The sequence below is a fragment of the Stomoxys calcitrans genome, chromosome 5 (genome assembly GCF_963082655.1).
Source record: "Stomoxys calcitrans chromosome 5, idStoCalc2.1, whole genome shotgun sequence".
Taxonomy (NCBI): Eukaryota; Metazoa; Arthropoda; class Insecta; order Diptera; family Muscidae; genus Stomoxys; species Stomoxys calcitrans.
Window position 1 is genome coordinate 73,484,106 of NC_081556.1, and position 125,292 is coordinate 73,609,397.

At 38.3% G+C, this 125,292-nt stretch overlaps 2 protein-coding genes and 1 long non-coding RNA gene across 5 annotated transcripts; 2 read left to right on the plus strand and 1 right to left on the minus strand.

Moving 5' to 3' along the window:
* The first annotated feature begins 5,658 nt into the window (after positions 1–5,658).
* Positions 5,659–6,918, plus strand: LOC106081354 (uncharacterized). The gene is made up of 4 exons (XM_013243242.2): positions 5,659–5,767; positions 5,838–5,987; positions 6,048–6,137; positions 6,595–6,918. The coding sequence occupies exons 1-4, from the start codon at positions 5,708–5,710 to the stop codon at positions 6,727–6,729; spliced, it is 435 nt and encodes a 144-aa protein (XP_013098696.1). The 5' UTR covers positions 5,659–5,707; the 3' UTR covers positions 6,730–6,918.
* LOC106081351 (polypeptide N-acetylgalactosaminyltransferase 3) lies at positions 6,743–114,402 on the minus strand. 3 transcript variants are annotated; one of them, XM_059369221.1, is made up of 10 exons: positions 113,723–114,402; positions 83,933–84,033; positions 70,208–70,388; positions 45,662–45,831; positions 45,143–45,594; positions 44,293–45,084; positions 29,162–29,335; positions 17,155–17,310; positions 6,964–7,125; positions 6,743–6,883 (listed from the first exon to the last, which is right to left on the minus strand). In XM_059369221.1, exons 1-10 carry the CDS (start codon positions 113,854–113,856, stop codon positions 6,743–6,745), a joined length of 2,463 nt encoding a protein of 820 aa, XP_059225204.1. In that variant the 5' UTR covers positions 113,857–114,402. The 3 variants fall into 3 exon arrangements, with proteins under 3 accessions (XP_059225204.1, XP_059225203.1, XP_013098693.1); XM_059369220.1 differs by having other exon boundaries at positions 6,964–7,155; XM_013243239.2 differs by lacking the exons at positions 6,743–6,883; positions 6,964–7,125; positions 17,155–17,310; positions 29,162–29,335 and adding an exon at positions 35,436–36,568 and having other exon boundaries at positions 113,723–114,398.
* Positions 66,290–80,825, plus strand: LOC106081355 (uncharacterized). Its single transcript, XR_001220350.2, has 3 exons — positions 66,290–66,443; positions 66,509–66,707; positions 80,459–80,825. It is a non-coding gene; the product is annotated as an uncharacterized LOC106081355 (long non-coding RNA).
* Positions 114,403–125,292: the final 10,890 nt, after the last annotated feature.

Consider the following 125,292-nt stretch of genomic DNA (forward strand, 5'->3'; position numbering starts at 1 on the left):
GGGCGCAGTTGTTGTCAGATTTGTCTGAAATTTTGCACAACGACTTCTCCATCACCTAATATTACTTAAATTAGCTACGAAAGAACTGTGCCGAGCGTTGAATAGCGTTCCAAGCGCCTCGATCTTGTGTGTACTGCAGTGATCGCCTACAAAAAAATTCAGTGCTGGGGTTCTTCATCCATTCTGACAACATGATCGAGCCAACGCAACCTATGTATTTTGATGCGTTTAACTATCTCGTCATTCAACGCAAGTACCCATACTTCGGAGCCATACAACAGCACGAGTTGTATCAGTGTCTTGGATAGCACGCAGTGTCTTATCTGCATGCAAAAAAATAATACGTTTCACATTAATGAAAATTTCGCCAGGTTAACTTCTTATCTGAAAAACGTTGGATTTTGTGTACGATAATAGCATGTGTTTTTTTTTTTTGCGAATTTGTGACATACATAAAATGTTAATGTGGGTTTCAACTAGTTTTTCTTTACTTAAAATTTAATTCATCGTCATGCTAATGCATATGACAATTCTTTTCAATTATACCCTACACCACCACTGTGGTACAGGGTATTATAACTTTGTGCATTTGTTCGCAACGCTAAGAAGAAACAAGTAAGAGCGTGCTAAGTTCGGCCGAACCGAATCTTATATACCCTCCACCATGGTCGCATCTGTCGAGTTCTTTGCGCTGTATATTAGGCAAACAAAGTATAATGAATAAGGACGGAGGAGCAGCTACATCAAGTTATAGTCCGATTCGGGGCTCAAGAAGCGAAATCGGGAGATCGGTTTATATGCGAGCTGTATCAAGCTTTAGATCGATTCTGACCATATTGCACACGTATGTATATAAGGTTATTGACCGATTTAAATCATACTTGGCACAGTTGTTGGAAGTGATATCAAAACACTATGTACAAAATTTCAGTCAAATCGGATAGGAATTGCGCACTCTAGAGGCTCAAGAAGTCAAGACCCAAGATCAGTTTATATAGCAGCTATATCAGGTTATGGGCCGATTTAAAACATACTTGGCACAGTTGTTAGTTATCATAATAAAACTCGTCGTACAAAATTCCATCCTAATCGAACAAGAACTGCGCACTCTAGAGCCTCAAGAAATCAAGACCCAAAAGCGGTTTATATGGCAGCTATATCAAAACATGGACCGATATGGCCCATTTACAATACCAACCGATCTACACTAATAAGAAGTATTTTTGCAAAATTTCAAACGGCTAGCTTTACTCCTATGGAAGTTAGCGTGCTTCCAACAGACAAACGGACGGACAGACGAACGGACATGGCTAGATCGACATAGAATGTCGCGACGATCAAAAATATATATACTTTATGGGGTCTCAGACGAATATTTCGAGTAGTTACAAACAGAATGACGAAATTAGTATACCCCCCATCCTATGGTGGAGGGTATAAAAAAGTTAGACCCATTGATAAGTATACAGATCGGCTTAGAATCTCTTCTTGATTCGATTTAGCTATGTCCGTCTGTCTGTCTGACCATGTATTCTTGTGATCAATCTACAGTTCGCATTTATTGTTCGATTGCCATGAAATTTTGCACATGTTACTTCTATGGTCCAAGTACGTACGCTATTGCACGATATCGGTTCAGATTTATATATAGCTCCCGTATATATCTTTCATCCGATATGGCCTTTTAAGGCTGCAGAAGCCACAATTTTGGTCAGACCTTTACAAAATTAAGTATGAGGTGTTTCATTTGACGTCTTCATATGTGTGCAAAATTTCGTCAAAATCGGTTCAGATTTAGATATAGCTCCCGTATATATCGAGCATTTCCTATGTCATTGCCCGGCTTTCACGGCTAACAGACACCGGTACTTAGATTGGGGCAGAATACTAGACATAAACCAAGTTAGGGGCGTGATATGGAAAACAGTAAAGGATTTTGTAAGTAGCACGGCGTTCCTTCCTCACTAAGTTAATTGTCTCCATTCACTCGCACGATGGAGGCCACCGTAACGCTGAGGTTAGAATCTCCGCCTATGACGCGGAACGCCTGGGTTCGCATCATGGCGAGATCATCAGAAAAAATTCTCAGCGGTGGTTTGTGAGATACTATGCCATGTAAAAACTTCTCTCCATAGAGGTCTCGCACTGTGGCATGCAGTTCGGAATCGGCTATGGAAAGGAGGCCCCTTATCATTGAGCTTAAACTTGAATCGGACTGCACTCATACATATGTGAGAAGTTTGACCCTGTTCTTTAATGGAATGTCCATGGACAAAATTTGCAATTTTGCACTCGCACGCTATCAGATAAACAGCTGATTTGCATTCCAATAAGAAGCAGAAAAACTACTACTCGGGTTAGCAACAATGCGAAAGAAGACGTAATCAATTTGCTTTGTAATTGGGTTTCACTAGGGGTGTATTGGCGACAATTTTAAGAAGACATGTGTCAAATACGCTCACTTGCATGTTGGCTTTCGTGAGCTGAAGAAATAAGAAAATCTTAAAATATTTTGATGAAATTTGAAACCCATATTGATGGGAGCTTATCTAATTATCTTATCAATACTTATCTAAAAATCAATCCTTGACCAAAAAAAGTAGCATGTGAAACATTTAAAAAACAATTGTGAGAAGTTCTTGAACATTTGTTATAAATTGTGTACCTACTGGTTTTAGGGCATTTCGAGAAGGTCGTTTCGCGGTCTCGCAAATAACTTTGAGGATTTTTTCTTAAATGAGCGCCACTGAAATATACATTAACTCTCATTTTTTCTAAAGAATAACGGCGTTTTAGGCATTCGCATTTATTTGTTTGACATTTTGTTTGTGGCAACTTCTCCGAATAGTGAAGACTACTTTTACTTTTTTTTACGTGTTTAACGATTTATTTGCCAAATGTACGTATTTTTATACTCACCACCGCAGGATGGGGGTATATTCATTTTGTCATTCTGAGACGATTTAGCCATGTTCATCCGTCTATCGAAATCACGCTACAGTCTTTAAAAATAGAGATATTGCGCTGAAATTTTGCACAGATTCTTTTTTCTCCATAAGCAAGTTTAGTTCAAAGATGAGCTATATTGGACTATATCTTGATATAACCCCCTTATAGACCGATCCGCCGATTTAGGGTCTTAGGCCCATAAAAGCTACATTTATTATCCGATTTTGCTGAAATTTTGGACAGTGAGTTGTGTTGTCTCCTTCGACATCCTTCTTTAATTTGGCCCAGATCGGTCCGGATTTGGATATAGCTGCCATATAGACCGATCTGTCAATTTGAGGTTTTATACCCATAAAAGGCGCATTTATTGTCCGATGTCGCCGAAATTTTGGACAGTGAGTTGTTGGGCCCTTCGACATCCTGCTGTAATTTGGCTCAGATCGGTCCGGATTTGGATATAGCTGCCATATAGACCGATCTCTCGCTTTGAGGTTTTGGGCCCATAAAAGGCGCATTTATTATCTGATGTTGCCGAAATTTTGGACAGTGAGTTGAGTTAAGCCCTCCGACTCTATTCTTTAGTTTGGCCCATATCGGTCCGGATTTGAATATAGCTGCCATATAGACCGATCTCTAGATTTAAAGCTTTGGGGCCATAAATTTCGCATTTATTGTCCGATGTCGCCGAAATTTTGGACAGTTAGTTGAATTAGGCCCTTCGACTTCATTCTTCAATTTGACCCAGATCGGTCCAGATTTGAATATAGCTGCCATATAGACCGATCTCTCGATTTAAAGTTTTGGACCCATAAAAGGCGCATTTATTGTCCGATTTCGCCTAAATTTGGGACAATGAGTTGTGTTGGGCCCTTCGATATTCTTCTTCAATTTGGCCCAGATCGGTCCAGATTTGGATATAGCTGCCATATAGACCGATCTCTCGATTTAAAGTTTTGGGGCCATAAATGTCGCATTTATTGTCCGATGTCGCCGAATTTGAGTCGCCGACAGTGAGATGAGTTAGGCCCTTCGACATTTTTCTTCAATTTTTCTCAGATCGGTCCAGATTTCGATATATCAGCCATACAGACCGATATCTCGATTTAAAGTCTTGGCCCCATAAAAGGCTGGCTCATTTATAATCCTTTTCGACATCCGTGTTGTATATGGTTCAGATCGGTGTATTTTTGGATATAGCTACTTAAAAGACCAATATTTTTTTTATACACAATTGAACAATGAGTTGTACTTATAAGTATTTGGTTCAAATTAGAACAAATTCCGATATAACTTCTATGGGTCATAAGGTATTTTTTTTTTCACCGGATTTTGATGAAAGGTGATTCACATATATACACGAGGTGTTGGGTATCCAAAGTTTGATCCGGGCGAACTTAACGCTTTTTACTTGACTACTACTTTCCCCACCACCACGTTCTCAATGCTCAGTATCTTTCATCAAGACAAATTTTATATGAATAATTCAAATTATAAATGAAATTAGAACTTTACCCTCATCGGATCCGAGAGTTGAACCAAGAACCTTAAATTTTCAAAGCAGACGCTCTACGCATTCATCGACATTACTATTGTTTTAATAATGCACTATTTTCTGATTTAAATATTAATAAACAATTTTTTATCAAAATGGCCATGCCTTTGTGTTTATGTTTGACATATTCTATTTATAGACACAATATTCCAACACATGGGAGTGATTTTAGTAGTTTTGTTGTACAGAGCGTACACCAGAACATTTACAATACAAAGGTCCCGAGTTCGAATCTAAGATCAGCAAAATGATTTTAAAATTTTTTATTCCTATAAAATTACGCCCACAGCATGCGGAACAATCACAGATTTTAAGGGAGGTAGAAAAAATTAAAAATATTTTTTTATAATAATAACCCAACAGTATTTCCCTCCTAGTACTACTTAGTGGTGGCGCTTTGCCGCAACCCATTCGGACTCGCCAATAAAATGGAGGTCCCATATTATTGAGCTTAACGTTGTAACGGACAGCACGGACATTGGTATGAAATAATTTTGCCGACAGTTTCTTAATGGCATTTTCATCAATACCAAGGTTATAATAATGATTTTTTTTCTATTATTACAAATAAGTGGTTATTCTTGAACTTTATCGAATATTGTATGTAATGAAATTTGTACTACCGTTAATACAGATAATAGTTCTGTTGATAAGTCGTTATATTTAAGCAGCGAGTAAATCTAAGAGTAATGAGTTATCCATTATTTTACATGCCAAAAATAATGACATGTACTTACCAAGTTTTTGCTGGGAGGCCCTTACATTTTCTTTTTCGGCGTCACTTTTTGTATTTAGGGCGCACAACATGCCGATTAAGGTGTATGTACATAGTGGCATGGGCGGATTAATATTCGCACACTCTTTTCAACCTAACCTAACACATCACATAATTTTCTCCTTGTTTGAACTGCATTATTTTCCTTTTGATAGTATATCATAAAAATAAAAGATTATATTTATAAACCCCCTTTCTCGGGTTGAGGGTATGATGAAACGTTTTACTCGTATGTGGTTATGTTCCAAATACAATAAAACAGATATTTGATTTATTTTCTCTGTGGGTCTCGTTACACTGAGATTCTGAAACCGCAGTATTCTCTTACGATTTAAATTTATACATACAATTTCTTCTATTCGAAAGAGACACCCCTCGTGAGTTTATTAATCACTTTTCAAATTCAGCCTGCAGCAGTAACACCCAAAAAAATGGTCTTCTCGAATTTAACCATCAAATTAGTCCTCATTATAGTGAATTGCTTCAATATCGTAAGAAATTCTTGAGATATTAAAATCGATCAAATGTCAATTTTATTCTAACGGATTCGTAATTTGCAAGGTGGGCGCCCTCATTCACATAGCGATTTCAATTTTCAATTACAAAGATGTCCAAGAGGTTGAAAGCATGATCACGAGCTACGTTAACATGGTAATATCAGGCATATGCTGCGCTGCTGCATTTGTGGAATCAACAATTGTCCTGGAAGTGGTGAGTGCTGTCACTGAGTTTGGTTTTTTGACAATTGATAAGATTTTCCCTCTCAAATAGATTGCAACAGTCTTCCTGTGTGGGATTGTAACGACAACTGTCATCTGGATCTACATTCAATCATTTTGCACCTATACCTTAGTGTCAATGGTAAGAAAACTTTTAATGTGATGTACGGTTTTCAGATTGATAAACGCTACGATAGTAAGGGGTTTGATAAAATGAAGAACAAATTTTTAAACAATTGAACATTTATCTTAAAAAAGATTTCGCACACAAAAGCACATTTTAACAGATTAAACAACTCTTTCCAGCGGAGAAAAATTAAGAATTTGTCTATGAATGCAATTTTAGGAATCCGTACTAAATTTTTAATGCCAGATGTGACCAGCTTTAACTGGGCATGGGTTCGCCCTACAACGCCTTGGGAACAAGAAATCGTGCCAAACTAGAAGAAATATTCCTCCATTCCAAAGTCACAGAAATATTTGTATAATTTTGCGATTTTAGACCACTATGCGTTGCTCAGTTGTTATTAACAAAACTGCTGTATTGGCCTTTCAAATATGGTTTCTTATGAATAATAAATTTGTCTTCCTTTTTTCAGATTTTGAATGGTATAATTGCTGCCATTACATATATGCTTATACATCGTTTGCGAAAAATTAATCTACAGAATATGATTTCCTCTTTCACGTCGCCAGTCATGATGCCTTTAAATCCTCCAAACAACTGCGGCTAGTCTAAAACCACATCTACAACAATGGGTACCGAGAGCCTATATTATTATGCTGCACGATTTCTGGTACAAGTGCATTTCTTTCAGGTTGCCGAGCGAGATTTCGCTGTCTTCGTATTAAAATGCACAAAATGATGGAATAAAATAGTGTTAAGGACTGCAATAAAAACAAAAAATGATTGTGGAAAACAAGGTGTTCATTTGCAAATTATTTTTATAAGCGGGATTAATACATACTTCAGATATTAGTAAGGCCCAATTGAATAATTCTTGGCGCCGCGTCATAACAATATGTGATCTCCACTGAGCTTCCAAGCAACCAATCTGTTGAGATTGCGATACCCCTTCAATAGCCCTTTCACAGCTGGCCGGAACTGATAAATTCTTATAAGCATAGTCCTGTGAATTGAAAAAGCCACAACATCCAAGCTAAAAAAAGTGAATGAACAAGGGAAGTAAGATTTGATTTGTTTTCTATTGCGCTTATGAAACAAGTCGACTTAAAGAGCCCTGTTCAAATTCAGAAGTATGCCTTACAACTTACTCTAGTTGGAATGGTTGTAAAGCACCTTGGTCCATTCCTATATATCCTTCTGATGATTTTTTTTGGTTGATAAAGGAAACCAGTCAAATGCTTCTAGCAACAACACACTTTTTGTCGACTTTTTAAATGTTTTTTGCTATACTGTTCTTCGAATCGAAAGCATTAAACAATGGTCTAAAGCCGGACAATATCCTGCAATGGAATCTTAATAAGATTTTAAGACCAATAAAAAAAGCGCAAACAGATAAAAAAAAAGGAAATAATGAAATCAACAGTAGAAGTGAAGGCCATCGTAGCGCAGAGGATGTCTGCCTATGACGCTCAACGCCTGAGTTCGAACACTGGCGAGATCATCAAAAAGAAAGAAATAAAAACAAGTAAAAAGGCGTTAGGTTCGGCCGAGCCGAACTTTGGATACGGGTTATACGCAAACCACCTTTCGTCAAAATCCGGTGAAAAATTGATACATTATGCCCCATAACAGCTATATTGAAATATGTTTCGATTTGGACCAAATACTAACAAGTACAAGTCATTGCTCAATTGTGTATAACAAAATATTGGTCTTTTTATTAGCAATATCCAAAAATACACCGATCTGAACCATATACGACACGGATGTCGAAAAGCCTAACATTAATCACTGTGTCATATTTCAGTGAAATCGGAATATAAATGTGCCTTTTATAGGGCCAAGACTTTAAATCGAGATATCGGTCTATATGGCAGCTAAATCCAAATCTGAACCGATTTGGGCCAAATTGAAGGAGGATGTCGAAGGGCCTAATTCAACTCACTGTCCCAAATTTCGACGACATCGAACAATAAATGCGCCTTTATGGACCCAAAACCATAAATAGAAAGATCGGTCTATATGACAGCTATATCCAAATCTACACCGATCTGTGCCATATTGCAGAAGTATGTCGAGGGGCTTAACACAACTAACTGTACTAAATTTCGGCGAAATCGGACAATAAATGCGCCTTTTATGGGTCCAAAACTTTAAATCGAGAGATCGGTCTATATGGCAGCTATATCCAATCCTGGACCGATATGGGCCAAATTGAAGAAGAAGGTTGGAGGGCCTAACACAACTCACTGTCTCAAATTTCGCCGACATCGGAAAATAAGCTCGCATTTTATGGGCCCAAAACCTTCAATCGAAAGATCGGTCTATATGACAGCTATATCCAAATCTGAACCGATCTGTACCATAATGCAGAAGTATGTCGAGGGGCTTAACACAACTTACTGTCCCAAATTTCGTCGACATCGGGTAATAAATGCGTCTTTTATGGGCCCAAGACCTTAAATCGAGAGATCGGTCTATATGGCAGCTATATCCCAATCTAGACCGATCTGGGCCAAATTGAAGAAGGATGTCGAGGGGCATAACACAACTCACAGTCCCAAATTTCAGCAAAATCGAATAATAAATGTGGCTTTTATGGTCCTAAGGCCCTAATTCGGCGGATCGGTCTATATGGGGGCTATATGAAGATATAGTCCGATATAGCCCATCTTCGAACTTAACCTGCTTATGGACAAAAAAAAAAAGAATATGTGCAAAGTTTCAGCTGTATATCTCTATTTTTAAAGACTGTAGCGTGATTTCAACAGACAGACGGACGGACATGGCTATATCGTCTGTCCGTCTGTCTGTTGAAATCACGCTATAGTCTTTAAAAATAGAGATATTGAGCTGAAACTTTGCACGGATTATTTATTATATACATATATTATTATATATAGACCGATCCGCCGATTTAGGGTTTTAGGCCCATAAAAGCCACATTTATTATCCGATTTTGCTGAAATTTGGAACAGTGAGTTGTGTTAGGCCCTTCGATATCCCTCGTCAATTCGGCTTAGATCGGTTCAGATTTGAAATTTAGGACAGTGAGTCTTAGGCTCATCAACATCTTCCTTCAATTTGGTCCTGATCGGTTCAGATTTGGATATAGCTGCCATGTAGGCCGATCTCTCGATTTAAGGTTTTGGGTCTATAAAACGCGCATTTATTGTCCGATCTAGCCAAAATTTAGGACAGTCAGTTAAGTTAAGCCCCTCGACATACTTCTGCAATATGGCCCAGATCGGTCCAGATTTGGATATAGCTGCCATATAGACCGATCTCTCGATTTAAGGTTTTGGCGCCATAAAAGGCGCATTTATTATCCGATTTCGCCGAAATTTGGGACAGTGAGTTGTGTTAGGATTTTCGACATTCGTGTTGTATATGGTTCAGATCGGTTCATTTTTAGATATAGCTACTAAAGAGACCAATATTTTGTTATAATCAATAGAACAATGACTTGTACTCATTAGTATTTGGTCCAAATCGGAACATATTTCGATATAACTGCTATGGGATATAAGGTATGCATCTTTCACCGGATTTTGATGAAAGGTGGTTTACATGTATACCCATGGTGGTGGGTATCCAAAGTTCCGCCCGGCCGAACTTAACGCCTTTTTACTTGTTGGAAGTCAAAACAAATCACCACGGGAAAAATTTCAGCCTAATCGGAGAAGAATTGCGCCCTCTAGAGGTTCAAGAAATTAAGTCAGGAGATCGGATCATAAGGGACAACTGACCTACACTAGCAGGGAGGGTTTGTGTAAAATTTCAATCGGCTTAGAATGTCAAGACAATCAAGAATATATATACTATCTTAGATCTCAGATCAATATTTCAATGACATACAAACGGAATAACGAAATTACTATACACCCATCCTATAGTGGAGGGTATAAATAGTATTTGTGCAAAAATTCGAGCGTCTAGCATTATTCGTTCGAAAGTTAGCGTTCTTCTGACAGACGGACGATCATGACAATATGGACTTATTAAAATGTCATGGCGATCAACAATATCCAAGATGTATATTTTATGGGGTCTTAGGCCAATATTTTGATGTGGAATGACGAATAAAGTATAACGGCGTACTTAACTAAACTGCACTCCTTGCCCCGAAGGTATAACGACGCAATCCGTACTTGGATACTAGAAATCGTGGAAAAATCCCGAGAAAGACAGGTCAACTCTTACCACCTCTTCGTTGACTACAAAGTCGCTTTCGACAGACCTATACGTTCGAAGGTATTTCTCGCCATATCCGGTTTTGGTGTCCCTGCAAAATAAATAAAACTGCGCAAAATGAACTTGCATGTTCCTCATTCAGAATAGAAAAGAATCTTTCCGAACCATTCAATACTAAACGAGGTTTCAGACAAGGAGGTATCTTAATATGTGATCCCTTTAATATGGAGAAGGTTATACGAAATGCAGATGTGAAAAGCTATTGCACTCTAATCACAAGAGAACATGTGGTACTCGTCTATGCCGACGCGTCGATATCTTACGTCGATCACCGGAAGTAGTAGCTGCAGCCTTTGAAAAAATTGAAAGAGAATCAGTAAAAATGTGTCTAGCTGTAAATGGAAATGAAACATAATGCATAATTTCAACTCCCAAAACGCCTTGAGCAACCGATCAGATGAAGAATTGTCTACCTAGGCACCGCCGTACACGAAACGAATAACACCAGGTTTGGAATAGATCGAAGAATTATATCGCAAACAGATGCTACTTTGGATTAAGCAAGCAATTTAGAAACAAAGTCACCTCTGGGCAGACGAAAATTACAATATACAAGACACAGATACTACCCGTGGTTGAGAGAAAGATTTTTTATAAAATGTATGGACCAGGTTGCGTTAATGGAGAGTATCGGCGAACTCTATGAGTTATATGACGACGTTAGCATAGTTCAAGGTATGAAAATACAACGATTGCGTTGACTAGGTCATTTTGTTGGAATGAATGACGAAGCTCCACCGAAAAGGTCTTTTTAAGGCAAGAACAGTGGTATTCCGGTGGAATGATCAAGTGGAGAAAGACATCTCTAAACTTGGTGTCAGAAATTGGACAAGGAGCGCAAACGATCGAGGAGCTCTATTCCTTGCTGTAACCAGTTAAAGGTAGAAGATAAAGCATCTCCTTTTTAAAGCCGAGTCCGAACTGCGTGCCGCAGTGCGACACTTCTTTGGCATAGTGCCTCGACGGCATTAGAAATTTTTTCCGATGTTCTCGCCAGGATTCAAACCCAAGCGTTCAATCTTTTAGGCGGACATGCTAACCTCTTAGTTATGGTGGCAAATTTTATGATAGAATGAATAAACCTTTGTCCCTCGTTGGTTGATATTAAAATGCAGTTCGAACTTGAATATAATTCAGGTATATTTTTATACCCACCACCGAAGGATGGGGGTATATTCATTTTGTCATTCCGTTTGCAACACATCGAAATATCCATTTCCGACCCTATAAAGTATATATATTCTTGATCAGCGTAAAAATCTAAGACGATCTAGACATGTCCGTCCGTCTGTCCGTCTGTCTGTTGAAATCACGCTACAGTCTTCAAAAATAGAGATATTGAGCTGAAACTTTTCACAGATTCTTTTTTTGTCCATAAGCAGGTTAAGTTCGAAGATGGGCTATATCGGACTATATCTTGATATAGCCCCCATATAGATCGATCCGCCGATTTAGGATCTTAGGCCCATAAAACCATATTTATTATCCGATTTTGCTGAAATTTGAGGCAGTGAGTTGTGTTAGGTCCCTCGACATCTTTCGTCAATTTGGCTCAGATCGGTCCAGATTTGGATAAAGCTGCCATATAGACCGATACTCCGATTTAGGGTCCTAGGCCCATAAAAGCCACATTTATTATCCGATTTTACTGAAATTTGGGACAGTGAGGTATGATAAGCCCTTCGACATTCTTCGTCAATTTGGCCCAGATCGGTATAGATTTAGATATAGCTGCCATATAGACCGATCCCCTGATTTAGGGTTTTAGGCCCATAAAAGCCACATTTATTACCCGATTTTGTTGAAATTTGGGACAGTGAGTAGAGTTAGGCCCTTCGACATCCCTTGTCAATTTGGCTCAGATCGGTCCAGATTTGGATATAGCTGCCATATAAACCGATCTCTCGATTAAAGGTTTTGGGCCCATAAAAGGCGCATTTATTGTCCGATCTGGCCGAAATTGGGGACAGTGGGTTAAATTAAGCCCCTCGACATACTTCTACAATATGGCACAAATCGGTCAAGATTTGGATATAGCTGCGATATAGCCCGATCTCTCGATCTAAGGTTTGGGGTCATAAAAGGCGCGTTTATTGTCCGATGACGCCGAAATTTGGGACGGTGAGTTGTGTTAGGCCCTTCGATATCCTTTTTAAATTTGACCCAGATCCGTCCGGATCTGCCATATAGACCGATATCTCGATTTAAAGTCTTGGTCCCATAAAGTTGCATTTATAATCCGATTTCACTTAAATTTTACACAGTTACTTATGCTAAGCATTTCGACATCCGTTTAGTACATGGTTCAAATCGGTTTAATTTTAGATATAGCTACTTAAAAGACCAATATTTTGGTATACGCAATTGAAAAATGACTTGTACTTATAAGTATTTGGTCCAAATCGGAACATATTTCGATATAGCTGCTATGGGGCATAAGGTATGCATTTTTCACCGCATTTTGACGAAAGGTGTTTTACATATATACCCGAGGTGGTGGGTATCCAAAGTTCGGCTCGGCCGAACTTAACGCCTTTTTACTAGTTTAAAGTGCTGTAACATCTACTCTTAAAAAGCAATAAGGGATATATGGTGAATTAGAAGAAAAACCATACAAATGTTGCGGTCTTACAGATCCAAATACTGCAAAATGTGGTCGATTTTTTTTAACCAATCGCTACTGATAGTTGCTCGAAATCGTTTTTAAAACATTACGACAAGCCCTAATCTAAGTCATCCCATTTTAAAGTTCCATATTATAACGATAGGTCTATATGCTTGCATCGGGCCATTTTTTGGATTAACACATTTCTGCTAGGTACATGTCTCAAAATTTAAGTATCAGATGTGTGTTTTTAGGCTACTATAAAAGTACGATACATCTCGGATACTCAGCACAAAATAGGAAACCGTCGTCTTAGGTTACTTCGAAATATGTTGAATCTATTATTTTTGGGATATATTTCGGCATACATTCTGTACGACTATCCCAGCTAGACCAGAAAAGGAATTGGAAACTACGGAGGACATTGACATAAAGTTCAAGCGGATCACGAAGGTCCTTAATGACTCACTTGTGTCGGCTTGTCCTAGACCCAAACTAAGGGGCAAATAGCGACCGCCATAGTGGTCTCTACTCGTTGATACACATTTCCCGGGAAACTATTTAACGGACAACGTGGTGCCTGAAGAGGTTGCCACTGATATGTAATCATCGGAAGTCATTGGGGGAATTGTGCCTGAGCTGAGAATTCGTTGGTCCATAAAAAATTTCCACTCCTTTAAGTCGCCAAGCGCTGACGATTTATCACCGGTTGCATAACAAGGTGTGTCCGATAGACTGGAGACTGGCTCCTTCGCTTAGGGAGATATACTCTGCTTGTATCAGCATGTCTGATATACCTGTTGGATGGAGGGACACAAAGATAAATTCAATTCATTTTCAGGAAAAACATTTTCATCTTATTAGTCTGTCATCCTTTCTGCTGAAAATTCTAGAAAGGTGGATAGAAATATATCGTGGGTCAAAGATCCCGGCTGCACCATGCATATAGGGCAAGTCCACTGAAACAGCCCTCCACGGTCTATTCGCCCACAAAGAGGGTTCTCTAGCTGTCAAGGAATATACAATAGCAGTATTTCTGGACACTGAAGGTGCTTTCAATTATGTAAAACCGACGGCAATCATGAAGGAGTTGAAGCTTCTAGGCATCGACACTACACTACCAAAAGACGCATTACGGCAAGCTTGGGATTTGTAAATCGAAAAAGATGAGTCAGCAGTAGAACACCTCAAGGAGGTGTACTGTCTCCTCTACTTCGGAGCATATCCATTAACAATATATTATAGTCTCTGGAAGAAGAAGATGTAAAAGTGGTCGCGTATGGTGATGTCGTGGCTATTGTAGTAAGGGAGAAGTTTCCCAGCACTCTTAGAGATATAATTCAGGTAGTTCTAAGTGAAACAGCGAAGTGGGCTACCGAAAGTGGTCTAAGCGTAAATCCGTGCAAGACAGAAGTTGTTCATTTCAGCAGGAGATACGAATAACCTACAGTGGCACCTGGGTATTTTGCAGGAAATTGAACTTTAAATCGAACATCTTGGAAATGGCAACAAAGGCAAGTCTTGCCCTATGCACCTGCAAGGGCAAAAGTTGGCCAAAAGTACGCTATCTGGTGCACTTAATTTAATGCTACACCATATACCTCTGGGCATTTCAAGGTGTGGTTTTTGGACCTCGTAACGGCGTTTAACTGGCTTTTTAAATTTCCTATATTGTAATCGATGTTTGATTTACAACTAATAGACAAAATTCGATTACGGTAACCGAAAATACAGCAGTATTCATCGACTACTTCAATTTGATGAAACAATTGCCCCAAAATTAAATTTTTTTAAAGTTTTTTTGACAAGTGAACAAATCAAAAAATTTCATACATTTTTTTAAAAACGAAAAGATTTTTTTTTTAATTTAGAGCCTTCAACTTCAGATACTCAGCAACCTAATAAAGGGTGATTTTTTTGAGGTTAGGATTTTCATGCATTAGTATTTGACAGATCACGTGGGATTTCAGACATGGTGTCAAAGAGAAAGATGCTCAGTATCCTTTGACATTTCCTCATGAATAGACTTACTAACGAGCAACGCTTGCAAATCATTGAATTTTATTACCAAAATCAGTGTTCGGTTCGAAATGTGTTCATTCACCGTAACGTTGCGTCCAACAGCATCTTTGAAAAAATACGGTCCAATGATTCCACCAGCGTACAAACCACACCAAACAGTGCATTTTTCGGGATGCATGGGCAGTTCTTGAACGGCTTCTGGTTGCTCTTCACTCCAAATGCGGCAATTTTGCTTATTTACGTAGCCATTCAACCAGAAATGAGCCTCATCGCTGAACACATGAATGAACACATTTCGAACCGAACACTGATTTTGGTAATAAAATTCAATGATTTGCAAGCGTTGTTCGTTAGTAAGTCTATTCATGATGAAATGTCAAAGCATACTGAGCATCTTTCTCTTTGACACCATGTCTGAAATCCCACGTGATCTGTCAAATACTAATGCATGAAAATCCTAACCTCAAAAAAATCACCCTTTAATTTCTTTTGCTCTACAATTGTCTCACGGAATGATTTTTTGATAAATTGATAAAATTTGCACACAAATCTCTAAACTAACTCACTGTGTAAAAATAATGTTCGACGTGTGATTTTCTTTCCTCGCCAATAATTGAATTGGAAGTGTCACATTCAGGAGCGTACCGAGAAGGCTCACAGATATTGGGCACGATGTAGACGGGCCATAGGCTCGAAATAGGGCCTGAACTCGAAGATAGTCGTCTGACCCAAAAAGAGCGTGATTAGACCAATACTTACTTACGCTTCAGTAGTTTGGTAGACTGCTATGGAGAAAAGGACCATACAACAGGTTCAGAGAACATGTTGTCTTGGCATAGGTGGAGCGACGAGAACCACCCCCACTAGGCATTCGAGACTATTCCGGATATCCGACCCATAGACATACAAATTAAGTGCGTGGCAGCCACTGCGGCTATGAGATTAAAGGCGATGGGAAAATGGATTGAGAATAGGAGCAGCCCATACCATCGCGGTATAATCGAGGCGACGTTTGGCATAAATATCTTTTCAGACAACCAGGCAGCTATCAAATTTATATAGAACGTATATCTGAATTCGAAAACCGCCCTCGACTGTAGCATCTCTCAGCAAGATGGCTGAACCTCTCAAAATTCACCTTTTCTGTGTTCCGGGCCACAGAAATATCCCAGGAAATTGTAGAGCAGACGAGCTTGTGAGACGAGAACTATCTGAGATATTCTAGGGGAACTGGAGTCTGTGGATATGCCTGTAGTGATATGTAAGCTAGATCTTCAAAATCAGGCAGAAAAGGCAACAAATGACGGATGGTTCTCAACACTCCAAAATTATGTGGCCTAATCTAGACGTGAAGAGGTCTACCACTTTGTTGTCGCTGGCTGCAACAGTCGTCTCAGTCATTGTGTCCGTCATGACAGGTCACTGTCTGGTCGGAAAACATCCTGACAGACTGAATGCTACAGGTAACGACTCCTGAGGACGTCGAGGAAGAAGAGACTACATAACATCTGCTGTGCGTATCCCGCACTGTCATTCACTTTTTGTTTCTCATTTCTTTGAGAACTTGTCTGATCTCGCGAAAGTGAACATTCGCAAGCTGATGGGCTTTTTAAAGCGAGCTGGATAATTCAATGGTAGGAACTAGAAGACATCTTCCTTCTCCTGTTGCTGTGGTATCACAAAGGACCTAAACTCCTTTTATAAACTCGAAGAGATCTATGTCAGCTATTCCGTGCTGCTCACAAAATCCGTCGTTTTCCATTCTATGCCCATAAGTTTGTTCAAGTCTTGTATCGCATCTGCACTCAATGGAGGGAGTATATTATCGCCCGGGTTGAGGTGTGGTATAGGTAATGTTCTTGTAGGTTTTTATATGCATGCCTGCCGACCATAGTCTTTAGTTTTGTTGTTAATTTTAAGTTGTATATAGAGATGGTATTTTTATTAAAGATATAAGCGACTAACAACCACTCAATGAGTAAGTTGTATTTGTAAAAAATCTTTACATAAAAAATACAAAAAAAAATTAAATTTTAATTTTAAATTGGATAAATATTTAATTTTGCAATCACATATTTGATGTGCAAAATGGCCCTATTAAACTGAACTTAACATCAAGCTTAGTTAAAAATTTAATCTTTTTTTACGTACATTCATCTGAATATCATCCATAACCTTTGGTTCCACTCCCACATTACGCCAGGCCATTTCCAGATTTTGAAGTGAATGGAAATACACACCATTTGGTTGGAATGAACGCAATTGAAGATATTGCAAAATTAACAGTGCCAGCATAAAAATTGAATACTGCAAAGAGAAAACATTGTGGTACATGTTACTGAAGGTATGTAAAAACAAAACAAAAACAAGTAAAAGCATGCTAAGTTCGGCCGGGCCGAATCTTATATAACCTCCACCATGGATCGCATTTGTCAAGTTCTTTGAATGACTTTTTTAATCTTATATATAAAAATCAATTTGTGTTTGTTTGTAGGTTTGTTTGTTTGTTTGCTTGTTTGTATGTTTGTGTGTTCCTCATAGACTCAGAAACGGCTGAACCGATTTTCTTGAAATTTTCACAGATGGTGCATAATGATCCCGTGGTGAAAATAGGGTACTACATTTTTTGATATCTGAAGGGGGACGGACCCTCTCCCTTACCCTAATTTTCAGAAACGCCAGATCTCGGAGATGGGTGATGCGATTTAAGCGAAATTTCGTGTGCTCTCATATAGTACCCTAAAAATAAAAATTTGGTATCCAAATTTCGGATGGGGTACCTTGGGGGTACCTACCAAACATATATTTAGACCAATCACGACAATATGGGACTCAAATGAAAGGTATTTAGGATAAGAAAACGTATCTGATATCCATTTGTCGAACCAAGTGCCAGGGGGACCACTCCAAGCCCCAAAACACCCCTAAATCAGACATATTTACCGACCATGGCAATATAGGACTCAAATGAAAGGTATTTGCGAATAGAATACGAATCTGATATCCAAATGTGGGACCACGTTTCTGGGGGGTCCACCCCTTTCCCAAAACACCCCCCAAACAGGACTTATTTACTGACCATGGGAATATGGGGCTTAAATAAAAGATATTTGAGTGTAGAATACGAATCTGATATCCAAATATGACATCAAGTGTTTGGGGCCCGCATCTCCCTAAAAACCTCCCCCAAAGGGGACACATTTACGACCATAGCCACATGGAGCTCAAATGAAAGGTCTTTGGGAGTAAAGCACAAATCTGATATCAATATTCGGGAAAACTGTCTATGGGGCCACCCCACACCACCACCCAACCCCCAAAACACCTCTAAATCGGACATATTTACCGATCATGGCAATATGGGACTCAAATGAAAGGTATTTGCGTGTAGAATACGAATCTGATACCCAAATGTCGGACCACGTTTCTGGGGGTCCACCCCTTTCCCAAAACACCCCCCAAACAGGACTTATTTACTGACCATGGGAATATGGGGCTTAAATAAAAGATATTTGAATGTAGAATACGAATCTGATATCCAAAAAGGGGACCAAGTGTTTGGGGGGTCGCCTCTCACCAAAAACATCCCCCAAAGGGCACAAATTTACGATCATAGCAATATGGGGCTCAAATAAAAGGTCTTTGAGAGTAAAGCACGAATTTGAAATCAATATTCGGGAAAAGTGTCTATGGGGCCACCCCACCCCCACAACACCACCCAAATAGTAAGTATTTTCTGACTATTGCATTATGAGGCTCAAATAAAAGGGCTTTTAAAGTGGAACACGAATCCGGTATATATTTTCAAGGCCAACTCACTGAGTGGCCGCCCATCCCCCATAACACCGCCCAAGCCGGTCATGTTTGCCGACTATGGAAATATGAGGCTCAAATTAAAGGTAAAGGGAGTATACCACGTATCTGATATCAACATTAGGGGCCAACTGCCTAGCGGACGTCCCACAACCATAACAACCCCCAAATAGGACGTATTTGCTCACCAAGACAATTTGGGTCTTAAAGAGAGTGGAACTAAATATTCATAGTTTTTAGGGCCAATACCCCAAACCGGACATATTGCTGACTTTTGCAATAAGGAGTTTAAGTGAATTTGATATCCAATTTTGAGGGCAATGACAATATGGGGTCCAAATAAATGATATATAGATATATGAGAATAGAATACGTTGCTGATATATTTTCCGGGCTTAGTGTTTGGGGACCACCCCAATTGCCAAAACACCCCTAAATCGGGCATATTTACCCACCATGTCAATGTGGATCTTAAATGAAAGGTATTGGGGGGCAAGCAAGAATTGATACCCATTTTCCCAAGAATTGATACCCAAAATACCCCACAAACAGCAATTTTTTACCGATCATCGCAATATGGGGCTCAAATAAAGGTATTTGGGAATAAAATACGTATTTTAAGAATGGAGTACACCTTACATCCAAACTTAAATTCGTAGATCAATAAAGATCATATGGGATTCAGATAAAGGCACTTATATTGTTAAACTGTTAGTAAAGCGATATACTATTTTTGTAGCATGGTATTTCACTAAAAGATCTTTTGTTCCATATAAGGTAAAAGAAAGCGCAGCGGAGCGGGCCCGGGTCAGCTCGTATATGAATATAAAGAACATTTCCTCAAAATCCGGCAGCTTTAGAGATCTTTAGAGTACACTCTAACGCCCACCTTGTCGTTTAGTTTGGAACCATCCGTATAGAAGTCCATGTAACTTCTGTTACTAGGGATATCGTAGTTCCAATCGGTTCTTTTAGGAATAGTGGTACAGCACAGTGATTTTTACCAAAAAGCGGCTAAAGTAGGGTGTAATCCACACTGCTTGGAATATCGGATTTTGTATCAAGGATAACACAGTCTCCGTAGCCGCCACATGACCAATGAGTAAGCTCCCTTAACCTCAGGTTCAGAGAGGTTCCACTGTAGGCAACTTGTATCTCCTGCTAAAAATAACTATTTCTGTCTTGCACGGATTTATACCCAGACCACTTTGCTGTTGCACGTAGAGCTTCCTGGGGAAAGTATATCTCTTAGAGTGCTGGGGAAATTTCCCCTAACCGCATCAGCATACACGACCACTTTTACACCCTTTTCTTACAGTGACAATAATATATCGTTAATGGCTATATTCCAAAGTAGAGGAAACAGTACACCTCCTGGAGGAGTTCCTCTGCTGACCCACCTTTTTACATCCACAGATCCCAAGATTGTCGTAATGCAACTTTTAGTAAGTAAGGCCACCGTAGCGCAGAGGTTAGCATGTCCGCCTATAACGCTGAAAACCTGGGTTCGAATCCTGGCGAGAACATCCGAAAAAATTTTCAGCGATGGTTTTCCCCTCCTAATGCTGGCAACATTTCTGAGGTGCTATGCCATAAAACTTCTCTCCAAAGCGGTGTCGCACTGCGGCACGCCGTTCGGACTCGGCTTTAAAGAGGAGGCCCCTTATCATAGAGCTTAAACTTGAATCGGACTGCACTCATTGATATGTGAGAAGATTGCCCCTGTTCCTTAGTGGAATGTTCATGGGCAAAATTTGCATTTGCTGTAAGTAAGTTATTAAAAACCTTTCTTACGGTAGAGTTGATGCCTAGAAACTCCAACTCCTTCATGATTGACGTCGATTTTGCATAATTGAAAGCACCTTCAATGTCAAGAAATGCTACCATGACATCGAGAGAAGCCTCTATGTAGCCGACTAGGTCGTGAAGGGCTCTCTCAGTGGACTTACCATTCCTATATGCATGCTGCTGCCGAAACAGGCGATCTCCATTGATCTTTGCTCTAAGAAATGTTTCTATCAACCTCTCACGAATTTTCAGCATAACGGATGACAGACTAATAGGACGAAAATCTTTCGCCTTCGTGTGGTAGGGTTTTCCTGCTTACGGAATGAAAATGACCTTCGTGTCCCTCCTTCCCACAGATATATATGATATTCTGATACAAGCAGAGTATATCTCCCTAAGCCAGGGAACCAGTTTATCAGATACAACTTGTAATTCAACCGGTGATACATCAGCAAGGCCTAGCGACTTAAAGGAGTCGAAACTTCTTATCGCCCAAAGGACTTTCAGCTCAGACACAGTTTTCCTAATAACCTCCGACGAATGATACAGTGACAACCTCTTCTGGCGCCATTAAACATTGTCCATACATTCTCTGACTTCTGAATATACCCCATCTTCCTAAGCGTAGAGGCCTCGGATGTATCCTCCACGGAGCAGCAGAATTCTACCAAGGATTTGTTCTGAGCCTTTCTATGTTCGCCCTTATATTTTCTTAGCTCAGCCTTATAGATGTCCCAATCGTGTGGTGCTCTTGTGGCTTTTGCTCTGTTGAAGAGTTTTCTGCAGTCCTTCCTTAGACCAACCAGCTCTGGGGTTGGCCAGCATTACTTTCTGGCTTCCGTATAAGGCTCGCTACTACTAAACCTTCAGTGCTCTGCGACGGAAGAAGAAAACTATTTATACTACTCTTTGCTAGAATACAGGCTCTGTGTCTCCCATTCCACGTACCCTTCAGAAATTTTAATCCCGGAATTCTTAGTCCACGAACCATTTCTCCACATTCCGATGGTTACTGAATAAGAACCACGTCAAATCCCCTGCCATCAGAGGACCTTTAGTGCCGCCGAAGTGACCTTACAATGGTGGAGATTTATCTGTGGAAACCGGACCATAGTCAGGATTCAGAACTTTTACCACTGTTGTGTCAGCCTCGTCTTCCTCCTTAGAGGCTTGCTGCTGCTATCGAAGTATTTTTGAGTTCCGTGCTTCCCCGCTGGCGCACACCTTGAGCCCAGTCCATCTGGATAGTGTCTATACGACGATTGGCATAAGTATCTTCTCCGACAGCAAGGTAGCCATTAAATCCCTGGAGAACGTATTTCTGAACACAAAAACCGCCCTCGACTGTCGCAGATCTCTCAACGAGATGGCTGAACAATTCATAATTCACCTGTTCTGGGTGCTAGGCCGCAGAGATATTCCAGGAAATTGTAAAGCGGACGAGCTTGCGAGACTAGGAACTACCCTACACATTCCACGCAAGTTGGAATTTGGCGGTATGCCTCTAGCGACATATAAACTAAGTTTTCAGGACCAGGCCCGATGGACAACGAATGATAGATTGTCACAAAGAGGGGGCTATGAGCATTCCAAAACTATGTGGCCTAATCTAGATTTGAACAGGTCTACCGTTTTGCTCTCATTGGCTAGAACATACGTCTCTCATTGTGTCCGTCATGACAGGTCACTGTCTAATCGGAAAACATACTGACACCTGTTCAGACAGAAGGTTGCCAGCAACGACTTTTGCAGAAACTGTGAGGACATCGAAGAAGAAGAGACTGTAGAACACCTTCTGTGTGTGTGCCCCGCACTAGCTGTAGGAAGGATCTCCACTTTAGGTTCTCATCTCTTTGAGAACCTGTCTGATTTTGCGGATGTGAACATTCGCATCTTCCTTCTTCTGTTCCTGTGGTATCACAATGGGCGAAAACATCTAAATAAGTCTGATGGTAGGCTGCCACTTAAACCTTACCTTACCTAACTTATCGAAATATGGACCGAACTGGACCAAACACCACAATTCACTGTTCCCAATTTCAGCAAAATTTGGTAATAAATGAGTTCAAGACCTAAATCGGAAGGTCGATATATAAAGCAGCCATATCCAAATATGATACAATCTGGAGAATGTGTAAGGGTTTAAAAAAGCTCACAATACTTAATTTCAGGTATTAAATTCGCTATCTATGTGTGATAGACCTCAAATCGGGAGATCAATCTATATGGGGTTTACACTAAGCTGTAGACCGATCTGGGCCATATTCGGCACGGATGTCGGGGATCTTAACACAAATCATTGTTCCAAGCTTCAGCCAAATCGAGTAATATATACTGCTTTTATAACCTTAATCGAGAGATCCGTCTATATGAGGACTATATAAAGATATAGTTCGATCTTAATCTGCCTATGGCGAAAAAAATTAACCTACGTAAATTTTCAGCTTAATATCTTCATTCTTTAAGACTGTAGCGTGATTCAACAGACAGACGAACATACGGACAGACAGGCGGACGGACGGACATTATTTGATCGTCTTAGATTAGCGGGGTTATCTTTCTTCGAATTAATATAACATTGTTATTTGAACACATTGTATATACAGCGAGCAATTTAATAAAGTGCACAAAAGCATTTGTTTGTTAAGCTAATTTTGTTGTTTTAAGATAATAATTTTTTGATGTTAAGGTTTAAGTAGAGACCTAAATATGTTTTTAAAGCAACATAAAATGTTATTAAAATCGTATATTTAAAGTCTGAAATAAAAAAAGGTTTAAAAGAAATGATTAAGTGCACTTAATTTTAATTCTCACTGTATGAACATATAACTGCTCGCTTCCTCGCAATTGGCTAATAATCATCACAAAAATTTATTGTCAAAGTTTCTTCCGAATATCTACATTGTGACGATTATATTTTCTTGCAAAAAATTGGTTGAGTCTTATTTTTATTATAAAAAGGAAACTGAAAAATTTCATCATCGGAAAGAGTCCAAAACACTGTTTAAGACTCAACCAATTTTTTGCAAGAAAATATAAGCATATCGTCCACAACCAGCTATTGTATGCAAATTTGCTCATTGTCCAAAAAGTGGCATATATAAAGATTCGCCTTTATTCTAAATCGCAATATAGGCCACTGATTCCATTTAACTTGCTGCGTGATCTATGAACGAAATATACTGTATAAACATTATAGGATCGGAAATGAATACTTCGATGTTTTACAATCGGAATGGCAAAATGAATATACCCCAATCCTACGATGGTGCCGGGCCGAATCGTATATACTCTCCTCCGTGGATATCATTTGTCAAGTTCTTTGTCAAAACAAAAAATCACCTATTACGGATGCTGACTGAAGAGGGATTTGAACCCGACTACTATTTAGTCGATGTTATTATAGTTCTAAGTTCTAAGGGATCCGAATCATCTATGAAAGAAGGCCGAAATGGTCTTGCAGATGGCATACGACTGGGCTAGACCCATTGGTCTCAATGTTAACTCAGAAAACAGACGTCTGCCTGTTGAGGAGGAAAACGAAGGTGAGGCACCACGTTTTCTCAACAAAACGATTTCAATATCTGACAATGTCAAATACTTGAGAGTGTTCTTGGACAAGAAACTGAAATGGAAGTGTCACATTCAGGAGCATACCGAGAAGGCTCACATATGTCTGGCACTATGTAGACGGGCCGCAGTCTCAAAATGGGGCCTGAATCCGAGGATAGTCCACTGGCTCTACAGGAGCGTGATAAGACTAATACTTACATACGCCTCAGTAGTTTGGTTGACTGCGATGGAGAATAAGTGCAACGATAGGACCATACAACAAGTTCAGAGAACATGTTGTCTTAGCATAGACGAAGCGATGTGGACCACATATCCGACCCATAGACATAAACGTTAAGTGTAATGCAGCCACTGCGGCTATGCGATCTAAGACAATGGGAGATTGGATAGAGGGTAGGAGCATGTCACACCATCGTGGTATAGTATCTATAATTAACGGATTAATGATGGATGTCATAATAGAAGTCGTCAGTCAATCGAGCAAGAATAACGCTCCGTAGCAGCTCAAATTGTAATATCCAGAAATCTGTTCATAAGGTCTGATTCAGACCAAATTGGTGCAGATGTTGCTGGTTATACAAGGAGTTCTCATGTAAAATTTCATCTTAATCGAAAGGAAATTATGCCCTCTAGAGACTCATGGAGCAAAATCGGGAGATCGCTTTTTATAGTAGCATTACCTTTATATGGATCGATTTAACCCATTTACAATCCCAACCGGCCTACATCAATAACAAGTTTTTGGTCAAAATTTCCAGCGGCTCGGACATTGCTAAATCGACTTAAAATTCCGTGAGGATCAAAAAAATATACTTTATTTGGGCTTAGATTATTATCACGAGATGTTACAATAGAATGATGAAGTAATTATTGCCCGATCCAATGGTAAGGGTGTTACGAATTATTCTCAAGGTGAATGCTATTTAAAATTTTATTCGACATCGGATACTTGTGATCATAAGCAAAGATTCTTATATAGTGACGAGAGTTGGTGCCGCTACATAACAGGCGACGACTGACAACGTCGTCAAAACCGACAAATCCACCATCAATAATTGGAAGTTCTTTAGTATACACAAACCAAATGCGGGCGCACAGTGTTGCCAAATGGAAAAATCTTGGAAATAAACCTAGAACTTTTGAAGGGATACATTTATGTACACGGAACCTTAAACAGTGACTATTGTTTACTAATAAGTATGCAATGTTTGGTGACTTACACAGAAAAAAACTAAAATCTTGGCTTAATTAACAAATTTGTATATTCAATTAAAAATTTCGCTAAACAAAAGTTGAATAATTATATTAAAGCGGTTATCAACTAAAAATAAACCAATTTATTAAAAATATGAATATTTATAACTGACTTAATTCAAGTAAATAATGGATATTTTTCTATAATAAAATTTTTTTTACTTCAGTCATTTAAATATTTCGTATTTTCATTAAAAAAAAACTAATGTTTTTAACAAAAGGAGAGGATCTTAATGGTTCAACAAGGCATAACTATATAGGTCTCAATGCTCAGCAAAGTCTTTCAGTACATATACATATATTGTTGCGTAGGCACTGTGACGCAAAAAATATTGGGTTGCCCAAAAAGTAATTGTCGGTAATATAGTAGTAATATAGTCGGCGTTGACAAATTTTTTCAACGGCTTGTGACTCTGTAATTGCATTCTTTCTTCTGTCAGTTATCAGCTGTTACTTTTAGCTTGCTTTAGAAAAAAAGTGCGCGAAATTTTGTTTACATTTGTTTGCTTGGCGTCAATTTTAATATGCACCTTAAACGCAATGTGATATGCACCTTAAACGCAATGAATTCGATCCGTTTTTAAAACGAATCATAACTGGAGATGAAAAATGGATTGTTTACAATAACGTTAGTCGAAAACGATCACGGTCCAAGCATGGTGAACCAGCTCAAACCACTTCAAAGGCTGATATCCACCAAAAGAAGGTTATGCTGGAATTGGAAGGGTGTGGTATATTTTGAGCTGCTTCCAAGGAACCAAACGATTAATTCGGATGTTTACTGTCAACAATTGGACAAATTGAATACAGCCATCAAGGAGAAGCGACCAGAATTGGTCAATCGTAAAGGTGTCGTATTCCACCAGGACAACGCTAGACCGCACACATCTTTGGTCACTCGCCAAAAACTGAGTGAGCTTGGCTGGGAACTTTTGATGCATCCACCATATAGCACCATCAGACTACCATTTATTTCGATCTTTGCAGAACTCCTTAAATGGTAAAACTTTCGGAAATGATGAGGCTATAAAATCGCACTTGATTCAGTTTTTTGCAGATAAAGGCCAGAAGTTCTATGAGCGTGGAATGCTAAATTTGCCAGGAAGATGGCAAAAGGTTATCGAACAAAATGGCAATTATATATTTGATAAAGTTCATTCTAAGTTTTATTAAAAATGCATTTACTTTCTTTTAAAAAATCCGCAATTACTTTTTAGGCAACCCAATACATGCCAATGTTTTCAACCGAGATTGCCTTTTGCATTACTACGGCCAATAAAAATTGTTTTTAAAACATTTGGATCAAACCAAAGATGTGGCCTTATACAATTGTCGTGTCTGTAAAATGTAGAATGAAAAATTTTTTAAGGAAATAAATTGTAATGGGTACCATCCTCAGCATTTCGCGCATAATGTCTCGAAGTATTGGTCCACAAGAAGAAATATAGTTTGGAAGTTATGATTCTGTCAGTCAATATTAAGACACTTAAATTAAAAATGGATAATTAAATATATCAACACAATTGAGTAGCATTAATATAAATAAATACTGTTTTAAACTTTGAGGATCTCATAGTCATTTTCCACAATGCTCTCCATTTTCGGTTGCGTTTAAATGCAATTCTCACACTTATATTTTTACATCCTAGATATTTCTGTTTGCAACAATTCACACTATAAATTTATTTTGTTTTCAAATTAATGAATTTTATGCAATCGTAAACACATTTTCACTTACTAGAGTTTTTTTTTCACATTTATTTTCGTCTGAAATACATTGGAAATGCATGATGTGAGAAACAAGAAGTTTTGTTTTCGCATTCAGTGGTGTATGCTTACATAAAAATATTTGGCTCACTTGCACGTCTATTCAGATTACATGTGTGTGAAGAGAAGACAATACCGTCTTGCTTTTTGTAGAAACAGATACATATTTTTTATGCTATTAAATAACAATTATAATTCGTGTAATTACAAATTTGTTAAACATTGGTCTTTTTACCAATCACATGTCATGATTAAATGGAATATTGCTTATCAAAGCAGTTGAGTACATCAAATTTAAGTCAATATTTATTCTGTGTAGTGGGTTCGGCTGAACCATGGTTAGTAAACTCTAACATGTTAAATTTTGAATTGCTTGTCAAACAGTCATTTATTCTTTTTTTAAAAGATAAAAAATTTTAGATTATGAAGCGAATAGCCTTTGGTAGGAAGGGAGAGTCTGCACCTGAAACTAGTTTTGTACCCTTTCCAACGGTTCATTCAAATTTGCAATCGTTTTACAAATAGTACCATTATTTCAAAAATGTACCGAAGGCAAAAATGTTAAACAAAAACTTGCTGGAAGTCCAGTAACTCATAAACCATTGGAGATATTTCAGACTTTTTATCATGTGTTTTTTACTGCCCAAAATTATTGTTTGGCAAAATTTTTCATCAAGGAGACCAACTGTCAAGACCCATGGATCAGCCTATAAACCCACTAGTCATCATTGACTATGCTTGGTGTACATATATTTATCCATTCAAAAGTTATAGAATTATTTACAAGATTTTTCGATTTGGCAACACTGCGGGGTGTAAGCTTCGATAATAAACAGAACTTCAAAAATCGGCTCAACAACGATTTAGAGCTCATGCTAAACTTCCGAAGAACGGGAAATTAAAAAAATTGTTGTTAAATTTGATTAATAAAAGTTAAAACAAGTAAAATCGTTCTAAGTTCGGCCGGGCTGAATCTTATATACATACTCTCCACCATGGATCAAATTTATGGAGTTCTTTTCTCGGTATCTCTGTTGTGCTGTTTCAGGCTATAGACCGATTCAGACCATATTTAACACGTATATTGAAGGAATGAGAGAAACTGTTGTACAAACTTTCAGCCAAATCGGATAATAATTGCGCCCTCTAGAGGCTCAAGAAGTCAAGATCCCAGATCGGTTTATATGACAGCTATATAAGGTTATGGACCGATTTGAACCATACTTAGTTCAGTTATTGGAAGTCATAACAAAACATGTCATGCCAAATTTCAGCCAAGTCGGATAGGAATTGCGCCCTCCAGAGGCTCAAGAAGTAAAATAGGGAGATAGGTTTATATGGGAGCTGTATTAGTCTATAGACCGATTCGAACCGCATTTGACACGTTCGTTCGAGATTATAGGAGAAGCCGTTGTTTAAAATTTCAGTCAAATTGGATAATAATTACGCCTTGTAGAGGCTCAATTAGTCAAGACCACAGATCGGTTTATATGACAGCTATATCATGTTATGAACCGATTTCCACCATACTTAGCACAGTTGTTGGAAGTCATACCGAAACTCGTCATGCCAAATTTCAGCCAAATCGCTTAGAATTGTGCCCTCTAGAGACTCAAGAAGTCAAGATCCAAGATCGGTTTATGTGCCAGCTATATCAAAACTTGGACCGATATAGCCCATTTACAATCCCCACAGACCTACAGTAATAGGAAGTATTTGTGCAAAATTTAAAGCGGCTAGCTTTAGTCCTTCGAAAGTTAGCGTGCTTTGACAGGCGGACGGCCGAACATGGCTAGATCGACATAAAATGTCATGTCGATCAAGAATATATATACTTTATGGGGTCTTAGACGAATATTTCGGGGAGTTACAAACAAAATGACGAAATTAGTATACCCCCATCCTATGGTGGAGTGTATAAAAATATATCAATCATTAAGATTTTAATACAGAATATACTCACAATAATATTTACACCGAAAATTTCGCTGCAAATAGCATAACAGCCAACAATGGAAGTCATTACCAAAAGTCCGCATAACAGCATACCAAGTACGAAAAATGCGTGACTATCAGACCCAGGTGTAGAACTTCGAACGCCCAAAATGTCAATAATCAGCGTAGCTAAGCCAATGATCTGAAAGTGAAGAGAATTGTATGTAAGTCTTGGACCAATTAACCGAATATATAAATAATTGTTGATATGAAGTTCAAAAGAGAAACGGACCGGTCACAAATTGGGGCCTGGAAACGACCTGGGAACTGCAGTCGCGAACAATCAGCGGTATCGAGCGGAGGCATCTCACTGAGAGGCCAGGTGGCATCGGCTCTTGCTTAAATACTGAGTGCCTATGATGCTCGATACGACAAGGCGAGTTATTGGCGCCTTTAAATAACCAATTGCCATCAAGCTCCCGCAGCGATCGGTCGTATAGACCAGAACTAACTTGCTCGCCTATAAGAGCTTGACGCGGATCGCTAACTCCACATTGAAATGTGGCTACAACAACAACAACAACAGAAACATTTTAGTGCCATGTATCTCTTTAAAAATGTTTTATTAAAATTGTATGTGCTCGAGCAAAATCAACACTATCTTAATAACTGGAAAAAAGATATGCTAGCCGTCTTTTAACTTCATCCAAAGGGTTATTTACAATATTATAAAAGGGTTTACTTTTATATGAAATAACCTAGTTTTTAATCTAAACCAGTAAAAGCGTGCTAAGTTCGGTCGAGCCGAAACTTATATACCCTCCACCATGGATCGCATTTGTCGAGCTCTTGCCACGGTATCTCTTTTTAGGCAAACAAAGTATAAAAGAAAAGAATTGCTATGTAATTGGAACAATATCGAGTTATGGTTCATTTCGGACCATAATTGAACTGAATATTGGTAGTAAGAATTGCTCACTTTAGGGGCTGAGGAAGTAAAATAGGGACATTGGTTTATAGGGGAGCTGGATTATGCTATAAACCGATTCATGCCATATTCCACGCGTAAGTTAAAGGTCATGAGAGAAGTCGTTGTACAAAACGCCCTTTAGAGGCTCAAGAAGTCAAGATCCCACATCGGTTTATATGGCAGCTATATCAGGTTATGGACCAACTTCAACCATTCTTAATACATTTGTTGGAAGTCAACAAAACTCGTCATGCAAAATTTCAGCCAAATCGGATAATAATTGCGTCCTCTAGAGGCTCAAGAAGTCAAGACCCCAGATCGGTTTATATGATAGCTATATCAGGTTTTGGACCGTTTTGAACTATTCTTAGCACAGTTGTTGAAAATTATAACAAAACACTTCATGCAAAATTTCAGCCAAATCTGATAATAATTGCGTCGTCTAGTGGTTCATGAAGTTAAGACCCCAGATCGGTTTATATGACAGCTATGTCAGGTTATGGACCGATTTGAACTATTCTTAGCACAGTTGTTGGAAGTCATAATAAAACATCTCATGCAAAATTTCAGCCAAATCGGATAAGAACTGTGCCCTCTAGCGACTCAAGAAGTCAAGATTCCAGATTGGTTTATAAGACAGCTATATCAAAACGTGGACCGATATAGCCCATTTACAATTCCAACCGACCTACACTAATAAGACGGACGGACGGACGGACAGGGCTAGTTCGACTTAAAATGTCATGACGATCAAGAATATATATATTTTATCGGGTCTTAGACAAATATTTAGAGGATTTACAAACAGAATGACGAAATTAGTATACCCCCATCCTATGGTGGGTATAAAAACTATAATAGATAATTTTTCGAATAGCCCGAAACCCGAGTTTAGAAAAAAGCCGTTCTATTGATCATCATAATAAAGAGTCGAGTAGAATTTGCCGGGCAGAAGAACTAGTAACATGTGTCTAGCACGTTGCCCTCAATCTCATTCCCAATCCAGTTGAAATTGAGGGGGATGCATCTGTTAAGTTGAGCCAGAAGGATAACTTCTTTAGGTGCTATGGGTGGCGGATGGTCTCCCAGAATGGCTTTCACTGTTCACCTACGATTTTTATACCCTCCACCATAGGATCGGGGTGGAGGCTATCGTAGCGAGAGGTATGCATGTCCACCTATGACGCTGAACGCCTGGGTTCGAATCCTGGTGAGACCATCTGGAAAGAAAAAATTTCAGCGATGGTTTTCCCCTCCTAATGCTGGCAACATTTGTGAGGTACTATGCCATGTAAAACTTCTCTCCAAAGAGGTGTCGCACTGCGGCACGCCGTTCGGACTTGGCTATAAAAGGGTGGCCCCTTATCATTGAGCTTAAACTTGAATCGAACTGCACTCATTGATATGTGAGAAGTTTGCCCCGGTTCCTTAGTGGAATTTTCATGGGCAAAATTTGCAATTGCATAGGATCGGCGTATACTAATTTCGTCATTCTGTTTGTAACATCTCGAAATATGCGTCTGAGACCCCATAAAGTATATATATTCTTGATCGTCATGTCATTTTAAGTCGATCTAGCCATGTCCATCCGTCCGTCAGTCTTTCGAAAGTGCGCTAACTTTCGACTAAGTAAAGCTAGCCGCTTGAAATTGCGCTTGCACAAATACTTCTTATTAGTGTAGGTCGGTTGGGATTGTAAATGGGCCAAATCGGTCCATGTTTTTATATAGCTGATATGCCGCTTGATCTAGAGGTTCTCTCTTGTAGCGCTGAACCTCACGCTCTAGATCATGTAGATCTACCTTAAGGCTTCTGGGCGGTGGATATCTATCCATAAGATGATGATTTGGATGGTTTCTGCGATAACAGCCCAAAAGGTATTGCTAAGACAGCATGTAGTTATGTCTTCGCACTGGTAGGATCTTTGTCTCCCGATGGAGGTGGTCCACATGAGAACTGAGGAGACAGCCCGTCACGGTTAGGAAGTCGGAAGATCTGAATATTATTCCCCTCCGTGTCACAAAGCTGACGAGACCACACTGGCGCTGCATAACTTACCACAGACCGGCCAATTGCTTTGACCGTGGTCAACAAGGTTTCTTTGTCTGCACCCCAAGTGCTGCCAGCAAGTGACTGGAGGACCTTGTTTCTACTTTTGATTTTGTCGCAAATTGCTATGGCATGTGGGGAGAATGTGTAAGATCTGTCAAATGTGACGCCAAGTATTTTGGAACACTTGATGGTCGGAATCATCTCTCCATCGACCATCACAGACAGCTCAGTATTCACCTCACGCGTATTTGTAGTGAACAATGTGGCTGAAGATTTTGTGGCAGATATCTTCAGATTTCTTTCAGCAAAATAAGAGGCAAGTTCGTTGAGGTAGACGTTCAACCTATCGCAGATGTCAACAATGGGTGGGGGCCTGATGCCATTATCGTACAATCTCTATGCCGTCTGGAGGAGGTGGAATGGAGGATAGGTAGAGGTTAAACAGTGCCGGAGGTATCACCCCATCTTGGGGAACTCCCTGTTTCACTCTACGACAAATGACTGGCGACCACACAGATAATTCGCGACCCAGCATTTTAGGACTGGCTGGAGGGTGGTGTTGGTGACATCCTCAAATAATTTGGCATGGCTGACCGTGTCGAATGCCTTCGATAGGTCCAGTGCCACGAGGACCGTCCTATCAAATGACCTGGGTTGATTGAATCCACGGCAATTGTGTGCGGTGATGGTATGCAAAGCTGTTGTTTCGCTATGCAGTCTTCGAAATCCATGTTTGATACTGGTGAGAGAAGGAAGATCGGTCTATACGACTCGGGGACCACGAATACGGCGAATGGCTCTCCTCCTTGCCCTGTCACTCTCGGGATGAACAATAAATTGACGGGTGAACAACCTGGCGCATCTCTTCGGATCAGTCACGGTTATTTCACCAAAAGTGACTGAAGTCCTGTCATCCCGTCTACCGGGGTTAGAGAGGGACTTAACAGTAGACCACAGCTTGCCTACACCGGTGCCTAAGTTACATTGCACTAAGTGTTCCAGCCACAAATTCCGCTTATGTTCGTTGACTACCCTGTTTATTTCCAGATTCAGCTCGCTGATTCTGGGTTTGGTGAGGTCCATACCACGAATCCCATCACGCTCGTCTGCGAGTACCACTGCATGCGCCGGGAAATTGGGCCGCACTTGGGGTATTCAACCGGCTGGTATAAAGCGAGCGGCTGCTGCATTGATGATGTCTCGGAATTTCCTCTCTGCCGCTAGCACATCAGAGGGGGGTGGCAGTTCACTGAAGCTGCGATTTGTATACTCTCTGAAGCCAGTCCAATCGGCCTTCTTATAATTGATAAACGTCCGGCGCTCAAAGGTTACGAAGTCGATGGTGAAAATTATGGGGAGGTGGTCTGACCCCAAAGAGATGACGGCTTGTCAGGATACGTCATTCAGGAGATCAGGGGATGCAATGGAAATGTCTGGCGAGCTGCTGCACCTCCTCGTAATCCTAGTGGGGGTATCCTCATTCACCGTGCAAACCGTAGAGTTTTCAATCTGCCCTGCCAAAGCTATGCCACGCTAGTCGTTGCCCAAGGGAGAATGCCATAAAGTGTGATGCGCTTATGTTGGGGTTGTAAGCTTGGCCATTAATCGGGACAAAGCTACCAACCGGCGGTATGTACACGTTGTATAGCTCTATCTCGGCAGTACCAGACCTGACTGCTATCCCATGCATTCCATGTAGGGGTCATATGCGCCATGCCCAAGCGATATGGGTCTATATTGCCCGGAATTGTGTATCACGAAGGCCAATCCCCCACCTCCATTCCATGAGCGATCCTTACGTAGCACATTGTATCCGTGACAACTGTGCAAGCTGCAGGTGTTGGTCAGCTTTGTCTCCTGGATCGCTGCGACCAATATATCTCTCCGACTTATATAATCCACAATCTCATCGATCTTGCCACGGAGACCGTTGTAGTTCAGCTGTACAGCCGGCACAGGCCTGGCAATATTTGGGCTGGAATGCTGCCGTTGCGTATATTGCCGTACGGGAGAAGTCAGGGGGGTCACATAGTCCGACGACGACGACGACGCTTGTGACCCACTGCTGGCTATGTTCGCACAGCACCTTGCAGCACATCTAGTATGACTATACACCCGTAGTGAAGTGAGGCCAGAGCAAGATCGGTAATGTACCCACTCCATGCACTGGCTACACCTCACTGACACCGACCGATGATGGAGGCGGTTCTGGCAAACCGAACAGAACCAGAGTCCGGGGTTTTTTTTCAATCCCGGCACGGACCAGAAGCGTGCGGAGAAGGCACTCCGGGATGTGCCTCTCCCATGACGAAAAACGACGAACATGTACGCTGAGACGGCAGCCCTTGCCGATGAAGGAATCCATCGGGTCAGCCTAGGGTAAAAGCTATGAGTTTTAGTGAAAATCGAGGCTTCGACTTTTTATTCCTAAATTTCATGATTTGAGGCCAGGTCGGATGGCCATATTGATGATAATCTCTCGAATCCTTTCCCGGCTTTAGTAGCGGAATCAATCTGACCATTTTCCAGTCTTTGGGAACTATAAGAGAGTCCAGAGATAGGAAGAAGAGATTGGAAATGTACTCGAAAACATCCATATTATTCAGTATCAGTGCAGAGTTTCCATCTGGGCCCAGCTCCTTGAACAACTTGTAGCTGCGGATGGCCCTAATAACTTTGTCTACAGTAAATTATGGTGGCGTTTCATCGGTTCAAAGACCACATATACGACGTATGACTCTTCTTCTTGCCAAATCACTCTCGGGATGCTTAATCATTTGAGGAGGCCTTTTTGAGACATTTTAAAGCGATCTGACTGATTTAGCATTATAACCTAATCTAATTTATAATAAGAACACCAGCAGCAATTTTATAAATCATTATTCACAAAATCACTGATGCTTAACGGATACTCTGCTTAAAAATTAATTAAAATCCGTAGACTTACCACGCAAATAATATTGAAGGAAAAAACAAACCCTTTCACTGTGTTAAATAGAGCACCCATGTCTATTTTTGTTTAAGTGACACGCTCGCCTTAAAACAAACTTCCGAATTTAATACTTGACAAAACACAAAGAATCCACATCGAATTTGTGCGGTAGTGCAAGTCTTAAACAAAATCTCTTAAACGCCAAAAAAAACCTGAGCTTTCAAGATAATAATGCATCACGAAATGATAATGAAAAGAAAGTACTCTATCGCAAAGTCAATTGGCATTCGACCTCGTTTTGTCACAGTGTCCAAGACCGTCCAAATTGAGAGAAAAAAGTCCACCATAAAATTCATTAAGTTCTTTATTTATTAAAATATAAAATACTTATGAGTAAAATTGTATACTTAGGAGAAATTTTAAAATTTTAGTATTTAGTCGTATTTTGTTGCAATGCAGTTAGAAAGATAGTTCAACATAGGTTGTTATATAGGCAAAACAATTAGGTATATACACATTTTTTTTCTTCTCTTACAACATAATTACTAAAATGGTAAAAAAAATCTTAAAATCATGGACTTTCAATAGGAATACATAAGACAATTTCACAGATCTGTTTTGAAAATTCTCTTGACAATCTCTTCTTAAAAATAGAAAAATCAAAATATTTTCCTTTTATTTCAAATGGGCACAAATAAATAAGTTATATGTATATGACATAAGGAGAAATGGCCTTTTTGGCAGCAATGTAATGTAAAATTTTGACTTGCATAAAATGACTTTAACTAGAAAAGTACAATAATTCGAAACATCAATTCAGTTTGGTTGTAGTAACAGTTTTTACTTTGTTTTTTTTTTTTAAATGCTTTAATATTTCAAATACAAAATTTCATCTCAAAGTATGGTGGTTGTAGGTTCATATGCGGTGGAATTTAATTACTCTATTAAAATGTCTTTGCCTAGGAAATTAAAACGCCATTACGAGTATATGGCGGACTACACTAAACGTGTAAAACGGTTGATATTCATAATCTAATTCTCCATTGGTCTTAGGAGACGAGTATGGTTCATGTTTGTCATTCAAATAAAAAAAATATCACATTTAGTATTTATCGGTGTTTGCTAAAATTGATTATAACCTACGCGTCTATGTGTTTGTTAACGTACGTATATATTTAATGATTTCTTCAACAATTGGCTTCATTGCATTTCAGCGTATCTGGCTAATTGCACCAAAATAATTGCATTTGTTTCTACAAATTGATCTTCGCTACCATTAAACTATGAAGTGATTTTTAAATGCAACAAATTCTTGTAGTTTATAATCTCCATGGCAGTGGTACAAAACCCCATTTCTGGGTAATATCCTTAAAGTTGCATTCCAGAGCCACTACTACTTTTTCTGATTTCTGCGTCCTCACAGACATTGCCGATTTAAGGGTCAGACATAATTTGTTATCTCGATGACTGATGTGTTGTGTCTGAAAAAGGTGAACAAAGTTAAGCATTATTTTATATGGAATTAAAAATTAAAAAAAAACGTTCCACAATGGTTGGTGAGTTGTGATCTCTGATTCAGCTTTTCCATTGCAAAAAATCTTCGATTATTAAGCTCATCTCGAAAGTGAAATAAACGATAAATTATAAAATAAATGATCTTCGTTCTTAAGTCCAGTACTGACTTCGTCGTGTAAAATATCTATTGGACGACATAACACAAACAATAGTCAAACAAACCCACACAGAAAAAGCAACTCCGATGAAACAGAGTTGCATGGACCCAGTACGTGAGCATTTAATTATTTAGTTATATAACAAGTAAAAAGGCATTGTCGGCCGGGCCAAACTTTGGATACCCACCACCTCGGGTATATATGTAAACCCCATTTCGTCACAATCCGGTGAAAATTGGATAACTTAAGCACCCAAATTCGGCACGGACATTGAGTGGTCTAATAAATATACGTCACTGTATAATTTCGTAGAACAAAATTTTGGTCTTTTTGGCAGCTATATCCAAATATAAAGCGATCTGAACCATAAAGGACACGGTTGTCGAAAAGCCTAACATAACATAACACTGCGTCAAATTTCAACGAAATTGGATAATAAATGCGCTCGAGAGTTATTTCTATATGCACCTTTATCGACAGATCGGTCTATATGACAGCTATATCTTAATATAGTCAGATCTAAACCATATTTCAGTCAAATGTTGGGAGGTCTTAAACAACTCACTGTTTCAAATTTCAGCAAAAATTTGATAAAACATAAATCTTTGATGCGCTTCAGACTCTTTATCGGGAGATCGGTCTATATGGCAGCTATATCCAAATATAGTCCGATCTGAACCATATTTGAGTCAGATGTTAAGAGGCCTAAAGCTACCCACTGTTTCAAATTTCGGCAAAATCTCACATTTTTAAATTTCAGCAAAATTGGATTAAACATAAATCTTTGATGGGCTTCAGACACTTTATCGGGAGATCGGTCTATATGGCAGCTATATCCAAATATATGGACCATATTTGGGTCAGATGTTAAGAGGCCTAAAACTATCCACTGTTTCAAATTTCAGCGAAATCGAGTAATAAGTAAAGATTTTATGGGCTTCGGACCCTTTATCGGGAGATCGGTCTATATGACACCTACATCCAAATATAGTACAATCTGAATCATATTTGGGTCAAATGTCGGGAAGCCTTAAACTACTCACTGTAAAACAGTGAGTAGTAAAACAATATCAGCATAATCGGATAAAATATAAAGCATTTATGGACATTAGACCCTTTATCGGAAAATCGGTCTATATAGCACCTATATCCAAATATGGTCCGATTTGGCCCGTTCAAGAACTTAACCAGCGTGTATCAAAAAGACGTATCTGTGCCAAATTTCAGCTCAATATTTCAATTTTGGGATCAAATAACCATAACGCCCCATCCCAAAACCCACCCGAACGGACATGTGTATCGATTGGGATAATATGGGTATCAAATAAAAGGTATTTAAGAGTAGAGAACGAATTTGGAATACAAATTTCACTCTTAATTTTCGGGGGTCCCCACCCCCAAAAAAGCCCCAAGAGGACAATTAAATTGACAATCAAATTGAAATATGAATTTGAATGTAGATAACCAATACAAAAAAATTAATTTGTGCGAATCTGAACGAGACCAGATTTTGGCTACCACCAAATCCAAGAGAATGAAGTAGATCTAACATCCAAACTTTAATGGGCGGATCCTCCCTTTACCCTATTTTCAAAACACCAGATCTCGGAGATGGGTGGGGGGATTTAAACGACATTTAGTTTGTTTACAATAACTTAAATTCAGAAATTTGTATCCTTATTTATGTCCCATCTCCAAAGCCAGCCAAATGGAATATAAACCAATAATGACAATATGGGACTCAAATGAAAGGTATTTAAGACCAGAGCACGAATCTGACCCCCACAAAAAACCTCCATACCGGACATATTTACCGACCATAGCAATGTAAGACTCCAATGAAAGGTATTTGGGAGAAGAGCACCAATATAATATCCACATTGACGCGAAATATCTGAAAAGCCCTACCAGCCAAACAGGGCTCAGATAAAATAAGAGAGTGAAAGAAGGCGCAGTGGAGCAGGCCCTGTCCAGCTAGTTTAATTATATTTACAATTAATCGAAGCGAAATTTGTATTAGTACAGCGATATGTCGCTGGCATTTTACTGAAAATACTCAGTACCACATTTTTTTTGACAGTTCGGGCAAAATTTCGAAGTCAGTACTAGGCTTTACAAGCAAATAAAACTTGAAAATAGAAATTTGGAGGAGCCGGCTGGAATTCAAACCTGGACTCACGGAGCAACAACGAGCGTAGTTGCTGTCGTCTGGCGTTCTTAGCCATTAATACAACTTCCAAAACATGTACTAATGACATGTGTATACCATGGAAGCAATTATAGTTGTATGGACAACAAAATCCAACACTACAAGAAAACACATGGCGTCAAATTTAGTTAATGTCGTACTCACATCGTAAACAAGTTTTCGCGGTATATTCGATATAAATATGACCTACTAATGTTTGGCCCTTGTCCCCAAACCCAGGACGGAACGCGCACCACAGCGGTTTGTGTGTTGTGACTCTGGCTTTGAATTTCCATTACAAGAAATCTTCGATCATGAAACTCGTCTCGATCATCTCCATTATAGGCAAAAAACGAGGAGAATAGTTTACATGACAACTACATCAGAGTATAGATCGATTTGGACAATAACTCAACATAAAATGGCTAGACGATTTTGCCCCTTTTATACCCACCACCACAGAATAGGGGTTTACTCATCTAGTCATTCTGTTTGTAACACCTCGAAATATTCGTCTAAGACCCCATAAGGTATATATATTCCACATCGTCTCGACGTTCTGAGTTGATCTAGCCATGTCCGTCTGTAGAACGCGTAAAGCTAGCCGCTTGTAATGTTGCACAGATACTTAATATTGATGTAGGTCGTTGGGAATTGCAAATGGGTTATGTCGGTTCAGATTAACATATAGCTCCCATATAAACCGATCACTCGATTTGGCCACTTGAGTCCCTTAAAGCCGCAATTTTTGCCCGATTTGGGTGAAATTTTGCATGTAGTGTTGTTGAGACTTCTAACAACTTTGCCAAGTACGGTCCGAATCGGTCATTGACCTGCTATATCTCCCGATCTGATTTGAAGTCTTGAGCCCCTTAAAGCCGCACTTCCAACAACTGTATAGCTCCCGATCTCCTGATTTGACTTCATGTGCCCTTACAAACTGTAATTTTTTTTCCGGATTGGTCTGAAATTTTGCATGAGCTTTCCGTTATGACTTCCAATAACTGTGCCAAGTACGGTCCAAATCGGTCTATAATCTGATATAGCTCCTTCGGTTCCTAGAAGCCTTAATTTTTGAAGTTTGGTATGTAGAATAAAATTATGCCCTTGAACTAAATTTATATCGTATAAATTTTTAGCAGAATTCATGGTGGTGGTTTCCCAAGTTTCGGCTTGCCGAACATAGCACGCTTTTACTTGTTTCATCATAGCAGGGGCTAGAACCGCCTCCACCATTTTCAAGAATACTCTGGCTGGATATCTGCACTGAAGTACCCTCATACGGACTACGTTGCAAGGTGTTGTGCCAACATAGTCAGCAATGGATCAAAAGCGTCTTCGTCTTCGTCAGACTTTGTGATCCCTGAGTTAAAGATATCATGAAGGCGCGTCCACAGGTTGCGTATATTGGAATGCTCGATGTGACAAGGCGAGTTAATGGATTCTTCAAATAACCAATGACCAAAATGTTCCCGCGGCGATTGGTCCCGTGGACCGGAACGAGCGTGCTCACATATAGGTATCAACCAGTCCGATTGCCCTTCGCTCCCCAGTAGCCAAGATACATGAGGATCTGCACTTCGTGTGCATAGTTGGAGCCGGCACGGAATAGCAGTGAGCACTACACAGGCCACACAGGCATTTGCTATTGCATAACTACTGAGTGCCTATGATGCTCGATAAGACAAGGCGAGTTATTGGCGCTTTTAAACAACCAACGGGAACAGGGTCCCGCGGCGATAGGTCCTTTGGAACGGAACGAGCTTGCTCAACTACATGAGCTTGACGAGGATCGCTACCTCCACATAAAAATGTGGCTGCAGCAACAACAACACCATCGTTGGCATGCAGTCGACAGTCGTATGTGGAATTTAAGGGCTAAGAAGTCGAAGTCAAGCAGCGAGAGTTCGCCAATATCGTAATCCGCTCTGTCCAGATGGAATCAAATCAACTGCGGACGATTGCAAGATCATGGCTTCAGGCCCTTGTTGAAGACGTTAGCTTTAAGCCAAACGTCTACCTTATCGAACTAGGTAGCGCCTGTGTGTACTAGTCAGTTGAGTGTGGACCACCTCCTTCATGCTACCTAACCAGCATCTTTTGGGCTGTTATATATACCAGCATCTTTTGCTGCAGCCATGTAAATCGTCATCACATTAGATATTCGGCCACGGCCAAGAGATATCTGGTTGAATTGTCATGATCTATAGTGAGAGTTTTAGCGCCACAAAAGGTAGCCTCTCACTGAAACAGCGTATCATACGGCTCTAAATAACATTCAGTAGTATACCATAGTATAAACCGATACCGAATGAATGCGTAGGGACCAACCACCACCCATTCCACATAAAGAGGATAAACCTCCTTGGCAAGCCACAGGAGGTCTGGCTCAACTAAGCTCCAGTACATACAGTCGCCTCAATTGCTACCAGGCCAAAGTCCCAGATGCTGTGTCCTTGCCCGACATAAGACACGGACGAGCAGACCAAGGATATTTTCTAGAAACGAGGAGAGAGAGAATACGACCGCTGCCCCGCCCATGATATTAAAATCGTTCTCGCAGATTTTAATGCGAAGATAGGAGAGGAAAATATCTTTGGTTCAACAGTCGGAAAATTTAGACGCCACGAGATAACGTCCAATAATGGGTTGAGGCTTAGAGATTTCGCCATGGCAAAAACATGGTAGTTTGTAGCACGTGATTTCAACATAAACAGACTCACAAGGCCTAATGGTTCTCCCCAGATCAAGAAGTAGGGAACCAAATTGATCACGTTATGGTAGATGGAAGGCATGAATCCAATGTGTTAAAAGTACGATCAATGCCTGGAGCCAACACAAATTCGAATCAATACCTTGTTACAGCACCCGTTTTAGCATATTTGAGAATATTTCATTCCCAGCTGTTAGTGTCCGACGATAGTGCAAAGAGGATACTGCAGAATGAATTCCTGATGATGGTATAGAATGTTCACCTCCTAGTCAGAATGAGACCCAAGTAGCAGTGACTCGACTGGAGAACAACAAGGCAGCAGGAGCCGATGGGTTGCCCATTAAACTATTTAAGACGGGAGGCGACACGATGATTGGAATCTCAATATACTATGTACCGTACACAAGAAAGGAGACAAGACAGAATGTGCCAACTACAGAGAAATCAGTCTCCTCCCCATCGCATACATGATACTCTTGAGCGATAGACCAGATATTCATACTGCGCCAAATCCTAGAAAAGACCGGAGAAGGACCGGTCAAAAGTTACCAACTCTTCGTTGACTATAAAGTCACTTTCAACAGCCCTGTAGTATTTCAAGCCATGTCTGCGTTTGGTATCCCTGCAAAATAATAAAACTTTGAAGGATGACGCTTGCTGATATAAGTTTCTCAGTAAGAATAGAAAAGAATCTCTCCGAGCCATCTAATAACAAATGAGGTTTCAGGCAGGGAGAGCCTGCGTGTGATAACTTTAATATCATGCCTGAGAAGATTATGGAAAATGTGAATAGATATGGCACATTACTTACAAGAGCACTCATGCTACTCGCCTATGCCATGGATCGGTCACCGGAAGTAGTAACTACAACTTTTAAAAGAATAGCAAGAGAATCTAACCTGGCCACACGGAGCAACAGCGCGAACCGTTGCCGTTGTCTAGCTTTCGAGCCATCAATACAACTTCTAATATATGCACATATCCATGTGTATGCTATCGGAGTTGTGTAATTGTGTAGACAAAAAATCTGCCATTACACAAACACGTGCATTGGGAAAAGAGCGGCTAACAGACAGACTTGTCGAGCGTGGTTAATTAAGTATTTATATCATAGAGGCGTTTTGGCAATAAATTGGATACGTGTATTAGTGCAACATACCAAAGTGCGGTCCTTGAAGCTTTCACTCCTAATATGGCCAATGAGTTATTCTAACCAAATGACGACACGCTTCTCATAGCTGTTGTTGTCTTTTTGTTGTGCTCGTCTCGAAGGAGAAACAAACAAAAATTTGTAAAATAAAATTGAAAATAGAGAATCAGTGAAATTGTAATGGAGATAAGACAAAATGGATGATATCAAATCCCACAAAGCCTTGTACATCAGAGCAGATAATGATAATGGAGAAAGTTGGTACCACAACTTTGAGATAGTCAGCAACTTTACCTACCTCGGCAAAGCCGTACCGAAACAAATGACACAAGTTTTGAAATAAGGCTAGGAATCATAGTGGAAAACAGATGGTACTTTGGATTAAACAATCAGTTTAGAAACAGGGCCACCTCTCGATAGACGAAAATTACACTATGCAATACAATGATACTACCCGTGTTATTATATGGTTCCGAGGAATGGGTATTTATGAAAGCAGGCGAGCCAGTGCTTGGAGTGTTTGAGAAAGATTTTTCGTTAAATATATGGACCGGTTTGTATTGATTGAGAGTTTCGGCGTCATTTGAACTACGAACTGTATGGGCTGCATGACGACATTAGTATAGTCAAACGTATCAAAATACAACGATAACGTTGATTAGGTCATGATGTTAGATTGAATGAAGAAGCTCCAGCGAAAAAGTATTTTGAAGGCGATCTTGTGGTGCACGTAAACTGGGACGACCAAAACTAAGTGGTGAAAGACATCTCGTAACTTGGTGTCACAGATTAAAGAAATGCAGAAGATCGAGGCGCTTGGAACGCTATTCTAAGCTGCTAATGTAGCAAATTTTCTGTCATAACCAATTAATGTGAAGTAAAGCTAGATGTATGTTGTGCTTATAGCAAAGGTCTACATGATACATGTCCATCTGCTCATCCAATCCTTCTCGACTAACATCTTCCAGATCAGAGTTCCTAGATCTAGATATTTGTTAGAACTAAGCAATCAAAACTTCTAACCGACCAGCAAATTTACCCCTAAGAAAACCAAAATGGAGTCTAAACAACCTTTAAAATTTAATAAGACCTAATATCCAAGCTTTATCTCAGGTGATTTGGTGGTAAGCATGACACATTTTTGTCTTGGGTCCCTCCACAAAAGGCTTCCCTTCATCACTTCATTGGATTATATGGAAATTGCTTGGAAGCCTCCAAAGTAGAACAGTTCTTCACAACTATCGCCAACTGAATCTATAACATAACAATATTTGGGACAATAAACAGAATTTTTCCTTTGTCAGCTCATTAAGGAATATGGGTCACTTTTCCAATATCAATGAGGGAAGTCCGATTAAAGCATTAGCTCAATATTTGATTGAGTTAAAACCTGACATCAACATATTTTTCAACGGTGGCCAATTCGTATGGTATGGCCTTTAAACTCATATAAGTATTAATATTCCCGTAAAGTTACTTACGTCCATATCATAGTCCCACAATTGTCGTGAATCATTGGAGCACATCGCCAGTTGGACATTTGATGTTGTAGCATTCCGATTCTTTAGCATTTTAATCGCACTCTGCTTAGGTTCACTGTATGTTAGGCAGACATTATTGTTTGTCATTATTTTACCGGTGGGTGTAATCACAAATATATCCATCGTTTGTGAATGGGCATTACAGTCGCCAACCGTTATGGGCTGTGCAGATGTGCGTGGAGCATCCTCTTTGGCCGGCCTCAAACACTTGTCTCTATCCAAGTCGATGAGGCTCATCAGCAGATCGGCATTATTGTCGACTTCTTCAAAGATGCGTGGCCATTCGCGGGAAATCAAGCGACCGGGGATGTTTTTCATGTGATTTAAATACGCTTGTGAGCATTCCGTTTCACCATCCAACCAAATAATTTTGCCAAAGAATCGATCGGGAGTTGGGAAAAAATGTTCCGGCCATACATTTTTCAAGTACCAAGAGAATGGTTTGCATTGCAATTTCTCTCGTAGGGCTATTCGGCTGCTAACGTCAATTTCTTTACGCGTCTGCAGCGATAGGCCGGAGGTGTAAAGCATAATGAAAGACTGCCACTCATCCATCCACACCACAGCGGCGCGAGCTAAGTTTTGTCCCAGCACTTCGCTCATTCCACCTGGGAATGTGTATGGCGTACTACTGCGGAATACATGGCCAACATGGGAGCAAGGGCTTATTTCAATAGTTCCACCACACTGCCAAATTCGAAAAGACATTTCAACATTTTCCCCGCCCCAAATCTGAAAACAAAGAGAATCTCAATTAAATGAAATCTATGCTGCACGGCATTCGACTGACCTTCATCTCCTCGTCGTAAGCTCCGATTTCATAAAAGTATTTGCGATCTATGGCAAAGAGACCTCCGGCCATGGCAGGTGTAGGTGTGGGTTTTGTTGGATGCCTGCTAAGGGAAGAGCGATCTGTTGCAAACCAGCGGAAACTCAGTTGCCAATTAAATGCACCCCAATGATTTTCAAATGTTTTGGTATAACTAAAATTATCATCGGATATAATATCGATGACCGGGCATATGACGGCGGTGCGAGACTCCTTGATGCGGTGTAGTAAAGGTTCTAGCCAACCCCTGGAGCATTCACAATGGGCGTCCAAAAATGTTAAAACATCGCCACGCGCATGCTTAGCTCCCATTAAACGTGCAGGTACAAGCCCACCTCTGGTTGTCATGCGGAAGATTCTTGTCGGTACACTTAGAACTTTGATGTAACTGTCCAATTGTTTCTTTAAATAAGCTAAAAAAATTGAGAAAATTTTTAGGTAATGGATGACTCAATTATTTGTTTTAATGTTCATACATACTTCGATCACTGGCATCATCGACCAAAATAATTTCCTTCAGCAGTCGCCTGGGTGTACGATTTATGACACTGGTTATCGTTCGCAGCAACACAGACCAGGCTTCATTATGGAATACTATAATTATAGATGCTGTTGGCATTTCTTCGACTTTGTATTTTTCATCACGGCATCTAAAAAATGTAAAGTGGTTAGAACGTTAATGTACAGCATGATATCTAAGTGTACTAAGTGTACCCTTTGCATTTTAAGCAATATGCCTTCAAAAATACCACCAAAAACAGGCCGGTTTCACAGCATTTTTAGAATCTCTTAAATTCAAAATAAATAAAAAAATTGGTCGTGTATTTTTTTTTATTTCATGTTTTTTGTTATCGGTTTTAAATAAGGTTTAAGTGCTAGTCTATTATTCGAACTAACTTAAATGTTTTGTCCAATGTGATACCACAGGAACATGAGAGGGAAGATGCCTTCGATATTTTACCATTTAGCTATCCACATTGCTTTAAAAACCAACCAACAACTTGCGAATGTTCACATCCGCTAACTCAGACAAGTTCTCACAGAAGAAGGAAGATGCCTTCTCATTCCTGCCGTTGAACCACCCTGATCGCTTTAAAAAGCCCAATAACTTGCGAATGTTCATATCCGATTAATCAGACAGGTTCTCAATGAAATAATAACATAAAGTGAAACTCCTTCTGACTGCTAGTGCGGGACACAAACACAGAAGGTGTTCTATAGTCTATTCTTCTTCGATGTTTTCACAGCTTCTGCAGAAGTCGTTACTTGCAACCTTCAGTCTGTCAGCATGTTTTCCGATTGGACAGAAACCTATCATGACAGATACAATGACTGAGATGTCTGTTCTAGCCAGCGACACCAAAGCTGTAGACCTCTTCTAGTCCAGTTTGGGCCACATAATTTTGGAGTGTTACAATCCCTACTTTGTAAATATCTGCCATTCGTTGCCTCCAGGCCTGATCCAGAATGTTACGCTTACATGTCGCTAGAGGCATACCCACAGATTACAACTTGCCTGAAATGTGTAAAGTAGTTCCTAATCGCGCAAGCTCATCCGTTCTACAATTCCCTGGGATATCTCTATGGCCCGGCACCTAGAACAGGTGAATTTTGAACTGTTCAGCCATCTCGTTTAGAGATCTAAGACAGTCACGGACGGCTTTTGAATTCAGAAATATATTCTCCAGAGATTTAATGGCTATCTGCCCAACTGGACGTCTCAGATGATATATATATGCCAATCGTCGTTATGGCATTATATCTTAGCCATTCCACCACTTCTTTAATTGCACCATATCACCAGACCTAGCTCTTCAGAGTACAGTGTATGTGGACGCCGCATGATCAAAGAAAAGTTCCCATAGCCTTACAGCAGTGGTCGCAGCAATTTGTCTTACCACAATGTCCAGAGGCATTAGGTGTTGCATTGAATTCAGTGCCTCAGATGGCATAGTCCTCTGTGCGGCTGTGATGCACAAACAAGTCATCTTTGGATCCACCTGAGTATTGAACAGAAGGTGGACTCTTGAAGCGTCGTCCACCAGACCATTTAAGTCTGACAACTGAAGTGTATACCCAGTGCGTGCTCTCTTGTAGGTATAAAGGGCAAGAGTTGCCTTTCTAGCCCTTTCTAAAATGTTTGATTTAAAGTTCAATTTCCCGTCCAGCAAAACACCCAGGTATATTGCGATTTATATAATTGGAACATCTCTCCTCCCAACAGGTGTCACTGGGAGTAACTTGTATCTCCTGCTGAAAAGAACTACTTCTGTCTTAGACAGATTGACGTCCTTGCTCCTACAGAGCAAGATTTTCCAAACGTGGAGGTTGTGTGTCCCTATTGTAACCTGAGACACCTGTTCAACTGCCCAACAACAATGTTACAACAACAAGGGATTTACGCCTAGACCACTTTCGGTAGTCGTATGTAGACCTTCCTGAAGAATATTTCTAAGAGTGTTGCGAGAAACGCAATTTTCACGCCATCTTACAGAGACAATAATAAATAACGACTATATTCCAAAGTTGAGGAGACAGTGCACCACCTTGAGGTGTTTCTCTGCTTACCCATCTTTTGCAATTCCCAATGACCTACATTAATAGGAAGTATCTGTGCAAAATTTCAAGCAGTTAGCTTTACTCGTTTGAGCGCTGTCGTAATTTTGACAGACGGACATGGCTAGATCGACTCAGAATGTCGAAACTTTTTTACGGTAGTATTGATGCCTAGAAACTCCAGCTCCTTCATGATTGACGTTGGTTTTACAGTATTGAAACCACATTCAATGTCAAGAAAGGCTGCCTTTGTATATTTCTTGTCAGCGAAAAAAACCCTCTATGTAGCCGACTAGGTCGTGAAGGGCTGTTTCAGTGGACTTGCCCTTACTGTTATATGCATGCTGTTGCCGAGACAGGCGATGTCCAGAGATTTTTGTCCTAAGATATGTTTCTATCAACCTCTCAAGAGTCTTCAGAATGAAGGATGACAGATTAATAGGATGAAAATGTTCACCTTCATTTGGTAAGATTTCCCTGCTTGCCAATGCGGAGAGTCTCAATGAGAGCCGGACGGCAGACGCAACGGCTAAGACGTTTGTTCTAGCCAGCAACACCAAAGCGGTAGACCTCTTCAGGTATAGATAGGGCCACATAATTTTTAAGTGTTCGCAATCCGCACCACCTGCCTTTAGTATCTTTTGAGTTCCGTCCTTCCCCGCTAGAGCACACCATGCGCTCAATCCAACCGGATTACCCACCCACACAGGGCTTTTCGAGTCCCGTCTCTACGCCTTTCCCTATTTTTCCGATCATCCGATCCTGCATTTCGCCAGACTTTGGAGATGCGTTTGATAGTTCCCCAGACAAGTATTTGGAACAACTTCTGAGTCATTTTTTGACTCCTCAACCCCACCGCTTATATATGCCGTCAGCTTCAACTTTTTAATCCGTTAGATACAACTCCTTCAGACTTGCTTTGCTGAGCCCCGCGACAGCTGCAGTTTAGTATAAAAACTGCATGTCTCCGGTCGCCATCAGCCTCATCCAATTTGCTAATCTTCCATTCGGTGGTAAAAAGATTGGGATTACAGTCCCCCAGTCTGGCAAGTATGTATTAAGGATCTGAAGGGCTCCTTGGTATCCAAGTGTGTGCCGTTGGTTGAGAAGAAATCTCTTTTTCCTTGACTAAATATACTGCTGCACCTGGCCAGATCTCACCAATCTTTTTTATGGGCGTAATGATACATTTCAATTGAGCGTTGATCCCCGAAGGCAATTAGTCTGTATCGACCCCGATACCAGCCTGCATCGTCACAAACTGGAGGAGACCCAGGAAATTCCGCAAGGACAGCGGAGTATACTGATGACAGTCAATTGACTATCCCATTCCAATTATTCCTAGGTATGCAGCGCTGTTCGCCTCCCTTGTCGACAACTACCATCACCAAACTGTCTTTAGCGACATTAGCAAAGGTTCTTGGACCCATCTTACTATCGTTCGCCCTAGTTTTTTAGGCATGGGATGCCCTCCATGTGACCGAAGCCGTTTGACTTACTGCTGTTTTCAAATCTAGATGTGTAGCTTTTGGGGTAGCATATGCAGCGATTTGAATTGAGAGCTTCTCTCCTTATTGGTGAGAGATTTAGGATCAGGATCAGTCGCACCAAGCCTCTCAATAAACCATCAATGAAAAAATGCTTGTCCTAATTTTAAAGATTCGAGCAAAAGATAAGCAAACCTATGGTGTAAGATATTTTCCTTGATACTATGTATTTTTATACCCTCCACCATAGGATGGGGGTATACTAATTTCGTCATTCTGTTTGTAACTACTCGAAATATTCCTTTGAGACCCCATAAAGTATATATATTCTTGATTGTCGCGACATTTTATGTCGATCTAGCCATGACCGTCCGTCTGTCTGTCGAAAGCACGCTAACTTTCGAAGGAGTAAAGCTAGCCGCTTGAAATTTTGCACAAATACTTCTTATTAGTGTAGGTCGGTTGGGATTGTAAATGGGCCATTTCGGTCTATGTTTTGATATAGCTGCCATATAAACCGATCTTGGGTCTTGACTTCTTGAGCCTCTAGAGGGCGCAATTCTTATCCAATTGAAATGAAATTGTGCACGACGTGTTTCGCTATGACTTCCAACAACTGGGCCAAGAATGGTTAAAATCGGTCCATAACCTGATATAGCTGTCATATAAACCGATCTTGGGTCTTGACTTCTTGAGCTTCTAGAGGGCGCAATTCTTATTCGATTTGGCTGAAATTTTGCATGACGTATTTTATTGTGACTTGCAATAACTGTACTGAATAAGGTTCAAATCGGTTCATAACCTGATATAGCTGCTATATAAACCGATCAGGGATCTTGACTTCTTTAGCCTCTAGAGGTCGCAATTATTATCCGATGTGCCTGAAATTTGCTTGTACGACGGATCCTCTCATGACCATCAACATACGTGTCTATTATGGTCTGTATCGGTCTATAGCCTGATACAGCTCCCATATAAATCAATCTCTCTATTTTACTTCTTGAGCCCCCAAAGGGCGCAATTCTTATTCGAATTGCCTGACATTTTACACAGGTCTCCAAAATATAATTGAATTGTGGTCCGAACCGAATCATATCTTCATATCGCTCTAATACCAGAGCAAATCTTTTCTTTTATTCTTTTTTGCCTAAGAAAAGATGACAGGAAAAGAACTCGACAAATACGATCCACGGTGGAGGGTATATAAGATTCGGCCCGGCCGAACTTAGCACGCTTTTACTTGTTATACCTTATAATAACCTGATATAGCTGTCATGTAAACCGATCTCACGATTAGACTTTTTGAGCTTCTAGAGGGTGCAAATCTTATCCGATATGGGTGAAATCTTGCACATATCTTTAGAATGAGTTCCAACTACTGTGCCAAGTATGGTCTTAATCGATTTATAACCTGATGTAGCTGTCAAATAAACCGATCTGCCAATTGGACACTCTGTCCCACTGAAGGGCGCAATTTTTACTCGATTTGCCTGAAATTTAGGAGGTGGTATTTTTCTATGACTTCTAACAGCCATGACAAATACGGTCCATATCGGTCAATAACTTGATGTTGCTCATATATGTATTGAAAAAGTTATTCAAAGAACTTGACAAATACGATCCATGGTGGAGGCTATATAAGATTAGACGCGGCCGAACTTAACAGCCTTTTAATTGTTTTATTTTAAATGGTAGGTTAAAAGATCGTTTACTTTGCGTCTTGTTTTTAAAGACAAAAATCCAAAAGGAAAAAATGCTATGTTTAAAAAAAGAAATTTCAAAACATAATAATTTTAGACGGATGAACGTGTCCGTTGCTCAATAAAATATTAATTTTGAAGATAGACTTGTATTTTCAAATTTGGGTTTTTTGCTCGTTTCCATTGCTAAAATCTCACAAAATTTTGAGCCATCTTGTTTTTTCGGTGAAGAGCGATGCGCCTTTTATTATTCCAAGCCCTCAAAGAGCGTATTAGTATGCCAGAGAAGGTCGACGACCCAGGCAAATTATAGGCATCGGCCTAGTCCTCAAGACTCGAATCAGGTATCTTCATCAAAAGCCCCTGGCGGCTAGTGGAGCCTGGCGCAGCCGAGGTCTCAGTAGCAGACAACATGCTATGGCCAGATACCACCACTACAGCTTTTGGGTCTTTGGAGTCCATTCTTAGTCTACTCCCGGGCTCTAGATCTGCAGCTTCATGGGAAACAGATGCCGCCTAGTAGATAACACTATGGTAGCGGACTTAATTTTTTTCGAAAATAACTACATACTATTGTAGTTGCAGAATATTTCTGCGGAGCAAACTGACAAAACGTCAGCTCCACCCAATGGATTCGAATCCAGGCTTTGAGCGTCAAAGGCAAACATGATAGCCTCTGTGTCACAATGAGCATCCCTTCTGTTATTAGTGATTAAAATAATATTAAAATTGCTTAACATTTTTGAGCACAACACATCTGCTCTGCTCTGTATCTGTCCCATTCAATTACAGCCAAAACTATATGGAGCACCTCAATACGAATTCAGAGAGGAAGACACAAAACAAAAAGAAAATCAGCTGCTACGACCTTAGCACGAGCAGACAAATCTTTATGTCAATTAAACTAAAAGAGCCAGTCAGCACCACTCAATTGAATTTGAAGCGATTTCCAGCGTTAACAAAGAAACCAGAAATTGTTGAACTAAAAATTTTCAAAACAGATTAGTTGGCCATCGCTGGAGGCGAAAAAAATGCTTAGGCTAATTTTTTAATGGTAACAAAATACCTGATGTTAGATGTTGGACGCATTTTAATTTATGTGTCCGTCCGTCTGCATATCGAGCTTGTTTTTTCCAAATATAATAGCTATGGAGTAAGAAATGTATTTTTGGTAACAAATCATTGCCGGCCAATACTACGCAAAGCACCACAAATGGTTTTCCTAAGCTATTAACAATTGAACCCAATTAAGTGTGAGGCGATGCTATAAAATAATGGAAGCGTAATAATTCCGAAAAAATACCTAAATGGCTTAATGCGATTAATGGCTATTTTGCCATTGTTATCCCAACAGAGTACTTAGCTTAAAAACTATAATTATGACAACAATTGCAAAAGAGGATAACCAAGTCATTGCAGAAGATAATGACTTTGCGAGTCGCCAATAGCTTTGGAACTCATTGGCGCAGTAGAATTTCTAATCATGAACACAATGAAGGTGTCGTCAGTACGAACTACAATAGAATACGACTACAATAGAATGTTGTACAAAGTGCAATAATTAACTTAATGTGAAGTGTTAAGTCCATGAATGCCATGGGTGATTTATGTCGCAGACCGCAAAATGCGAGGCACGTTCTAGATTAATGTTTTCGAAACATGAGAAGAAGATGAATCCTCCATTCATCATCTGCCAATCAACCAACAATGGTTTAAGGAGAATACAGCCTTCATTAGATCATCTTCAATACCTAAAAACATGGTTTTAAACCGAACGATGACGGTAATTTTTATTGGCGAAATATTCAAAGAGTTTGCAATGTCCATCCGCCGCTATAAAAGTCATAACATAAGGGTAACAAATATTACATGGAATATTATATATCCTTTTTATATGATTTGCCTTAAATTTCTGTAGGAAGTCGATCCCACAATTGCAGGGTTCGGTCAACTGGTCAAACGATCATTAACTGGTGTGCGCTCTTAGAAAATCTTGTATCTCTGGCGAACAGTCTTACCTCAGTGATAAGAAGCCGTATCTCTGCGGAGCAAACACCATCGATAAAACAGCACCACTCTGCCCACATTTCGATGGAGCTCATCGCCGATCAACACCATCGCTGTCACTGAACATGGTCAAGAAGCTCCAAGGAGTATTTTGGAGCCCATGGGAGTTATATTCCACCTTAGGCTTAATGTAGGTTGTATAAATATTGAGAAGATCAAAAGAAATGAAATAATTTTTGCACCGATTAAGAAGCTCCAAGCACTTGCTTCTTTCGAAACTCCGAATATATAAATAAGCATTGTATCCTCATTCCTCATCAAGAGCATCTGATTGTTTAACATCAATACCATTCAAAGATAATGACGATCGTAAAGAATCAGTGAATTGTTTCTGTATCAGCAAACAGCACTGGGTCTTACGTGCATTAAACTCTACTCAATCGTCCCCACTCTTAAATGGCTAGCAACTCCCGGCAAAGTGTATCATTCATAATCCGCATCCTGTCTTCAATCTCTTGGAGACTCGGCCTATGGTTGAAAGCTAATGAAGGTCATCCGCAAATGAGTAGATCGGATTTGAAGTCTGACTCAAAAAACCGAAAAAAAATAAGGAAAAAGGAAAAAGGAGGACAGATCTTTATGGTACACCTGCGGTCAATTTTTATTTTATAACAAATCGTATAGTGCCATCTCGAAGAAAGCGACTAGCTTATGCCTTGGACATATCTAAAGCCACGACCTCACTCTCACCAAACTAGTAGATAGAGCGACTGATGGCAAAAATGCCATCAGGTCTCCCATGGAGAGATTTCTGCGTAACCTAAACTGCCGGTCGCTAGCGATTAACCATGTCCATTCTCCCGATTTTACCCCTTGAAAGCACAAACAGTTTGTTATTTATCCGACTTCCTGTTCGCCTATCCGTTCTTCTATCGAAATCACCATAGCGTTTGTACGAATAAATGTATCCACTTGAAATGTTGAGGATTAAAAATGGGTCATATATCTGTTCAGATTTGGATATTGCTATTCCAGAAGCTTTAATTTTTATCCGATATAAAAGTCAGAAAAATGCATGAACTCTTTATTTGAATCGATAGAACGGTCCATATAATTAGAATTAATTCGTTTAAACCATTTTTTGTAGATAAAAATTCAATTTTGACTTCGGTCTTGCGATTTTCGAGAGTATTGACTAATCTCGACTTATAGTATAGAGTTTCGCGACTTCCTTGGCAATAGAAGTTACATACACTTCTAGTAGGATGGCTCCAAACTAGACGACTTAGTGGACTTCGGGGTATACTCTGAAGAACTAGGACTGATCCTGTCGAGAAGGTTACCCGAACACTGGAGTGTGTATCAATCGGAGATCCTGGCAACTAAAGATGTGGTGAAATGGGTAAGATGTAATGTCATAACGACGATTAGCATAAATATATTCTGAAGCAGCCCTGGAAAACGTATTTCTGAATTCAAAAACCGCCCTCGAATGACGCAGATCTCTCTTCCAGATGGCTGATCAGTTCAAAATTCACCTGTTTTGGGTGCCGAAGCTTAGAGATATCCCATTAAAGTTTCGAAAATTCTGATGGAAAATGCTGTGAAATGGAAACCCAAACCAGAAACCTGCGCCAGAAAACCGAAAATTGTGAGGCGAAACATAGAACGATCAGACAAGAATCTATTTACATCATTTTAACAGAAAAAACTTTGGTAGATATTAAAATTGTTGCTTCAATTCATCGAAAAACTTTTATGCTTTAAAGTTTATGAATAAAAAGGATGCCTATGATGTCAAAATAGATTGTTCAACAAAGGTTGATACATTCGAAATAGTCAAATATGATATTTTATTGCCCAATAGCTGACCAAAAGAATATGACCTCAAGCGATTTTTTTGGAGAGATTTTTGAACACTATTCAGCAAAAAATTATTTTGAAAATCGATCCAAAAACGAAGATTTGGCAGCTATACCAACATAGGGTATTGAAATTTTGCGCACGATCTCCGTAACACTCAGCTCTAACCATTCAAAATTTCAAAGAGATATCTCTAACTGTTCTCACGCGTCATATTTTTACTAGTTTTTATACCCTCCACCATAGGATGGGGATATACTAAGTTCGTCAATCTGTTTGTAACTCCTCGAAATATTCCTCTGAGACCCCATAAAGTATATATATTATTGATCGTCATGACATTTTAAGTCGATCTAGCGATGTCCGTCCGTCCGTCTATCACACTAACTTTCGAAGGAGTAACGCTAATCGCAGGTCAGTTGGGATTGTAAATGGTCTATATCCATGTTTTGATATAGCTGCCATATAAACCGATATTGGATCCTGACTTCTTGAGGCGCAATTCTCACCCGATTTGGCTAAAATTTTGCATGAGGTGTTTTGTTATGATTTCCAATAACTGTGCTAAGTGTGGTTCAAATCGGTCTATGACCTGATATAGCTGTCATATAAACCGATCTGGGGTCTTGACTTATTGAGCCTCTATAGGGCGCAATTTCTATCCGATTTTTGTTTTTGTTATGACTTCCAATAATTGTGCTAAGTATGGTTTAAATCGGTCCATAACCCGATATAGCTGCCATATAAACCGATCTTGAACCTTAATTTCTTGAGCCACTAAAGAGTGCAATACTTCTCTGATTTGGATGGAATTTTGCAAGAAGTGTTTTGTTATGACTTCCAACAGTTGCGCCAAATGTGGTTTTAATTGGTTCTTAACCTGATATAGCTGGCATATATACCGATCTAGGATCTTGACTTCTTGAGGCTCTAGAGTTCGCAATTATTATCCGATTTGGCTGAAATTTTGTACTACGACTTCTCTCATGACCTTCAACATACGTGTCAATTATGGTCTGAATCAGTCTATAGCCTGATACAGCTCCCATATAAACCGAACCCCCATTTTACTTCTTGAGCCCCTAAAGAGCGCAATTTTTGTTCGAATTGGCTGAAATTTTACACAACGCCTTCTACTATGGTCTTCAACATTCAGTTCAATTATGGTCCGGACTATCGGACCATAAGTTGATATAGCTCCAATATTATACCACCCCAGCCCCCAAAACTCCTTAAAATAGGTGTATTTGACGATCATGACAATATGGGATTCAAATGAAAGGTATTCGGGAGTAGATAACGAATATGGCATACAAATTTATGTCGATGTATAGGGAGTCACCCCACCCCCACAAAAACGCCCAAAATGGGCACATTAGCCAATTACGGATATATGGGACTCGGTTTGTTTGTTCCGTATAGACTGAAAAACGGTAGAACCGATTTTCTCGAATTTTTCGCATATTGTGTATGTTGGTCTGGAAGGAAACATAGGCTATATAATTTTTCGATATCGGACGGCCCTCCCCCTTTTGCCAAAAATACAACCTAAAATCAAAAGTGGATCGATCGGGACAATATATGTATTAAATGAGAGGTATTGGAGAGTAGAATACGAATATGGTATTAAAAGTTTAAGTCTAAGTACACATCGGGCCGCCCCAACCCAAAATTGCCCCAAACAGACATATTGGACGCTCATTTCAATATAGGGCTCAAATGAAAGGTATGCGGGAGTAGATTTCGAATCTGGCATACAAAATCAAATTGGCTAAACCGATTTTCTTAAAATTTTCATAGATTTTGTACGTTTGTCTGGAAGGAAACATTTAATTTTTAGATATCGGGTGGAGGCGAACCCTTACCCAAAAAACGTCACTCATATCCGAAAGTGGTCCGATAGCCACAATGAGGGTATCAAATGAAAGGTATTGGAGACCAGAAAAGGAATATGGTATTTAAATTTGGGTCCAAGTACCCCGTTTGAGTCGAAATGTCTGTGATGCCAACCCTCCGCTAATGAGAACATTACCCTAAGGAAGAACATTACCACTAGGAGCCGAGAAGGGGCAAATTCTCACACATCAAGTATAAACTCAATAAAACCTTTTTATAGCCGAGTCCGAAATGCGTCCCGAATTTAGACACCTCTTTGCGGAAAATTTTTTAAATGACCATACATGGCATTGCAACTCGCAAATGTCGCCAACATTTTGAAGGGATAAACACCTCTTTGTCCGTTTCAAAGAAAATAGATTGCAAATAAAAAAAATAATAAACTTTTTAGGTAGTTATACCGAAACTGGTTCGCCAGAACTGACCGACTCTATGCCTAGGGGTTCTAAGCCCTTTTTAAACACACGAGATCATTGAGTAACTAATAAGTTCCTAAAACACAATTTGGCTACAGTCGTAAATCAAAACTTGCCTTAGTTTTTCTTATTTTGCATTTTTATACCCTCCACCATAGGATGGGGAGTATACTAATTTCGTCGTTCTGTTTGTAACTACTCGAAATATTCGTCTGAGACCCCATAAAGTATATATATTCTTGATCGTCGCGACATTTTATGTCGATCTAGCCATGTCCGTCCGTCCGTCTGTCTGTCGAAAGGACGCTAACTTCCGAAGGAGTAAAGCTAGCCGCTTGAAATTTTGCACAAATACTTCCTATTAGTGTAGGTCGGTTGGTATTATAAATGGGCCATATCGGTCCACGTTTTGATATAGCTGCCATATAAACCGATCTTGGGTCTTGACTTCTTGAGCCTCTAGAGTGCGCAATTCTTATCCGATTGGAATGCAATTTTGCACGACGTGTTTCGTTATGATATCCAACAACTGTGCCAAGTATGGTTCAAATCGGTCCATTACCTGATATAGCTCTCATATAAACCGAACTTGGGTCTTGACTTCTTGAGCCTCTAGAGGGCGCAATTCTTATCCGATTTGAATGAAATTTCGCACGAAGTATTTTGTTATGATATCCAACAACTGTGCCAAGTATGGTTCAAATCGGTTCATAACCTGATATAGCTGTCATATAAACAGATCTGGGGACTTGACTTCTTGAGCTTCTAGAGTGCGCAATTCCTATCCGATTTGGCTGACATTTTGCATGACGTATTTTATTCTTACTTTCAACAACTGTGTCAAATAAGGTTTAAATCGGTTCATAACCTGATATAGCTGTCATATAAACCGATCTGGGATCTTGACTTCTTGAGCCTCTAGAGATCGCAATTATTATCCGATTTGTCACGGATTCTCCCATGACCATCAACATACGTATGTATTATGGTCTGAATCGGTCTATAGCCCGATACAGCTCCCATATAAATCGATCTCTCTATTTTACTTCTTGAGCCCCCCAAAGGGCGCAATTCTTATTCGAATTCGCTGACATTTTACACAGTTCTCCAACATATAATTTAATAGTGGTCCAAACCGGACCATATATTGATATCGCTCTAATAGCAGAGCAAATCTTTCCTTATATCCTGTTTTGCCTAAGAAGAGACGCCGGGAAAAGAACTCGACAAATGCGATCCATGGTGGAGGGTATATAAGATTCGGCCCGGCCGAACTTAGCACGCTTTTACTTGTTTCGATTAAAACCAAAGAGTCACTATTAATTTTCACACATTAAATTTCAATATTATGCCTAAAATGGCAAACAAACAAAAACAAGTAAAAAGGCATTGGATGCCCACCACCTTGGGTATACATGTAAACCCCCTTTTGTCACAATCCGTTGAATATTGGATAACTTATGCACCGAAATTCGGCACGGACATTGAATGTTCTAATAAATATAAGTCACTGTTCAATTTTGTAAAACAAAATATTGGTCTTTTTGACAGCTATCTCCAAATATAAACTGATTTGAACCATAAAGTACACGGATGTCGACAAGCCTAACAGAAGTCACTGCGTCAAATTTTAATGAAATCGGATAATAAATGCGCTTTTTATAGGGTCAAGACTTTAAATCGAGAGTTATTTCTTAAAAGAATCCTTAAAGGCTTAAAAAAATTCACTGTTTCAAATTTCAGCGAAATCTGTTAAAAAACAAAGCTTTTAGGGGCATCAGACTCTTTATCGGCAGATCGGTCTATATGGCAGCTATATCTAAATATAGTCCGATCTGAACCATATTTGGGTCAGTTGTCGGGAAGTCTTAAACTACTCACTGTTTAAAATTTCAGCGAAATCAAATAAAAAAGTAAAGCATTTATGGGCATTAGACCCTTTATCGGCAGATTGGTCTACATAGCAGCCATATACAAATATGGTTCGATTTGGCCCGTTCAAGAACTTAACCAGCATGCATCAAAACGACTTATCTGTGTCAAATTTCAGATCAATATCTCAATTTTTGAAGGCTGTAGAGTGATTACAACAGATGGACGGACAGACACACGGACATAGTTAAATCGTCTTAGCTTCGTTTAATCGTCCGAAATATATATACTTTGTAGGGTCGGAAATTGATATTTCGATGTGTTGCAAACGGAATGACTAAAGGAATATACCCCCTATCCTACGGTGGTGGGTATAAAAAGCACATATTTACCATTTTCGATAAGGAAATTGTTTTTGCAGTCTACGCGCACCAAAAAATGTATATAAACCATCGACCTCGCTTTCAATCACCACGCTTAAGAATTCTTCATTTGTCTGTCTAGCCGCTGTCCCTATTATATTAAAACAAATTGTCCCTACTTTTGCAATTTTTTAAGCAAACATTTCCATTGGTGAAATAATTTTCATTTGACATTAAAGAAATTTTGTCTTGCATGTTTAGTATATCCGTAACTTGGCGTTGAAGGTTAGGCAATTGACTTTCGAAAAAGGACAACGTTGTACCTTAGTCAAAGACATAAAAAAGGCTCACAAATGTGAGCTTCTTTTAAAGTTTAAATTTTTAAAATAAAGATGCTAAGTTTTATAATAGGATTAAACAAGTAAAAGCGTGCTAAGTTCGGCCGGGCCGAATCTTATATACCCTCCACCATGGATCGAATTTGTCGAGTTCTTTTCCCGGCATCTCTTCTTAAGCAAAAAAGGATATAAGAAAAGAGTTGCTCTGCTATTAAAACGATATCAAGATATGGTCCGGTTCGGACCACAATTAAATTATATGTTGGAGACCTGTGTAAAATTTCAGCCAATTCGAATAAGAATTGCGCCAATTGGGGCTCACGAAGTAAAATAGAGAGAACGATTTATATGGGATCTGTATCGGGCTATAGACCGATTCAGACCATCATAAATACGTTTGTTGATGGTCATGAGAGGATCCATCGTACAAAATTTCATAATAATTGCGACCTCTAGGGGTCAAGAAGTCAAGATCCCAGATCGGTTTATATGGCAGCTATATCAGGTTATAAACCGATTTGAACCTTATTTGACACAGTTGTTGAAAGTAAAAATAAAATACGCCATGCAAAATTTTAGCCAAATCGGATAGGAATTGCGCCCACTAAAAGCTCAAGAAGTCAAATCCCCAGATCTGTTTATATGACAGCTATATCAGGTTATTGACCGATTTCAACCATACTTGGCACAGTTGTTGGATATAACAACAAAACACGTCGTGCAAAATTTCATTTCAATCGGATAAGAATTGCGCCCTCTACAGGCTCAAGAAGTCAAGACCCAAGATCTGTTTATATGGCAGCTATATCAGGTTATGGACCGATTTGAACCATACTTGGCACAGTTGTTGGATATCATAACAAAACATGTTGTGCAAAATTTCATTCTGATCGGATAAGAATTGCGCACGCTAGAGGCTCAAGAAGTCAAGACCCAAGATCGGTTTATATGGCAGCTATATCAGGTTATGGACCGATTTGAACTATACTTGGCACAGTTGTTGGATATCATAGCAAAACACGTCGTGCAAAATTTCATTTCAATCGGATAAGAATTGCGCACTCTAGAGGCTCAAGAAGTCAAGACCCAAGATCGGTTTATATGGCAGCTATATCAAAACATGAACCGATATGGCCCATTTACAATACCAACCGACCTACACTAATAAGAAGTATTTGTGCAAAATTTCAAGCGGCTAGCTTTACTCCTTCGGAAGTTAGCGTGCTTTCGACAGACAGACGGACGGACATGGCTAGATCGACAGAAAATGTCGCGACGATCAAGAATATATATACTTTATGGGGTCTCAGACGAATATTTCGAGTAGTTACAAACAGAATGACGAAATTAGTATACCCCCCATCTTATGGTGGAGGGTATAAAAAAGAAAAATATGCGGGTCATCTACAGGTTGTGCCAGAGAAAATTACTTATTTGACAGGTTAATGAAAACAAAAGTACTTCAGTTATAGTTTTATTCTTTTTATACCCACCACCGAAGGATGGGGGTATATTCATTTTGTCATTCCGTTTGCAACACATCGAAATATCCATTTCCGACCCTATAAAGTATATATATTCTTGATCAGCGTAAAAATCTAAGACGATCTAGACATGTCCGTCCGTCTGTCTGTTGAAATCAAGCTACAGTCTTCAAAAATTGAGATATTGAGCTGAAACTTTGCACATATTCTTTTTTTGTCCATAATCAGGTTAAGTTCGAAGATGGGCCAAATCGGACTATATCTAGATATAGCCCCCATATAGACCGATCCGCCGATTTAGGGTCTTAGGACCATAAAAGCCACATTAATTATCCGATTTTGCTGAAATTTCGGACAGTGAGTTGTCTTAGGCCCTTCGACATCCTTCACCAATTTGGCTCAGATCGGTCCAGTTTTGGATATAGCTGCCATATAGACCGATCCTCCGATTTGGGGTCTTTGGCCCATAAAAGCCACATTTATTATCCGATTTTGCTGAAATTTCGGACAGTGAGTTGTCTTAGGCCCCTCGACATCCCTCGCCAGTTTGGCCCAGATCGGTCCAGTTTTGGATATAGCTGCCATATAGACCGATCCTCCGATTTAGGGTCTTAGACCCATAAAAGCCAGATTAATTGTCCGATTTTGCTGAAATTTGGAACAGTGAGTTGTCTCAGGCCCTTCGACATCCTTTGCCAATTTGGCTCAGATCGGTCCAGTTTTGGATATAGCTGCCATATAGACCGATCCTCCGATTTAGGGTCTTTGGCCCATAAAAGCCACATTTATTATCCGATTTTGCTGAAATTTTGGACAGTGAGTTGTCTTAGGCCCTTCGACATCCTTCGCCAGTTTGGCCCAGATCGGTCCAGTTTTGGATATAGCTGCCATATAGACCGATCGTCCGATTTAGGGTCTTTGGCCCATAAAAGCCACATTTATTATCCGATTTTGCTGAAATTTGGGACAGTGAGTTGTCTTAGAACCTTCGACATCCTTCGCCAGTTTGGCCCAGATCGGTCCAGTTTTGGATATAGCTGCCATATAGACCGATCCTCCGATTTAGGGTCTAAGACCCATAAAAGCCAGATTTATTGTCCAATTTTGCTGAAATTTGGGACAGTGAGTTGTCTTAGGCCCTTCGACATCCATTGTCAATTTGGCTCAGATCGGTTCAGATTCGGATATAGCTGCCATATAGACCGATCTCTCGATTTAAGGTTTTGAGCCCATAAAAGGCGCATTTATTGTCCGATGTCGCCGAAATTTGGGACAGTGAGTTGTGATAAAACTTTCGATATTATTTTTCAATTTGGCTCAGATCGGTCCAGATTTGGATATAGCTGCAATATAGACCGATCTCTTGATTTAAGGTTTTGTGGCCATAAAAGGCGCATTTATTTTCCGATTTCGCCGAAATTTGGGACAGTGAGTTGTGTTAGGCTCTTCGACATGTATCTGCAACTTGGTCGAAATCGGTCCAGACCAATATCTCGATGAAAAGCCTTGGCCCAATAAAAGGCGCTTTTATAATCCGATTTCACTAAAATTTGACACTGTGACGTATGCTAGGCTTTTCGACGTCCGTGTCGTTTATGGTTCAGAGCGGTTTATTTTTAGATATAGCTACTAAAAAGAGCAAAATTTTGTTTTAGACAGATGAACAATGACTTGTATTTATTAGTATTTGGTCCAAATCGGAACATATTCCTATATAGCTGCTAGGGGTCATAAGGTATGCATTTTTCCCCGGATTTGACGAAAGGTGGTTTATATATATACCCGAGGTGGTGGGTATCCAAAGTTCGGCCCGGCCGAACTTAACGCCTTTTTACTTGTTTTATTTGAGAATACAATGTCCCAATTTTTTATCATGCAGTCTTGAAAATGACATCGGGTAAATGGGGACCTCAATAGCGCGTACGAGAGATTGGACAACCCTTGTGTTGCAATCTGCCTAATGACAGCTCTATCGTAAAACTTGACATATTTAGGTTATATGTACTCAGCACGTTTTGACATACGAGCGGTATTTGTGTTGTTTACAGTAATTTAAAAGATTCATCTCGCCCACAAAATGGAATTAAATCGTGAACATTTTCGTGCGATTATTTTTTACAACTTTCGACGTGGATTAACTTAACAACAGTGCATCGATAAACTTAATTAAATATTTGATAAAAAAAAAGTATTGTACCACTATTTCTGATAGAACCGATTGGAACTACCATATCCCTGGTAACAGAAGTTACATAGACTTCTATACGGATGGCTCCAAACTAAACGATCAGGTAGGCTTTGGGTGTACTCTCAAGATCTAGAACTGGTCATATCGAAAACGTTACCCGACCACTGCACTGTGTATCAAGCAGAGATCCTTGCAATTTAGGAAGTGGTAGAATGGCTAACGATTTGCATAAGTATCTTCTCAGACAGCCAGGCAGCCATTAAATCTCTGGAGAACGCATTTCTGAAAACAAAAACCGCCCTCGACTGTCGCAGATTTCTCAACGAGATGGGTGAACACTTCAAAATTCACCTGTTCTGGGTGCCGGGCCACAGAGATATCCTAGGGAATTGTAAAGCAGACGAGCTTTCGAGACTAGGAACTACCCTACACATTCCAGGGATACTGGAATCTGTAGGTATGCCTCTAGCGACATGTAAGCTAAGTTTTCAGGACCAGACCCGTAGGACAACGAATGATAGATGGACACAAAGAGGGGGCTGTGAGTATTCAAAAACCATGTGGCCTAATCTAGACTTGAAGAGATCACCGCTTTGCTGTCATTGGCTAGAACAGACGTCTCAGTCATTGTGTCCGTCATGACACTGTCTAATCGGAAAAGATACTGACAGACTGAAGGTTGCCAGCAACGACTTTTGCAGAAGCTGTGAGGACATCGAAGAAGAAGAGACTAAAAAACACCGTCTGTGTGTGTGTCCCGCACTAGCAGTCAGAAGGAGTTTCACTTTAGGTTCTCATTTCTTTGAGAACCTGTCTGATTTAGCGAATGTGAACATTCGCAAGATATTGAGCTTTTTAAAGCGATCTGGATGGCTCAACGGTAGGAACTAGAAGGTATCTTACTTCTTCTGTTCTTGTGGTATCACAATGGATGAAAACGTCTAAGTGAGTCTGATAGCAGACTGCCACTTATATCTAACCTAACCTTATTTAATTTTTGGCGATGAAGCTCCATTAAGGACCAGTATTCATCGATGGCATGGTGAATTCAACCGAGGTCGTAGTTCACTCCAAGACGAATTTCGTGAAGATCGTCCAAAATCAATTGTTGTTCCAAAAACCATTGATGCTGTGCTCCAACTGACATTGCAAGATCGTAATGTTTCCTATCGTCATATTGAGACATGAACATTTGACTATATTGCATGAACATTTGACCATCTAAACAGTTTGTTCGCGTTGGATCCCACACAATTTGTCAATCGCTCAAAAAAAAAATGATCGTGTGGATAGGTCGAAAGAAATGCTCCAAAAATACGATCGCGGTGCTTCGAAACACGTCTATAATATTGTGACAGGTGATGAATCGTGGATTTACGCGTATGAGTCCGAAAGTAAACAACAGTCGACTGTATGGGTTTTTCAAGATAAGCCAAATCCAACAAAAGTTGCTCGCGCACGAAGCACTTCCAAGCAAATGATCGCTTAGAACAACGCAGAACAGTCAATTCTGAGTAGTACACAACCATTTGTTTGCCAGTTGTCCTCCAAGAAATCAGGAAAACCAACCGGCAAAGACGGATCACTCTTCACCACGACAATGCAAGCTCTCACACATCGGCTCAAATAACTGCATTTTGAGCACTCAAAACATCGATTTGATGAGTCATTTGCCGTATAGTTCTAACTTGGCACCGAATGACTTCTTTTTTTCCCGTACGTAAAAAATAAAAAAGAGGTCAACGTTTTTTGGCGCCTGAAGAAGCGGTTGATGCGATCAGAATGCATGTTTTGGACATACCGCAATCAGAGTGGGAAAAGTGCTCCGACAATTGGTTCAAACGCATGCAAAAGTGTATAGACCTAATGGGGAATATTTTGAAAAACAATAAAGCTATTTTCGATGATTAATATTTGTTTTTGTTCTCTAATCCCGAATTATAAAAGGCAAACCTCGTACACTGCTTAAGTCGATTTTTTAAATTTGCGTTTACTCTTTGCAGCATATCAATCGGTATGTTGGCAATAGTGTCGCAAAATTGTTCTTGAAGTGTTCTTGAGGATTTACACCACTCCAATAACGCATGTTTGGCTGGGTCAACGGAAATATGAAAGTGAACTTCGTCACTAGAAAAATCTACCGATTCTTCGGGCAGGTTGTCAATAAGCGTTTCAAATGCATTTTTGACGGGCAACAAAGTCGCGTTCAGTTAATTCTTGTACAACAGCCAATTTAAGGGATGAAATTTAAGATCTTGATAGAAAATTCGTCTAACAGTGGTGTCGGAAATTCCCATAGGAGCTCCGTGTTTGCGAGCCGAACGCCGGGGAGAACGCACAACTGACTACCTCAATCTTTCGATATTCTCCGAAGTTTTAATGAACCTTTGAAGTCTATTACTGGGTTTAGGGACACTTCCACACTCTCAAACTAGTTAACCCAGGACAGAATCGAATTACGGCCAGGATCGATTGTGTAAGGAGAAAAGTGAGCGCTTAAGACGCATTGCGTAGCACGAGTAAGCGACCGTTAGAAGAGAAGCTCTCGACTGCGAAGGCTTGCTGCACCCTAGACCAGAGCATTATGGCAACTGACTGGAAAGAGAACCAAACTTGGGGACTTCCCCTCCAGATACGCCACCTCTTGACCCCCTCCCGCCCAACTCACCGCTCGGAAGGTTGTGTCTGTTTGAGTATAGCAACTAAAATTTAAAGAAAGCATCGTTATATTGAAGGTTCGCGCGTGATTGGCTCGCAATCATTTCCAAAATCCTTCGTCCAAACATTTAATTACCTGTCTGCTTTCTTTGTGCGTAGGATTTGAACTTCCTCATATCCCATCAAGTTCGATTTGAAAATAATATTTTTTATACATAGTGAGCTACATATGACACATACACACAAAAATAATATAATTTTAATCAAATTTAAATGTCAAGTTCGTTTGCCTGTAAAAAAATCTTAGTTATCTGATCCAAGCTGATAAAACTAAGGCCGTTAAACATTTTCTACCCAATATCTGCACAGCACAATTTGCGTTTGGTGCAAATGAGGGCTGTTTAATATTTTATCTTACCGTTGGCAATGTATCAAGTATGTGTTGATTTTGTCGTGCCAAGTTTTTCATTCGAAAATTCATCACATGCATTAATAATCAGGTGTGCCTATTGGAATAGTCAAACAAATGCACAGCACCACGATATCATAAATCTTCAAACTGAAACGTATTCTATTAAATTGACCGACTCCGCTTATAAACCATGACTAATTTGCATATAGAAAAACAGACTAATTTTTAATTGTCTGGTTTTGTCTTGGGAAGCACCATAAAGAAAAACGTTTGAGGTATTGCACTGAGTAAGTCTAATCGATAAATGAAAAATCTCATTTCAATCATTTACAATAGTGGTAACTACTCAGCAAAAAACCAATACACGCTTTGCGCTATTGTGTTTTAAGGCACACTAACAAGGTAATGTAATGTATTTTAGTATTTTAGCTTATATCTTAAACGAAATATTTTTATAAATATCCATCGGTGAATATGCTTACCAAATTTAAGCCAAAACTACAAAATAAAGATGCTACCTTTAAATTTAATTTACTATTTACTAACGTTTCAAATTTCAATCGCCGATTGATTCTTATTTTACTTCACGGATGACTGTTCAATTTTTATTTTTTTTTTGTTAAACTTAGGCTATTTTGCGTCTTTAAAAAAGGTTCACTGTTGTCTTGTCCCAAAGACAATTTTCTAACTTCCAACTATACTTTGACCTTCATTTTAGATTTTTGTATTTAATAACAAGGCATAAAATTCAGAATTTATTATCCTACCTTTTAAAATAAAAAAAAAAAATCTTTATCTTCTTGGTTTGGCTCGAGGTCATCGAACAATCTACAAAAACAAGTGCTGGTGTTTTATTTAATTGCTTGATTTGTAATTTTTACCTATATTTCGACCACCGCCGGTGATCTTCATCAGGGTTTGAACTATAAATTTAACAAACAAGTAATTTTACAAAAATAAAAAAAACATTTATACATTTGAAAATAATTACATTTTGAAACAAAGCAATAGACATTTCCTTCACAGCGCACAAGTTCGACTAAAGCCCTCTCATTTTTGTACCAAATTCCTGTAAATCTGTGCACAATTGTCTGTGTCTTTCTTAAAGTTCATGCGTTTGTTTGTGGGGGTGTCAATAATATGTAACATTTCTAAAGTAAATCGTCTATTTTGATTGTATTCTTGTGGTAGTATGTCTACGTCTTGAAAATTTGGTGTATGCCCTGTTAAAATGCAATGTGCTGCAAGTGCAGTTTTTTGTTCTAAAGGATTGTCTTTAATTTTCTGGTAAGATTTGTGAGATGATAATCTTGTTTTTAATTTCATTTTGGTTGTTCCCACATATGTCATAGGACAAAAATATGCTTCATCCCCGTTACATTTAATCTTATAAACTACATTTGATTTATCCTCCTTTTTCATCATATCCTACTGAATAGACGATTCAATGTATTGTGGCTTTTTAAGGCAAGCTGGAATTTTCCCTGTTGTACATATTTGAACCGGTAAGTCTTTTCGAAAACCCTGGAATATACGTCGTTTTCTTAAAGATTTTTGATAGTGGTTCCCTTTCGTTGTTCTCCGTTCTATTCTTGACGAATTTTATAAGGTCCTTAATAGTGGTGTTTGGGAAGGCCTTTTGATCGGAGTATTTGTTGAATTTTCCTTTCGTTTTCTTGATGATATATTTTGTCACTGATTTTTAGTACTCTGTCGATGAAATTAGTAGCCGTATTAATTTTTATTCTTCCCGGATGATTTGAATGATGATTTATGAATCTCCCAGATGCTGTATCTTTTTGATACCAATTTAATCTTAACTAATTTTGATGTCGGTAGACGACGGTGTCAAGGTATGGCAATTTGTTGTCAGTTTCTCAATCCATTGTGAACTGAACCTATGGGTGGAAGGAATTTAAAACTTGTAGAGTTTTTTCTACTTCCGTTCTTTCCAATACACAAAATATGTCGTCCACGTATTTGGTCAGAAATCTTGGCTTTTTTTTGTAATTTTCTCAATTGAAGCGTCTAGTAAGGTTTCCATCACAATATTGGCGATTATCGGAGAGATGGGCGAATCCATCGGCAAGCCTTTATTTTGCTTATACAATTTCTCATTGTATGTAAAATACCTGGAATCCTTTATGCATAATGTTAACAATTCTATAAATTAAACCTTTGCTATCTTTGTGTGCTCCTGGATGTCATTCCATTTTTCGGTTATAGTTTTATGGCTTAATTAACCGGTATGTCTCTGATTCATTGTCTCTGATTTCCTTGTCATTGATTTTCGATTTGAATTCTATCCCGTCTTTAATGTTGTATTGTGAATCTCTAGTCAAGTTATTTAATACGTTGTTTAATACGTTAGATATTTTGTAAATTGTTCGATGACCTCGAGCCAAACCAAGAAGACAAAATTATAAAATACCAAAGGTCAACAAAAAAATCACAGAAATAAAAAAATCTTTAATAAAACAGATAGCTGCATCTGTTCGTAGTCAGACGGACGGACATGGCTTGATCGTTTCCGATTATCGCATCGACAAGGAATATACATTTTAGGGACGCGCAATTACCATTTACTACCATCCTTTGGTAGTGGGTATAACAAAATAATAATCGTAAGTGGTGCTTCAAGAGCATCTTCCCAGTTTTCAAAGCCATTTTTTGTAACAATAATTACACAAACGATTATTGAAATTACAAACTTGTGCTATATTATTATTAAATTTTCGACCGAAATGAGAGGTCCAACAGGTGGCTCAGAACTTCACTTTAAACTTTAACATATCGATAGCAATACACTCAAATACTTGAAATATCAATAAGAACGACTATTATATTCCGTAAAAAAAAACGTATAAAAGTTCAACACTACCACAATAACGACAACTTATATGTGGATATGCACATAAGGTTGTACCGAAAATATGGAAAATTTTAGGTCACCTAATCACGATTTTGTTGAGGATATGCACATAAGGTTGTACCGAAAATATACAAAATTTTAGGTCACTTTATCACGATTGTGATTAGAATTTAAAAATATATTTCCAATTTGTTCTGTTTCTTGTTAGGTCGGTTATTTTTAGGATAACTTAACAAATTCTAAGGTCTTTCCAAACTTTTTGAAAATTGTGTAATATGACCATCTTACACGTACAACGCAGGTATTGCAAGAACGTCGTAATGCCGGGGGTATTCAAATAGTAAAGGTTTGAAAAATTCTCCATAAGTGGTTCCGATCTGTAATCCGTCGTATAGTTATGCAGGGTCGAGATCTATATGTCAAAAGTCCATCTGTCAAAAGTCCAAATGTTGGGATACAACATTTCAAAATTGCCTTTTTTTATTCGCTTCGTTTTGTGCTTAGGGACCCACCCTAATGTTAAGTAAGGTTATTTCTGATCAACAGCAAAGCGAACAATAAAATAAAGTAACATGGCAAAGAAGTCAATGACTTGCATTGAATGCCACAAACAATCGACGGATGAATGGATGCTAGATATGTTTTGCTAAAGACCTGTCTGTCCGTCGTACAATGGCAGCAATGTATGTAGAAGTTTTCAAGCTAGCCCATAACAATTAAATAAATACTAATTAATTAACAGCATTTCAAAATGTACGTTATCAAATTCACGATTATAACTCCAGCGTAACACATTAAGCTACGGTGACTTGTGGTTGCCGATGGTAATGTGCCATGTACCCGGCCAAGTGTTACGTTTGAGTTTTGCATTCGCAATGGAGGGACACAATTAATGAGAACAAAATGGGTACTCACTCTCTGGTGCGGTAATCCTTGAGGGTACGATTCAATGGTATGCGGTCACTGGCCAGAACATTGAAGCTGTTCAATCTGAAGAATCTTTGCATGCGGAAGCGATCTCTTGAAGGTATTATTACTGGTCGACCTTCTGCACCTTCGCCGGATATTGGGTTAAAGAGATTTATGTTGTAATCGTCTGGAAAAAAAATAAAAGACACAAAATATTACTTCCTAGGAATTTATGAAAAGAAACGATAATGATATGTAACAACATTTAAGTGGATTGTACACAAACAAATAAATTTGGTGTCAAACACTGCTTTGAGCAAAAATCACAATATACGCAAAGACATAATGCCATTATGTGGAAAATTTATAATACTTGGTCAGTTTAAATTGTAGATCAGTTAACTCGAATCATACTCTCTAGTTAGAAGCCAAATTTTGGAATAAATAATAATTATAAGATCAAAAACTTCTATACAAAATTTGAAAACCGCAATTTGATAACAAATCCAAAAAATTGTGAATTTTTAGGTTAAAAGAAAAGAAAAAATTTACCTTGGAACAGCGTTTTTTTGTTAACCCCCTCATGCTCGAACTAAAATGGGCGTGCCAAATATTTTTTGAGTAGACATATAAGATAGTGTTAACTAACAAAATTTTCAATGTCCTAGGTGCCCTGGTTCAAGAGCTAGAGGGTGTTGCGTATTTGCAACATTAAGCGTATGTATTATACATTTAAATAAAAGTTGATTTTTTTCAAATGTCATCGTCTTATTTTATTATATCAATTTAACGAAACTTCTGTGATTTTATTGTTGACCTTTGGAGTTTTATAACTTTGTCTTCTTGGTTTGGCTCGAGGTTATCGAATAATTTACAAAAACAGGAGTTGGTGTTTTATTTGTAATATTTACCAATATTTCGACCGTCGCCGGTGGTCTTCATCACGGTTTAAAATTTTGCACAGTTGTTGAAAGTCATAACGAAACACGTCATCCAAAATTTCAGCCAAATCGGATAGGATTTTCGCCTTCTAATGGCTCTAGAAGTCTAATCGGTAGATCGGTTTATAAGGCAGCTATATCAGGTTGTAGGCTGATTCAGACCATACTTTGCACTGTTGTTGGGAATCATACCAGAACACTTCATGCAAAATCGGATAAGAGTTGCGCCCTCTAGAAGCTCCAGAAGTCAAGACCCAAATTCGGTTTATATGGCAGCTGTATCAGGTTATCAACCGACTTAAACTATACTTGGCACAATTATTGGAAGTGATACCAAAACACCACGTGCAAAATTTCAGCCAAATCAGATAAGACTTGCGCCCTCTAGATGCTCTAGTAGTCAAGACCCAAGATCGGTTTATATAGCAGCTATATCAAAACATGGACCGATATGGCCCATTTGCAACCCCAACTGACCTACACTAATAAAAAGTATTTGTGCAAAATTTCAAGCGCCTGGCTTTATTCCTTCGAAAGTTAGCGTGCTTTCGACAGGCAGACGGATGGACGGACATGGCTAAATCGACTTAGAATTACATGACGATCAAGAATATATAAACTTTATGGGGTCTTAGATGCATATTTCGAGGTGTTACAAACAGAATGACGAAATTAGCATGCCCCCATTGTATGGTGGAGGGTATAAAAACGCTAGATCTCGGAACAGGGTAAGTAGATTTAAGTCCTGTTTTGGTAACATAAAAACAGGAATTTGTTAAAATAAATTTGGGGGTTAAGCAACACATCGATAACAAATGAGATATATTCAGCAGTAGAGTACGAATACAGTACTGATAAAAAATTTACCTCAAATTATTTGTCCACGATCCACCTCTAACTTATAAGATTCGTCCACTATAAAACACCAAGCGGTCATGTAGAAGTCATTGATTCAGGAAGGTCCTGTGTAATTATACCCACCAGCATAGGGTGGGAGCATACTCATCTACTCATTTCTCTATATATTTGTATACGACCCCATAAAGTATATATATTCTTGATCGTCTTGATATGCTATTTCGATGCAGCCATGTCCGTCCGTCTGTCGAAAACACTACTTTACTTTAATTGGCTATGACAGAACATTTGTTCCATTAGCCGAATGTGGAATAGCGTTCCATGCGCCTTGATCTTCTGCGCTCATTCTAAAATCTCTGACACCAAATTTCAAGTTGTCTCCCACCACTTGATCTTTCTATCGGGCTTGTGGTCGTCCCAGTTTGCGTGTACCACCGTGTTTGCCTTCAAAAGACTTCTTTGCTGGAGCTTCTTCATCCATTCTGACAACATGACCTAGCCCATGCAGCCGTTGTATTTTGATACGTGTAACTATATATATTTTACGGGAAATATTTCTCCCAAATACTCCAAGCACTGCCTCATCTGCTTTCACAAGTACCCATGCCTCAGAACCATATAACAACACGGGTAGTATCAGTGTCTTGTATAGTGTAATCTTCGTCTGTCGAGAGGCGGCCTTGTTTCAAAATTGCCTGCTCAATCCAAAGTAGCATCTGTTTCTGCCGTAATCAGTCGCTTCGCTTATGAAGGTGCCTAGGTAGATAAAGTTGCAGTCTATCTCAGTTCTGATTCCAAACTTTCTCCATTTTACTTATTTGAACGGTTGTACAAGGCGTTTTGGGAGTTGAAACCATGCATTTCGTCTTATCTCCATTTACCGCCAGACCCATTTTCACTGACTCTCTTTCGATTCTTTCAAAGGCTGCAGTTACTACTTCTGGTGACCGACCTATGATTTTGATGTCGTCGGCATAGGCGAGTAGCATGTGTTCTCTTGTGATAAGTGTGTTATATCTATTCACATCTGCATCTCGTATAATCTTCTCCAGCAGGATATTAAAGAGACCACACTATAGACTGTCTCCTTGTCTGAAACCTCGTTTGGTATTAAATGGTTCCGAGAGATTCTTTCCTATTCTTACTGAGGATCGCATATCAGTGTCATCCTGCAGATTCTTATTAATTTTGCATGGATACCAAACTCCAACATGGCTTGAAATACCTTTGAACGTAAAGGAGTATCGAAAGTGGCTTCGTAGTCAACAATGAGATGGTAGGTTTGAACACCTTCGCAGTGTGAATATCTAGTCTAGGGTGGATTTACCTGGTCTAAAGCCGCACTGATAGGCCCCAATTATCTCATTGACTTTTGGTTTAAATCTTTCACACATTACGCTCGAGAGTATATTGTATGCGATGAAGAGGAGACTTATTCCTCTGTAGTTGGCACATTCCGCCTTGTCTCTTTTCTTGTGTACGGGACATAGTATGCTGAGATTCCAATCATCGGGAATGCGTTCTTCTAGCCAGTTTGCGCAGATAAGCGGATGCATACGCTTTATCAGTGTGTCGCCTTCGGTCTTAAATAGTTCAGCGGGTCACCCGTCGGCTCCTGCTGCCTTGTTGTTCTTCAGTCGGGTCACTGCTACTTCGACCTCGTTCTGACCAGGAGTTAACATTCTATACCATCATCATTGATTGCTTCTGCGGTATCCTCTTCGCCGCCAACGTCGGACACTAGCAGTTGGGTAAAAGGGTCTTTCCATATCCTTAACTTGCTATCTGTGTCAGTTACCAGATTTCCTTCTTTGTCTCTGCAGGAGGATGTGCCTGCACCAAAGCCATCGGTTTGATATTTAATTCTTTAGTAGAATTTCCGGACTTCATTCTGCTAGAATCAATGAACAAAATTTTAGACTAAGCGGATGAAAATGACGTTTCTTTAAGGATACATTCAGTGTTGGATCGCTCATTTTTGTTTTATTTTGCAAAAAAATAAAACTTTGCTATCGCGGGAACACGATGACATACATACATAGACAATCCGTATTTAAGCAAGTGCCAGTGCTTCCCGGCTTCTCACTGAGACTCTCCACTCGATACTGCTGATTACACGAGACTTCAGTTGCAGTTACTCCGTAAGGAGCATATCACTATCCGAAACTCCACCCACCTAAGCTCCCACACAACTTCCTCCTTGTCGCTCCCCAGCGACAGCAATCATCATTGATTGATTCTGCGGTATCCTCTTCGCCGCCAACGTCGGACACTAGCAGTTGGGTAAAAGGGTCTTTCCATATCCTTAACTTGCTATCTGTGTCAGTTACCAGATTTCCTTCTTTGTCTCTGCAGGAGGATGTGCCTGCACCAAAGCCATCGGTTTGATATTTAATTCTTTAGTAGAATTTCCGGACTTCATTCTGCTAGAATCAATGAACAAAATTTTAGACTAAGCGGATGAAAATGACGTTTCTTTAAGGATACATTCAGTGTTGGATCGCTCATTTTTGTTTTATTTTGCAAAAAAATAAAACTTTGCTATCGCGGGAACACGATGACATACATACATAGACAATCCGTATTTAAGCAAGTGCCAGTGCTTCCCGGCTTCTCACTGAGACTCTCCACTCGATATTGCTGATTACACGAGACTTCAGTTGCAGTTACTCCGTAAGGAGCATATCACTATCCGAAACTCCACCCACCTAAGCTCCCACACAACTTCCTCCTTGTCGCTCCCCAGCGACAAGAAGGAAGTTGTGTGTTGTTTTATATTTGAAATCGCTTGATCCTCGTCCTCGTTTTTGAAGTTCCTACTCACTGCTGTGTTGTGATGGTTGACCTTTTTATTTAATACTTTTTTTGTTTGTTCGGCTCGAGGTCACGAAAACAATTGTTAAAAAAACTGATGTTATTGTTTTTGAAAACGATTTTATTAAGGAACAATCCAATATTTCAAAAACCACCGGTTTTCTTCCTCAGGAAATGTCACTGACATTTTTATACATTTATACATTAGTATACAAAACAAAAAACGAATATTTTTCTTTTTTCAATAATTACATTATTCTTAACAATTTCAAACGACTTTCTTCTAACAATGTAAAACTTAATGCTCTCTCTCTCTACTGCCTATACTTATGTATCAAACTCCACCGGGCACAGATTAAAGGAGTTTGGTTTTGAATTCATCTGAGCTTTCATTTAATTTCCATTGAGGCCAATGCGCTCTTCTTTAAAATGCGAACATTTTCAATTTCTTGAAATTCTATTTTCCATTAAATCATAATGGAAAATAGAATATCAACAAGTAAGAGCGTGCTTAGTTCGGCCGGGCCGAATCTTATTGTATATACCCTCCACCATGGATCGCATTTGTCGAGTTCTATGCGCAGTATCTCTTTTTAGGCAAACAAAGAATATTGAATAAGAACTGTTATGCTATTATAGCCATATCAAATTATAGTCCGATTCGGACCATAAATGAATGCTGAACATTGTAGAAGTCATTGTGTAATATTTCAGTTCATTCGAATAAGAATTGCGCCTTGTAGGGGCTCAAGAAGGAAAATCGGGAGATCGGTTTATATGGGAGCTGTTTCAAGCTATTGATCGATTCAGACCATATTAGACACGTATGTTGAAAGTCATGAGAAAAGCCGTTGTACAAATCGGATGAGAATTGCGCCCTCTAGAGGCTCAAGAAGTCAAGATCCCAGATCGGTTATATGGCAGCTACGTCAGGATGTGTACCGATTTACGCCATACTCAGCACAGTTATTGGTAGTCATAATAAAACACCTCATCCGAAATTTCAGCCAGATCGGATGAGAATTGAGCTCTCTATTGGCTCAAGAAGTCAAGATCCAAGATCGGTTTATATGCCAGCTATATCAAAACATGGACCGATTTGGCCCATTCACAATCTCAACCGACCTACACTAATAAAAAGTATTTGTGCAAAATTTCAAGTGGCCAGCTTTACTCCTTCGAAAGTTAGCGTGCTTTCGACAGACACACGGACGGACGGACATGGCTAGACCATCTTAAAATGAGATGACGATCAAGAATATATATACTTTATGGGATCTCAGATGCATATTTCGAGGTGTCACAAACAGAATGACGAAACAGAATCCCATGGTGGAGGGTATACAAATTAGCAAAGCAATAAATCACTTTGCTAAAAATATGTTTATTAATCAATACTAAATTAAGTTGATCAAATTTAAGTCTATATATTTTCTGTGTAATCCTAACTACCATTATGTTTAAAGAAATCATCCACATTCAAATTCTTAGCTAGAACAGTGTCTTATTTATTAAAACACCGTGCCGAATTAATTTGAATATGTTTGCATTTTATAGTAGAGCGCATTGGCCTCAATGGAAATTAAATGAAAGCTCAGACGAATCCAAAACCAAATTCACTGCAGTGTTTAGAAACTACATAATGTCAATAGCAAAGGAATAGGAACAGATAGAAATTAAAACCGCTAAGAAAAAAACTAATTCTACAATCCAGGTAAATCTATTTTGATACCCTCCACATAGGGTATACAAATTTCGTCATACATCGAAATTATCATCATTACATTTTAAGTGGATCTAGCCATGTCTGCCTGTCTTGAAAGTGAGCTGGAAGTCTCAATTTAAGTCCCATTTTAATGCAATTTAGAACAGACGGTCATATTTGTTACCTACTCATTTATGTCAACTTTTATCCATATCCGACAATATTAAGATATAGCTGTCGTATAAACAGATCTCCCGATCCCGTCTGAAGCACATAAAAGCCGCATTTATTATTCAATTCCCTTGAATTTTGGAACAGTGAATTGCATAAAGCCTCGTGACATCCAGACCGAACATGGTCCAGATCAGAACATATTTGGATATAGCTGCCATATAGACCGATCTCCCAATATATGGTCTTGGGCCCGTAATAGATGCATTTTTTTTTATCGAATTAAAGCCTAGCCACTCTTAACGTGTTTTTTACTTATAATCGGAGATTTTGAGCGAACTAAAGTGAACAAAACTGGACCGCTCCGCTCCCTTCGTCTCAAATATATCAAATCCATAATATTCTCCCAAAGTCGTTTAATTAAAATCCAATATTTTCCAATCGACCCATAATTCCGTCTTGGGGTAGTTTCTTTGGGTGTCAACAAATTTTGATATGACCTTCGTACTTTACTTCTAAACGCTTTTTATTTGTGTCCCACATTGTTCCGGATGACCAATATGGGTTTATTGGTGACCACTGTACTACCAAAGACTTTAAATCTGAATCCAATATTGTTCCGGTCGGCCAATATTTCCCTTTGGCTGTTTGCTCGAGGGTGGGGCGCCCCTCAGATACCGAGCCCTGCTTTAAAGTAACCAATTCGTACTCTACTTTCAAATATAAAACGTTTCATTGTGATAACTTACAGATTTTTTGCAATTATTGCTTAATATGTTTGAGGTACTTGTGTTTTGTTGTAAAATTATAACGGCTGCGATTATCGACACAAAATTTTATGGATTCCTATTAAAAACTGAAATTCCCAAAATTTGGCACTTACATCTTTTTAGTGGTAAGGGGACGGTATATAAGTAGTAGTAGTTAATTTCGTTGATAGTATAGCAATCGTTTTGCCATGTCAGATCAGCGGGCTAACTGCTGAAAAGTCTGTTGTTTGCTAAAAATGACTGTTGCTTAATTATGAAGGGGATTTTAGAAGAAAAAATAGAGCACATATGTAAATGTGTGGCTCAGTGGATGTCTTATAATCACCACTGAATGTATACTTTCCATAATCGTTTTTCTTTAAATTTAGATACAAAAGGCCATGCCAGTCATGTACACATTTGTAAAGCAATAACAAAAACTGCGAGCTAGTTCAGCCATATTTCGAAATGTATACCAATGGATGGATAAGGTAGCTTCTTTACAGTTATATTCTATAAATTAAAATCATCACTACCAACAAAATTTCTAAAAAAAAATCTTAAATAAATGCCTACAGTAATTAAAACAAGTAACAGGCAAATATAAAATATGGCATTGACATTTTCTTAGCAGATTTTTGTGCTTAATTATGTTTGCTGATTTATCTTACCAAAATGTATGCTAAAACAGCATAGAGAGCGTAATTCTACTCCTATTTGGCTGAAATTTTGCACGATTACTTCTTATGTAATCTACAACAGATTTGCTAACTATATAATAAACCATATAAACCGATCTCCCGAATATACTTCTTTAGCCTCTAGAGAGCGTAATTCTTATCCGATTTGGCTGATATTTTGCGCGATGATTTCTAATATGACCTCCTACAGTTATCCCAAGTATTGTTCGAATCGGTTTTTAACCTGACATAGCTCCCACCAGGGATGCAGCCAAAAATCTTCTGTTACTGTGAAATTGGTAAAGGCACGCTTTATGATGTAGAAATTTATCCATCGGTGGTGACATATGGTCATATAGAGCTAAATTTTATACTGCTTGCCAACACACTATTTCTATGCCAATCATAATCTTTAAAATCATTCAAAATGTGCTTGCCTTTGCGAATATCTTAGTTTTTCCCTAATTTTAATTTGCTCTCAACTTAGTTTTATGATTTCATCAGGTTAGTGTTTGTGTCGGTCTCGTCAAATTTCATTAAATTTTTCGTATATAAAGCTTAAGGAAATCATCATTGGCAAAATCTTTTCATTGTAAAAAAAGTTATTGAAATTTTAGCTATAAATAATAATTTTGAGGTAGGCATAAAACTGGCCAAAAATTTCGTTACAATTTTGTCGTTAAGAAAAATAATTTTGAGGCGGCCCTGACCTGAGCTAAATTTTATTTTTATAAAATACTAGCTGAAAAATGTATCCTTTGAATATTTATTTTCGACAATTAAAGAGCTATCTCAAACATTTGGCCCCAAAATTTTTACTCTTTGGTGGGTGTTTTGGGAAAGGGGCGGTGCCCCAAATACATGGTCCCTCATTTGGATATCAGATTCGTATTCTACTCCTAAATACCTTTATTTGAGCCCCATATTACGATGGTTAATAAATAATTGTTGTTTATGCGATGTTTTAGGGAAGGGGTAGACCCCCATTACCTTTCATTTGAGCCCCATATTGACGTGGTTAGTAAATATGTCCGATTTAGGGGTGTTTTGGGGAGTGGGGTGGTCCCCCAAACACTTAGCCCTGAAAATATATCAGCATCGTGCTCTACTCTCAAATATCATTTATTTGAACCCCGTATTGTCATTGGCCTCAAAATTGGATATCAAAATCATTTTCTTATCTCAAATACATTTCATTTAAACCCCTTATTGCAAAAGTCAGCAAATATGTCCGGTTTAGGGCATGGACCCTAAAAACCATCGATATCGAGATCCACTCCCGAATGTTGATATCAGATTCGTGGTCTACTCCCATATACCTTTCATTTGACCCCCATATTTCCATAGTCGGCAAACATGACCGGTTTGGTTTCTGAAAATATATATCAGATTCGTGTTCTACTTTAAAATTCTTCTTAGTACAGCCCCATATTGGAATGGTCAGCAAATACGTCGTAAATGAGTGGTGATATGGGGGTGGGGTGGGCCATACACACTTTTTCCCGAATATTGATATCAGATTCGTGTTTTACTCCCAAAAACCTTTCATTTGAGCCTCATATTGCTATTGTAGTAAATTTGTCCTCTTTGGGGGTTGTTTTTGGAAGGGTCCCACATTTGGATATTAGATTCGTATTCTACACTTAAATACAATACATTTTATTTGAGCCCCATATTGCCATGATCAGTAAATAAGTCCTCTTGGGTGGGTGTTTTGCGTAAAGGGTGCACCCCCAGAAACTTGCCCCCACCTTTGGATACCGAATTCGAATTCTACTCGCAAATACCTCTCATTTAAGTCCCATATTGCCAAGGTCGGTCAATATATACGATTTAGAGGTGTTTTGGAGGTTGGGGTGGTGCACCAAACACTTAGTCCGACAATTGGATGGCAGATACGTTTTCTACTCTTAAATACCTTTCATTTCAAGTCCCATATATATATTTGGTAGGTTTTGAGGGTGGATCTGCCCCCCTAGGCAACCCATCCGAAATTTGTATACCAAATTTTTATTTTTAGGTTGCTTTAAGAGAGCACACAAAATTTCGCTTAAATCTCACCACCTATCACCGAGATCTGGTGTTTTTGAAAATTAGGATAGGGGGTAGGGTCCGCCCTCCCTTCAAAAATAGTACCCTATTTCATTACGCACCATCTGTGAAAATTTCAAGAAAATCGGTTTAACCGTTTTTGAGTCTATAAGGAACACATAAACAAACAAACAAACACATATTGATTTTTATATATAAGATTATTAATATGAAATTTTGTAATTAAAGACAATTTCACGAAATTTTTTGTTTGGAATAAATTTAATTTAATTTTTGTTTCTTTTTAGATAAAAAATTGGTGGGAGCGAGTTTCCGACAGCCCAATAAAGATATACTGTGCCAATAAAGATAAAATGTGCAAGGAATTGGACAAATGCGATACATGGTGAAAGGTATATAGGATTCGGCCTAGCCAAACATAACACGCTTTTACTTTTTAATGACAAAATGAGTTTTTCAAGAACTTTGAATACATTTGCTATTTTGTTTAATTTGATAGTCTCTGTAAAATACCCAAATAGAGCTGATTTATTTGGGTATTTCACAGAGACGATCAAATTAAACTTGTCAAATTTTTAATTTGAAAAAAGAAAGAAAATTTATTACAACTTCTTGAGAGCAAAAATAATATCCGCATTAAAAACTTAAAATTTTGTTTAAAAAAATTATCACTCGCGTAAATCTTGACAATGTTAATTAAAATATTCAACTTGTTGTATTTGTATCAAAAATTTTAATTAATTAAATTTTTTATTTCACATTAACACTCATGATGACAAATTGTTTGTTTTTGTCTAGCAGGTAGTAAGTAAACCACTATTTAGCACAAAGTTAAGGCAACAAAAGGTAAAAATGCTTCAATTTAAATTATCATATTAGTTGTCTACCCACCGCCGGGTAGCCGATTTATCCATGTCCGTCCGCGTGTCCATCCATCTGTGGAACTCACGATAGCGGTCGAACACGATATTTTGCGCAGATACTTCTTATTAGTGTAGGTTGTTGGGGATTGCAAATGGGCCATATCGGTTAAGATTTAGATATAGCTCCCATATAAAGTGGTCCTTCAATTTGACTTCTTGAACTCCTAGAAGCTGCAATTATTAACCGATTGGACTGAAATTTTGCACATAGTGTTCCGTTACTTCCAATAATGGTGACAAGTATGGTACAAGTAAATTGGTGTATAACCTGATATAGCTCCTATATCAACCGATTTGACATCTCAAGCCCCTGGAAGCCTCAATCTGTATCCAATGGGACTTCAATTTTGTACGTAGTGTTCTGTTACGATATCCAACAATCGTGTTACGTACGGTCCAAATCTTTTGTGTAAACTCTTAGCAGAATCAATAGTGGAGGGTTTCCAAGATTCGGCCCGGCCGAACTTAACACTCTTTTACTTGTTCTTTCTGTATAGGAGTCTGAAAGTTGGAATCGAAGAAAAAATTCGTCAATTATTTCCTAACACACTTTTAGTAAAATTTCTCTATTTCAAAATTGGTTTCCTTTCACTAACAGCGGGCCGAGGTAGAAAAAATGCTTTCTTTCTCAATGTTATAGGTTGCAACTTTTTCCCACAACCTTTTGCTAAAAATAGTTAAAGTTAACAAATAGCTGAAAAATTTTGCACAGATGTATATTTCAATTTAATAGAGAAACAAGTAAACTTTCCTATAGCTCTTTAGTAATAATACTTACAATTAAAGACTTAAGGCAACGACAGTTGTCGTCTGCCTGTGATATTTAGTAATATAATTTTATTCTTACTTACTTACATCATACACAGTACTGTTACGATTCGCATAAACTCTGAAGAAGTACGGTCAAATGATGCCACCAGCCCATAAACCACACCAAACTGTGACTTGTTTTGAATGCATTGGTTGCTCTTGCAATTTTTCTGGCTGAGCTTCATTCCAAAATGGACAATTGGACTTATTTACGTACCCAATGAACCAAAAATGAGCTTCGTTGCTCAATGGAAAAGGCGCGCTATGAACTTTCTTAACAGAGCACGCATTTTGATAATAAAATTCAATAACTTGTAAGCGTTGTTCGTTTGTAAGAGGATTCATGATTTAATTATAGACCAAACTGATGATGTTTTGACAAACAAAGCACGAAATGTGTGTGAGATGTTTGAACCAGTGTTGGCAAAAAAGATAATAGCTAAAAAATCACCCTTTACTATTTGATAATTGTTTTAATTAATACCATAAAAAAAATGTGTGGTTTCTTGTTCATTAAAAAATTCTATTACAAAATTATTTTTCCTGACTTCTTTGTATAGGACACATTCCTAAAAAATGTTTTGGACAATACTATACATGGATGATGGAAATCATAATAAACCACTACGTGTAATTTCAGTTAAATCGGATAACTATTGCGACTTGATTTCCAAAGACAGACGGACGGTCATGACTTGCTCGCCTTAGTATCAAGACTATCAGGAAAATATACGAGTATATATACTTAATGGGGTCGCAATTCAATATACTAGATTAGTATACCCCTCCATCCTATGGTGGTGGGTATAAAGATGGAAAGTTAGAAATCTACGAAAATATCTGTTTGCGCTTTCTTTTTTTGGTCTTAAAATCTTATTGAGATTCCATTGTAGGATTTGTTTTCTATTGCGCTTATGAATCGAGTCGTCTTAAAGAGCCTTGTTCAAATTCAAATGTCTGCTTTACAACTTTCTCTAGTTGGAATCGTTGTAAAGCACCATGCTCCATTTGATGATGATGCTGATGATTTTTCTTGGTCGAAAATGAAATCGCGATACAGGAAACCAGTCAAATCCTTTTAGCAACAACACACTTTTTTCTGACTCTTAAATGTTTTTTGTTATAATATTCTTTGGATAGAAAACATTAAACAATGGTCTAAAGCCGGACAATATCCTGCAATGGAATCTCAATCTATGAAAATTCTATTTAGGATAAAAATTTCTTAGTAAAAAAACTTTCATTGAATGAAATGATGTTTACTTAAATGGTTGGAAAATTAGATATATTATCTTTAGTCGAAATCTTTAAGTTAGTTCAATATATTTTAGGAATAATATTCCAAAAATCTATGATGCTAGTCAAATGCGTCGAAAAAAGTTCACATATTCCAAACTTTTAAATTTTTTGATTATCTCGTTGAAGTTAAAATTATGATTAATACAAAGGGTTTTAGTGCTCAAGCTCAAAATCTGATTTCACAATATTATATCTTTATGTGGTCCATAAGTAATTATTTTTATCCAGTTGGATCCTATCCTAAAATGTGCTGCAGCCATTTTTTTTGTTTTGTTTTGTTTAATTTACGTGCCCAACATTAATACTCCACAAACTCATAGTAACTATTTACAAATTGTAGAAACCATTAAAAAATATAAACGATAACAACCTTTTCTTTGACTGTCTTTTATGTCTTTGACACACATATTGGATTTCCACTTCTTCATTTCAATTCATATCACCACGACCAACACCAAACAATGGTCAACAATTGTTTATTGTCATTTTTGAGGGATGTGTCATAGAATTTCAATTTCTTTTATTTTTTTTACTTTTACTTATTTGCGTACTTAAACAGTAAAAAGTGCGAAAAACACCTGTCAATAACCGGAGAAATGGTCGTGCTTTCATTTGATTTTAATTGTTCTCTGGATTAGGTCTTGACCAAACAATCCATTCTTAAGGTAAACATAAACAGTAAACAATACTACCTTGAAGTAGTGTATGTGAATGTATCTGCATACATACCAGCAGTCATGTTGCCAAATATATCTCCTTTGCCTATATAATGGGCCACAACGTCTTTTATAGGCCAAACTGATCGTCTTTTTGGCGGTGGCTTTGGTTGTCTGTAAAACAAGAAGAAAACCGGTTAAGTCAACATTCAAAAACAAAAAACAAAACATTGACGCATGAGTAACATGCGGAATACATGGTAGTGATTGGATTTTCGATTGTAGTGCAAATGACCAGACGCCGGTAGAAACGATGGCAAGAGTACGCTTCAGTCGTAACTCTAAAGTGGGTTTCAAAAATTAAGCAACATAGTTTGTCCGACGTTCTACTTTATACCATAACACATTGGAGGTAGAGGTGCTGCAGAATTTCAACACTATCAAGTGACTTGAAATCGCGGTAGTCATCAAGATTTGATATCGGTCGAAAGTCTATAACTGTACTTCCCTCTTTTAAATGTTAAATTATTTTCGAATATAGAAAAATCTTAGCAAGAAAAAATTTAAATTTTAGATTAAAAAGTTTCGTTATGTAAAGGTTAGGTTAACGTTAAGTTTAAGTTTAAGTGGCAGCAGGTGAAGGAAGATACATTCCAGTTCCCACCGTGAAACTAGCCATACGCAAAACAAGTAAAACGTTTGTTATATATTTGTTACAATCAAATCTGTTCTATTGGGGAAGTACTGTTTTAATAATACCTTTGTAATACTCCACAGTTGGAGCTATGAGGACCATGCCCACTAGGGCACTGGGGACTATTCTAGATATCCGACCCATAGACATACAGGTTAAGTGTGAGGCAGCCACTGCGACTATGAGACTTAAGGCGATGGGAAAATGGATTGAGGATAGAAGCAGGTCATATCGTCGCGGTATAATTGAGGCGACGATGGAAAATCTGGAAGGAAGGTAAAAGGTTTCCGATTGGATAACTGAGACGGCACTTGAGGTCGAGTGCGAGGCATTGCTGGCCACGGTACAGTCTTGGACTGACGGAACCCTAGTTTTGCCATCTGGAACATCATGTTACACTGATGGATCAAAGCTAGAGGACAGAGTGGTCCTGGGGGTCTACATTGAGAACCCAAGGACTGAGATCTGTTTTAGACTGCCTGGCCATAGTACGGTCCTGCAGGCGGAGATCCGGGCTATCACGGAATGCGTAAGGTGGCGTGGTATTAACGCGATGACGTCGAGTATGAACTGCTTTACGGCCTATTCATAAGGGCAATAACAACCACGACGATAAGATCACGTCGCCTTCTCTGAAGATGGCACGATCAGCATCGTTTGGATGCCGGGCCATAGCGAAGTACGGGGGAATGAAAGAGCAGACGATTTGGCAATGTAATCCAGAGGACTGCCGTTAATAAACTTGGTTAAGGGTGTGGACGACGAGCGCGCATGTAACACTGTGGAACAGCCAAACGGTCGGTAGGAAGGCGAAAATTCTATGGGGAGATCGAGATCGTGAGAAGACGATGCTGTTACTGAAAGGAAGTAAGAAGGATGTCAAATTGGGAGATCGGTTTTATACGGCAGCTATATCACGTTATCAACCGATTTAGACCAAAACGGTATATAGAAAATCTCAACCAAATTGGATATGAATTACGCTATCTAGAAGCTCAAGAAGTCTTATCGGGAGATCGGTTTGTATGGCAGCTATAACAGGTAATAAACCGATTTGAACCATACTTAGCACAATTGTTGAAAGTGATACCAAAACTCCACGTGCAAATCGGATAAGAACTCAGCCAAATCGGATAAGAATTGCGCCCTCTAGAAGATCAAGAAGTCAAGGCCCAAGATCGGTTTCTATCGCAGCTTTATCAAAACATGCTATTTTAAATCCTAACCGACCTACACTAATAAGAAGTATTTGTACTCCTTCGAAAGTTTGCATACTTTCGATAGACAGACGGATGGGCATGGCTAGATCGACTTACAATGTCAAGACGATCAAGAATTTATATATTTTATGGGGTCTTAGACGCATATTTCGAGGTGTTACAAACGGAATGACGAAACTAGTATACCTCTATCATATGGTAGAGGGTATTATAAACAAAACAAATAGTTTCAAATGGCATCAACAAAACGTTCATAGTCTCTTCTTCTTCGATGTCCTCACAGCTTTTGCAAAAGTACCATAATATTTAGAAAACTGCATATAGGCTATATAAAATGTTGGTACAATCTAAGCAATATTGTATTGCCCCTGTTCTAAATAACAGCTTAATCGGATTAATGACAGCTAATCCAAATGTTGTCCAATCTGGACCATATTCGGCACGGCTGTCAACGGAAGGACCCACTGTTGCAAATTTCAGCCAAATCTGTTAAAACTACCACTTTCATTAGCTCAAGAACTATGTTGTCGTTGTAGCACTGTGTTGTACACTGAAGCGGCAGCCCATTCCCATGAAGGAATCTATTTGTATTAAGTCTATATCAAAATCAAGGGAAATCTTTCTTTATCGAGATATAGTCCGTCTTCAAGATAGCCTAACTATGGCAATGAGAATTATCATTGCAAAGATATCAGCTCACTATCTACATTTTTAAAAAATGTTTAATTGTTTAAGAATTCTACGACGATAAAAATAATAAATACATACTTTGAAGGGTTTGAACGGATGCATATACATTGGCAGTAGGTAAAACAAGTAAAAGCGTGCTAAGTTCGGCCGGGCCGAATCTTATATACCCTTCACCATGGATCGCATTTGGCTAGCTCTTGCCACGGTATCTCTTTTTAGGCAAACAAAGGATAAAAGAAAAGAATAGCTATGTTATTGGAACAATATCAAGTTATGGTCATTTGGGACCATAGTTGAACTGAAAATTGGAGACCATAGTAGAAGTCATTGTGTAAAATTGCAGCCAAATCTAGTAAGAATTGCGCACTTTAAAGGCTGAAGAAGTAGGGAGATCGGTTTATAGGGGAGCTGCATTAGGCTATAAACCGATTCAAGCCATTTTCGACACGTACATTGAAGGTCATGATAGAAGTCGTTGTACAAAATTTCAGCTAAATCGGATAATAATTGCGCCCTCTAGTGGCTCAAGAAGTCAAGACCCAAGATCGGTTTATATGGCAGCTATATCAGGTAATGGTCCGATTTGAACCATACTTAGCACAGTTGTTGAAACTCATAATAAAACACCTCATGCAAAATTTCAGCCAAATCGGATAAGAGATGTGCCCTCTAGCGTCTCATGAAGTCAAGATCTCAGATCGGTTTATATGGCAACTATATCAAAATATGGACCGATATAGCCCATTTACAATCCCAACCGACCTACACTAATAAGAAGTATTTGTGCAAAATTTCAAGCGGCTAGCTTTACTCCTTCGAAAGTTAGCGTGCTTTCGACAGAAAGCCGGACGGACGGACAGACATGGCTAGTTCGACTTAAAATGTCATAACGATCAAGAATATATATACTTTATGGGGTCTTAGATGAATATTTCGAGGAGTTACAAACAGAATGACGAAATTAGTATACCTCCATCCTATGGTGGAGGGTATAAAAATTACATCACATTTGTTTCATTATAGAACATTTGTTATTTTTTGGTCTTATATGGTAGGTAGGTAGGTAGGACAAACATGATGACGATGGACAAACTTTTTCTGTGTCTGATTTCAGAATGCCACTGTCGCCTCATGTAAATCTTCTTTACAAATAGATGTCACTCAGCTGCACAACGTTCAGAATTGGCTAAAAAGGTTTGTTTCTTATCATTGAGCTAGAAACGTTAAACCAGACAGTGTTCATTCATATGGTAGAGGTTTCCCCGCAGGAACAATTGCCAGGAACAATTTGCATCTTGCTAAAAAATTTTAAGCTGATTTTTTATTCATTGAAACCCCACTGTGATTTCAACAAACGATGGACACCTTGGCCAGTCCAGACAAGGCGTAAGAAATGGAAAGGCGTCATTAATATGCCTCTTATCCTATGGTTGTGGACATCATAAAAGTTAAAATAAACCGATTCTACCACATCATACTTCAGCATTACTATATGCAAATGATTATGTGAACATGTCATACTGTATTTAGATACTGAAGAAGAAGGAACGACAGAAACGAAAATGCAACGGCAAACAATTGTAATCCAAGGTACATACGTACAAATATAAGACGGTTTTCAAATTGCGAATGAGTGGAACTGCATAAACTGCTTCTTGCTAGTAGTGACTAATAGTAACGGACTTCAAACCGATTTTCGCTATAGGTGAGGCGTGCAGGTTCTTAATAATGAAGTATTTTCCTTGCTACTTCATATGCTGCACTGCCATCAACTAAATGTTTGGTAATATGGCAACATTGCACTCGAACAACCACAATTTGTTTGGTTACTTGTCCTTCACAGTAAGTTTTCCCCAACCAAAATACTTTTATTGTTCATTACTCTGCAGTAGAAACGCTTTAACCTTACGAAGTTCGTATAGATGAAAAATTAAAAAAAAAGCAAATATCGATGTGGAAAAATTAAATATTCTAGAAAACTGGTTCTGAGTGTGGAATTCTAATGACGAGAAATGTAAATTGCGAATCTCTTTTTGTTTATTTAATATGGAAAGTTTCTAAACTATTCTAAGCTGGATCTATGTATGTGAGCTCGTATATGATATTTGTTCCTCAACCTTTAACGGAGTTTCTATATATAGGTCAATTGATTGAGCAACAGTCAAAGAGGAGACATTTTCTTTTTTTGGGAGGTGACAGATTCGTGCTTTAAACGGCTGATAAATACAGTCGAAACAGCATAACTGTAATGCGCGTTAGTAAAAAATCCATTTTTTGTGTTATTCAATGCGATTGAATGGGCATTTCTGAAAATTCCGCTTAACTGAAAAAATTTTCACAACCTAAATTGATTTTCATTTGAGACTAGTATCGCATAAGTGAACAAGTTATTACTTTGGGAAACCATCTGGAAATAAAAAAAATCGCGTCACCATTAAATTTTGTGAAACATGTTTTTAATCTCGCAAATTAATCACTTTTAAAGAGTGGCATATAGCAACTCAAGCTGTTTCACATTATTAGAGTTTTATTAATCCGGTTTCGACTGTACACATTTCACCTAGGTTTAAAGCTTATGAAGGCACACATTAACTTTTTTCGATACGCATAGGTAAACAACGAATAGGTTCGAATCCCGGCGATCCAATTTTTATCAGTAACACATGGGCTGAAAAGTACGTACGATAACTAATAAAACAAATTTTTGATTAAATTTTTACTTTATCCATCAAAATAGATTTCTTCGAGGGCGATACAATCATTTCAGCGTTTCTTTAATATTTCATTCATTCAATAGCATCAGCATTGAAATAAATAAATCTCATTAGTGGCTGGCTTCTATATATATATGGCACATGATTCAGAGATGGCGCCTTTAAATCTAAAATTGCTGGTTGAAGCCGCTTCTGCAGGCAAAAAGAGCCTCATTTTAGGAAGTGATGCTAATGCACAACGCCAGATATGAGGAATATAATTCAAATATATTGTAAATGATAGGGGTGAGCTGCTTATCGAATATTTTATAAGTTGGAATCCGGCGATTTGCAATAAAGGGAATAAACCGACCTTTATTACCAGGAACAGACAGGAGGTAATAGATGTTACCTTTGTATCGGAAGATCTTAGCGGAAGGATATGGGACTGGGACATGTTGAATGACCATAGCTTCTGCGGTCATCGGTATATTCTGCACGACTTTCCCTTCTAGACCAGAAAAGGAGTGGAAACTGCGGAGGATATAGACATAATGGTCAAGCGAATGACGAAGGCCCTGAATGACTCGCTTGTATTAGCATGTCCTAGTGCCAAACCAAGGGGCAAACGCCGACCGTCATGGTGGACTTCAGAACTGGTTGGTCTAAGGAAGGACTGCAGAAAATTTGTTGAAATATACGAAGTACTCTGCTATAATTGTACTGTATTTACTATTAGAAATATTAGTATTAACATAGTATACTCTGATTGTTATGTATGTAGTTAAAATATTTTCTTGCCTGCATACATACATTTTTCATTAGTACATTTTAGTCTTTAATAAAATCTCTCTAAACTAACAATAGGTTATGGGCCCAGCTCCTAACTGTGTTTGAAAAGGAAAAAAGAAAATAATTTTTTGGAGCTGCAAATAGTGAAAATATAAAGAATTGGACATGTCGGGAAATGTTATGCGAATTGATCCGTTGAACTCATCAAATTACGACACATGGAAGTTGCAAATGAGAGCAATTTTGATTAAAAATGATTTGTGGTCGTATGTGTCCAGATGGGGATACAGCCACGAATTGGAGAAAAATGGACCAGAAGGCATGTGCGGATTTACTTTTGTCGATTACGCCTTCAGAATTGGGGTTGATTGCCGAATGTTCAACATCGAGAGAAATATGGCTGAAATTAGAAGACACATTTCAATCAAAAGGTCCAGCAAGGAAGGCTACATTGTTGAAACGGGTTGCTCTAGCCCGTATGAAGGATGGTGACAATTTTCGAGACCATATAAATGATTTTTTCGACGCCGTTAGCAAGCTGAAGGAAATAAATGTTGCCATAGGAGACGATCTTCTTGCTATATTGCTATTATATAGTTTGCCTGACTCGTTTGAGACATTCCGTTGTGCCCTGGAGACCAGGGACGAACTTCCGAAACCAGAAGTTCTAAGGGTAAAAATTTTGGAGGAAGACCAGTCTCGTCGTGCAAAAGTGGAGAGAGACGATCAAAACGCGTTGTACGCAAAGCCAAAAAGAAATGGGGTCAGTTCAAAATTCTCAAACCGGTCAACAGAAAATAGGACAGATAGTGGTAAGCAAAAGGAAGGCTGTTTCAAATGCGGAAAATTCGGGCATTACGCCCGGAATTGTCGGTCAAAGCAGAATGCCAATTTGGTTCAAGAAGGAAGCCAAGAAAATTCGATGTTCAATTGCTTCGATTCGCTGTTTAACTGTCTTGACATTTCGCATGAGTGGTGTTTGGATAGTGGGTGTACCTCCCACATGTCATCGAATAAAGAAGGATTCACAACAATGAAAAAATTTGATAAGAATTTGTGCTTAGCCAATGGTGAAATGAGCAAGATAACAGCCGTGGGTGACGTTAGAATTAAAGTTGTTGGTGATAGACAAAAAGAAAGCTTTATTGTAAGAGATGTAATGTACGTCAAGGACTTGCAAACAAATTTATTGTCTATTTCGAAGCTGGCAGACAAGGGCTATAAGGTAAAATTTAACAAAGATCATGCTCTTATCCTGAAAGAAAATAAAGTAATGTGCAAAGCTGAACGAAGAGGTAATCTTTATTTCTTGAAGCAAACATCAGATGTGGCAAACTCAGCGGTAGTGAAGCCAAACGACATGGATATGTGGCACCAAAGACTAGGTCATCTGAATGAAAGTGATCTGAAACTACTTGCGGGTAAAAAAGGTGCACATGGAATTAACATTCGTCGAGGTCATCAGTTGTCACAGTGCAAGGTATGTTTGAGTGAAAAGCAAACACGAGAACGTTTTGAAAGTGGACGTGAAAATCGCACTAGTGAAATGTTGGAGGTGGTCCACAGTGATGTTTGTGGTCCTATGAAAGTAAATTCACATTCCAATTCAAGGTATTTCGTCACATTTATTGACGACTATTCAAGATATTGCGAGGTTTATTTTCTCAAAAAGAAATCCGAAGTTTTTGACGCATTTAAGAAGTATAAGAATTCAGCTGAGCTTCTCACGGGTACGAAAATCAAACATCTACAGTCAGATAATGGAACAGAATATATCAACAAGGACTTTAACAAGTATTTGGAACAAGCTGGCATAAAAAGAAGATTAACAGTCCCTCATACACCCCAGCAAAACGGGATTGCAGAAAGGAAGAATAGAACTCTTATTGAAATGGCTCGGTGTATGATGAAGCAGGCTGGTGTTCCGGAATCTTTTTGGGCCGAAGCTATTAATACGGCATGTTACTTGCGGAATAGATGTCCAACTAGATCTCTCAACGGACAATTGCCTATAAAAGTTTGGACAGGAAAAACACCATCAATAAAGCATTTAAGACCGTTTGGAATCCGAGCCTATGTATTGATAAAAGACAAGTCAAATGGAAAATTTGATTCTCGCTCGGAAGAATGTATATTAGTGGGCTACTCAGAAGTGTCAAAGGCTTACCGTTTTTGGTCATCGCGGAAGAAAAATATAATAGTCAGCAGGGATGTCAAATTCATAAATGAATTTTACGGAAAAAGTTTGGAAAACTATATTGAGATCAATTTGGATCCGCAAGCTGAAAGCGACACGCCAGAAGACGAGCAAGTAGAAGATGTGCAAAAGGAAATAAACCTACGGTCGCAAGGTAATCAAAATGTTTTACCACAACAACAAAAAAGTAATAGAGGAAGAAAACGGATTCTTAGAACTGGCGGGCGAGGCCGACCACGGAAGTTATCAAAAATGAGTACTGAAATTGTTCCTAATAATGAACCAGAGGAGTCTGTGGATGATAATGAGGAAGCGGATTTGCTCATAGATTGTGAACACAGCAATGTTGCTTTTACAGATGACCCAGTCACATGTGATGAAGCTATGAATTCCGAAGATTGTGCGAATTGGCAAATAGCTATTGAGGACGAATATGTTGCCAATTTTGAACGGAACTTGGAAAATAACGGAAAGACCTCAAGGAAAAAATATTATTGGTAATAGATTTGTGCTTCGAACCAAAGCAAACAACAAACGGAAGGCACGTCTAGTTGCAAAAGGCTGCTCCCAACGGCCAGGGGAGGATTTTTCCGACACGTATTCTCCAGTAGTAAGATCTAGCACTATTCGTATGGTGGCAGCTTTGGCAGTCGAGAAAGATTTTGAAATTCATCAGATGGATTTCGTTACTGCGTATTTGAATGGAAATCTGGATGAAGACGTATACATGGAAATTCCTGATTATCTAGAAGACGTTCTGCAAAATTTGATAAATGGTGAGATTGTTGGGACATGTGAACGAAAAAGCAAATTGGCTAAAGAAATAGCGACAAAATGGATGAAAAATTTACAAAAATGTCGAAACCCAGTATGTAAACTCGAAAAGGATCTTTATGGGTTGCGCCAGTCGGGTCTGAAATGGTATCAGAAGCTTAGTCAAAAGCTAAAGGAAATGGGACTGGAACCATCGAAGTTAGATCCATGTTTGTTTCTAAGCAGAAATAAAAGCATTATGGTAACAGTTTACGTGGATGATCTGCTTATAGCAACGAATGATATAAAGCTGTTGAATCAAATAAAGAAGTCGTTGGCAGAAACGTTTGAAATGAAAGACCTTGGAAAGGTTAGCATATACGTTGGAATTCAAGCAAGATATGAAACAAGGAAAAATAACGATAAATCAAAAGGAGTACATTGAATCAGTTCTGAAACGTTTTGATATGCAAAATTGTAAACCGACTACGACACCAATGGAGTTACAAATTAAATTGGAGAAACCTTCAAAACCAGATCCAGAAGTTATGCAGAAGTACCCATATCAAAGTTTAATCGGTGCACTTATGTATTTGGCGGTTAATACAAGGCCAGATATAGCATATCCAGTGAATTTCTTGAGTCAATTTAATTCAAATTATAATGCTGAACACTGGCAAGCGGCTAAAAGAATTTTGCGATACTTAAAAGGAACAATCAATCAAGGCCTTCAATACAAGAAAAGCAACGTCCCACTGTATGGGGTAGTAGATGCTGATTGGGGATCAAATTTAACAGATAGACGATCGTATTCTGGGTTTTCATTTATAATGTCTGGGGCAGCAATTACATGGGAAGCTCGTAAGCAGAGAACAGTGGCTCTTTCTAGTACTGAGGCTGAACTTCTTGCAATAACAGACCCTGTTAAAGAAGCATTGTATTTAAAGCGTTTTTTCGAAGAAGTAGGAGCAACAAAAACACCAATACATATCTTCAATGATAGTCAAAGTGCTCAAAAACTAATTCAAAGTATTGGCCACCACTCACGAACAAAACATATCGACGTTCGGTACCAATTTATACAAGAAACAATACAAGGGAATGAAATCAAATTGGAATATCGAAGATCAGAAGACATGGCGGCTGATGTACTTACAAAAGGACTTGGATTTACAAAACACAAGCAACACATTCAAGAACTAGGTGTTGCTGAAGTCGCATAGTCGCCGTACTTCGAGAGGAGGTGTTGAAATATACGAAGTACTCTGCTATAATTGTACTGTATTTACTATTAGAAATATTAGTATTAACATAGTATACTCTGATTGTTATGTATGTAGTTAAAATATTTTCTTGCCTGCATACATACATTTTTCATTTGTACATTTTAGTCTTTAATAAAATCTCTCTAAACTAACAATAAAATTCTTCAACAGAGCGAAAGCCACAAGGGCACCACACAATTGAGATGTCTATAGGGTTGAGCTAAGAAAACACAAGGGCGAGCTGAGAAACGCTCAGAACAAATCCTTTGTGAAATTATAACTGTGGAGGATACATATGAGACCTCTATGCTAAAGTAGATCCTATTCTCGAGACCTATCACGGTGGTAGATATTCAGAAGTGAGAGAACGCATGGACAATGTCTAGTGAGGAAACACTAGAACTACTCGTTGACACATTTCCCGGAAAACTCTCCAGCGAACGAAAAATTCAAAATAGGTTTCACGATAAACTGTAATTCTCATTGATCGCAGCAATTTATTGGGTTGCCCAAAAAGTAATTGCGGATTTTTCATATAGTCAGCGTTGACAAATTTTTTCACAGCTTGTGACTCTGTAATTGCATTCTTTCTTCTGTCAGTTATCAGCTGCTACTTTTAGCTTGCTTTACAAAAAAAGTGTAAAAGAAGTATATTTGATTAAAGTTCATTCTAAGTTTTATTAAAAATGCATTTACTTTATTTTAAAAAAATCCGCAATTACATTTTGGGCAACCCAATATGTGTTTTAATGCAGATCTTTCCAATATTATAATATTAATATGACTTTTAAAATTTCCATAACTCAATTTCATTGTTTGAAATGTTACTTACATATATAACTTGCTAAAATTCTTTATTTTTTTCTTATCTGCCTTATTAAAATAAGGTAATGATATGTAAATATGCCTCAATAGTTTTTTAGCAAAGTTTCCATCGAATATGTTATTAGAAATAATTGGCGCTCAATTGTTATGAAGGGCTGTAGAATTTAAAAATAAGACAATAGATTTTGTTGTTGAATTATGGTCATATGACGTTTTACAAACAAATAAATCTCATTTATAAAAAATCACAGTTTCGCAATGATTAAACCTTATTACACATTAAAATATAATTAAACAATGACAGACAATGACGAGTATGAAAAATGTTTCAATAATTCATTGTTTAGTTCTAACAACCAACACTGTGGTGGTAACTACAAAAGCTGGCCCTTCAATTTGGTATGACGCTGATTTGAACGTATTGTCCGCCTACCGTTGCGATCACCTGGTTTCGGTGAAAACAGCTGTATAATTGAGATTGGGAGATGGGCTTATATGACAGCTATATCAGGTTATCAACCGATATAGACCATACTTGGCCCAATTGTTGGAAGTCATACCAAAACGACATATGCAAAACTTCAGCCAAATTGGAAAAGAATTGCCTCCTTCAGAAGCCCAAGAGGTCTAATCAGGAGATCGGGAGAAGTCAAGACCCAAGAGCGGTTTATATGGCAGCTATATGAAAACATGGATCGATTTGGCCCATTTACTATCCCAACCGACCTACGCTAATATGACGTATTTGTGCAAAATTGCAAGCGCCTAGCTTTACTCCTTCGAGGTGTTACAAACGGAATGACGAAATTAGTATACCCATATATACATTTCAAACAAGCGTAAAGAAGTCTGCTCACTATATATAGGGATGAAAACTAATTTGGTAACCCGAGTAAAAAAAAGTTGATATGATCAGATCCAATTACACCAGATAAAATTGGATCCGAAAAATGGTTATATCAAATTAGATCTAATTTAATGCAATTTTATCTCAAATTCGTCCTATATACAATCTGATCCAATTTGATATATTAATATCAATACATTGGGACTGGCTTTTTATGCACTAGTAAAAAAGTGTTATGTGTACGTAACAAACAGAATCAGGATTTTAAGGGAAAACTGTGTATTCGGGCAAATGAATATAAAAAAGAAGCCTTAAAATAGGAATAAAATACTAAATCAATCGGGAACTTTAGCAAATAACTACATTCCTAAAAAAAAATAAAAGTTTAAGTTTATTTTTAAGCGTGATGATTACTATCGCTTGTTTTAATTCAGAATACAGTAGAGTCCGAATAGAGTTAACAAATTATTGCAAATCATGTTCACCTTATTCAGAAAGTTACTAGAAGACTTAAGGCGATGGGAGCATGAATAGAGAATAGCACCAGGTCACACCATCACCACTGGGGAAATCCGGATCGTGAGAAGACAAGGCTATTACTGAAAGTAAGTAAGAAGGAGGTCTGTATAGTTTTTGGTGTCATAACGGGACACAGGACTACGAGCTCTCTTATGCAAAATCGGTGCGACAAGTGGTTGCATGTGTAGGTCATGTGGGAAAGATTATGACACGTTGGAGCATTTCCTTTGCTATTGCCCGGCTTTCGCGGTTAACAGACACCGGAATGTAAGAGGGAACACAATACCAGACATGAGCCGACTTAGGGATTTTGATTTTGATTTAGTGAGCAAAACACAGGCTGGAACATTGAGGTCCAATCTGTGTGGTGTTCATTGCTGTCATGAAAAGCTTAGCTGCGAGCTACCGGGCGTGTCCACAGCTTGCGGATAGTGGAATGCTTCATACGGAGTTACTGCAATGGCAGTTATGAAGCGATATCGAGCGGAGAGTCTCAGTGAGAGGCCGGGTGGCACCAGCACTTGCACAAGTACTGAGTGCCTATGATGCTCGATATGACAAGGCGAGTTATTGACGCCTTAAAGTAACCAAGGGCCACCCTGTTTGCGCGGCGATCGGTCTTTTCGACCGGAACGAACTTGCTCACCTACAGGGGCTTGACGGGGATCGCCACCACCACATGAAAATTTGGCTACAATAACAAATACTTAGCAATTGAGCAGCTCTAATAGGGAAGAATGGGTTGCATTTATTACATTACCCATTTATTTACATATTAACGTAATTAATTTAAAATTTCTAAGCTATTGCCAAACAAATTTAGTTCAAGCACTGAGTGTCCTTTTTTTACACCGAATTTATATACAAAATGTATTGAGCGATGTTCTCATTAATTAATCGCCACTCTTAAAATCTTTCATCACCTTACATGATGAATTAATGAATGGAAATTTATGAAATTGATCACATTACAGCTGACTTTGTAATGACTCTCACCAAAAGCGTAAAATGTTGACACCAACATCCCCGGCACGGGATAGCTGTAAGCACCACGCAAGCTGGAACATTGAGGTCCGATCTGTGTGGTGTTCATTGCTGTCACGAGAAGCTTAGCTGCGAGCTACCGAGCGTGTCCACAGGTTGCGGATAGTGGAATGCTCCATATGGAGTAGCTGCAACAGCAGTCGCGGACAATCAGCGGTATCGAGCGGAGAGTTTCAGTGAAAGGCCGGGTGGCATCAGCTCTTGCACAAATTCTGAGTGCCTATGATGCTCGATATGACAAGGCGAGTTATTGGCGCCTTAATGTAACCAATGGCCACCTTGTTCCCGCGGCGATCGGTCTTTTGGACCGAAACGAGCTTGCTCACACAGGAGCTTGACGAGGATCGCCACCTCCGCATGAAAATTTGGCTACAACAACAACAACCAACATATTGCGTTCCGTATCAAATTTTTCTTAGTCATATATTTTAAAGCTGATTGAACACATCTTGATGTCGTTTTGGCAATTTATGTTTTTATATGGAACTAGATTAGATTTTTTTGTGACGAAAGTTCATCCTGCACAAATTAAGTGCAATTTTACTTTTTAATTCAAACACAAGTTTTGCCCAATAAAATTATCAAGTACGTTTGAAATTGGCTCTTTATGGGCACGGCAAGCCCAAGATCTGTATCATCTAAAGCGTTTTCTTAAAACGTTGAGTGCTAAATTTGAATTCAATCAAAATGTTTTATTTGATGCAAAGCATACTCAAGATCTGGAGAATGTTAGAACTGCAAAATAGATTACCACAAGGTTGTTTCAACATGTTTTTAATACCCAATATAACAGATTGCTCTTCTTAAATAAAGTGCGTTCAATTTTGTGTGGGTCGTATGGAAACAATTTCCGTTTCAAGATCGTATAACATCACCACAAACTTGAATTTCTTCTTTTGCACACTGGTTCTTGAGATAGAGCAAGAGATATCCTTGAAATTGTTTATGGTTTTACATACTGACCCAATATTTGTTGTATTCGCTTACATATAAGCTTAAATGTAAAGAAGTTCAATAAATTGGTATGCTTTGTCCAAATTGATGACTATTGAAAGCTTTCGGAGCAGTAAATTAAAAACAACTTGTTATGGAAGTATCATTTACATAATCTGCAGCACGTTTAAATTCAAAACTTATAAGTCGTTTACTGTTGTCTTTAATAGTCGCATTGTTAGTGATTGCAGATGAAACTGTGTATGCAAATTACAGATTAAAATAAACATCTTTTGGTAGGTTATTTTTTTAAATAAAATTAATTTTTTATTTTACCATATTCTCAGTACTTAAATAAGTTATAGTTGTATGCATATCTTTCAATACTATTTAAATGAGACAAACAATGGAAATGCGAAAGCTCCATTGATCGAAAAATACAATATCATGGTTAAGTTTCGCCCAAGTGATCGTTTTTGAGTGCATTATGAGTTAGACTTGTCATGATACTCAATTTCTTGCATCCTTCGTACAGTTCCCACTTTAACCGATAGGCTAGTGGAGGTATTTTTCAACTTCAATCGTGTTTCTCGCTGCTCTTAATCGAGTCTTGTTTCATATTATTTATAGTCGTTGGGGATAAAAAGCGAAGAAAAACGAAGACAGCCTCTTCTTCGATTCTTTAAGACACGGTTCTGTGTACCGGATCGACCAGGCACATTCCGGAGTGCCTGTTTCGTACGCTTCTGGTCAGTGCCGAAATTGAACAGAAACCAAGATCATGGTTCTGCTCGCCAGAACCACGTCCATCCATCATCGATCGATGTCAGTGGGGTATAACCGAGTTAGGTGTATTTCCGATAGGACTGTGGCTTGACGACTTAACGGGAGCTTAGTCATACTGACTGCGTTGGATGGTGCTACGACGACGTAAGCAACAGTGGATTTAAGAGTAATCGTCGTTGCCGTCAGCGTCTTCGGAATCGGACTGTGTGTCCCCTACAACTTCGAATGCGTGGGAGTCGTAGGGCGTCTGTTTTGCGGAAGGCCGCTAGCGGGGAACGACTACGTGGCATAGTTATCGCCTTCTTCGATGGCGACCTGGATATTGTACTCCCAGAGACAGTTTTGGCTAGAAGTGTTCCGCTCTTTCTTGGGTCCCTCTTCTGTTTACCCAGACAGGTCCAAGCTGTATGGGGGTACTGGGGCAGGGTGTTTATTAAGTTCCTAGAAGTTGGAACTTCTGGACGGGTGCGGTGTCTTTCAGGCCACGGTTCGGATTATCACGATATATATGTATGAACAGTCAGGCGTCGCTGAAGGCCCAGGTTGCAGGTCATGTGAGATCGATGCTTATCGACAGATGCAACAAGCGTCTTGGAAGTTTGAGCGATGCTGTCAGATTGTGCTGGATGCCGGGCCAACAAGGAGTGGCGGGGAACAAGGTCGTTGACGAGCTGGACAGGTTTACTTATGAATGGCTTTGGAGAATGCCACCGCAATGGTGAACTCCGTTGTGCCGAATGTTTGGGCTGGTGGGTGCCTTTTACGCGAAGCGCAGACATGGCGTACGCTGGCTCTATGGCCGAGATTCTCGGCAACGAGGCCGTCGCTTGTTATGTGTGGCCCTATGGTTGAGATTCTCGGCAACGAGGCCGTCGCTTGTTCTGGGGCGGAGGAAGCCCTACCTTTGGTCTGTTAGTGGCAGTCTTGACCGACCAATTTAATATCAGTCATTGAAAAAATTCTCGTCAAGACGAGGAGGATTTCTCCATGGTCTTTGGGGATGAGGTTAGATGTTAGAAACGCTCGAACATTTCCTGCGCCAATGAACCGCAGTTCTGGGGAGAAAGTGTAGGACCATGGGATGGGGGTATACTAATTTCGTCATTCTGTTTGTAACTCCCCGAACTATTCATCTAAGACCCCATAGAGTATATATATTCTTGATCGTTATGACATTTTAAGTCGAACTAGCCATGTCCGTCCGTCTGTCTGTCGAAAACATGCTAACTTTCGAAGGAGTAAAGCTAGCCGCTTGAAATTTTGCACACGTACTTCTTATTAGTGTAGGTCGGTTGAGATTGTAAATGGGCTATATAGGTCCACTTTTTGATATAGCTGCCATATAAACCAATCTGGGATCTTGACTTCCTGAACCGCTAGAGGGCACAATTCTTATCCAATTTGGCTGAAATTTTGCATGAGAAGTTTTATTATGACTTCCAACAACTGTGCTAAGTATGGTTGAAATCGGTCTATAACCTGATATAGCTGTCATATAAACCTATCTGGGGTCTTGACTTCTTGAGCGTCTAGAGTGCTCAATTCCTATCCGATTTAGCTGAAATCTTGCACGACGTGTTTTGTTATGACTTCCAACAACTTTGTTAAGAATTGTTCAAATCGGTCTAAAACCTGAAGCAGCTGCCATATAAACCGATCTGGAGTCTTGACTTCTTGAGCCACTAGAGGACGCAATTATTATCCGATTTGGCTGAAATTTTGCATGAGGTGTTTTGTTATGACTTTCAACAACTGTGCTAAGAATAGTTCAAATCGGTCCATAACCTGATATAGCTGCCATATAAACCGATCTGGGGTCTTGCCTTATTGAGCCTCTACAGGGAACAATTCCTATGCGGTTTGGATGAAATATTGCATGACTTTATTTGCTATGATTTCCAACAACTGTATTAAGAATGTTTCAAATCGGTCCATAACCTGATGTAGCTGCCATATAAACCGATCTGGGGTCTTGACTTCTTGAGCCTCTACAGGGAACAAGTATTATCCGATTTGGCTGAAATTTTGTACAACGGCTTCTCTCATAACCTTTAATATACGTGTCGAATATGGCATGAATCGGTTTATAGCGTAATACAACTCCCTATAAACCGGTCTCCCTATTTTACTTCTGCGGCCCCTAAAGTGCGCAATTCTTACTAGATTTGGCTGAAATTTTGCACAATGAATTCTATTATGGTCTCCAATTTTCAGTTCAATTATGGTCCCAAATGAACCATAACTTGATATTGTTCCAATAACATAGCAATTCTTTTCTTTTATCCTTTGTTTGCCTAAAAAGAGATATCGCGGCAAGAGCTAGACAAATGCGATCCATGGTGGAGGGTATATAAGATAAGATATAAGGCCCGGCCGAACTTAGCACGCCTTAACTTGTTTATACTCTCCACCATAGGATGGGGGTATATTAATTTTGTCATTCAGTTTGTAACTCATGTAATATTGAGACCCAACAAAGTATCTATTGAATTTCCAACAACTGAGCCCCTATGGTCGTCGATATTAGCTGATTCGACGGGCTGCTTCCTCAGTTCTCATGTGGACCACCTCCATCGGGAGAAAAAGATTCTACCAGTGCGAAGACTACATGCTATCTAAGCAATACCTTTTGGGCTATTATCGCAGAAACCATCCAAATCATCATCTTGTGGATATATATCCACCGCCCAGAAGCCTTAAGGTAGATCTATATGATCTAGAGCGTGAGGTTCAGCGCTTTAAGAGAGAACCCCTAAATCAAGCGGCATATCAAGCAGGTCTAGACAACATTCATGCAGACACCGTAGCAGATGCCGTAAATGGCTACCGGGTGAATGCAGTCCTTGGAGAACGACCGCCTCCCATTGCAACTGAAGAAATTGACCTCCCCCGGCAAACAAGAGTAGTTCTGGCTCAATTACGTTCCGGCAGATGCAGCCGGCGCATCTCATACAGGGCAAGGATTGATGCAGACGTGCATGATGTATGTCCCGATTGTAACCAGGGACCGCACGATACACGTCACCTGTTTAACTGCCCGGCCAGACCCACTCGACTCAGACCCAGATCCCAGTGGACGCACCCCATCTTAGTAGAAGAGTTCCTGGATCTTGACAATCAACAAAATCAAGCAGACGAAAGATAGAACACAACAAACTGCTACAATAACAACAAAGACACTCGATGCTCTACTCTTCACGAGCCTCGTTGGCGCATTTTGTTTTGCTGAGCATCAAAATAGATTTCGTCACGACTCCTTTGCACGCCATCACTACACATATTAGGCGTCATCTCAACCAAATCTAACTACACAATTTTTTCAAGTATTCATTACCCACATTGGTCTTATAAAGACCGATTAGCCGTTTGAATTTATGTGAACATACAACAGATTTTTCATCGTATTTAATTCAAATGTTAAAGCTGTCCATTTAAGATGATCTGCGCATATACAGATAACTCAATAAATTCTCCAAAAAACTCAGTCAATGATCTGGCCCCTTAGGTGCTTAAGTTTGTCGTCTTTGGATTCCCATAACGAGGTACATTGTACAGACATTGACAAAAATCTCTGAACACATGATTAACTACTTCATATTCAAACTTGATAGCATTTTACATAGGCATCCCTTTTGACCCGTAGCGCAGAGGTTAGCATGTCCGCCTAAGACGCTTAACGCGTGGATTCGAATTCTGGCAGGAACATTAGAAAATTTTTCAGCGGTGATTATCCCCTCCTTATGCTTGGGGTATTTGTCAGGTACTTTGCCATGTAAAAACTTCTCCCAAAGAGGTGTTGCTCTACGGCACGCCGTTCGGAATCGGCTATAAAAAGGAAGCCCCTTATCGTTGACCTTATATTGAATCGAACAGCACTCCTTGATTCGTAAGATTGCCCCAGTTCCTTAATGGAATGTTCATGGGCAAATATGCATCCTTTTTGATCACCCTGTTGTCTGATATGAAGTAGTTTAGTTTTTGGCCGCCTTCGCCAAATATGGCTCACATTGTGATTGAAATTAACCTAAGCTTGTTTTGGTTATTCACCTTCCACTTTCATTTGTTTACACATTTGATTTTTATTTGCGAACTTTCATTATTAACACAACAAAAAAACTTAACAATTGAGCAGCGATAGTTGGGAAGAGTGGCTTTCATTTACTTCATTACGCATTAAGTTGCATATGAACTTAATTAAATTTAAATTCCTAAGCGACTGCCAAACAAATTTACTTCAAGCACTGAGAGTCCTTTTATTAAACAACTGCTTACTTTCCAATTAAAGACTGATTTTTAGCTATTATCTTTTTGACAACAGCTCACGCACGTTTCCTGTTTTTTTCGCTGTCAAACATTTTCAGTTTGGTCTACAATTTAACCATGAATCGTCTTACAAACGAACAACACTTGCAAATTATTGAATTTTATTCTAAGAATGCGTGCTCTGTTAAGAAGGTCCATCGTGCGCTTCTTCCATTTTGAAACGAAGCACATTTTTGGCTCAATGGGTACTTAAATAAGCAGAATTGTCGATTTTGGGGTGAACATTAGCCAGAAGCATTGCGAGAGCTACCAACGCATCCAGAAAAAGTCACAGTTTGGTACGGTTTATGAACTGGTGGCATCATTGGACCGTACTTCTTCAAAGATGATGCGATGGTACTTGTGAATAGTGAGCGCTACCGTGAACAGATATTCAACCTTTTTTGCTCAAAATGTAAGAGCTTGACTTGCATGACATGTGGTTTCTACAAAATGATGCCACATGCCACACAGCACGCGTAACATTGGACATATTAAGAGGCAAGTTAGGCGAACATTTAATTTCGCGTTTGGAACCTATTAATTGGCAGCCTAGATCGTGCGATTTAACGCTTTTAGACAATTTTTGTGGGGCTACGTTAAAGCTCATGTCTATACAGGCAAGCCCACTTCAAATGGCGCATTGGAAGACAATATTGAAGCATTTATTCGTGAGAAACCGGCCGAAATGTTGGAAAGAGTAGCCCAAAATTTGACTAAGCGGATGGACCATTGGAGGCGCAGTCACGGTCAACATTAACATGAAATAATCTTCAAACATTAAATCATATGGACCGTAGTATTGATTCAAATAAAAATTTCATGCATTTTTCTGAATTTTATGTGTTTTTATATCCACCGCCATAGGATGGGGGCATACTAATCTAGTCATTCCGTCTATAACACCTCGAAATATTCATCTTAGACCCCATAAAGTATATATATTCCTGATCGTTTCGTAGTTCCGTCCGCCCGTCTGTTGAAATCACGATAGCGGTCAAACGCGTAAATTTTGCACAGAGACTAAGTATTGAAGTAGGTCATTGGGGATTGCAAATGGGCCATATCGGTTCAGATTTAGATATAGCACCCATATAAACCGATCTCCCGATTTATCTTCTTGAGCCCTTGGAAGCCGCGATTTTCGTCCGATTTGGCTGAAATTTTGAACGCAGTGTTCTGTTACGACCTCCAACAAATTTGCCAAGTACGGTTTAAATCGGTCTATTACCTGATATAGCTCTTATATAAACCGATCGACCGATTTGACTTCTTGAGCCCTTATAAGCTGCAATTTTTGTTCGATTTTGCTGAAATTGTGCATGTACTGTTCTGTCATGACTTTGAACAACTGTGCCAAATATGGTTCGAATCGGTCTATAACCTGATATAGCTCCATATAAACCGAACTTCCGATATGACTTCTTGGGTACATACAAGACGCAATTTTAGTCCGATTTGGCTGAAATTTTGCATGCGGTATTCTGTTACGACTTCCAACAACTATGCCAAATACGGTACAAATCAGTCTATAACCTGATGTAGCTTGTTCGATTCCTTAAAGACTTAATGTTTGCTAGTTTGGCAGAAGTTTGGTGCGTAAAATAAAATTATGCCCTTCAACTAAATTTATTTTGCATAAATTTTTAGCAGAATCCATGGTGGTGGGTTCCCAAGATTTAGCCCGGCCGAACTTCCAATACAACATTTTGGAATGAATGAAAAATGCAACGCTTACCCTACTCTCTTGTACATGGGTCATTTTCTCAATCAATATGAAATTTTAACATAAAATAAATCATGATAGGGGGCACAATAACATTTATCGATCGATATTCTCCTAAAGGAATTGATCCCTTTAGGAGTTGCATTTTTAAATTTGCTTAACGTCTTTGTTATCGACTTTTAAATTTATGTATTTCGGTTAGTGTTATATAAAATGCTGCGTTTTTAAACATCCATTGGTCTTTCATGAGTTTTAATGGTATAGCGACCCCCAAACATATGCCTGCAAATTTGATTTTCAGATAAGTATTTTATTCTTAAATACTATAGATTTGCATATTGAACTACAAGATCTACATGTTCGCTTAGTCGATTTTAAGTTAAGTTAAGTTAAGTAAGTAATTTTAAGGGATGACCCCAGACACTTCCCTCTGAAAATGGGTATCAGATTGGTACTTTACTCCCAAATACCTTTCATTTGTGTCCAATATTTTTAGGTTTTGGGTGGCCCTTAAGACTTTGCGCAATAACCCCAATGAACTAGGTCTTATATAAAACTGAAATAAGTACCAACTTAGAAAAATGAAATAAAACCCAAAAATAGGTCAGTCCGCAAGCATATAATGTACATGTACATTGGTCACGAAAATTCCTTTATTGATGGGTTACTGGAAAATCACTCGCGTCTCAGTGAGAGGCTGGGTGGCACCGGCTCTTGTATAAATACTGAGCGCCTATGACACTCGATATGACAAGGCGTATTATTGGCGCCTTTGAATAACCAATGGCCACAGTCTTCGCGCGGGGATCGGTCCGGACCGGAACGAGCTTGCTCATCTATTGGAGCTTGACAAGGATCGCCACCTCCACATGCAAATGTGGGTACAACAACAACAACCTTCATTAATAAGAAATATCTGTGCAAAATGTTGGCTAGCTTTACGAGACGAACGGAGAGATGGACGGACGGAAATGGCTAAATCGGCTAGAATGTCAAGACGATCAAATATATATATTTAATTTATGGGGTCGCAAATCAATATTTCGAGATGTTACAAATAACTATACTAGCATACCCCTAGTCCAATTGTGGGAGGCATAAAAATGACTTCATGTCTGTGGTCCTGGTGTCTGTCATTACAAAGGCCGTAGCCAGGTTTTTATTTTTGGGGGGCCCACCGCACATTTTTTTCAAAATCGAAAATTGCCAAAATTATTGTTGCTGTGAAATTGGTAACGATACCCATTTTTTGTGAAAATTGTGGTAGCTATTGGGTGCAGGAACTAACACATCGGCGGTGACATTTGGTCATAAAATCAGAGCTAAATTTTAGACTGATTGCCAACACAGTGCAAATACCCTTTGGAAGTTGTATTAATGGCTTCGAATGCTAGCTCCGTGTACCCAGGTTCGCATTAACGACGAAAAATACGAAAGAATCGAGCTGCCTTCGAAAAATTCTAGCTCGAGTTAGGAAAGAGGTATCGTAATCAAATGTGGATTGGCGCAAAGCAGACGACTGAAACCAGTCACAAAAAAAAATTATCCGTCATGTTTTGGGGGAAAATGGGCTTGTCGAAAGTCGGCAATTTTTTATATTCCAAAAATCAAACAAAAAAATTTCTCAAAATTCTTAGGAGTGAGATTTCTGGAATTCGTTTTAATGTCTTATTGCATATGATGGTTTTTATTAAAAAAAAAGAATGGCAATAACACTACTTGAAAGCAGGTTCTTCGATTCTTCGCTAATTAGTCATAAAATTTAAAGAAAATGATTTTTTGTCGTAGGGGCTTAGAAATAAAAAGATTTTTTTATTCAAAATATTTCAAAAAATTGCTACGTCAATATAAATTCTCCAAATTATAAGTATACTAGCATATACCTGGTCGCTTCGCTGCGCCCGATGGTACACACAATATCAAAGTGTAACTGTTTCGCAATTTTAATAGCTTTAACCTTACCCGTAAAAAAGAACATTTTAATGTTTTAGTGCCTAAATGTACGAATTATAAAAGAAACTCTTTATAATTACTGTCAAGGTGTAACTGTATCGCAATTTTGAGATCTTAAGCTCAATCCGTAATTAAAGTACCATTTTGTACGTTTTAATACCTTAATGTACAAATTTCAAAACAATCTTCTAGTTATCCGTTACATACTGTCAAGATGTACCGGTATGTCTTATTTCACAGATGTAGCTCAGTCTGTAAATAAAGTTCCACTTTGTACGTTTTAGTACCAAAATTAACGAATATCAAAAAATCTTCTACTCGCTCGGTACATAGTGCCAAGATGTAACAATGTTCCAAATTTCAAAGCTGTAGCTCAATCCATAAACAATGTGTCATATTATACGTTTTAGAACCAAAATGTGCGAATATCAACAAAATCTTCTATTTGTCCGGTACATACTGCCAAGATGTGCCTGTATCACAAATTTCAGATCTGTAGCTCAATCTATAAATAAAGTACTAATTAGCGCCAATTACAGCACTTAAGTACTTTTTATTCCACTCCTGGTACGATTTCAACATTTCATATTTAGTAGCACTTATCGTATATTTGTCAACCCATCAATCATTTTTATCAAATTTTCTAATTTTACCCTTCTCCGTTCAACGTAAAGGTAAATAAGCTATTTCGTACTTTGTGGTACCAAAATGTATGACTAGTTAAAAATTACTTAGTCAGCCAACATATATTTCTTAGTAGAATATACATGTTAAATTTCAGACCCCTAGTTCAATCCGTAAAGAAAGTATGAATTGGTACCAAATACGGTACAAAACGTACATTTCTTCCGTTTCCGTTACTATTTTTCATATTTCTTCTTCTATCCCATTTATTTCGCAACAACAATCATATTAGCCAAATTTCGAAGTTCTAGCTCTACCCATTCGCCCTATGCAAAGTTCACCTATTTCGTATCTTTTTATACCCTCCACCATAAGATGGGGGGTATACTAATTTCGTCATTCTGTTTGTAACTACTCGAAATATTCGTCTGAGACCCCAAAAAGTATATATATTCTTGATCGTCGTGACATTTTATGTCGATCTAGCCATGTCCGTCCGTCTGTCCGTCCGTCCGTCTGTCTGTCGAAAGCACGCTAACTTCCGAAGGAGTAAAGCTAGGCGCTTGAAATTTTGCACAAATACTTCTTATTAGTGTAGGTCGGTTGGTATTGTAAATGGGCCATATCGGTCCATGTTTTGATATAGCTGCCATATAAACCGATCTTGGGTCTTGACTTCTTGAGCCTCTAGAGTGCGCAATTCTTATCCGATTGGAATGAAATTTTGCACGACGTGTTTTGTTATGATATCCAACAACTGTGCCAAGTATGGTTCAAATCGGTCCATAACCTAATATAGCTGCCATATAAACCGATCTTGGGTCTTGACTTCTTGAGCCTCTAGCGTGCGCAATTCTTATCCGATCAGAATGAAATTTTGCAAGACGCGTTTCGTTATGATATCCAACAACTGTGCCAAGTATGGTTCGAATTGGTCCATAACCTGATATAGCTGCCATATAAACCGATCTTGGGTCTTGACTTCTTGAGCCTCTAGAGAGCGCAATTCTTATCCGATTGGAATGGAATTTCGCACGAAGTATTTCGTTATAATATCCAACAACTGTGCCAAGTATGGTTCAAATCGGTCCATAACCTGATATAGCTGCCATATAAACCGATCTTGGGTCTTGACTTCTTGAGCCTCTAAAGGGCACAATTCTTATCCGATTGGAATGAATTTTTGCACGAAGTATTTCGTTATGATATCCAACAACTATGCCAAGTATGGTTGAAATCGGTCTATAACCTGATATAGCTGTCATATAAACAGATCTGAGGATTTGACTTCTTGAGCTTCTAGAGGGCGCAATTCCTATCCGATTTGGCGGAAATTTTGCATGACATATTATATTTTTACTTTCAACTACTGTGTCAAATAAGGTTCAAATCAGTTCATAACCTGATATAGCTGCCATATAAACCGATCTGGGATCTTGACTTCTTGACCCCTAGAGGTCGCAATTATTATCCGATATGCCTGAAATTTTGTACGACGGATCCTCTCATTACCATCAACAAACGTGTTTATTATGGTCTGAATCGGTCTATAGCCCGATACAGATCCCATATAAATTGTTCTCTCTATTTTACTTCGTGAGCCCCAATGGGCGCAATTCTTATACGAGTTTGCGGAAATTTTACACAGATCTCCAAAATATAATTTAATTGTGGTCCGAACCGGACCATATCTTGATATCGTTTTAATAGCAGAGGAAATCTTTTCTTATATCGTTTTTCAGTACTTCTTTGTTTCTAAATATCAAAAAACTCTTTTGGCATCCTCATTTAGCTTGCCATAGTGTATTTAAATTCCAAAGTTCAAAGCTGTAGCTCAAGTAACAAACAAGGTGCCAAAAAGTAGCAATTGCGTACCATTTTTACCACTTCCGGTACTATTTTGAGAATTTTTTTCGCCAAATGTCATATTTTTGAGACGCTTTTTAATTTGAGCCCAAAATCATAATTCCAGCACATTCGTTCGCACTGGGTAGAAATGTCACCATTTCGCACTTTTTAGTACCTAAACGTACGAATACCACAAAACCCTGACCTATATTCGTGCCAAATTTCATGAGTCTAGCTTTAGCCTTTTGGGCAGGGCGATGATCCGCCAATCAGTCAATCACGCGCTCTTTTTTATATATAGAGATAAAATTTCATCAAAATCGGACAACGGAATCAAGGTTCAGGCCTATGGGTTAAAATTTTTAATTTTAAAAATATTTTTTGAAATTTGTGTATAGAAAAAATTTTTGGAAAATGTTATTTGGGACATAAACATAAGATAAATAGACTTTAAAAACGTTTATGCAAAATTAAAATTTTGGTTTTAAAAAATATTTATCGAGATTAGGTTGTCTTTTGAAAGTTTTCCGCTGAAAGTTAGACTTTAAAAAAATTAATATTTTTTTTTTTATAAAAATGTTGTCTTTGGAAGAATTTTTAAAGAAAAATTGTCTGAAAAAATTATATCGGGAGGAGTTTTGTCGTAAGAGAATATTACGCTGAAATTTTGTCTCTAGAAAAATATCATTGAAATTTTTTTCAGAAAAAATTTTTGCGTTTAAGAATTCATTTCAATTTTGTCTTTGTACAATATGTTGTATAAATATGAAATGTCATTATAAAAAAGTGTCAATGAATTTTTTCTTTAGACAAAATCATTACCCCCTCTGTTAACTGCTCTGTAACCTTTTCTCCTTTGAATTTTAAAATTTCTACGAGCTTATAGGAACGGTATAGGCTACCGGCTTTGACCGACTTTTGTATGTGATAACATATTTTAAGATGTACAAGTAAAACGTGCTAAGTTTGGACGGGCCGAATCTTATATATCCTCCACCATGGATCGCATTTGTCATGTTCTTTTTCCGGTATCGTTTTATAGGCAAACAAACGATTATGGAAAAAAATTGCTATGGTATTGGAGTCATATCAGGTTATGGACCGATCCGGACCATACTTAGTTTGAATGTAGGAGACCATAGCGAAAGTCATTTATCAAAATCTCAGCCAAATCGGATAAGAATCAGGAGATCGGTTTATATGGGAGATATATTAGGTTATAAAGCGATTGAGACCATACTTGGCATGTTTGTTAGAATACGAAGATGAACTTCATGCAAAACTTCAGCTAAATCGGATAATAATTGCGTTCTCTAGAGTCTAAAGTCAAGATTCCAGATCGGCTTATATGGCAGCTATATTAAGTTATAAACCGATTTAGACCATACAGTTGTTGGAAATCATAACAAAAAACCTTGTGAAAAATTTCAGCCACATCGGATGAGAATTGCGCACTGTAAAGGCTCAAGAAGTCAAGACCTAGACCGGTTTATATGGCAGCTATATCAGATTATGAACCGATTTGAACCATACATAGGACAGTTGTTGGAAGTTATAACAAAACTCTACGTGCGGTTTAAATGGCAGCTTAGCAAAAAATGAATCAGTTTGTCCCACTTAGAATCCCAACCGAAATGCACTAATAAGAAGTATATGTGCAAAATTTCATAGACTAACTTTACTCCTTCGAAAGTTAGCATGCTTTCGACAGACAGACGGCCGGACATAGCTAAATCGACTTAGAACGTCAAGACAATTCAAAATATGTGTGTAATGTGTTAGATCTGAGATTAATATTTCGATGAGTTACAAAAGGAATGACGGAGGTATACTAACCACCATCCTTTCGTGGAGGGTATAAAAACAAGCCTTCCTTTACATAGTCCATAAAGTCTGCGTTCATGTGACAATTTCTTTTTTAATGATTAAAAAACAACATTAAAAAATAAATAAAGTTAGGTTTTGTTGTATATGTTGTTTCTTTATATTTCTTAAATTAGAAAACAAAAATACAAGTTTGCTTTTGCTTTTTTGTTCTAACGGTACTTTTGTCTCATAAGAAGTTTACTTCGAAAGTACCGTTACTTTTTATGATGCTTGTTCTTATTTTTGATCAGTTTCAGTTCATTATCATAACAAGTGATAGTTATACGTGTTTTTTTTTAAGTTAATAAATTTGGAAACATGGAAACTAAAGGAAAGGAAATATGCATATCTGAGAGAAAAATAATTATTAAATTGTGAAAAGAAGGCAAAGCTTTAGAAATATTGGTGGAACAGTTGGAAGAACGTATTCTTCTGTCCAGCGCGTAATTAATAATTACAAAGAAACCGGCATTATAACTTCAAAGCCTCGGCCTGAGCGTCCAAAAAAATTATCCGTTAGAGAAGAGCGCAAAGTGATTAACATGGCAAGCAACAACCCTCGTATAACATCAATCAAAATTGTTGAAAATATTAAAACAATGTTTAAAAAAAGCATCTGTGCCGAAACTGTCAGAAAAATATTACATAGAGCTGGATTTCATGGAAGAGTTGCTCGAAGAAAGCTGTATATTTCAGTCATAAACAGACAAAAGCGGATTGCATTCGCTAATACTTTCATCAATAAGCCTCCTGAATTCTGGAAACAAATTATTTTCTCCGACGAGAGCAAATTCTGTATTTTTGGCATTAGAGGTCGGCAAATAGTGTGGCGCAAGTCCGGGACTGAGCTGGAAAAACAAAATTTAGTTGGAACGGTGAAGCACGGTGGTGGTGGAGTTATGGTGTGGGGGTGTATGGCTGCTAGTGGAGTGGGTCAATTAGAATTTATTGAGTCCAAAATGGATAAATGGGGTATCTCAATATTTTGAAAAAAAAAAATTGAAACCAAGTGCTACTAAACTGGGGTTAGCAGCACTTGGTTCCAACAAGATAACAATCCAAAGCATACATCGGAGGTTGTTAGGCTTTGGCTTCTATATAACTCTCCAAAGCAGCTTAAAACACCACCCCAATCACCAGATCTCAACCCCATTGAGCATCTTTGGCATCTATTGGAGAAAAAAATTCGTCAGCACGTTATAACCAGCAAGATGTTACGAAGTGTCATGCAGGCGGAATGGGCGAAAATAACATCTGAGGAAACAGAGAAGTTGGTAAACTCCGTGCCAAATAGACTGAGTGCAGTCTTAAAATAACGTGGCTATCCTACCAAATATTAGGAATGTGTTAATATGTTTTTATTTTGTGTTTAAATACTATTTTGTTTATTTTTAATTACTGAACGCAGACTTTGTGGTGCTTATATTTAATTGTTATCATATTTAAATCGCTCTAGAGTCAAAGTGCTTAACCAAACTTAGAATTTTGTTTTTATTTTTTAATGTTAGGAATATGAAGAAAAAATATATGTAAAAGAGTTGATTTGATTTATAATTTTATTTTGTGTTCTTTAACTAAACATAAAAGTTTGTCAGGTGAACGCAGACTCTATGGGCTATGTGTACGTTAAACGTCTACCATAATTTATTCTAATGGACTAGCATATTTCTGGCTGACGTTTTCTTTTAATTTTTGTAAACATACTAAGCACCTTTTCCACATTTAGTAATTAGATGTTAATAATTTTCATATTGGTATTGTGTGAATATTTGGTAATACATTCTATTGCCACTTTTTTGAAGTTTTAAATTGAACAAGCGTTTGCATTAAGAATTGGAATTTCAAATAAATTTCATTATACACAGCATTAATTGTTGCAGTTTTCTAAGATGAGAAAGAAACATTCCTTTGCGTAGACTAATGCATGATTTTCGATATTTGAAAAAGGTGTTGCGTTCTATATCAGTCGTTGCTAAGTTTGCACCTCTTATCACATTTGGCAATGGGACACTGTAATAATTTCCACAATGCTATTATGATATGCATATAACACTCTCTATTTTAGTTCTCCGTAATGGATGTTTTTATTCACTATAGGTAGATTTTTTTTTGTTTTATTTGCACATGTTGCTTGATACCAACTCAAGCATGATGGCCATATATTGTGCAACTGGCTACTTGGCATAACTCTATAGACCACCAATGTGTTCCACTTGTTGGCTTTTTTTGTGGCAAATTCGAGCAGCCAACATTTACATTCATTTTGATGGATGTGGAGCAACTTACAATTGTTCCTGGTTCACCGACTGCATACTGGTCAGATACAAGTTGATGCTAAAGGCGAACATGAAGAAGGCGAAAAACAGCAAGAATAAATACAAAAGCCATAGCTTCTTTAGCTGCTGGAATCTCAGTCCCATTATGTTACGTGTAAAAAGACTTCTTCGCAACGTCGTTGGTATAATTATGAATTGGGAAGATTTATTTGACTAACACTAGCGCGAACCCGTTTGCCCGTTTTTGTTAAAGCACAGCAAGAAAATCTGAAAATCAATTTAAGTATCCGACTAGGAGCCACTGTTAAACCGGCGATGCGACGTTCTGCGAGATAGGCTTAACGGTCAACTGCTGAATGGGAGACGGTATCTTGATGTTGCTCACTTATAGTAAACGAACGTTTCGATGAGCTGTGTTTTGGCCGTTTGTTTTCTACTCATAAAAACAAGACAAACCCCGTCTCCCCTCGACCGTTTTTCCGACAACACGACAAACCAAAATGAAAACACAAAACGATTGATGCGATGCAGTTTGCCCACGATATTATTTCACTTTTCAATTAGTTAACTGCACATTTCGGGCCCTTCCAGTACTAAATTCGATAACTTTTTGAAGCTAATATAGCATTTCAAAGAATTGAGATTAGCAAATTGCGAAACTGCAAAGTATAAACACAAATGGTTGCCAGCACCTATTTTAAGAAGAAATGCGTTCGAATGTCTGTCAATGGTACATTATATGAATAATCATATGGCTCGTACTACGTTTACATTTGGTCTTTTTTTATGAAAATTTTGCGGTGGTAACGCCATTTGCCAATGAGTCAGAACAATACGAGGAAAAAGGTGAAAATATTTGTAAAATTTATAAACAGAAGTTACGACACATGTGTGGGCATAGAAGTCAAATAAAATTAATTAAGATTTGTGCACGCAATATTATAAATAGTTGTTTTTGGTTTTATTTTGCCATTCAAAATAGCGGATTTCTGCATATTTGTACTACAATAAAACACAGCTATTATTAAACTGTTTTGTGGTGTAATAATTATTTAAAAAAAGCTGCAATTCACCTAGAACAAGTGAATTTATACTTGTAACAAACAGCTGGAATTTAATAAGTATGTAATTTTGAATATAAAAATTTTGTTTGTTTCTATAAACCGTGTGCAGGGTGGGATATTGGGTTTGTTTTATTTAGTTTGTGTCACTGAAAATAAGCCCGGCTAATTTATTACAAATTTACAAAATTTGCAGAAATAGCCATCGGAACATCTCAAATTGCAAATAGTTATAACCATCGTAACTTTAGAACAACTCCTCTTGGCTTATATAACGCTTTTAACTCATTAAATGCATTTTTAATGAATTCGAAGTATTCTAATTAAAGACCGTATACGACCAAGACTTACGATCTAATTGGTCTTCCTAATATCATAAAAATGGTACAGTTAAGATTCATATATGTAAACATGTCGAATGCAGCATTTTAACCAATTCCTCTTTTTGTTCCTTCGTAAATAGAAAATTGTGTTGAAAAGGTTTATGAAATATACAAATAATTTGTTTTTTTATATTTTGGCACCATTTACAGCAAGTTTAAAGAGCTATTTTTTGTTTGAAGCCTAGTACTGACTTGGACTTGTCTAACGAACAACTGTCAAAACGCGCTATAAAAAAATGGTGACGTAGATAATGCGAACATATTCCGAACAAGTGGTACTGAGTTCTATGAGCAAAATAGTAGCGACATGTCGCTGCATCAGGATGAATTTTGCACAATATTAATTGCAAGTGTAATAAATGTTCACGAAATGGGCCGAATCAACTCCGGCTCAATATTGTTGTCTTTGTTGTGTGTTGTTGTTCGACTTTTGTTTGTGTTCTGACAAAGAAAATAGTCCGTCGGATTTCACAATAACTTAATAGGCATTTTCGCTGTGAATGAAGTCAGTACTAGGCTTAAGGGTTCGTATTCTCTTCTGCTTTCGGAATAGCCGCTGAAATTTGTAATTATTTCGCAAGCGAAATTTGACAGCAATCAAATGTTTTTGTTTCCATACCAAAACACGTTTCTTTATCTGCACTTATTTTTTTCTCTATTTTATATATTTTTTCTCAAATAAATAAAGAAATACGAACCATTGAAACCAATGAAACCAATGAAACAAACTAAAATGATACCGGCAATAGTTTCAAGTGTTGCCACTATAATAGTTTTTTGCCATTTTCCCCACTAATAACAGAGTACTACTTTTCCCATTATTTTCAGCCAACGTTTCGCCGATGTTTTTTTATATGGAGTTTGATAGCATTCCGCTCAAAAAACTGAACAGAATACTCAGCTTAATAGAAAAATTGCTAAATGTAAACATCATACCGCAAGTAAAAAATGACAGTTCCACTCATGTTTGAACCTAAATTTTGTACATCTTGTAAAATTCCTAAAATCTTTGATTCCAATACATTTACAATCAGCTGATTTACACCGCACAAAAAATGAAAAAGGTTTATATTTGCTTTTGACTATTTGGAACTTTCATGGCAATGTTTCAAAATATGTATACGCGTCCGCTCCAATTTCTTTCGATTATCGCTCTTAGACACATAAAGAAATAGTTTTTGGCAAATTTTTTAAAAATTTTAATAAAATTTGTGTTAATTAATAAAGTTGTATAAAATATATTTAATTGCATATTGTAAGGAGATCATTCTCCAAAGTCTCGTAGAAATTCTCTTGGGTTTTTCAACATAAATATTTTATTAGATAGTATTGTTATTTTGAGAGTGTAAGCAAAAATTACAATAAGTGAGACTATTATTTGGTTAAAGAAGGTCAGAGTTTACAATAATTTATGCTCACTAATCAAAGCTTTTTTAAACCCTTAATAAGCTATCAAGGCGGATTAAAAAAGGTGGTCTCACGCGGACAGCTGTAAACAGCTGGCCAAGTTTGACGTTACTAAAATGTTAGATTTTTGTTTACATTCCCTTTGTTATCTTCTTTATCGGCAATTCTCTGCTCATGTACGCATACGTATACACACACGCACACAAATTTCATTGTGTGTGTTGGCAAAACGTCGATCAGCTTGATGACAAGTACCATATGATTTGTTGTTGTTGTATAAATGAGACCACCTTTAATTGTTTCGCCATGAGCAAGATCTAAAGTATCTCCATATTGCAACGTTCGAATTTGCAATATAACTGCCAGCAATAATGGAAAATATTTTTGAAAAATATTCTTTTCGCAAATAATTATTATTTCTTCTTAATACTGTCAAATTTGGCCGGCTGGTAACAGCTGCTCGCGTGAGACCTTCTTATTAAATCCGCCTTGGGTCTTGCTTTGGAAAACACGACGAGTAAGACAAGTAATGTTATTTTAAGGACATTTGGGGCAGAATTATGGCATACGTTAGCGAGTAACTTTGTTCGAAATCTCTCTATTGTGAATTATGTCTCTTTTTTATTGAACGGGGATTTTTGATATTTAGGAACGCGAATGTTTAAATCGATCATTATTTATAATAACGTTGAACTAAAAATGTTTACACTGGTGGTATAACTTCCATTGAATACGAGTTGAAATTTCATTCGATAAAAAAAGCGCATTCGATCACGTATACGGTACTTCGGCCCTCGTATTAAGTAATTCCCAATTTTGGGAAGTTTTGTATATGAAACCTTCTTCACGAACCATTACTTAAGGAAAAATGAATGCAAACTTGCTTCTATTATTTACATGAAAAAGATAACGAAACTCATGCCACGTAAACAAACTATTGACGCCGTTATAGAAAAATCACTAAACGGCTGCGCCATCATTTCTATAAACTACAAACACAAAACTGTACTTTTGTCCATTATTGTTAAAAAACAATAATATAGAATCCCGTTGCCAATGATAATAAACAATAGTTTTACTTATTTTATACCAAATAAGTCGTTTAAATTTAGTGACGTCTGTCCATAATGTAGACGGCTATGTTATGCCGCACGCAAGTTGGTTACCAAAACGCAAATGAATTTACAATTACTGACATGGGACTTTGCTCAATGAAACGTCAACATTTGCTGTGCTGTCAAAAATCGTAGCCCCTGGGCTACTCAAAAATTATTTACCACACTTAACGTCATATATTTACTATCCCTACAACTATGCTACCATTCGACACACAGCCTTTATCGCATATTCTCGGCTCACGTACTCACACTTTCTGCATACGTACACACTCACGCACACAAATTTCTTTGTTAGATGGCGATTTCACCATAAGGTTTTTTGTTGTTGTCAAAATGAGACTACCTTTGAAATAACTCAGCCATGGTCGCAAATCTAAATTTGATTAGGGGTAGTTTTTTGTTATTGTGCAAATGACACTACCTCTTAATTGTACCATGGCTTGTGTTGGCAGGGCTGTCGATGTTAAAAAAAATTATCGGTGGCGTCTTCGTGCATACCTTTATGCACATCAGTGATGACACCTATTGTTGCATAGTGACGCAATCTCTATTTTTATCCTCATTTGTTTTGCTCTTCTGTTTGCGCCACCTATAGGATGAAAGAACTACCACTGTTTTAAATAAAAATGTGCTGCTTTTAGGCGTTAAAATGCATACTATTGCAATACGATACCTATCCCAATATTAGAAATGATTTATAACGACAATGGGTCAACTTCCATAAATTGGAACAGCACGACGGAATTGTATTCACTTCAATTTATGAAATGATACGTAAGTCAAATAGTAATTTGGAGTAAAAGGCAATCAAATGATTTACAAAAAAAAAAAAGAATAACAATGTCATTTGCGTTATACACTGCGGTTCACAAGGATAGAACTACTGAATAAGAAGTGTATAATCTAAAGATGATCACTGAAATATTGACTGAAAATAGTGTATGAACTTAAGATGGGAAGAGTACGAAGCAACAAATATTCTAAATTTGCGCCATAAAGGATAGAACTTAGTACAATCGTTTGTTGTTGACAGCAAGCAGTGCCATCCCTTTCATAAGTTATATATTATTCATCGACATCCAGAAAATTAGGCTGCTGATATTACCAAACACTGTCTGCACATATTCAACAAAACATATTAATTTTTTGATGAAACCATGTAAAGTTTTTGAATTTTTAAATAACAATTTAATAATTTGTTATAATATATATTATAGCAAAAAGCCCGCCGATAATAGCAAACAATGTCTGCTGAATGTTGGTAGTTAATTTTGGGGTTCAACGGGTTTCAAATAACAAACAACACCATCCAACAGCAGGGGATAGAAACCCAGACACAAAACGTTGTTATTGTATTGCAGACAAGTGATGTGATGCTGTTCTTTATGAACAAATGATGTTGTGTCAGTCATTACTTATACATACATACAGGGTGGCTGATGAAAGCCGCTACCAAAAAAAAATGTAATAACTTTTTTTCTATTTAATAATAATAATTTAATAATTAATTTAATTAATTAATTAATTAATTTAATTAATAATAATTTAATAATTAATTTAATAATTTAATTTAACATGAATAAAAGAAAAATGTATTCCATACACCGAAAAAAAAATGTAGCAATATTCATCATTGTAGCAATATTCATCAGCCACCCTGTAGGTAGTCAGATACATTGCTAGATTGGAAATCCGTGTCTCAGTGGATAAGTAGCATTGACGGTCATATGGATATAAGCAAATTGAGTTTAGCCACCTTCCCAGAAGTAATTTCTTCAAACATAATTTCTTATGGTAGCTCGACTTTCTTTGATATTCAAAAATTTTGCATGGTTTCATTCAAAAATTGAAAATTATTAGTTTAATATCAGCAGACAGTGTTTGCAAATATCAGCAGACTAATTTTTCTGGGTGTACGCTCTGCGCTACGGCTATTACAAAATAAGTACTAAATCATATTCAAGCTTTTATGCAGAAAAATTACACATGAAATAACCAAAAACCAGTAAGGAAGGCAAAAGTCGGGCGGTGTCGCTGTGTAATATCCTACACCTACCCTGTAAGTACAAAGTGTTTGCTATATCTTATTCTGACCCAAATTTGATGGACCTCGCCGGATGTTTTCAGATGGGTTAAACAAACCGTATCAAATTTCGAGCAAATATGTTCAAATAAATCAAATGACAGCATTATTGCAAACTACCCAAAATCTGACGAACATATATATATGAGAGCTTTAACTAAATAAATCAGAACCGATTTTGACCAAGCTTCTTAGATATTGTGGTAGTCGTCGAGGAAAGCTTTGTACAGAATTTTGGCAAGATTGGTCAATAAATGCGCTAGCAGTGGAAATCGGGCGATATATATGTGAGCTATATCTAAATCTGAACCGATTTCCATGAAATTAACCAGTAATGTCGAGAGTAAAGACAAAATCCTTCCTGCCACATTACGAGAGAATTTCTTACCAATACTACAGAAATTTTCACGATCTGGATTAAACTCAATCCAAAAACAAATCCTGTCCGTTTACACGCGTTTTTTAAGTGACATACATAAGCGTACATGCGTATACATGAATGTGCATATCACACACATCCATTCACAATGCTTGAAAACAGTTGCATGTTAGTTGGATTATTCAGCCATGATATCGGGTATGGTAAAACCTGCAAAAACACAGGATTTAACATTTAAATCTCTAAAAGCCATAAATCCGGATTTAGTGGGTATTCGGGTAAAGGTATTCGGGAGTAGATTACGAATATGGTCAGGAAGTAGGAATAAGCTTCATAATTTATTGATAACAGAAGGGGGCGGACCCTCCACCACTACCCCAAAAACACCACCCAAATCAAAAGTGAACAGATAAGGACAATATGGGTATCAAATGAAAAGTATGCGGTAGTAGATAACGAATCTGGCATACAAATTCATGTCGAAGTATGACATGATAGGCACATTAGCCAATCACGGATATATGGGACTCGGTTTGTTTGTTCCGTATAGACTGAAAAACGACAGAACCGATTTTCTCGAAATTTTTGCATATTGTGTAGGTTGGTCTGGGAGGAAATATAGGTTATATAATTTTTCGGCATCGGAAGGGGGACGGACCCTACCCCAAAATCAAAAGTGGTCCGATCGGGACAATATAGGTATCAAATGAAAGGCATTGGAAAGTAGAACACGATTATGGTACTGAAATTTGAGTCCAAGTACCCATCGGGCCGCCCCAATCCAAAAACTGCCCACACAGACATATTGGACGTTCATTTCAATATGGGGCTCAAATGAAAGGTATACAAAATCAGATCGAAGTATAGGGGGTCACGCCACTCCTCAAAGACGCCATTAGACTCATTATGGCTATATGATACTTGGATGAACCGAATTTCTTAGGGGAGGCGGACCCTCTCTCTTACCCCAAAAACGCCACCCATAACCGAAAGTGGTCCGATGGACACAATAAGGATATCAAATGAAAGGTATTACAGATCAGAAAACGAATATGGTATTTAAATTTGGGTCCAAGTAATCAGCACCCCCCCCCCCCCCCCACACTTTAAAACTTCCCTAAACAGATATATTCGAATTTCATGTCAATAAGGTAGATTACAAATACGGCATAAAACATTAGTTCCAGGTAATGGGAGATAGCCGACCCCCAAATGGGCATATTAGCCGACCATGGCTATATGGGACTCAAATTAAAGGTATTAGGTAGCAGATTACGAACATGTATTAAAATTTGCGTTCACGTCCAGGTGGCGCTTTTCCTCCTAAAGATACGTCAAATGGGTTATTTGACCCATTATGTCAATGTGAGACTCAAATGAAAGGTATTTGAGAGTACAAAACGAATTTGATATCTAATTTTGGAGCCAAGTGTTTTGGGGTACGCCCTAAAGCACCTCCTAAACTGAACTTCATTTCCGTTGGGAATAAAGAACCAATTTGATATCTATTTTCAGTGCAAAGTGCCGGTGGCCGCCCCAGCCCCTAAACACCTTCCAAACGGTTCATATTTACCGGCCATGACAATATGGGGCTCAAATTAAAGGGATTTGAGTCGACACGTCTGAGGTGCCATCCCTCCCCTAATGAGAACATTACCCAAAGGAAGAACACCACCACCACCAGAAATCGAGAAGGGGCAAATTCTCACTCATCAATTAGTGCTTTCCGATTCAAGTATAAAATCAATGTTTAGTATACTTTCCTTTTAGAAGGGTAGTTTTAGTGCATTTTCTTTCGAGTAGTATTAGCACCCTTTTTTTTGGAAAAGGTAGTTTTCGGGCAATTTCCTCAGCAAAGTGTAGTTTTAGTACAATAACCTCTGCAAAGTGTAGTTTTAGTACGTAGTTCTATTGCACTTTCCTTTCTGAATGGTTGTTTTTGTAAACTTTCCTTTCTGAAGGTTATAAAAGTACACTTTCCTTCGGCAAGGGTAGTTTTAGTACACTTTCCTTCGGCAAGGGTAGTTTTAGTACACATTGGCATGTACTCTTATTTGGTATGGGTAATTTTAGTACACTCTGTTAAGGAAAGGTTATTTTAGTGCACTTTTTTGGTATGGGTAGTTTTAGAACACTTCTTTGGTATGGATAGTTTAAGTACACTTCCTTGGTATGGGCAGTTTAAATACACTTTCCTTAAGGAAGGGTAGTTTTGGTGTCCCTGCCTTTGAGATAGGGCAGTTTCAGTACCCATGTCTTTGAGGAAAAGTAGTTTTGGAGCCTTTTCCTTATAGAAAGGGTAGTTTGGGGGCCTTTTCCTTTGAGAAAGGGTAGTTTTTGAGCCTATTCCATTAAGAACGGACAGTTTTGGATCCTTTCCCATAGAGAAAGGGCAGTTTTGAAGCCATTTCCTTTAAGGAAGTATGGTTTTAGTATATTTTCCTGCAGTTTTAATAACCTATGCTCTGGAAAACTATAGTTTTAGTACCATTTTCTCTGGAAAAGGATAGTTGTAGTATCCTCTCCTCTGTGAGAGGGTAGGTTTAGTACTGCCCCCTGTAAATAGGCTGCTTAAATAGTTTTAGTACCTTTTCCTTTGAAATAGGATTTCTTAAATATTCTTTCCTTTGGGAAAGGCTAGTTATACCACTCTTTCCTTTGAGTACTTAAATAAATTATATATATTGGAGCTGATATTATGAAAAATAGACTCGCGTTTGCTCACTTTTACGGTTATTTTCAACAGAAACTAGCAGTTTTTTTATGCTCCAGTACTTCTGCGATAGTTTGAACTTTCCCATCTTTTAGTAAAATCAATTTAATTTCTTTGGATTCATTCATGAGGACCATGGCTCAATATTCAACAATATTGGTTATGACAAACAATTCCTTCAATAAATTAACGTTTTTTTTTCTGCAGCGCTCGTTGACTTTCAGAAGTTTTGGTAGTTTTGCACAAATGGCTTGATCAGATATATGCGAGAAGCAATTAGATCGATCCTCACTCTCCCTTCTTTGGTAGTGGACTTAAGAAATTTGAAGCTTCCCATCACGTGGTTTTTCAGGGGCATGTGTCTCCATTCACTTAATGGTCAATCAACACGTTGCCACGTTGCATCTTCTTGATGATGTTTGAAACTGGGCTAGGTTCTTTCTTCCTTGTTTTATCCATGTTAAAAGAGCTATTATTTAATGACATGTTGTATTGTAATCAATAACTCGAATAGAAAATACTGTCATTGAGGTTTGTCTGAACTTGTTAAATGACACAAATCGACCAATGAACGTCTATTTATACCACATATTTTTTTCAATATCTTACTAACAGGTATTTATGAATGAGCGCATCATATTTTGTGGTGGTTATATACCTCTGTTAACAGGTATACGTTGTAAATTTTTCAAAAATTTTAAATGAATGACCCATCATAAACGTGGTTTCTGTAACAAATTCATCCCCAACAGGTAGACAACGGATAAACACACATCAATAAAAACGGAGTGGCTACAGTAAAAAAACCCAATGGCGATTCAGCATAAATTTATGAGAACTTTTTAGTTTCCTACCACAATCATAAAAATGACAAAACTTTTTGTTTCTCCCTAATTTTCTTTAAATCTGAATATCATAAAAAGTCGTAAATGGGCCTTCCAAATAAGGTTCCAAATGAGGAACCTTGCTTAATTGTTAATAACATCAACACTACTGTGGTACAGTACCCTGTACCACAGTAGTGTTAGTGTTTTTGTTTGTAACACCCAAAAGGAAGAGAGATAGACCCATTGGTAAGTATACCGACCGACTCAGAATCACATTCTATTGGGTTGCCCAAAAAGTAATTGCGGATTTTTTAAAAGAAAGTAAATGCATTTTTAATAAAACTTTGAATGAACTTTAATCAAATATATAATTGCCATTTTGTTCGATAACCTTTTGCCATCTTCCTGGCAAATTTCAATTCCACGCTCATGGAACTTCTGGCGTTTATCTGCAAAAAACTGAACCAAGTGCGATTTTATAGCCTCATCATTGCCGAAAGTTTTACCATTTAAGGAGTTCTGCAAAGATCGAAATAAATGATAGTCTGATGGTGCAAGGTCAGGGCTATAGATGGATGCATCAAAAGTTCCCAGCCAAGCTCACTCAGTTTTTGGCGAGTGACCAAAGATGTGTGCGGTCTAGCGTTGTCCTGGTGGAATATGACACCTTTACGATTGACCAATTCTGGTCGCTTCTCCTTGATGGCTGTATTCAATTTGTCCAATTGTTGACAGTAAACATCCGAAATAATTGTTTGGTTCCTTGGAAGCAGCTCAAAATATACCACACCCTTCCAATCCTACCAAACAGACAGCATAACCTTCTTTTGGTGGATATCAGCCTTTGAAGTGGTTTGAGCTGGTTCACCATGCTTGGACCATGATCGTTTTCGACTAACGTTGTTGTAAACAATCCATTTTTCATCTCCAGTTATGATTCGTTTTAAAAACGGATCGAATTCATTGCGTTTAAGGTGCATATCACAAGCGTTGATTCAGTTTGTTAAATGAATTTCTTTCAATACATGTGGTACCCATATTAAAATTGACGCCAAACAAACAAATGTAAACAAAATTTCGTGCACTTTTTTTCTAAAGCAAGCTAAAAGTAACAGCTGATAACTGACAGAAGAAAGAATGCAATTACAGAGTCACAAGCCGTTGAAAAAATTTGTCAACGCCGACTATATTACTACTATATTACCGACAATTACTTTTTGGGCAACCATAGCTCCCATCTCAGAAATTGGACCAATATTGCAATAAAGTGCTCATTTGTTAATCTATTCCCTCAAAATTTGGCAGGAAGGATTTTCTTATATCTTTTAATATTACTGGTGGATTTTATATAAATCGGTTCAGGGGTCCGTGGTTCATCAAAATTGGTTCGGAATTAGATATAGCCCCCACTTTTTACCTATAGTGTAGGTGTAAGGTATTATAAAGTCGGCACGACTTTTGCCTTTCCTTACTGGTTTAGACATTCATTAAGATAAGTGGAACACAGGTTCGACACTCAGCAGCAGAAAAAAATCCTTTAGAAATCTTTTAATAAATCCTTTAGAAAACTGTGCACTAGATGTTGTCAGAATGTGAACGGCTGTGAACG

Excerpts from the sequence above, each read along its gene's own strand:
- LOC106081351 (XM_059369220.1), bottom strand. The coding sequence starts at position 113,856 with ATGGGACTGAGATTCCAGCAGCTAAAGAAGCTATGGCTTTTGTATTTA. Across the intron at positions 29,336-44,292 it reads TGTGGGACTATGATATGGAC|ATCATTGGCTTAGCTACGCT; the intron begins GTAAGTAACTTT and ends CTTCACTTTCAG. Across the intron at positions 6,884-6,963 it reads GGGCCTTACTAATATCTGAA|TCCTTAACACTATTTTATTC; the intron begins GTATGTATTAAT and ends TTTTTATTGCAG.
- LOC106081354 (XM_013243242.2), top strand. The coding sequence starts at position 5,708 with ATGGTCTTCTCGAATTTAACCATCAAATTAGTCCTCATTATAGTGAAT. Across the intron at positions 5,768-5,837 it reads TAGTGAATTGCTTCAATATC|GTGGGCGCCCTCATTCACAT; the intron begins GTAAGAAATTCT and ends GTAATTTGCAAG. Across the intron at positions 6,138-6,594 it reads CCTATACCTTAGTGTCAATG|ATTTTGAATGGTATAATTGC; the intron begins GTAAGAAAACTT and ends TCCTTTTTTCAG.